Below are 141,760 nucleotides of genomic sequence, written 5' to 3' on the forward strand. Positions count from 1 at the left end.
CCCAAATATGAAGATGAAAAGAAACTTTCATAGAGATGAGACAATTCCACTTGTTGGAATAATTTAAAACTAACAAGCAATGGAATATCATTACCATATAGTTGCTTTCAGGTACCCCAACCAACCACGAAGCTTCATGCCAAGTTCCTCGACCATTCTCAGCCGCACACGAGATTTTATTTCAGCACTCATTTGTGTAAACACCCGTACAAGCCAAGTACAATCCGACGCAACTTCTAATATTCCAAGTCTACCTTATTTATATAAGACCATGCCAACCCCTCTAACCGCTTATAACCTCAACCTGGCTACTATTTCATACAACATTCACTCATTCTTTCATTTATTTGTTCCTTCATTCTACAACTCTTCTTTTGGAATGACAACAGTGGTCTACATGTGTCCTCTAAGCACCAACGACTTGCTTCGAATTTTCGAGATGCTCGACAGGAATGGTGACGGGCAAGTGAGTCTCGAGGAGCTCAGCTTGCTCCTTGAGAGGATTGGCGTGCAGTTCAGCCTGAACGAGCTCGAGTCCTCGGTGGGGAAACCGAGCCTCGACTTCAATGAATTCTTGTTGTTCTACAAGTCCATATCCATGCAGCAAAATTACAAGAGTGACGACGATCGCCATGAAGACGGTAACATTCATGAGGAGGTTGTCCCTGATGAAGATGAGAGTGACCTTGTGAAGGCATTCAATGTGTTTGATTTGAATGGCGATGGCTTCATTTCCTGTGAGGAGCTGGAGAGCGTGCTGAGGAGATTAGGAGTTTTGGGGGAAAATAGCAGCCGTGACTGCAGGACCATGATTCACGTGTACGACACCAACTTGGATGGCCTGCTTGATTTTCAGGAATTCAAAAACATGATGTTTCAAAATACCATCTCTTAATTAATAATTATTTCAAATTTGCTTGTAAGCATTTGCAACATCAATACTTTTATGTAGAATATATATAATATATATATATATATATATATAGTAAAAAGCAAAATGAGGTTTCTCGAGTGTTGAGTATAGAGGAATAACTCACAGAGTTTGTGAATTATTGTGAGTCAACTAATTAATCAAAGAGATTTACTTCCTTGATTGATTAAGAGATTCACTTTCCTTTTTAAATTTTTTTAAAATTTTTAAATTTGTGGTTTTTTGTTTGATTTGGGTTTAATCAGGCCTAGTCAACCTGGCTCGATATCATGTTAAGATTTCAGAGGACGGACCCTGGCCCACATTAACAACATCGATATTGTCCCAACTTAACCACATGTTTAGCAGGTGTGGGGTTTTTATACAAAAAGTCTCGATGTTATTAGGAGTGGAACTATTTATTATATGAGACTTTCTATTTTGTTAAGTTTCCGATATGAGACTCATGTATTCTTCAACATATATATATACACACACACACATATAAATCATTTTATATTATCCAACCGGAAGTTTGAACCATCAATCAAACTGATTCTTGATTAAGCGTGTGGTCTAGATTTATAGTCTAACAATGTAAATATTTATCTACTGCGAGAATTTCCTCGAGTAAGATGTGTGTAAGGAGGAGACAGATTTTTGCACTTGTTCTGAGAAAGAATACTTACAACATACGCATTTTTGTTCATTTCACAATATCTGAAGTAAGTAATTCAATGTTTGTAGATTGGCCACATTAACTATGGTCCTTGCTAGGCTCCTAGCATCGCAACAATTGCACGGAGATACAATAATATTATCGTTAAAAAATTGTCGTTTGCCACTCTTCATTTGTACGTGCGTGCACCATGATGGAATCGAATTACCTACTTATGTTTTATTTATTTGTTCCACATTTTAGCTGTCCTTTATTTTATTTTTGGGGCATGGGGTGGTTTGGGTTACATTACATCGTTAAATATTTTTCAATCGCATGGAAAATTCGAGCAACTTCCAGAAAAATCCAAATCCAAAGTTTGCATTGTATATTATTCTAAATTGGAATGAACTTCCTTGAGGGTTTCCCTCTCGATCGACATATTTGACAATATACATGTACCTATGTTTCTTGTAATTATCATGCACGCAAATGAATGTTTATTATGACTAATACATTGTCAAATCTACTTGCAAATTAACAACGATCGGCTTACTCACACATGAGTATGCATGAGCAACTGTTTCATATAACGTTTTTCTTCGCCATACGTAATGACTTTGAATAAAAATTTTATATATAGCATGCATGAGATTTGTTTCAATGTGTTGAGCTTACATAAGAAATTTGTAAGTGAATACATTCCATATATAAGAAACAAATTAACAGAATCTTTTAATTTTTATTGACAATGTGACAATTACTAGGATGGAGCATATAAAAAATCTAAGGCTAGAATTCCATAGTCCAAAGGAAAGATTTTCTGGGAATGTTCAGCTTATATGGGGAAGCACGTACTTTGACAATTCTACCTATCAATCTCAGCTTTCAGATGACTTCGAAGCTATTTCAAAGGTCTTTTGGTTGAAGTAAAATTTTCTAATCTTAATTAATCGATTTGACCATAGGGCGGTACCATTGAGACTCACATGGTAAGACTTGTACGGTTTGACCTTTTGTGGTTGCTGCGAAGTTCCCATTTGACTTGAACCAAAGTTGAACTGCTCATCTAAGGTCCAATAACATGTTGAGGACCTAACTACAAAACAACGTTAGAAAAAGTATTATTTAGCACGACATTAACACATATGATGTTTGGGTTCAACAATTACTTATCAGCTATTAGAAAACATTTAGATTAGACAACAGATCGACTTAAAACATGATTAAGGTGAATCCAAACTCACTAATTACATATTGTATAATCTAGTTGTGTTTCAGGTTTGTTCTTTAATTTAACTTTGCTCAAACTCAAAAGTCCCAAAAACTTTTAAAAAGTGCAACATGGTTACATGGCTAGGCTAGTACTTATACCAACTCAGCCATAATCATAGTTTAATTATGAATGATTAATGTTTCATATGAAGCCCACAGAAATCAGAAAAGGATTGGCTCTCATTACTCTTTGAAGGCAATCCCATTCATGCATATACCTTTTCTTGTTTCGTACGGAGACTTGGACATGTCATTAAGGAAGATCATGGGAGGATTGTATACAAGTCAACCAAATGTTTCCAATCACGAAAAGTTAGCGTCAATCAAGCTATAGAAAATGCAATGTACTTTCGTTACTGGCAATTGGGATGGATCTTGAAATAGCTACACAAGATTTGACGGTTAGGGAAATATTTTTGCTAACCATTTCAACTTAAGGTGTATATTCACTACCATTTTTAATACTTGACACTTGTCCATGAACATAACCATAGTTAAACTTTGATTTATGTAATCATAGTTATGCTTATAAACACGTGTCAAATATTGAAAAGGGTGGTAAGCATACACCTTGGGTTAAAGAGATTTTTTACTATGGAGGTTTGATTTATGTAATCATAGTTATGCCTTTCATTTTTTAAAGTCCCTGGCCAAAACGACTCGTCAAATGTCTTGCGGATAGGAACCCAATGTACAATTAATATTATTAATAATTTAATATAAAGAGAGTCCTAAATTGAATTGAAGAAGTCAAAGACCCAAATCTCAACTTTTAATCTTTTTTTCTTCTGGTTTTTTATTTCTATTTTTTTATAATATGGATATAAATGTATTTTTTAATTATAAAGTTATGAACAAAAATAATCCCGGCTGCTAGGAGAGTTCAAAATCAATTCTAAATCAACCAAACAGACCAAATAAATCAATGCAACCCAATTTTAATTAGATTTTGGATTGGATTGAATGATAATTTCAGAAATCCAAGTAAATTTCAGATAAAAATAATTCCTACTAGGTTAGAGTCTTCAGCCTTCACAATTGTAGTAACTTTGATGGCTCCAATGACAGATTGGTGAAAAATTAATTGTAGCCGCAAGTGGTGGTACCATCGAAAATGGATTTGCCACTGGTGGTGGCAATTTTTGACATTGGGTTTATGAGACCGGGCCAAAATATTGGCTTTGATGCAAAGCTTTGTTCTGTTCATAAGGTCAACTCATTGCATTCTTCCCAATCCCAACCCAACTGGTAAGCAAATTTTAATCACTAATTAGCTGAAGCTTTGAGTGCTGACAAACAAACAATCTGATAACGACACTCATTAGCTGAAAAAGCTATATATCATGATTTCTTGAGTGCTGTTCTAATCTAAACATAGATATGCAATTGACTTGGCTCAACTCGAAATCCTTCGTACTTAATTTAAGTTTTAAATATATAAGAAATATTAATGGAGCATGATTAAATTTAAGTATTTCAAATGATAACTTCTCTTTTTGTTGCTAATAAACTACAAACAAGTTTTGAGAAGCATGACATTAGTCTAATCAATGATTAAGATAATTACCCAAAATAGTTTAGATTCTCAAACATGATTTTTTCACGAAAATGGGAATGAATGCAAACCAAGACAAAATGAGTTAATACAAAGTACAAAAGGAAAGGGACCAAAAAGGATAGGTATAGAGTCCAAGGAGAGAGACAGGACAAGTGCATGACTTTAACACTGTATCAACCGTAATGCTGGTGAGCTGTACCCTAACACTTCCCAACCCTGTGCATTGTCGAAGTTTCCATGACTTTATTTATAAATTTGTATTTTTATTACGTCTTAGCGGACTCGGAGCTCTTCGAATCGCAATTACTCACAAACTCACTTTCATTTTCCATTTAATTAATTATTATTATTTTGTAATTTTATAGAAAGTCCATTTACTTCTCCACCGCCCGCCAGCCTCACTCAACTCTGCTTTGCTCTTTAATTTTCTCTCCGTCTTTCCGTCACTTTCCCGAGAAAATCTCAATCATCCATCATGAAGGCCCTCGCGGCCACCGCCACCGACATTCTAAAGACCCCGACTTTCATCAAAATTACGGCCATTACCCTCCTCTCCCTCTCCCTCTTCCTACTCGCCAACCACTACTCTGCTACCTATCCTTCCCTCACCTTCTTCTCCTCTTCCACCACCACAACAACCTCCGCGCCGTCTCCATCTCTCGCCTCGTTTTCGCCGGAGTTGCCTCCGCCGACGCCTCCGGCAGCTCCATCTCCTCCTCCGCCATCGCCTCCTCCACCGCCGGCGGTCGAGAGGATGGGGATAGTGGACGATAACGGCGCGATGTCGGAGGAGTTCGAGATCGGCGAGTTTGACCCGAGCCTGGTCGAGGATTTGAGGAATGTCAGTGGAGGAGAGGAGAGATTGGACGACGGTGGCGGCGTAGGCGGCGGCGGTGCGAGATTCAAGGTTGATAAGTTTGAGGTGTGTGATGAAAGCATGACTGATTATATACCGTGTTTGGATAATGTGGAGGAGATTGAGAAGTTAAATTCGAGAGAGAGAGGGGAAAAGTATGAGAGGCATTGTCCTGGGCAAGGCAAGGGGTTGAATTGCGTGGTGCCGAGGCCGAAAGGGTACCAGATACGAATACAGTGGCCTCAGAGCAGGGACGAGGTAATTTGGATTGAAATGTGTGAACTTTGATTTCTGTTTTTGGTAAAGTTGTTTGCTTTATTTGAATTGGTTTGAGTGTTGCTGTTCCTGATACATTGAATTTTGTTATGTAAGTGAAATTTCAGCAATTGATATCAACTATTAAATTTCAATGATAAAGAGCTAGCTTAGGCATGTCAGGACAGTGGACAAGTGAAGTGGTGTCATTGTTAGTGTAGAAATGTGGATGGAGACAGAACTTTCGTTGGGAATGGTTTTGAAATTTAGATGGAAGACTTTGAAAAGTGATGATGGCAATATGCTGTTCTCCTTCTCTTAACTTTAAGCTGTAGGATTGGCAGAAGTTGGTCCCTTGTTTTTAGAATGTAAAAAGATGAGAAATAAGGAACCAATAGTTCTGATTTCTTTCTTTTTTTGTTGGTTTTTTTTCATTCATGGTAATCTATTTTCTGAAGCTATATATCCCCAGTTGCTTTCAATGTTACGTAAACTGGTAACAATTGGTAACATCCCTTTGTAGAGCAGTTTTCTGGGTCACTACTGAAAACTCCTTAAAAAAGATTTTTCCTTCTGTAGCTCTTAACGTATAGCATATTACCGTTTCACCTGGTTTGAGAAAGAATGAGTGTTCTTATGTGCTAACAATAGATATGATAACAGGTGTGGTTCAGTAATGTACCCCACACTCGACTTGTTGACGATAAAGGTGGTCAGAATTGGATAAGGGTAAAGAAAGATAAATTCATTTTTCCAGGAGGTGGAACACAGTTTATTCATGGGGCAGATCAGTACTTGAATCAGATTTCACAGGTTTGTCCCTTGCCCAATTCTCATAAAGTATTTGCATGTTTTTACATGATATTGATTACCACCTCTTACATGGACTGAGCAGATGGTTCCTGACATTGCATTTGGCTACAAAACCCGAGTGTCCTTAGATATTGGCTGTGGAGTTGCTAGTTTTGGTGCCTTTTTGATGCAACGGAATGTGACCACTATGTCAATAGCACCAAAAGATGTTCATGAGAATCAGATCCAGTTTGCACTAGAGCGTGGTGTGCCTGCAATGGTGGCAGTATTTGCTACTCACCGCTTGTTGTATCCAAGCCAGGCTTTTGACTTGATCCATTGTTCAAGATGTAGAATTAATTGGACCCGTGATGGTAATCCGTTTCTCTCTTGGACATTTTATGGCATATTCCTACATATGTGTAATGCATTTGATACTTGTTGTCAAAAGCTCTTTGACTCTAAGAATCCTTTTTTTCTTTTGATTATGTGATGAAGATGGAATTTTGCTTCTCGAGGCTGACAGGTTGCTAAGAGCAGGAGGATACTTTGTCTGGGCAGCACAGCCCGTTTACAAACATGAAGAAGCCCTACAAGAACAATGGAAAGGTAGCTCATTATGCAATATTTATTGTAGGTTCACAGCCTGTTTATCTTTCTCTACACTTTGAAAAGTCTGGTCAGATATTTTCTGTATCGTTCTTTTACATTAGCATTAGTGTCATCTTCTCTGATATTTGACAACAACAAAAAATTATTGTTATATTCTTGATGTTGGAGCACTCGAATTAATACTTGTTTATCTATTTACAGAAATGGAGAACCTGACTACTCGCCTTTGTTGGGAGCTTGTAAAGAAGGAAGGATATATTGCTATATGGCAGAAGCCTTTGAACAACAGCTGTTATCTTAGTCGCGATGCTGGAGTGCTGCCTCCATTATGTGATTCAAATGATGATCCAGACGATGTTTGGTAAGTCCTACTTCAAAGTTTAAAGTTTTCTTGGTTTAGAAGCATTCTTCAAATATCAATCCGTGTTAATTGTCAAACTCTTAAAACAGTCTTCTATTCCATCTGATAAGTTATGTAACTTTTGACTTTATGGTTTCATTTCAATAGTTTGTCTATGTTGTTCTGTTGGACCCTTGTCCTGTTGACTTGGTGACCATAATCTTGCATATTTCCCGAGGGGCAATGCAACCTTGTGTCATGTGGCATTAAGGGAGAGTTGATTTAAATTTGCTTGAACCAAAAGGCTTTCGGCATGTATAAAAAGCTTTTGGAGGAAAAAAAAATGTCAAAACATGATGATTTATCTAACTTGATTGAACTTTACATCTGAAGCTAACACTTTGAATATGAGGTCTTCTCCACGCACATACACAAGGCTGAAGAATTTAACAAGAATATTGTAATAATGCTTCTTCTAGTCTCATTGTTGGTTATACTCCATCCAAATTTGATATCTCACCACAAGATCACGAGGCCTACCTAGATGCAGAGTATGAAATAAAGTATACATATATCATAACCACTGTAACCCTAAGTAATACTTTTTTTTTGCAGGTATGTTGGTTTAAAGGCTTGCATCACTCGATTACCTGAGAATGGTTATGGAGCTAATGTTAGTACATGGCCCGCATGTCTTCAAGATCCACCAGATAGACTCCAGAGCATAAAGCTAGATGCGTACATATCTAGAAAGGAAATCTTCAGGGCAGAGGCAAAGTACTGGCATGAAATATTAGCTGGTTACATTGGTGCTTACCATTGGAGAGAATTAAACTTTAGAAACATAATGGACATGAGGGCTGGATATGGAGGGTATATCTTCAAATAATTCATTCTACACAAACCATAAATCTTTACCTATTTTCAATGTTATTTCAACTTGCAAAAGAAAGAGATGGAAATCATTTTTATATTGGCAGGTTTGCAGCAGCATTGCAAGATTATGGGTTGGATTGTTGGGTTATGAACGTTGTTCCTGTTTCAGGGTTCAATACTTTGCCAGTTATATATGACCGCGGACTTATTGGAGTTATGCATGACTGGTTGGGCAATACACCTTCTGATTTCTGTTTTTGACCATCTATGTGTTACTAAATCTGTTGGACTTTGTCATGATGCTCAAATTTATGTTCCTTAGGTGTGAACCATTTGACACTTATCCGAGAACATACGACTTACTGCATGCAGCGGGTCTCTTCTCTGTTGAGCAAAAGAGGTATAAATTTGCACTGTTGTTTGAGCCTATTTTATCTATTTGTAGGTGAGACTTCATGTGATGTAGAGTACATTGATTTCCTACTGATCTGTTTGTGTTGTGCACAGGTGTAATATCTCAACCATCGTGCTTGAAATGGATCGAATGCTGAGGCCTGGCGGACGTGTTTACATACGTGACTCTATATCTGTAATTTCTGAGCTTCAAGAACTTGCAAGTGCTGTTGGATGGGTGCCTGCGCTGCATGACACAGGAGAAGGACCTCATGCAAGCTGGAAGATCTTGATTGGTGACAAGCGTTTGTGATCTGATTTGGGTGCAAACTTGTCGATGTATTTTTCTGTAAAAGGGTATGAAATCGCACCATAGAAAAGAAGGCACTACAACAGCAACTAACATATTGCACTTGTTTTATGCTCTGTAATTTGAAGACTAGCTAGTGCAATCTCTTTTTTCATTTTTTATATATTTTTTTCTTAGTATATCCAAATGCACAGCAATAGGATGGTTAAATGTGCATAACTTAACACTAATACCGTGATATTATAAAGTGTTGTTTTTGTAACCTTTGTTCCTAAAATTTGCGCACAACACAGGCTTGATGGCCTTCATTCAATAGACTTAACCAAAACCCATAATCATTTCCCTCTTTGAAAACCTATGGCAATGGCAACAGTGGCGGGGATGGCGGAGGGTATTCGGGCCACCCGATTTGATGAAGGCCGTTGAAGTAGTTATTGAAAATGAGGGTTTGGTTTCATCGTACAACGTTGTGAAGATCACTTGAAATGCATCAAACTGCACTTTATTCCTCACGCAACCGATAATATCTTATGGGCTGTGGATATACACAAGTAACTGAGGAATGAACCTCGACTGCTGCTAACCTTAAACTCCGCAGAAGCAGAACCCTTGTGCTCTGCTGCAGCCTGTATTGAGAGAGAAGCTTCATGGATTTCGAAAACTGAAAAATTGCACACATCGTATGCAGTTTAGGGAGAGATAAGCTGATTCAGTCAATCCGGAACCTCTTCAATGTACATTCCTCCCCAATTATATTTGGGAGGATACGAAGCCGAAGAACCCTTCTGTGCTGCTGCTTTATTAACCTGTTTGGAGAGATAAGCTTCATAGATTTCGAATAAAAGTTGTGGATCTTTCTCCTTCAGCTCATTGTACTCCTCCCGGGCAGTAAGCTTGTCCATGTTGTCTATGATCAACGTCAAGGCTGCGTCGATGACCTTCTTGGCGTTATGCTGGTGCACGAAGGTGTAGGTCGAAAAAGAATTCTCCCAGTTGAGGTTGGCCACCAAGAACTTCTGGCACAAATCTTTGAGATGGAGCACCTGGTATTTTTCAGCCATTACTAGGAGGTCACAGGCCAATTGCTGGTCAAGGCATACCACCTCAGCTGTGTAGAGGTAGTTGACAAAGGCACGAAGGGTGCCGTAGGACACATCGCGGATCTTGATGGTGCCACTCAAGCTTTCTTCCATCTCATTCTCAAGCATGGCATTGAACACCGGAGAACGGCTCACCTGATCCAGTGCCGGTCAAAATACATACATAATATTTAAGAGGAATTCAAAGTGTGCAATAATAATATTTTCCCAGGAACATATTAATTTTGTGAACAGTACTAGTAGGTGACCAGGGGAGAGAAAATGAACCTAGACAAATTAAAAAAAGAAAGAGGACTAGAATTGTTAGAGAACCAAAGCATTATACGGGAGCCAAATAATTATAATAATGTTCTCAAAGCACAGAAAATTCCTCCCCACGTTCATTCATAGTATGTTGGAACTTCTTGGGAGAGGGATTAGTATTCATGGTTGTTTATGGTGGTGAAGAATTTCCAGGGTCATTTAAGTACCTACGTAGAAGGCTGTTATTTGGTGTGAAGACTTAAACTTGGCATTGGTGTGGTCAAAGGTGAGTCTTTCGTTTGGTTTGTTCTTAGAATTTGACTAAGTTGTTGTCTTTATTTGTTTACAAGTTGGGGCGGTTGGATTTTGTTTTTGGAGTATGATGTTAGGTAGGTAATACATGGTGATTTTGATACCTGTTGAGGAGGTGATAAAAGACAATCGCGTGCAAGTATTTATTATTCCTCCAATCTAGGTAAATGGGTTGGATTTTTGGTTTCTACTAGTTAGGTAATGAAATTTTTAGTAAGTAAATTTGGATGTGTTTAGTTTGATCACTGTATAAGAGGCAATGTCACATATATAGATAAGTTGTTTTTTGTATTTATATCCCATTTTCAGGTAAAATTCTGCATATTTATAGGTAATTGTTGTCTGGTATGTATTTACCTCAAATGAAGGTCAATTATTCCCTCGACCAATTTTTTCTTGTTGTAGGTGGATTATGAAGACAATAAAAAAATGAAATATAAATACTCTAGATCAAAAGAAGAAAACACCTAAATCAAACCTTTTGGGCACGGATCTAAAGAATACCCCATCCTTATTGTGAAACAAACAAAATTAAAGTAAAGCTATCAAAATGTTTGAACAAAAATCAGCGATGGAGCAGAAAGTTGGCGAAATGTGTACTGACCAAAACGGCCTTATGGGCCGGAACGGGTACAGCCGCCTGGGCATACCCACCGTCGGGGGCAAACAGAACGACGTCGGAGAAGGAATCTGGCTGGGACGTCGTGAGAAAAGCGACCTTGGCCTTGAGGTCCTCGTGGCACTTCTTGAGGTCCTCGTGGCACTTCTTGCAGGTGCCGGCGTCGTATCTGCCATTGCAAGATATGCACCTCATGTTGGGTTGGGGTTCTCAAAGATAAATAACAGCAAGAGAAGAAGTTTTAAGGCAAATGTAATTTCATCAATTGATCAGTTGTGCTGCCTCCCCTGCCTTATTATGGTACGTAGTTTCCTTCGTCTGGAAGTAGTCCGCCACTTTTCTTTTCTTTTCTTCTTCTATGTTTAAGTTCCTTGCTTGCTCTAATATCATTCGTATAAAAATAAATATGGACAATGTTGCCCTTTAACTGTTAGTAGATTTTGACAGATATTATATTAGAATACTTGTTTATCTATTTACAGAAATGGAGAACCTGACTACTCGCCTTTGTTGGGAGCTTGTAAGGAAGGAAGAATATATTGTTGGAAGTTTGAAAGCAAATTATTATCCCACATCGGAGGAAACAAATGGTTTTACATGCTTCATAGGTTTCGAATATGAGTCGTGGATCTTTCTCCTTCAGCTCAGCGTACTCCTCCCCGGTAGTAAGCTTGTCCATGTTGTCTGTGATCAACGTCAAGGCTAGGTTGATGATCTGCTTGGCGTTATGCTGATGCACGAAGGTGTAGGTTGAAAGTGAATTGTCCCAGTTGAGGTTGGACAACCAAGAACTTCTGGCACAAGTCTTTGAGATGCTGCGCCTGGTATTTGTCAGCCATTACTAGTAGATCACAGGCCAATTGCTGGTCAAGGCATACCACCTCTGCTGTGTAGAGGTAGTTGACAAAAGCACGAAGGGTGCCGTAGGACACATCGACTGTCTTGATGGTGCCACTCAGACTTTCTTCCATCTCATTGTCAAACATGGCGCTAACACCGTAGAACAGCTCATCTGATTGAGTACCCACCAAAACACATGTTCAAAAGAATTCAAAGCGTGCATTTTTACGAACAAATTCAGCTAGAATTACATTTCCCAGGATCATATGATCATCCACAAACATTAAAGGGATTATGATGCTCAACTCATAGCAAGTTTTGCGTAATGCCTTATGATGATGAATGAGAAATGATGAACCCCGAGGACCAAGGCATTAATTAGAACAACAATACTTCAACACGAAAATGTTAATGCAACCAAGGATTGAAATATCGGCCGATACACCGATATATCTGCCGATATATTGATATTTTCAACTGTCGACACTGATATCTGGGGGGTGATGCCATATCTTCCCCGGTTTCAACGATATATCCCCGATAAGTGCGATATCCCCGATATTTTGCCGATATCCCTAATATTTCCAGATATCCATAACAGAACCCAAAAAAAATTCAGAAGTTTTGAAGAATCTATGCACAGTCCACTGCCCACATACCTCCAATCCATCTGAAGATGACATGGCGATCAGTTTTGGATATATGAGCATAGGAACTAGACCTAGTACTAATTCAAATGAATCTTATGATGGCTATGGTTATGTCATGTCTGATTATAGTGGAACTAGTTATGGAGCTCAAGATGATAAAATAGATTATGGACCTACTAGTTGGTTAATCCTAACTATCCCATATATGGGAGGACAATAGGGAGCTCAAGAGAGACCTATGTGCACCATATTCAAACATGGCTTAAAAACTGCTCTGGTTACATGACTTGGTATGACTATTGTATGAATCTAAATGGTTGTTCGTCATTATTTGAACCTCATAGGAGCTCTTCATTTATGTCGATGGACACTTATCTAAATTGTAATCCAATGTTTTAAATAAACTATGGCTTTATGCATGGTTTATTTATTCTAATTAACATTTTATTTTCAAACTTTTCATTAACACGCATTACATACCACTTGTATTTAATCATTTGTTCAATACATTCATTAATAATGTACATAACATCTATGAAAGTTTTACACCAAAATTATGTGTTTCAATGCATATATATGTCATTTTTGTTGATTTTTTCCCGATACCTAAAACGATAATGATATATCCCCCGAAATATCCGTAAATTGGTGGCCTGATATTATCTGCAAGGCCGATATTTTAATCCTTGCCCCCAGCAGCAAAATAGCTAGCTATAACTACTCCTAACCTAAGTCATTTTTAGCTAAAAGTCTTCCCAAAACACTCCTCCAACAGACTATATATTGATGAACAAGTAAAACCACAATATATTTGATCAAAACACAAGAATTTTTCAAGAAAAATCACGCGTATACTACATCTACATTTTAATTACTCATCAAAAGCGCAAAAAAGGAATTATCACAATAACACACAGAGTACATATGTAATTGAGTACTGACCAAAATGGCCTTAGGGACAGTAACGGGTACAGAGGCATGGACAGAGCTGTGTTGGAGAAGGAAGCCGGCTGGACGTGGTGAGAAAAGCGATCTTGGCCTTGAGGTCCTCGTGGCACTGCTTGCAAGTACCGGTCATCTTCGTTGTATTTTCCTTGGCAAGATATATGCACTTGTTCATGTTGGGGTGCTCAAAGATAAATAACCAGAGAAGAAATTGTAAGAAAATGTGATTACATCCATTGATCAGTTGTGCTGCCCCTTAGAGCATGCACAATGGTTGCTCAATAGTTGATTTCAGTTAAGTTCAAAATTTAAATTTATTGAACTTTTTTGGCAGCTATTAAACTGAACTGTAGTTTCACTTGCAGCGGTGTAGTTCAATAATTAACACTTCATACCATGATATTATGAAGTGTTGTTTTTGTAATCTTTGTTCCCAAAATTTACGGAAAACACAGGCTTGATGGCCTTCATTCAATAGACTTAACCAAAAGCCAATAGGGAAAACAAAAAAGGAAATCCTTAAAGAAACCTATAATCATTTCCCTCTTTGAAAACTTATGGCAATGGCAACAGTGGCGGGGATGGCAGAGGGTATTTGGGCCACCGGATTTGATGAAGGCCGTAGGAGTAGTTATTGAAAATGATGGCTTGGTTTCATAGTATAAGGTTGTGAAGATCACTTGAAATGCATCAAACTGCACTTTATTCCTCACACAACTGATAATATCTTATGGGTTGTGGATATACACAAGTAACTGAGGAATGAACCTCAACTGCTGCAGTTTTAACCTTAAACTCCGCAGAACCTTTTTGCGCTGCTGCAACCTGTTTGGAGAGATAAGGTTCATAGATTTTGAAAACTGAAAAATTGCACACATAATATGCAGTCGCGACAACAAACAGTCTTCATTCTTATTCATACTCACTTAGAACCTCATAATCTTTAATGGACATTCCTCTCCAATTATAGGAAGATAAGAAGCCGAAGAAGACTGCTAAAATATGAGAACTGTGTGAGAATATTTATTTGTGGAAATTTTTTGTGTATTCTTCTCCTTGTATGAGGTCATATAACGGAACTTTAATGGACAAGTAAATAATAAATTTTTATTTCTATTTACAGTAGGAAATCAGGAATTAAAGTAAATCAAATATAATTATAATGAGAATCCTTGGTTTGTAAGGAAAGAAAGTCCATGGTCCACAAGTCACGCCAACACTCCCCCTCACATTGGTGCATAGATGTCGCTAATGCCCAACTGGTTAGTGAATTGTGGAATGATTTACTGAAAATTACCTTTGTCAAAATATCCACCAATTGATCCTCGGACTTTACGAAAGGAAATTGAATCCTTTTAGCTTCGAGCTTCTGTTTGATATAGTGTCGATCTACCTCAACATGTTTGGTGTGATCATGTTGAACTGGATTCTGTGCAATACCTATTGTAGCCTTGTTGTCACAAAAGAGATTCATTATAAAGGTAGGTCTATACCCAAGTTCAGTAAGCAACCTCTTTAACCAAATGAGTTCACAAATTCCTTTGATAAGGCGCCTACCTTCTTTTTCTTACTTCTCCATATAACCAAATTACCTCCGAAGAATGTGAAGTAACAAGATGTGGATTTCCTGTATGTTATACTTCTTGCCTAATCTGCATATGTGTAACCATCAATATTCAGATGATCATGTTTTGAGAACATAAGTCCTTTTCCGGGTGCAGACTTCAAATATCTAAGTATCCGAATAACTACATTCATGTGGTCTTCACTCGGAGAATGCATAAATTGACTGACGACGCTCACCATATAAGCAATGTCTAGCCGAGTATGAGACAAGTAGATCAATCTTCCCACAACCTTTGGTATCTTTCTTTGTTAGTTGAAACTTGATCCAGGTATTCTCTAAGATGATGATTATGAACAATATGACTGTCTACAGGTTTGCAATCTAGCATTCTTGTGTTTCTTAACGAGTCCAAAACATATTTCCTTTGAGAGAGAAATATGCTTTGTTGTGGTCGGGTTACCTCAATCTCTAAGAAATAATTGAGTCCACCTATTTTCTTCATCTCAAATTCAGTAGCCAAATAGTCTTGTAGCTGAGATATTTCATGTTTATAATTCCCAGTAATAATCATGTCGTCAACATAGATTATTAAAGCTATTACATTCTATTTATGATGTTTCAAGAACAAAGTATGATTTGAGTTACTCTGTCTGAAACCATTATTCTTCATTGCCATGGTGAATTGTCCAAACCATGCATGTGGTGACTGTTTCAATCTATACAATGCCTTTCATAATTTGCATACTGTTCCAGTATGAGTAGTATTATATCTATGAGGAATGTCCATATACATCTCATCTGTGAGTTCTCCATGTAGGAAGACATTCTTTACATCAAACTGTTATAGTGGCCTGTTCAAATTAGCTGCGATTGACAGTAAGACTCTGGCTGTATTCAATTTTGCAACTAGTGTAAAAGTTCCTTCAAAATATACACCATAAGTCTATGTGTACCATTTCGCCACCAAGGATTAAAATATCGGCCGTGCAGATAATATCGGGCCTCCAATTTACGGATATTTCGGGGGATATATCGTTATCATTTTAGGTATTGGGAAAAAATCAATAAAAATGACAGATATATGCATTGAAACACATAATTTTGGTGTAAAACTTTCATAGATGTTATGTACATTATTAATGAATGTATTGAACAAATGATTAAATACAAGTGGTATGTAATGTGTGTTAATGAAAAGTTTGAAAATAAAATGTTAATTAGAATGAATAAACCATGTATAAAGCCATAGTTTGTTTAAACATTGGATTACAATTTAGATAAGTGTCCATCTACATAAATGAAGAGCTCCTATGAGGTTCAAATAATGACGAACAACCATATAGATTCATACAATAGTCATACCAAGTCATGTAACTAGAGCAGTTTGTAAGCCATGTTTGAACATGGTGCACATAGGTCTCTCTTGAACTCCATATTATCCTCCCATATATGGGATAATTAGGATTAACCAACTAGTAGGTTCATAATCTGTTTTATCATCTTGAGTTCCATAACTAGTTCCACTATAATCAGACATGAAATAACCATAGCCATCATAAGATTCATTTGAATTAGTACTAGGTCTAGTGTCTATGCTCATATATCTAAAACTGATCGCCATGTCCTCTTCAGATAGATTGGATGTATGTGGGCAGTGGACTGTGTATAGATTCTTCATATTAATAAATTATAGGGTTCTAGGCAAGGATTAGCTATTTTTGGGTTTCAATTTGATTCAATTGCCTTTAAAACTTCTGAATTTTTTTTGGGTTCTGTTATGGGTATCGAGAAATATCGGGGATATCGGCAAAATATCGGGGATATCACATTTATCGGGGATATATCGTTGAAACAGGGGAAGATATGGCCTTACCCCTAGTATCGGTGTCGACAGTTGAAAATATCGATATATCGGCAGATATATCGGTGTATCGGCCGATATTTCAATCTTTGTTCGCCACAAGGTTTGCATCGTATCGCTTAATAGATCCATCAACGTTGTGTTTTATGGTAAACACTCATCTACATCTTACAATAATTTTTCCTCATGGTAAAGTTTCTAGTGTCCAAGTCTGATTCTTTTCAAGCTCTTTCATCTCTTCCTTTATAGCTTGAACCCACTTAGGATCTTTAATGCTTTGGCAACCTTGGATGGGATATGAATAGCAGACAACTGATGCACAAAGGCCTTGAGTGGTTCAGACATCTTCTCAGTGGATACATGATTCATAATTGGATACTTTGATGTCTTGCCAATATCAGCTGAATAACGATTTGGTGGCTTTCCATGATTCTGCTTGAAAGATAATTAGTATCCAATAAATTTATCCTATAAATTCACAAGTGTAGTAAAAGTAGTTACCTCAAGGATATTCTCAGGAGATTGGTCTGTTGGTACCATTGAGTTAGAGGGGGTCTTCATCTTGTTGTTATGTATTTTCTGTAGGTATTAGACTCGGATCAGAAACATCTTCGCATGGATCAGGTGGGTCAAGCGATTGATCACTATGAATGGGTGATTGATCATTTTTCGCAGAGAGTAATCTCGTACTCCAGACTTAGGACGATCGATCATTTATGTACAGAGGAGAATTTCTTAGTTTTCCAAGTTGCTCTAATTCTACTCTTCACTTCGTATCTCCCCCTAAAGCATAGAATTGGATGATGGGTCATGGAAGAATAGCTCAGATTCCAGAAAAGTTACATCCAAAGTGACATAGGTACGTCGGGTAGGAGGGTGATAACAACGGTAGCCTTTCTGATGAGTGACATAACCCACAAAACACAATGAAGCGCACATGGATCAAGTTTTCTATGTTGATTTTTGTAGAGATAAAAGAAAGTCATACATCAAAGATTCTGGGTATGAGTATCAAAACAGAGGGAAGAGGTCTGTGTTGCTCAAGCACTTGTAAGGAAGTGTTAAAAGTCAATACACCAGAAGACATGAGGTTGATCAGGTGAACTATGATGACAATATCATCATCCCAGTGATGGCGAGGAACATGAGTGCCAATCAGAAGTTCTTGGGCGGTTTCAAGAAGATGTCAATTCTTTCGTTCAGCAACACCATTTTGTTACGGTGTTTGAGGAAAAGTCATCTCATGGATAATTCCATGTTGTTTGAAGTAAGCTTGAAAGTCATGATTGAAAAATTCTCCACCATTATCTGAGCAAAAAATCTGGATTTCAGCATTGAATTGAGTTTTCATCTGTTTGTAGAAGGACTGAAAACGGGAAAACACTTCCGTGTATAATCATCATCTTGATTTGAACAAATATAGTCATGTCATCGGTGTATAATTATCTATGAATGTGACAAACGACCAAACACCAGAAGAAGCAGTGATAGGTGAAGGTCCCCATACATCAAAGTGAATTACGTAAATGAAATAATACATTTGTTCGTACTCAACGGATAGGGTATACGGTGACTCTTCTCCAAAATATAAGTATCACATGTGAAGTCGGAGTCCTTGAAACTTGAAAATAAATATGGTATAAGATTCTTCATATAACAAAAAGACGGATGTCCTAATCGACGGTGCCATAACCAGATTTGCTTTTGCTTGCTATCAAAGAGATGCGTCACATTGTTGGCTATGTCGGGACTAAAGTCATCTACATAATATAGCCCCATTTCTTAGTACAATGACCAAAAATCTCCTTAGTGTGAATATCTTGAAGCAAACAAAAACTAGGGTAAATGAATACAAAATAATTCAATTGTTCAGTAAGCTGACTAACTGACATCAATTTATTCGATAAAGATGGAACAAGTAAAGTATTAGAGAGTGAGAGAGAGGATGAAAGTGTAACAGTGCCAGCCCCTGTCACAAGAAAAGTAACTCCATTGACATTAGCAATACAAGTTCGTCGGGGTTGCGTAGTATTCAGAAAATCATCTGGATCAAACATCATATAATCAGTTGCACCGAAATCAATTATCCAGCTCGGGGAATCACTCTTATTCAAAGTATGGAATCCATAATCAGTATCATTATGGGTCGTATGGGGTTGTGTTTGATCTTTGAGAGTAGCCCACCATTCTGCGTGCCATGCAATTTAAAACAAGTTTCACGAGTGAGTCTCGAATCACCACAGTATGCGCAATCTCATCCATGTATTAGGGTCGTTAGTTGGGAAGTCATAATTTGTGCAGCGAAAGATGCATAGGATACAAGTTTAGTAGGAATCTGAATTAGGATCTGAGTTTGAGTCGAGGTCGGAGTCAAAGTTGGGATTTGGGTTTGAATCATAGACAGATTCAAGGTCATCATTGGAGTCAGCGTCGTCATCATCATAGTCGTGGTCGGGGTCGGGGTCGTCAAAATAGGATCCTGATTCAGGATCGGGTTCGGGGTCGAAGTTTGCATCTATAGGAGCTGAGCCACCTGCTCACTCAACTCGGCTATGGTGATTGAGAAGGAGAGAATGAGTCAGTAGTGCTACCTCCACGAGGGTTGAAAAAATCATCAACCCCATAGCGGCGACAGGGGTTGGAAACTAAAGTCTGATACCATGCTAAAATAGGAGAACTATGAGAGAATATTTGTTAGTAAGAATTTTTTGTGTATTATTTTCCTTGTAAGAGGTCATATTTATAATATAACGGAACTTTAATAGGCAAGTAAATAATAAATTCATATTTCTATTTATAATAGGAAATCATGAATTAAAGTAAATCAAATATAATTATAATGGGAATCTTGCGATGAGTCCTTCTACTTTATTAACCAGTTTGGAGAGATAAGCTACATAGATTTCAAGTATAAGTATTGGATATTTCTCCTTCAGCTCAGCGTACTCCTCCCTGGCAGTAAGCTTGTCCATGTTGTTTGTGATCAAAGTCAAGGCTGCGTCGATGATAGGCTTAGCGTTATGCTGGTGCGCAAAGGTGTAGGTCGAAAGCGAATTGTCCAAGTTGAGGTTGGACACCAAGAACTTCTCGCAACAGTTCTTGAGATGCTGCACTTGGTATTTTTTAGCCAATACAAAGAGGTCACAGGCTAATTGCTGGTAAATGCAGACCACCTCAGCTGTGTAGAGGTAGTTGACAAAGGCATGAAGGGTGCCGTAAGACACATCGCAGATCTTGATGGTGCCACTCAGGCTTTCATCCATCTCATTCTCAAGCATGACATTGAACACCGGAGAACGGCTCACCTGATCCAGTGCCCGTCAAAATACATACATAATATCTAAGAGGAATTCAAAGTGTGCAATAATAATATTTTCCCAGGAACATATTAATTTTGTGAACAGTACTAGTAGCTGGCCAGGGGAGAGAAAATGACCCTAGCCAAATTATTCCAATAGTACAATTTCTGTATGGCCAAATCTTTTTGAAATTCAAAGGTACCTAAAAAAATTAATTAATTAATTTAAAGGATAATTAAATGTTGAAGATTAACCAAAAAAAAAAGAAAGACTAGAATTGTTGGAGAACCAACGCATTATACTGGAGCCAAGTAATTATAAAAGATATTTAGTCATATACCCATTTTTAGCACTAAAACTATAAATAAACCATACACCATTTAATTTCTATAAACAAAAAAAAAAAAAAACCAAAAAATAACAGCTGGCTCTATTGAATTTAATTTTAATTATTAAATTACTTTGATGCCCCATTGAGTATTTTAGGCTTTTTTATGAGGTTTTTGGGTTGGGTTTGTTTTAAGAAATCAATGGCAGTTTTGTAATTTTTAAAAGTCTTTTTGTTATGTTGTAAATGAGTTTTGGGTGTGTTTCTAAAGTCCATTTTATATAAGGTTTTATTTTTTATTTTTTATTTTTTATTAATAATTTGGGCTCTTATATTGGGTATTATAGTGAATCTCTCTAATTATAATAACCCTTATCCATTTCAAGTCAAATTTAGCTAAGTTTTGGCTAACTTTGCCAGCGAGTCTGGGAATGAAGACGTAAAACCACAATATATTTGACTAAAATACTTGAATTCAAGAAAAAGATAAAAGATAAAATACTCCATATGACAAATCACATTTATTAATAAATCATTCCTCCATTAAAAACACGTTTTTACGTGTTAAATTTTGATTTGCAAATATAGAGGTGTAAAAATAAAGTTGTAGACATGTTACAATGTGCCCTCCCTTGTACTCAAGTTTGATCCCCCTCTTTAAAAGATATAGAAAATTAAAAAATTAGATATAAACCCAAAAGTAATAGTGTTTATTAGGAATAACACACAGGTTATAATATTTCAATATAGACCCATTGGTTATTTATTCACCCCCAGCAAACTTACCATACTGAGATGATAAGTCAACTACTATTTATGGTTTGGATTTGTCAAAAATATTTATGCCTATTTTACCCGATACAACTTTTTATTTTATCAACCCTTATATGATTTAATGTTATCTCTGGGAATAAAAATGGGAAACAAATTTAGGTCAAAAATTATTGTGTTGAACTTTTTGAGAGAGGGATTATTCACAGTGTTCATGGTTGTTTATGGTGGTAAAGAATTTCCAGGGTCATTTAAGTACCTACGTAGAGGGCTGTTATGTGGTGTGAAGGCTTAAATTTGGCATTGGTGTGTTTAAAGGCGGGTCTTACGTTTGGTTTGTTCTTAGAATTTGGCAAGTTGTTGTCTTCATCTGTTTACAAGTTTGGGGCGGTTGAATTTTTATTTTTGGAGTATGATCTTAGGTATATGGGTAATACATGGTGGTTTTGATACCTGTTGTGGAGGTGGGTTATGAAGACAATCCAGAGTTTTAAATTCAAAATTTAAATTAGTAGTAAAAGATTCATAAAATCAGAATTTTCATCTTCTTGCCAAATTTATTTCAAAGGGCAATGGACATAAAAAATGAGATATGAATACTAGCTAGTGAGCCTAGATCAAAAGAAGAAAACACCTAAATAAAACCTTTTGGGCACGGATCTAAAGAAGACCCCATCTTTATTGTGAAACAAACAAAATTAAAGTGAAGCTATCAAAATATTTGAACAAAAATCAGCGATGGAGTAGAAAGTTGGCGAAATGTGTACTGACCAAAACGGCCTTATGGGCCGGAACGGGTATAGCGGCCTGGGCAGGCCCGCCGTCAGAGGCAAACAGAACGACGTCGGAGAAGGAATCTGGCTGGGACGTCGTGAGAAAAGCGACCTTGGCCTTGAGGTCCTCGTGGCACTTCTTGATGTCCTCGTTGCACTTCTTGCAGGTGCCGGCGTCGTATCTGGCATTGCAAGATATGCACTTCTTGAGGTCATCATCATCTTCAATGTACATTCCTCGATATGGGTTGAATGAAAAGTTAGGTACACGTTTAAGGGGCAAATCACCAGTATAACCCTTCTGTGCTGCTGCTTTATTAACCTGTTTGGAGAGATAAGCTTCATAGATTTCAAATACAAGTTGTGGATCCTTCTCCTTCAGCTCAGCGTACTCCTCCCGGGCAGTAAGCTTGTCCATGTTGTCTATGATCAACATCAAGGCTGCGTCGATGATCTTCTTGGCGTTATGCTGGTGCACGAAGGTGTAGATCGAAAAAGAATTCTCCCAGTTGAGGTTGGCCACCAAGAACTTCTGGCACAAATCTTTGAGATGGTGCACCTGGTATTTTTCAGCCATTACAAGGAGGTCACAGGCCAATTGCTGGTCAAGGCATACCACCTCAGTTGTGTAGAGGTAGTTGACAAAGGCACGAAGTGTGCCGTAGGACACATCGCGGATCTTGATGGTGCCACTCAGGCTTTCTTCCATCTCATTCTCAAGTATGGCATTGAACACCGGAGAACGGCTCACCTGATCCAATGCCGTCGAAATACATACATAATATTTAAGAGGAATTCAAAGTGTGCAATAATAATAATATTTTCCCAGGAACATATTAATTTTGTGAACAGTACTAGTAGCTGACCAGGGGAGAGAAAATGGAGAAATTTTTATATGTTCCAGGTACACCACGTGACTGGTGTACCATCCAATAAACATAGGACATGTGGAATTATTGTCTAACTTACTGCATTTCTTTTTATAACATGTGGCGGGCTGCATTGCAAATATTTCATGTCTTCCTGTCTATTGGATGGTACACCAACCACATGGTGTATCCGGAACACCCAAAAATTACTCGAGAAAATGACCCTAGCCAAATTATTCGAATATTACAATTTATGTATGTCCAAATCTTTTTTAAATTCAAAGGTCCCTCAAATTTTTTATATTTTAAAAAGGATAATTAAATATTGAAGATTAACACACCAAAAAAAAAAAGACAAAAGGACTAGAATTGTTGAAGAACCAAAGCATTATACGGGAGCAAAGTAATTATAATAACCCTTTAGCCATTTCAAGTCAAATTTGGCTAACTTTGCCGGCGAGTCTGGGAATGATTGAAGACGTAAAACCACAATATATTTGACTAAAATACTTGAATTCATGAAAAAGATAAAAGATAAAATACTCAGACTACAAATCACGTTTACTGAAAAATCATTTCTCCATTGAAAATATGTTTTTACGTGTCAAATTTTGATTTGCAAATATAGAGGTGTAAAAGTAAAGTTGCAGACCGGTTATAATGTGCCCTCCCTGTACTCAAGTTTGATCCCCCTCTTTAAACAATATAGAAAATTAAAAAAATTGGATATAAACCCAAAAGTAATAGGTTTATTACGTTATAAATTTCAATATAAACCCATTGGTTATTATTCACCCTAGCAAACTTACCGTACTGAGATGATAAGGAATTTCCAGGGTCATTTAAGTACCTACGTAGAGGGCTGTTATTTGGTGTGAAGACTTAAACTTGGTATTCGTGTGTTCAAAGGTGGGTCTTTCGTTTGGTTTGTTCTTATAATTTGGCAAGTTGTTGTCTTCATTTGTTTATAAGTTGGGGCGGTTGGATTTTGCTTTTGGAGTATGATCTTAGGTTTATAGGTAATACATGGTGGTTTTGATACCTGTTGTGGAGATGATCAAATACAATTTGGATGTGTTTAGTTTGCTAACTGTATAAGAGGTGATGTCACATATATAGATAAGTTGTTTTTCTTATTTATCCCATTTTCATGTAAAACTCTGCATATTTAGGTAAATTGTTGTCTGGTACGTACTTACCTCAAATGAAGGTCAATTATTCTCTTGACGAATTTTCAACTTCTTGCCAAATTTATTTCAAAAGGCAATGGACATGAAAAATGAGGTATAAATACTAGCGAGTCTAGATCAAAAGAAGAAAACACCCAAATCAAACCTTTTGGGCACGGATCTAAAGAAGACCCCATCCTTATTGTGAAACAAACAAAATTAAAGTAAAGCTATCAAAATGTTTGAACAAAAATCAGCGATGGAGTAGAAAGTAGGCGAAATGTGTACTGACCAAAACGGCCTTATGGGCAGGAACGGGTACAGCGGCCTGGGCAGACCCGCCGTTGGCGGCAAACAGAATGACGTCGGAGAAGGAATCCGGTTGGGACGTCGTGAGAAAGCGACCTTGGCCTTGAGGTCCTCGTGGCACTTCTTGAGGTCCTCGTGGCACTTCTTGCACGTGCCGGCGTCGTATCTGCCATTGCAAGATATGCACCTCATGTTGGGTTGGGGTTCTCAAAGATAAATAACAGCAAGAGAAGAAGTTTTAAGGCAAATGTAATTTCGTCAATTGATCAGTTGTGCTGCCTCCCCTGCCTTATTATGGTACGTAGTTTCCTTCGTCTGGAAGTAGTCCGCCACTTTTCTTTTCTTTTCTTCTTCTATGTTTAAGTTCCTTGCTTGCTCTAAAATCATTCGTATAAAAATAAATAGAGACAATGTTGCCCTTTATCTGTTAGTAGATTTTGACAGATATATTAGAATACTTGTTTATCTATTTACAGAAATGGAGAACCTGACTACTCGCCTTTGTTGGGAGCTTGTAAGGAAGGAAGGATATATTGTTGGAAGTTTGAAAGCAAATTATCCCACATCGGAGGAAACAAATGGTTTTCCATGCTCCATAGATTTCGAATACGAGTCGCGGATCTTTCTCCTTCAGCTCAGCGTACTCCTCCCTGGTAGTAAGCTTGTCCATGTTGTCTGTGATCAACGTCAAGGCTAGGTTGATGATCTGCTTGGCGTTATGCTGATGCACGAAGGTGTAGGTTGAAAGTGAATTGTCCCAGTTGAGGTTAGACTCCAAGAACTTCTGGCACAAGTCTTTGAGATGCTGCACCTGGTATTTGTCAGCCATTTCTAGGAGATCACAGGCCAATTGCTGGTCAAGGCATACCACCTCTGCTGTGTAGAGGTAGTTGACAAAGGCACGAAGGGTGCCGTAGGACACATCGACTGTCTTGATGGTGCCACTCAGACTTTCTTCCATCATATTCTCAAACATGGCGCTGAACACCGTAGAACAGCTCTTCTGATTGAGTACCCGCCAAAACACATGTTCAAAAGAATTCAAAGCTTGCATTTTTACAACAAATTCAGTTAGAATTACATTTCCCAGGATCATATGATCATCCACAAACATTAAAGGGATTATGATGCTCAACTCATAGCAAGTTTTGCGTAATGCCTTATGATGATGAACCCCGAGGACCAAGGCATTAATTAGAACAACAATACTTCAACACGAAAATGTTAATGCAACCAAGAGCACCCCCAGCAGCAAAATAGCTAAGCGATAACTAGTCCTAACCTAAGTCATTTTTAGCTAAAAGTCTTCCCAAAACACTCCTCCAACAGACTATATATTGATGAACAAGTAAAACCACAATATATTTGATCAAAACACTTGAATAATTCTTGAAAGGATAAGAATTTTTTCAGGAAAAATCACGCGTATACTACATCTACATTTTAATAACTCATCAAAAGTGCAAAAAGGAATTATCACAATAACACACACAGTACATATGTAATTGAGCACTGACCAACATGGCCTTAGGGGCAGTAACGGGTACAGTGGCATGGACAGAGCCATGTCGGAGAAGGAAGCTGGCTGGGGGTGGTGAGAAAAGCGACCTTGGCCTTGAGGTCCTTGTGGCACTGCTTGCAAGTGCCGGTCATCTCCGTTGTATTTGCCCTGGCAAGATATATGCAAATGTTCATGTTGGGGTGCTCAAAGATAAATAACCAGAGAAGAAATTCTAAGAAAATGTGATTACATCCATTGATCAGTTGTGCTGCCCCTTAGAGCATCCGCAATGGTTGCTCAATAGTTGATTTCAGTTCAGTTCAGTTCAAAAGTTAAATTTATTGAACTTTTGTGGCAGCTGTTGAAATTAACTGTAGTTTCACTTGCAGTGGTGCAGTTCAATAATTAACACTTCATACCATAATATTATGAAGGGTTAGTTTTTGTAACCTTTGTTCCCAAAATTTGTGCACAACACAGGCTTGATGGTCTTCATTCAATAGACTTAACCAAAAGCCAATAGGGAAAACAAAAACGGAAATCCTTAAAGAAACCTATAATCATTTCCCTCTTTGAACGGCAACAGCGGCGAGGATGGCAGAGGGTATTTGGGCCACCGGATTTGATGAAGGCCGTAGGAGTAGTTATTGAAAATGATGGCTTGATTTCATAGTATAAGGTTGTGAAGATCACTTGAAATGCATCAAACTGCACTTTATTCCTCACACAACCGATAATATTGTTAAACGTAATACATTTGTATCAGTTGTTAAAGTAGAGAGTTGTGTCTCTTGATGAAAAGATTATGTTTAGGAAGAGTTGTATCTCTTTAGAAGTCAAGAGTTGTGTCTGGAACTCTTGGAACTAATCCAAGAGTTATGTCTGTTTATCAAAAGGTCTGACTGTTATTATAAATAGCCATGTTATAGGCTGCTGTAAGATATATATCGAGAAGTTAACAAAAATCAGTTTGAATAATTTTCTGGTTTACAAACACTCTCTGCCTCAGTTTATATTTCCATCATTTACTTCAGTTTTGTGATCATTCCCCTAACAAATTTGGTACCAGAGCAGTATTTTGATCTTATCGCTACCGCTGTGATTAGCAATGGCATCAAGTTCAAATCCTCTACCATTGGGAATATCCAGAATCTAATGCCTATTTTTGATGGTGAGAATTATGAGTATTGGAGTGTTCAAATGAAGACTCTTTTATCTCCCAGGATCTTTGGGATATTGTTGAAGATGGGTATGAGGAGCAGGAAACATCAAAAGCAGGAAAGGAAACACAAGAAAAGCAGCAGACTTACAAGGAAAATAAGAAAAAAGATGCCAAGGCGTTGTTTCTAATTCAACAAGGAGTAAGCAAAAATCTCTTTCCAAGATTACTTCCAGCAACAACATCAAAGCAGGCTTGGGATATTCTCAAAATTGAGTTCAAAGGTTCAGAAAAAGTGATCTCCATCAAACTGCAATCCTTATGGCGGGAATTTGATAACTTACTTATGAAAGACAGTGAATCCATTCAAGTATTCTTCACAAAGGTTTCTGGGATTGTGAACCAAATCAGATGTTATGGGGACACTATTCCAGACAAGAAAATCGTAGAGAAAACTTTACGAAGTCTACCGCCAAAATATGATCATGTCAACTGTAATAGAAGAATCAAAAGATTTATCTACACTTTCTTTACATGAATTAATTGGTTCATTGGAAGCACATGAAAAAGAATCAACAGATCCACAGAACAATGTGGAGCAAGCTTTCCACCAAGGTGAATTCGAAAGAGAAAGAAGACAAACAAAAAGAAGGACAATTCCAGAAATCTCAAAATGGGAGAAACAAAAATTTTGGGCGTAGAAACTCCAACAAAGGAGACAATAGTTTCAATAATCAACAACAAGGCAAAGATACAATCATCAACAAGGAAGCAATAGCCCAATAATCAACAACGAAGCAGCCATTCAAATAATCAAAATGGAAGATCATCCCTTCAATGCTATGTTTGCAACAAATATGGGCATAAAAGTGCAGATTGTAGATACAAATGTACCCGGTGCAGGATACCCAACCATTCACAAAGAGACTGCAGATACCAGAAAAACAATGAAGCAAATTTTACGGAGAACAATGACTCTCAAGAGCAATTATTTTATACATCTTTCAGTTCTCATCAAGATTCACAAGATGTTTGGTATGTGGATAGCGGATGCAGTAATCATATGACAGGAAATAAGCGTTGCTTTGTCAAGTTAGAAGAAAAAGTGAACTCACAAGTCAAGCTTGGTGATGGAAAACTACACAACGTGGAAGGCAAAGGTATCATTTCTGTGCAAACAAAAGGAGGTACTCCAAAACTTGTCTATGATGTGCTGTATGTTCCTAATTTGGCTCAAAATTTACTAAGTGTGGGACAACTTTTGCAAAGAGGATTCTTGGTGAAATTTGAAGATGATTATTGTGTTATTTCTGATAAAAAGAATAACACTCTAGTGGCAAAGATAAAAATGACAGCAAACAAAGTTTTTCCGCTGCTGATGACATCAAAGGAAAACTTTGCTCTAGAAGCAGAAAAAGTTGATGGATCGTTGTTATGGCATTTAAGATATGGGCATTTGAATCAAAGAAGCCTGCAGCTGTTAGACCAGAAAAATATGGTGGTTGGACTTCCCTCTATTCACTCTGAAAAGGAAATATGTGAAGGCTGTATCTTTGGAAAATTCCATCGATTACCATTCTCACAATCATCCTGGAGAGCAAAAGCCCCTCTTGAATTGGTACATGCAGATATTTGCGGACCAACTCGTACACCATCCTTCAATAACAAAAGGTACTTCATTCTATTCGTAGATGATTTCTCAAGAATGATGTGGGTATATTTCTTAGAACAAAAGTCAGAAGCATTTTCTGTTTTCAAGCAATTCAAAGCTTTTGGAGAAAATCAAAGTGGTCACAATTTGAAGGTGTTAAGAACAGATCGTGGTGGAGAGTTTACATCAAATGAATTTTCTGAATATTGCAAAAGCAATGGTATTAAAAGAGAGTTGACAGCAAGGTACACTCCACAGCAAAACGGAGTTGCCGAACGAAGAAATCGTACCATTGTCGAGATGGCAAGAAGCATGTTGAAGGCAAAGAGTCTACCAAATACATTTTGGGCTGAAGCAATTCATACAGCAGTTTTTATTCTTAATCGGTCTCCAACCAAAGCAGTCAAAGATAAGACTCCTTTTGAAGCATGGCATCGTTTTAAACCAAAGGTGGATTTCTTCAAGATTTTTGGGTGCACTGCATATGCACATATTCCTTCTCAAAAGAGAGAAAAATTTGATGAGAAAGGTGAGAAATATATTTTTGTGGGATATAGTGATCACTCCAAAGCATACAGATTAATTGATCCAAGAACCAAAAGTTTGGTAATTTCTAGAGATGTTATTTTTGATGAACTCAAAGCTTGGAAATGGGAGAATTATGATATTGAAGTGCCAAGATTTTTTGAGGAACCAGATTTATCACATTCAGAAGAAACTCAGTTCCTACAAAGTCCAATTCCAAGTGCAAGAACATCTGATCCTAGTTCACCAGATTCAACTCCTAGACTAAATGCAAGAACACGTTCTTTGGCAGAAATATATGAGTCATGTGATCTTGCTTTGAGTGCTTTGGAGCCTCAAAAATTCGAGGAAGCTGTAAAGGAAAATATTTGGCAAGATGCAATGGATGAGGAAATAAGAGTTATCAAGAAAAATAGAACATGGGAACTTGTTGATCGACCCAAATCAAAAGATATCATTGGACTTAAATGGGTCTACAAGACAAAGTTTAATGAAGATGGCTCAATCCAAAAGCATAAGGCTCGCTTGGTTGCAAAAGGATATTCTCAACAACCTGGAATTGACTTTAATGAGACGTTTGCTCCGGTAGTTCGAATGGAAACTATAAGAACTGTTTTGGCTTTAGCTGCACAACTGAAGACAAAAGTTTATCAATTGGATGTCAAATCTGCATTTTTAAATGGAGAACTTGAAGAAGAGGTTTATGTGGAGCAACCTCAAGGTTATGTTGAGAAAGGGAGGGAAGATAAAGTTTATCGCCTCCGTAAAGCCTTATATGGCTTAAAGCAAGCGCCAAGAGCCTGGAACAACAAAATTGATCACTATTTTCAGCAAAATGGATTTACAAGAAGCTTAAGTGAGCCATCACTTTATCTCAAGAAAGAAGGTACACATGATTTTCTGATTTTGTGCCTCTATGTTGATGATTTGATTTATACAAGCACAAATTCAAGGATGGCAGAAGTTTTCAAGAAGAACATGATGAAGGAATATGAGATGACAGATTTAGGCACTATGAGATATTTTCTTGGTATACAGGTTCAACAATCAGATGAGGGAATATTTATTTCTCAAGAAAAGTATGCTGAAAATCTATTGAAAAAATTCAATATGTTGAAGAGCAAGCCAATGGATGCTCCAATGGCAATTAATTTGAAGCTTACAAGTAACGATGGAGCACCTAAGTTTGATGCATCCATATATAGAAGTGTGGTTGGTTCATTAATTTATCTTACAAATACAAGGCCAGATATTGTTCATGCTGTAAGTGTGGTATCTAGATTCATGAGTGATCCAAGTAATCACCATTTTGCTGCAGTAAAAAGAATACTCAGATACATACAAGGAACCAAGGGATATGGTATTAGATATACACAAGAGAAGGAAGCACGTTAGTTGGCTACAGCATGTGACTGGGCAGGTGCAATTGATGATAGAAAGAGCACCTCTGGACATGTGTTTTTCTTGGGAAGTAGAGTTATATCATGGTCGTCGAAGAAGCAAAGTACAGTGGCATTATCAACAGCCAAGCAGAGTATATTTCAGCCACAAGTGCAGCATGTGAAGCAGTTTGGATTAGAAGAATATTAGCAGATCTTCATCAAGAACAAAACACTCCAACAAAATTGTACTGTGATAACATGTCCACAATTGCCATGACAAAGAACCCAGTCTTTCATAGCAGGTCAAAGCACATAGAACTTCGTCATCATTTTATCAGAAAATTGGTTGAAGACAGAGAGATTGAACTGAAATTCTGTGGTACTGATGAGCAGATTGCAGATGTTTTTACAAAAGCACTTCCAAGAGAGAAGTTCTACTATTTCAGAGAAAGGCTAAATGTCGCAGGACAAATGCATTAAGAGGGAGTGTTAAACGTAATACATTTGTATCAGTTGTTAAAGTAGAGAGTTGTGTCTCTTGATGAAAAGATTATGTTTAGGAAGAGTTGTATCTCTTTAGAAGTCAAGAGTTGTGTCTGGAACTCTTGGAACTAATCCAAGAGTTATGTCTGTTTATCAAAAGGTCTGATTATTATAAATAGCCATGTTATAGGCTGTAAGATATATATCGAGAAGTTAACAAAAATCGTTTGAATAATTTTCTGGTTTACAAACACTCTCTGCCTCAGTTTATATTTCCATCATTTACTTCAGTTTTGTGATCATTCCTCCCTAACAAATATCTTATGGGCTGTGGATATACACAAGTAACTGAGGAATGAACCTCGACTACTGCAGTTTTAACCTTAAACTCCGCAGAACCCTTCTGCGCTGCTGCAGCCTATTTGGAGAAATAAGCTTCATAGATTTCGAAAACTGAAAAATTGCACACATCATATGTAGTCGCGACAACAAACAGTCATCATTCTTATTCATACTCACTTAGAACCTCATAATCTTCAATGGACATTCCCCTCCAATTATAGGAAGATAAGAAGTCGAAGAAGACTGCTAAAATATGAGAACTATGTGAGAATATTTATTTGTGGAAATTTTCTGTGTATTCTTCTCCTTGTAGGAGGTCATATAACGAAACTTAATGGGCAAGTAAATAATAAATTCTTATTTCTATTTACAGTAGGAAATCAGGAATTAAAGTAAATCAAATACAATTATAATGGGAATCCTTGGTTTGTAAGGAAAGAAAGTCCGTGGTCCACAAGTCACGCCAACACTCCCCCTCACGTTGGTGCATAGATGTCGCTAATGTCCAATTGGTCCAGTGAATTGTGGAATGCTTTACTGAAAATTGCCTTTGTCAAAATATCCGCCAATTGATCCTCGAACTTTATGAAAGGAAACTGAATCACTTTAATTCGAGCTTTTGTTTGATATAGTGTTAATCTACCTCAACATGTTTGGTGTGATCATGTTGAACTAGATTCTGTACAATAGCTATTGCAGCCTTGTTGTCACAAAAGATATTCATTATAGATGTAGGTCTATACCTAAGTTCAATAAGCAACCTCTTTAACCAAATGAGTTCACAAATTCCTTTGGTCATACCTACGAACTCGGCTTATGTACTTGATAAGGTGACTACCTTCTTTTTCTTACTTCTCCATATAACCAAATTATCTCCCACGAATGTTAAGTAACCGGATGTGGATTTCCTGTCTGTTATATCTCCTGCCCAATCTGCATCTATGTAACCAGCAATATTCAGATGACTATGTTTTGAGAACATAAGTCCTTTTCCTAAAAGTGCAGACTTGAAATATCTAAGTATCTGAATAACTGCATTTATGTGGTCTTCACAAGGAGAATGCATAAATTGACTAAATACACTCACTGTATAAGCAATGTCTGGCCGAGTATGAGACAAGTAGATCAATCTTCCCACTAACCTTTGGTATCTTTCTTTGTTAGTTGAAACTTGATCTGGGTATTCTCTAAGGTGATGATTCTAAACAATAGGAGTGTCTACAGGTTTGCAATCTAGCATTCTTGTGTTTGTCAACAAGTCCAAAACATATTTCATTTGAGAGAGAAATATGCCTTGTTGTTATCGGGTTACCTCAATCCCTAAGAAATATTTGAGTCCACCTAGTTTGTTCATCTCAAATTCAGTAGCCAAATAGTCTTGTAGATGAGATATTTCATGTTTATCATTCTCAGTAATAATCATGTTGTCAACATAAATTATTAAAGCTGTTACCTTCCATTTCTGATGTTTCAAGAACAAAATATTATTTGAGTTACTTTATCTGAAACCATTGTTCTTCATTGCCATGGTGAACTGTCCAAACCATGCACATGGTAACTGTTTCAGTCCATACAATGCCTTTCATAATTTGTATTCTGTTCCAATCTGAGTAGTATTATATCTAGGAGGAATGTCCATATACACCTCCTCCGTGAGTTCTTCATGTAGGAAAGCATTCTTTACATCAAACTGTTGTAGTGGCCTATTCAAATTAGCTGCGATGGACAGTAAGACTTTGGCTGTGTTCAATTTTGCAACTAGTGTAAAAGTTTCTTCAAAATCTACATCATAAGTTTGTGTGTACCTTTTCGCCACAAGGTTTGTATTGTATCGCTAGATTAATCCATCAACGTTGTGTTTTATGGTAAACACTCATTTACATCTGACAATAATTTTCTAGTGTCCAAGTCTGATTCTTCTCAAGATCCTTTATCTCTTCCTTTATAGCTTAAACTCACTTAGGATCTTTAATGCTTAGGCAACCTTGGTTGGGATATGAATAGCAGACAACTGATACACAAAGGCCTTGAGAGGTTCAAATATCTTCTCAGTGGATACATAATTCGCAATTGGACACTTTGATGTCTTGCTAATATCTGGTGAATAACGATTTGGTGACTTTCCACGATTCTACTTGAAAGATAATTGGTATCCAATAGATTTATCATATAAATTCACAAGTGTAATAGGAGGAGTTACCTCAAGGATATTCTTAGGAGATTAGTCTGTTGGTACCGTTGAGTTAGAGGGGGGTCTTCATCTTGTTGTTATGTATTTTCTATAGGTATAAGACTTGGATCAGAAACATCTTCGCATAGATCAGGTGGGTCAGGCGATTGATCACTATGAATGGGTGATTGATGGCTTTTCGGTAGAGAGTAATCTCATGCTCCAAACTTGAGACGATCGATCATTTCTGTACAAAGGAGAATTTCTTCATTTTCCAAGTTGCTCAAATTCTACTCTTCACTTCGTATCTCCCCCTAAAGTGTAGAATTGGTTGATAGGTCATGGAAGAACAGCTTAGATTCCATAAAGGTTACATCCAAAGTGACATAGGTACGTCGGGTAAGAATGTGATAATAGCGGTAGCCTTTCTGATGAGTAGCATAACCCACAAAAACCCAACGAAGGGCACATGGATCAAGTTTGCTATGTTGATTTTTGTAGAGATGAACGAAAGCCATACATCCAAAGATTCGGGGTGTGAGTACCAAAACAAAGGGTAGGGGTCTGTGTAGAGCAAACACTTATATGGAAGTTTTAAAGGTCAATACACCAGAAGCCATGAGGTTGATCAGGTGAATCTGCGATGCCAATAACATTATCCCAGTGATGGCAATGAACATGAAAGCCAATCAGAAGTGCTTGGGCAGTTTCAAGAAGATGTCAATTTTTTCGTCAGCAACACCATTTTGTTGCGGTGTCTGAGGACAAGTCGCCTCATGGATAATTCCATGTTGTTTGAAGTAAGCTTGAAAGTCATGATTGACAAATTCTCCACCATTGTCTGAGCAAAGAATCTGGATTTGAGCATTGAACTGAGTTTTCATCTGTCTGTAGAATGACTGAAAATGGAAAAACACTTTGTTTTTATTCTTTAGCAAATAGAGTCATGTCATCCTTGTATAATCATCTATGAATGTGACAAACCACCGAACACCAAAAGAAGCAGTGATAGGTGAAGGTCCCTATACATCAAAGTGAATTACGTAAATAGAATAATACACTTGTTCGTACTCAACGGATATGGCACACGGTGACTCTTCGCCAAAATATAAGTATCACATGTGAAGTTCGAATCCTTGAAACCTGAGAATAAATATGATATAAGATGCTTCATATAACTAAAAGATAGGTGTTCCAATCGACGGTGCCACAACCAGATTTGCTTTTGCTTGGTATCAAAGGGATGCGTCACACTGTTAGCCATGCCAGGACTAAAGCCATCTACATAATATAGCCTCATCTCTTAGTACCACGACCAAGAATCTACTTAGTATGAATATCTTGAAGCAAACAAAAACTCGGGTAAATGAATACACAACAATTCAATTGTTCAGTAAGCTGACTAATTGACATCAATTTATTCGATAAAGATAGAACAAGTAGAGTATTAGATAGTGAGAGAGAGGATGAGAGTGTAACAGTGTCAGCCCCTGTCACAGGAAAAGTAACTACATTGGCGTTAGCAATACAAGTTTGTCGAGGTTGCATCGTATTCAAAAAATCATCAGGATCAAATGTCATATGATCAGTTGCACTGGAATCAATTATCCAGCTCGAGGAATCACTCTTATCCAAAGTATGGAATCCATAACCAATATCATTACATGTCGTATCGGGTTGTGTTCGATCTTTGAGAGTAGCCCACCATTCTGGGTAATCATGCAATTTAAAACAAGTCTCAATAGTGTGTCTCAGATCACCACAACATGCGCAATCTCGTCCATGTGTTTGGGTCGTTAGTTGAGAATTCATAATTTGTGCAGCGGAAGATGGATATGATACAAGTTTAGCAGGAATCCAAATTAGGATATGAGTCTGAATTGGAGTCGGGGTCGTCGTCATTGTAGTCAGGGTCGAGGTCGCCGTCATCGTAGTCGGGTCAGGATTGTCAAAATAGGATCCTGATTTAGGATTGGGCTCGGGGTCGAAATCTGCATCTATAGGAGCTGAGCCACTTGCATACTCAACTCGGCTATGGTGATTGAGAATGAGAGAATGAGTCAGCAGTGCTACCTCCATAAGGGTTGAAAAAATCATCAACCCCCATAGCGGTAGCGGGGGTTGGAAACTAGAGTCAGCAATTCCAAGATCACCGCTCCCATGCTAAAATATGAGAACTATGAAAGAATATTTGTTTGTAGGAATTTTCTATGTATTCTTCTCCTTGTAGGAGGTCATATTTATAATACAACGGAACTTTAATGGGCAAGTAAATAATAAATTCCTATTTCTATTTATAATAGGAAATCATGAATTAAAGTAAATCAAATATAATTATAATGGGAATCTTGCGACGAGTCCTACTTTATTAACCAGTTTGGATAGATAAGCTACATAGATTTCGAGTATAAGTACTGGATATTTCTTCTTCAGCTCAGCGTACTCTTCCTGGGCAGTAAGCTTGTCTATGTTGTTTGTGATCAAAGTCAAGGCTGCGTCGATGATCGGCTTAGTGTTATGCTGGTGCGCAAAGGTGTAGGTCGACAGTGAATTGCCCAAGTTGAGGTTGGACACCAAGAACTTCTTGCAGCAGTTCTTGAGATGCTGCACTTGGTATTTTTCAGCCAATACAAGGAGGTCACAGGCCAATTGCTATTCAAGGCATACCTCAGTTGTGTACAAGTAGTTCACAAAGGTATAAAGGGTGTTGTAGGACACTTTGCCAATCTTGATGGTGCCACTCCGGCTTTCTTCCATCTCATTTTCAAGCATGGCGCTCAACACCAGAGAACGGCTCACCTAGCACACATAATATAAATCACATTTACTAATAAATCATTCATCTGCCTACAATAAATCACATCTCACATGAGACATATGCCTACGCATATATAAATAACTTGTAATAAAACACAAAATATTTTCTTCTAGGCACAAGTCTCTATGATGCAAATGATGCTTAAGTCTAGAAATTCATCCACTGCATCTTTTTTCACAAAATGTGCATCTCAAGTATTTTTTTTCCCCTCTATTTCTTTTTCGTACTTTCACGCAGGATCTTTTCGATTCATAGCTATAAAACAACACCATTAATATTTCTAAGATACATGTATGATGCATGTACGTCAAATTTCTACTATATCACATAAATGAATAAGATAAGCAATATATTGAAAAAAAATATGAAAAAAAAAAATTACATGGAACTTCAAATTACAGTTGCGATAGAGAGAAAAATAGAATGACAAGTCTAAAGATGAAGAGAATTCTTGAAATTGATGGAGATTATCTGATAAGGGTATAAATTAGGGTTGTACTATATAATATATATATATATATGTATGTATATATAAGTCCATGTGTTAATATATTAATTTCGAAAAAAAAAAAAAAGGGTAAGTAGAATAAAGGCTACAGCCACCATGAGTTAGAAAAGGGCAAGAAAGATATTATTAATATTGAAATTGAAAGCTACAGCTTGAGTTTTATTACAATAAAGGCTACAACTTGCGTTTTATTAATATTGAAATTGAAAGCTACAACTTGCACTTTATATTTTTCAAAACACTCAAGTGAAACTAAGCAGAAAAGAAGGGGTTTCAAACTCCTGCCACTTTTATCACTCTCTCACACCTTATCCACCATGCTACACACAGCTTTGTGATTATATGCTACACCATTTGATATTTATATATGCTACAGACACATCCCATCAAGTAAAGGCACATCAGATCCTCTCTTTGTTATTATTTTTATTTTATTTATTTATTTTTGTATTTTCCATTGAGCGATACGTGTTTGTTTTTTAATTAATACTCTTACAAACCCCCAGCGGCCCCTGCAAATCCCAAGTGACAGGTCCAAGATAATGATGGAGACAAATCCCCGCAAATCCAGCAATCTCTCAGAAATCCCAGGTGATAGCTCCAAGATAATGATGTCAAACTTTGCCATGTCTATAAAAGGAAACGAGGGGAAAACACAAAATCACAACTTAGAAAAGACCAAGCTCCACCAATTTTCTTCCTTCCTATTTGTCTCGATCTAAACCTATCTCCTATGTTGCAGCATTAACATTAATTCCTTCGCAAAATTTCCTTTTGGGCTGCTACAACATTAAGTTGCTTGGAGAGATAAGCTTTATAGATTTCGAACACGAGTCGCGGATCTTTCTCCTTGATGAGAGTAGACATGAACATAGGCAACACACCCGAAAAATTTAAGAGGTAACTTGGAGACGGAGACAAGGGAAACATGGTCACCAAACACATCATGGGGAGTCTTGAAATAAAGAACCCAGTTAGGAGAGTATGATTAATCAAATAGGCATCTGATAGAACAACATGCCCATAAAGATGATGAGGAACAAACATATCCAATATGAGTGAGTGAGCAACTTCAAGCAATTGTCGGTTCTTCCTTTCAGACACATCATCTTGTTGAGGGGTAAAATGGGTTATCATTTGGTGAATAAAACCTTGAGCACGAAAGAAATACGCCAAAGTATTATTCACACATTCTCCTCTGTTATCAGTTCGGAATATTTTGACCCGAGCCTGAAACTGAGTAGACATCATAGTACAAAACTTTGGAAGGATGGAAGCAACGTCACGTTTATTTTTCAGCAAGAAAACCTAAGTGAGTTGGGTACAATCATCAATAAATGTGACGAATCAACGAAATCCTTTCGAAGTAACGCAAGTCAGACCCCACACATCAGAATGCACTAAATCAAAAAGCTTTGCAGCTTTACTGTCACTCAAAGGAAATACAGTGTGATGGCTCTTTGCCAAAATACATGTCTCACACTTAAAATTCGACTCATTACAAGAGTGGAATAAAGATGAAAATAGACACTTAAGGTAGCCACACGAAGGGTGTTCCAAGCGACGATACCATAACCAAATTTGATGTTTGTCTTTGACACTACAACTTTGAACAATATTAACGACACGATCACGAACTGGTGCAGAAGGCAATGTAAAATAATATAACCCCTCATCTGTTTACCATGCTCAATCGTCTCGTAAGTCTTGAGATCTTGAAAAGAGTAATGTGTATGATAGAAAGTAGCAGAAGCATTAAGTGTATCAAGTAATCAACCAACAGATAACAAGTTGTAATGGATAGTAGGAACTAGTAATGCACAAGACAAGGACATATTAAAATTGAGAGAGATTGTTCCCTCACCAATAATTAGAGAGGGCATGCCATTAGCACTAGTTATGTATGGGTCACAAGTGTTACTAGACAACTCATGAAAAAATTTAGTATCATAATTCATATGATCAAAAGCATCAATGTCAATTATCCAAGTAGTGGAGCTAGTACTTGGAATAGAGTAAAAAAAAACCCACAAATTTGCAGAAGCAACAACAACAGCACCAACAATGGAGTTATCACCCTTGATTGCAGAAGAAACTCAACAGATCACGGCATAGTACACAACGGAACACAAAGGAAGTATGCTGGTAACTCACAAGAATTGTTGCAGGAATTCAAGTGAGGCAACTCCGTATGTGAAGTGTAAGGGAAACTCAGAGTTGGTCATAGTATCTATATACGTTGATGACATTGTTTACATTGGTAACTCACAAGAATTGTTGTAGGAATTCAAGTCAGATATGATGCAGAAGTATGAGATGGCATACTTGGGTTTATTGCATCATTTCTTAGGAATGGGAGTTATATATAGTGATAATTGCATCTTCCTACATCAGAGGAAGTATGCTTCTACTCTCTTACAAAAATTTGGTCTGCAAGAGTGCAAATCAGTGAGTATTCCTCTTGTTCCAAATGACAAACTAAGGAAGGATGATGATAGTGGAGTTGTAGATGAGACTCAGTATCAAAAACTGGTTGGAAGCTTGTTTTACCTTACTGCAACCAGACCAGACATAATGTATGCTGCTTGTTTGTTGTCAAGGTTTATGCACTGTCCAACCAACAAGCATTATGGAATGGGTAAAATGGTTCTTAGATATATTCAAGGCATCTCTTGATTTTGGTTTAGAGTACAAGAAAGGAGAAGGGACAGTTTTGATAGGCTTCTGTGACAGTGATTGGAGTGGTTCAGAAGATGACATGAGAAGTACATCTGGATATGCCTTCACCTTTGGCAGTGGGGTGTTTTCTTGGGCATATGTGAAGCAACAATGTGTTGCTCTATCCACAGCAGAAGCCGAGTATATTAGTGCCTCAGAAGCTACGGCACTGGCTACATGGTTAAGATTTGTGTTGGAGGATTTTGGTGAAATGCAAGCTGTTGCCACACCACTGAATTGTGACAACACCTCAGCCATTGCAATCACCAAGAATCCAATCTTTCATCAGAAAACCAAACATATAAATCAGAGGTATCATTACATCAAGGAAGCTCTACAACAAGGTGTAATCGACTCGCTTCATTGTCCTACAAAGGAGCAAGTAGTTGACATATTCACAAAGGCTTTGGCAAGAGAACAGTTATCATATCTTAGAGAATTGCTTGGGGTGAAATCAGTTCACAATTTGAAGGGGAGTGTTAATGTGTAAATGGTGAACTGATTTAGTATTATAATCGTTTTGTTTAGTGTTAAGTCTTAGCTCATAGGCTAAGTTAGTTTGTTAAGTCTCATAGGACTTGACTTGGACAGGTGTCTTAATTGTATTGATAGTGTAGTTGGATGGTTGAGATTGAAGCTAGGAGCTGTCAGCTCTCTCTCTCCTCTAACGGTAATATGAGTGTCAATTGGTTACTTCACACGAGAGATGAATACAAGTGTTTGTGCAGAGCAATTTTGTTCATCTCTCTCTCTTCTTCATTATTCTCAAAACTCCATTTTCTCATTAGCTCATATTAGCTCATAAACTCTAACAATAATCAAATAGTTGACTTAGACTAATTAGGAATGTACAGCTCGCTGACATACTTTGCATTTGGTTTCACCCACTACTAGAAGAGTTTTGACCGCCAGTTATCATTGTCAAGCTTTAAAATATGAAGGGGCCCATGATATTTTTTTTTGGCTCCGTCCTTGCCATGCGCACAAAGGAAAATGAAGAATGTCTGGAGAGAAAAGCTTCATAGATCTCGAACACGAGTTGTGGATCTTTCTCCTTGAGCTTGGTGTACTCCTTCCGGGAAGTAAGCTTGTCCATGTTGTCTGTGATCACTGTTAAGGCTGCGTCAATGATCTGCTTGGCATTATGCCGGTGCGCTAAGGTGTAGGTCAAAAGTGAATTGTCCCAGTTGAGGTTGGATACCAAGAATTTCTGGCAGTAGTCTTTAAGACGCTGCACCTGGTATTTTTCAGCCATTACAAAGAGGTCATAGGCCAATTGCTGGTCAAGGCATACCTCAGCAGTGTAGAGGAAGTTGACAAAGGCACCAAGGGTGCGGTAGGACACTTCGCCAACCTTGATGGTGCCGCTCAGGCTTTCTTCCATCTCATTCTCAAACATGGCTCTAAACACCGGAGAACGGCTCACCTGAAAAACACATGATGTTCAAAACAACTTTAATATCACAACACCCTTCGTATATATATATAATCAATCAAACAAGTTTTTCCTTTTTTTAAGGCTAAAATTCTCCCAAAAACACTCCTCCAGCAGCTTAGCTAATCATGAGCCCCAAAATTTAATTAGTTTTGTGAAGGGTAGCTACCATGGTAATTATAATAAAGCATTGGCCATTTCAAGTCAATCAAATTTACCATTCATCCACCTACAAATAAATCACATCTCTCATTATATTTACTAATTAAGGTTGTTACATAGTTCTACAAAGAAATCAACCAATTCATACAAAATTAAAATATACAACTAAAGTCACCAAATTGTTGAAAGAAAAAAAAACAGTGATGAAGTAAAGAAGCAAGTTGGCGGAATGGGTACTGACCAAAACGGCCTTATGGGCCGGGACGGGACCAGCGGCCTCGTCGTCGGAGGCAAACAGAACGACGTCGGAGAAGGAAGCCGGCTGGGTGGCCGTGAGAAAAGCGACCTTGGCCTTGTGGTCCTCGTCGCACTGCTTGCAGGTATCGGTGATAAATTCTTGGAAGCTGCACTCGCAAGATTTGCACTTCATGTTGAAGAGGAGAAATTCAAAGCAAATGTAATTTCACGCATTCATCATTGTTGTGCTGCTCTGCCTTTTTATATTGATAGCTACTAGCTAGCTTCATTGGACTCTTTCACTTTTTGTTTTTGTTTTTTTTTTCCAACACTTCTCTTTTTCTTTGGCATAATTATTGGAGGAGTCCGCCACTTTGCTTTGGAAGGGGCCCGCCCACTCTGCTTTCTATAGTGTGATGAAAAGATCTAGTATGGTTCAGAATTTCAAAATGAAATAGGTTAAATTTATCTTATATACAAAATATAATAGAGTTTAGTTTGTTCAGCTAAATTGGACTGAATTGGATAAATTACACTGGACTGGTTAGGATATGACTGGATTTTAAGCAGTTATTTGGTGCAATAAACATCAAGTTGAGATTGTAGGACTAGAACAAAAATAGCAAAATACAAAAATAATTAAGAATAATGAATACATTTCTAAAAAATGCAATTTGACTAATCTACCAGCAAGATTCACAAGTCCTCCTCATTAAGAGGAGTGAAAGCAAACTAAACTAACACACACTACACAAATACTAAGGCTTGAACTCAGAAAACTAGTGGGTCCTTTTGCAACATAAAGATTGTTAAAATAGTAAAACCAAGTGTTTTAATTGAAAATAAGAGGATTAAAAGATGGATGAAAAAAAAAAATTGAAGACTAAAATACAACTTACACTAGTACATTAATTGATGTGTCAGTGCCAATTCAAGTTCAACAACCCACAACTTGTTGAAAATCCTGGAGGCAAAAAAAAAAAAAAAAAAAAGGAAGACAAGTAATATTATAAGATGAGGAATATAATAAATTTCACTATTGGTACTCCATTTTATGGAAGAATTTTTTCACTATTGGTACTTGAGTTTTAACCAGTATCCCAATATAACATAATACATGAACTTCTAGTTTAACCCAATTTGAAAAAAAAAATTCACAATGAGAATTTCTTCTTTTCTTTTTTTTCTAAAGAAAAAAGAGAAGGGAATACAAACAATATAGGTGGTCAATGCACCATCTCTTTACCAATTGGTTGTTAGTTGAATTGACTCAAGATATTTGATGCTTCCAAGTGATTCTGGGTTTAAGTTGCCATGATATGTGTGTGTGTTAGTTTCTCCCTTCCTCTTCCTAATTTTGGAAACCAAAAAAAAGCACCATCTCTTTTTTTGTTTAGTAAATTTAGTTTAACCCTGAGATTTCTTGTGTTTTCACAAAACCACCTCAGTTTCAAAAATTGCACGAACACCCCCTGAAGTTTCAATTTGTTTTCACAAAACCCCTTTTCATTGATTGTTTGTCTAAAAATTGGTGATTTCATTGAAAAAAAAAACTTAAGCAAATGACAAAATTAACTCAATGAAGTATATGCAATCTAATCTCAAATGCCAACTTTTTTATTTGGAGAATTTTTTTTGGTATAAAATCATCATTCTTCGGACGAAAAATCAATGAAAATGAGTTTTGTGAAAACAATTTAAAACCTGGAGGGGTGTTCTTGTAATTTCAAAAACCTCAAGGAGTTTTGTGAAAAAGCTGAAAACCTCAAGGGGTATTAGTGTAAATAATTCAAATTTGAACCTTATAGGAACTTTATGTGGTATTAAGTCACTTATGCAATGTATAAAGTGTAAAATATTGTACTAAATCATTATAAATAAATGATTATGGTGTGCTTAATTTTCTTTCATTAATTACTACATATTTTCTACACTCACAATGTTTGTCAGCTCGCTATATAATCAACTTAAATTAGTTAAACCCATCATGCAATGTATTTTTCTTCCAATTTTTGTGTGATAAAGTAATAGATAATTGACTAAATAAATATCCTCCAAAGTTTCAAGAAAAATTTCCAAGTTTTTCTTATAATTTTCTTAATTTTTATCAATATCGATAATTTCTTGATATTTCCATCTAATTTTTTTTGTTTTTAGACTATTGATATTTCCGAACCACTAATATTTTATATTAGTAGCTTCATTGGACTCTTTGAATTTTTTTTTTTGGGTGGTTAACTCCTTCGTCTAGAAGGAAGTCCAACACTTTGCTTTAGAAGGGGTCCGCCATTCTGCTTTCTGATCTAACCTTTTGTGTGAGGGTGAAAAGATCAATCAAAATGTTGATTTATCTTTCAGGATAAAAATAACGAGCATATCATAATACTTTTGTTGCTCAACTGATTAAGAGTATTTACTCATGCATCTTTAATATTGCTTGTATTGAATAAAGAAAGTATAAAAAATTAGGGAGACTTTGGAAAAACACAAAGGAGAGAGAAATTTTGTAAAAAAAGCCAAAATAGACAAAATTGCCCTTATTTATTTTTGGATTTCCTAAGGAATCCTTTACATTTGCATATCTTTGATTTGAAAGTTGAGAGGTTTTTCTGTCTTTTTTGAAAAAGCTTTGGCTTTTTTCAAAAGTGAAATTTTTTTTTGTTGCTAAAACCTAAATTTACTAAAAAATTACTTGTGATAAAATTTCATCTTTTATCTTTAGTTTGTTTAAATTATAACTTGTTGAAAATCCCGGAGAAATGAGATGAGATTTTAACACTCGTCAATTTTATTTAACTTTTTCTTTTTATAAAATTCTTTTAATTTTCTTTGTTTTGGAATTTGATAAATGTCAACATCTCATTTTCTTTGAGGAGAAAATCCTCCTTAATGTTTAAAGAGCCAAGCCTTATTTTATAAGAAATTTCACTATTAGTCTCCATTTATGGAAGAATTTTTTTCACTATTGATACTTGAGTTTTAACCGATGTCCCAATACATGAACTATTAAATATATATATATATATTTGGTCAATAAGAAATTTCATTTCTTTCTAAAAGAACAGGAATGCAAACAGTGGGACATGCAGAAACAACATAAAATATATCCAAATTTAAAGGCATATATGGATTACATTAGTTGGCCAGGACAATAGCTTCATCCATTCCATATCATATTGTGCTACTCTGCCTTATTGGTAACTTAATTGAACTTTCTGGTTTTGCTTGCTACCCAACCTTTGTGGTTGGAAGACCCTACTAATCTCCGAGGTTAGGGATTGTGCTTTGTGCAACTTCACCCACCAAAACTAAGATGAACAGCCCAACACCATCATGCCTCATCTAACGTTCATTTTTCTTTTTCTTTGGTTGCTATCAATTTTTGGACTCCGTCGTCTGGAAGGAGTCTGGGGCCCGGCACTTATTGCTTTCTATCTCGCCTTTGTGTGAGATGAAAAGATCAAGGACGATGTTGATTTGATCTTGCACGATAAAAATGCTCATAGCAAGATAACCCACTCATCTATTAACATGTGGCAATCCCTCATACCCATTTTAATTACAATTTTAATCTCTTAATATTTTTTTGCTGATTATTTTACGGTCATTGAATCACACTAAAATTTAGCACTTGATATTTGTATCTTCCCTAGTTCACTATATTAAATATTCAGAGAAAAGGAACACTGATCGAAAGCTCATGTCAGGGTGACCGGAAATCCCTCACTGGACTGAGCTTCTAGTTCACTTTCTGGGCAGCAGTACTGTATTGACCTGTTTGAAGAGATAAGCTTCACATAGATTTCGACTCCACTAGTTCGAGCCTATTTTATTTATTTGTATTAGGTGTGGGAACTTCATGTGATGTAGAGTACATAGATAGATTTCTTGTTGTTCTGTTTGTGTTGGGCACGTACAGGTGTAATATCAACCATCGTGCTCGAAATGGATCGAATGTTGAGGCCCAGCGCGGAAGTGTTTCGTTTGTTTGTCAAAGGTAACAATGGGCATGAGAGTTTAGTCACGCACACTCATGCTTAGGGGTTTCGAACATTAAATCTGAGGCCAAATGGACTTTCTAACTATATGTAGTATGACTCCATTGGCGGGGGAAGTGTTTACACTATGGTCTTAAAACACTCAATAGACAAACTCACTTAACCAAAGTACACAACAAAAAGCAAAAGAAATCCTTAAACAAACACATAATTTTATACATTATTTCCTTCTTTAAAAAACCTATGGCAATGGCACAATGAAGCCAGTTGAAGAAGTTGTTGAAACTTGGGGTTGGTTTCCACTTTCTCGTCGCACAATAGGGAAACCACGAGACCTAGAAGAAGCCCTGCGTACACAGGAAAATGAAGATTGATCACGAACTGCTGCTGCACGACTGAAATGAGCTTCATAGATTTCCAATACAAGTCCTGGATGTCTCTCCTTCAGCTCCGCGTACTCCTCCCGGGCAGTGAGCTTGTCCATGTTGGCTGTGATCACCCTCAAGGCTGCGTCGATGATCGGTTTAGAGTTATGCTGGTGCGCAAAGGTGTAGGTTGGAAGTACATTGTCCCAGTTGAGGTTGGACACCAAGAATTTCTGGCAGTAGTCTTTGAGATGCTGCACCTGGTATTTTTCAGCCATTACAAGCAGATAATAGGCCAATTGCTGGTCAAGGCATACCTCAGCTGTGTACAGGTAGTTGACAAAAGCACGAAGGGCGTCGTAGGACACATCGCCGATCTTGATGGTGCCGCTCTGGCTTTCTTCCATCTCATTCTCAAGCATGGCTTTGAACACTGGAGAACGGCTCACCTAATTCGTCGAAATATGTTACAAATAGCATTATTGATATACATAATATATATTTAAGAGGAATTCAAACAGCACATTAATTGAACAAATATCAGCTAGAATAATAATATCATCCCAGGAACATATTAATTTTGTGAATAGTACTAGACTACTACAAGTAGATAGCCAGGAGAGAGAAAATGACTCTACCCAAATTATTCTAATAGTACAATATCTGCATGGCCAAACTATTTTTAAATTAAAGGATAATTAAAATATTGAAGATTTAAAAAAAGACAAGGATTGTTGGAGGAGCAGCCATAACCCTTTAGCCATTTCAAGTCAAATTTGGCCACAATATACATGTATATATTTATAATACAATAATACAAATTTATAAATAAACTCAATCCTAGACATGTATTTATAAAAAAACTCAAGGAAACACACCCAAAATCAACCCCAAAGTCAACCAATATACTCTCATGTTTTAGTGAAATATTTATAACTCATTGAAAATACTAAAAAAAAAAAACAAAGTTTTACATGTCAAATTTTGATTTGCAAATAAGGAGGAATAAAAGGAAAGTTACAGAAAAGGTTATAGTGTAACTGCCTCGCTCTGAATATTTAGAGTAATTTAGAATATAATTATTGTTAACTAAAAATAAATTAAAGTAATTAAAGCCACCAAAATATTTGAAAAAAAATAAATCAGTGATGGAGTAAAGTAGCAGCAAGTTGTGGCGAAATGGGTACTGACCAAAACGGCTTTATGGGCCGGAACAGGTACAAGGGGCTCGGCGGTGTCGGCAGAGCCATCGTCCGAGGCAAACAGATGGACGTCGGGGAAGGAAGCCGGCTGGGACGTCGTGAGAAAAGCGACCTTGGCCTTGAGGACCTCGTGGCGCTGCTTGCACGTGGCGGCATCATATCCCTCGGATATGGCCTCGCAAGACATGCACCTACTCATGTTGGGTACTCAACGATAAATAACAAGAAGATAAGATTTTTTAAAAGCAAATGTAATTTTATAGATTGATCATCGTGCTGCTTGCCCTGCCTTATATTTAGTAGCAAATCTTGCTATGGAAGGAGTCCGCCACTCCTCCGTTCGGAAGGAATCCGCCATTTTGCTTTTGGAGGGGTCCGTCACTTTCTACTTAGGACCACCTTGATTACTTGTGAGAAAAGTAGTTATCCCTGCCCTCTATGTTCTGTGTTTAAAAGGAAAACTTTTAAAAAGTTTAAAAAATTACTTTTGATAAAATTTCATGTTTTATTTTAGTTTATTTAAAATTTATCTAATATATATTTTAAACAATTACTTGAAAATATTTGCAAAAAAAGAAGGGAATATTGAAAGATGGGGATACAGGGGGTTAGGCTCCATTTGTTGGAAATTATAGCTTGTGTTATCATAAAAGTGAGAAATCTTAATTATGTGGTTTACTCATGTTATAACACATGGACGAGTTGTACTATGTAACCGTATTCCAATATCATACAATAATTTCTTTTATTTATGGAAGAATTTTTCTGCTTTTAGTAGTTAGTTTTAACCGACATCCCCAACCAATATAATGCATGAACTTCTAGTTGATCCCAGTTTGAATAATTTTTTTGGTCGACAAGAAATTTCATTTAAAAAATAAAGGAATGCAACATTTATTATTATTATTACTTCCTTTATGTATATCAAATGCACCCAATAGGATGGTCAAATGTGCACAATTTAACACACATGCCATGCTATCAAATGTATGAAAGTGATGTGGAAACTAAACTTCAGCTATGAAAGGCTGAAAATTGAGAATCTTAAGGGTAGTAAAGTGTTACCAGTTTTATTTTAAAACTAAAAAATGTTACCAAACCAATCTTCACATTTTCAGTTTTTTTACAAATGAAAATTGAAAACAAACTGAAATGGTGATCAAACAGAAAGGTAATGAAGTTACAACAACAGACAATCAAAATTCATCCCTCATAGTCATTGGCAGAACCAGTAAAAAAGGGCTGCCATGGGCTCTAGCCCAGTTCTTTTGAAAATTAAAAATAGTACATGTATTTCAATGTGATTTATCCCATAAAAGCTTATAAACATTCATGACTTTAACTCTTTACATTCTCCTATTTTCTCTATATGTTTTCTTAATATGTCGTCAATATTCTTAACGGCCATCATATCACCTTATACAATTATCAAAAAACAACGTGTTATTATGGAATTTTTCTTGATTACACTACAAAAAAAGGAGGCAAAGGTCACCTTTTTAAAGTAATCAAATTAGTATTGGTGACAATTTAATGGCTGGTCAATGCTTTTGTTTACTCCTCTCTATTATTTGTGACTAAGTCTGTCACACTCACACTTTAATACTTTGATGACATTTGATTTAAATATAATTAATATAATGAATTAGAGTGTTGCTAAACGAATCCTAAAATTAACTGAGTACACCTTATGATTTAAATACACCCTAATATTTAGATCAAAATGTAAAATTAACTAAGTACACCCCATCTAACTATCAAAAATACCCCTTGTACACCCTAAGACACCCTATCACACAACACCAAACGCACAAATAAATTATAATGCGGATAAAATTTTCATTTACTTGGTGATGGTTCTTAATTAGCCTCCTGGGCAATGCTCAACTTGGCATAAAGATCCAAAATTGCACTTCCCACAATGACATACGAATGCAAACCTATATTTGTTGCACATGCATGAAGTTGTTGCTTGCTTATGTTTAGGTCTCCAAGTGCAATTATGGGAAGATAAGAAGCTGAAGAACCAGTGGCGGATGGACAGAGGGACTAGAGGGGTCAAGGGACCCCATGGATGGCTGTAAAATAGCTATGAAGGTCCTCACATGGCCCCCATGGATGGCTGGAAAGTCCTGCAATTTGGACAACATGCAGGCTGCAAAGGAGATGGAGAAGAAGAGGACACGCTTGTCTTTCTGGCCAAAACGACATCGTTTTGGCCCAGGCAGATTTATTTTTTTTTTAAATGACTTGGGCCAAAACGAAACTGTTCTCTCTTCTCTCTCTTTCTTTTTTCTTTCTTTTTTATATTTAAGTGGGTCGAGGAGGAAAATCAGAAAAAATGAGCGTGTAGCTTGAGGTTAAAAGCCAGAAAACATTAGTTTTAAATAATTTGATAGGAAATGACTTATTTGTCCTTAAAAATTGCGTCAATGCCAGTTCATCTGCAACTGCGAAAAAACCTTCTCTGCTGCTGCTTTATCAACCTGTTTAGAGAGATAAGCTTCATAGATTTCGAATACAAGTTGTGGATCTTTCTCCTTCAGTTCAGCATACTCCTCCCGGGCAGTAAGCTTGTCCATGTTGTCTATGATCAACGTCAAGGCTGCATGGATGACCGGCTTAGCGTTATGCTGGTGCGCAAAGGTGTAGGTCAAAAGTGAATTGTCCAAGTTGAGGTTGGACACCAAGAACTTCTGGCAGTAGTTTTTGAGATGTTGCACCTGGTATATTTCAGCCATTACTAGGAGGTCACATGCCAATTGCTTGTCAAGGCATACCTCAGCTGTGTATAGGTAGTTCACAAAGGTATAAAGGGCGCCGTAGGACACTTCGCCAATCTTGATGGTGCCGCTCCGGCTTTCTTCCATATCATTTTCAAGCATAGCTCTCAACACTGGAGAACGGCTCACCTAACACACATAATATAAATCACATTTGCTAATAAATCATTCATCTGCCTACAAATAAATCACATCTCACATCACACGTGACATACGTAGTATATAAATAACTCGTAATAAAACACACAATATTTTCTTTTAGTCACATGTCTCTACAAAAAAAAAAAAAAAAATTGAAGTTCGGAACCTTTGATTTGCCTAGAAATAAACAATAATAGTCACAAATTGTGGAACAAAAATCAGAGATGATGTAAAGTAGCAAGTTAGCTGAATGGATACTGACCAAAACGGCCTTATGGGCCGGAACGGGTCGAGCGGCCTCTTTGTCGTCGGAGGCAAACAGAAAGATGTCGGAGAAGGAAGATGGATGGGTCGTCGTGAGAAAAGCAAGCTTGGCCTTGTGGTCCTCGTGGCACTGCTTGCACGTGCCGGCGTCATCTCCGTTGTATATGCCCTCGCAAGATATGCACCTCATGTCGAAGATAAGAAATTTAAAGCAAAATGTAATTTTAATTTTCATGCATTGATCATTGTGCAGCCTGCCCTGCCTGCCTTATATATTAGTAGCTACCTTCACTGGACGGTTCACTTTTCTTTTTCTTTGGTTTACTATTAATTATTGGACTCCTTCCGGAGGAAGTTCGCCACTTTGCTTTGTAAGGGCCCCGCAACTCTGCTTTTATCTGTATCTAGGAGATGAAAAGATTGAGGATGATGTTGATTCATCTTTCATGATATAAATAAAGGCAGTAGTAAAATGAATTGTACGAACAATTACTTATATGATCTCGATATTTTGTCCATCATGGTCTTGAATTTAAATAAATATATTATTGTTACAATCGTTCATAAATTGATCATTGTGCTGCTTGCCCTGCCTTATATTGATAGGAAGGAGTTGGCCACTTTGCTTTGGAATGGGTCCGCCATCAAGGATGATGTTGATTTATCTTTCGGATATATTAATGGCAATTGAATTGCATAAAATAATAACCCAATCTTATTGAAGCGGATAGTAGACAATAGGGGTGGGCACGGTACGATATGGTACGGTATTGAGCCTATACCGCTATTGATATCGGAAATTTAAATCGGTATGGTACGGTATGAGATTATGGTTTGCCAAAATTGGTACCGTACCATACCGTAAATCGGTATCGGTACCATTTCGGTACCAAAATGACACAACTAAAAAATGAACCAATTCAATATTCAACATATTCATTCACCAAAATAAGTGATGCATAAGTTACAAATTCAAAGATTCAACATATTCAATATCCAAATCAACCAAATCAATATTTATCCATCAACACATATTCATCAAATTCAAATGGTTAAAACGCATGCCTGATGGCTTGCAAACCAAAATAGTTAAAATCCAAATGGTGAATGAGAATTTTCGAGTCCTATGCAGCTCCATACCTAATAACAAAGCTTAGTCAATTTTTATGATGCATACATGGAAATTTATGCTAATATACAGTCAATGAAAGAAACCATATACATGAAACATCTTTTAATTATCAAATGAATCAAAAATTATATTTTAGTACTATTTGGTACGGTACGGTATTGACCGGTATCAAAATCTTGATACCGCTACCATACCATACTCTATTGGTACGGTATGGTACAGTACCAAATATCTCTCAATACCAAATGAAACGGTATGAAATCGGTATGGTACAATACGGTTAGGGTACAGTTTCGGTATTTCGGTTTAAGATGCCCACCCCTAGTAGACAATAATGCCAATTGAATTGCATAAAATAATGGATGATAATCCATAAAACTCCTATTATAATTATATTTTTTTTACTTTTTATTATTATTTTTTTTTTTGGCGTGAAAGTGGGAATTCATTGAAAAACATTGACAATTACAGAGAATTGAAACATCAATGCCTTCTTAACAAGGAGGCTTTCACCCAACTCAAATGTTACATTACAAGCACAAAGACTTGAAGCAATGAGCCAACATAAAAAAACTTTAAACTTAGCTCACTAGAAGCCAAATACATAAACAAACAGAGCATAATTCTCATGTAAATTATGCCAAATCAAACCCAGCAATCGGCAAACAACTCTACTTTTGCCAGTATTTGGAAAAGAGGACAGTATCAGTAAGAGAAAGAGCATATCCACTATCTTCCTCCAGACACTCGTACAAGCATCACAACACCATCATTTCTCCACCAGGTCACAACACTCAAACTCTGACAGTAGACATTGGCTTCTCCTCCAGACGATAACCCCAAGCCTCCAGAAAGTAGAAACAAAAAGCCCATAGCTAAAAAGGAGATATGTTCCACTAGATCTTGACATATTTAAAGAAAATAATATGCCTAGCTAAGGGAGAAAACACTTGAACCAAAGAGAGATGGGAGAAAGTATTGCCTAATGCTCCAACTACTCCCAAGTCATTTTTACCTAAAATTCTCCCAAAAACAACTCCTTCAGCATATTTTGTCCCAATCTTTTGTTTTTTTTTTTTTTAAATTTAAAGGATAATTAAATATTTAAGATTAACACACACAAAATTACAAGCATTGTTGGAGGAGCATTTACAAGTGCCTAGTAATTACAGTAACTCCTAAAGCACCATCACTGTCACCTCACTGTAAGACGTAGAAGAAACCGTGCGCACACAGGAAAATGAAGAATGTCTGGAGAGAAAAGCTTCATAGATTTCGATCACGAGTTGCGGATCTTTCTCCTTGAGCTTGGCGTACTCCTTTCGGGAAGTAAGCTTGTCCATGTTGTCTGTGATCACTATTAAGGCCGCGTCGATGATCTGCTTGGCATTATGCCGGTGCGCTAAGATGTAGGTCGAAAGTGAATTGTCACAGTTGAGGTTGGCCACCAAGAACTTCTGGCAGTAGTCTTTGAGATGCTGCACCTGGTATTTTTCAGCCATTACAAAGAGGACACAGGCGAATTGCTGGTCAAGGCGTACCTCAGCAGTGTAGAGGTAGTTAACAAAGGCACCAAGGGTGCGGTAGGACACTTCGCCAATCTTGATGGTGCTGCTCAGGCTTTCTTCCATCTCATTCTCAAACATGGCTCTAAACACCGGAGAACGGCTCACCTGAATAACACATGTTGTTCAAAATAACTTTAATATCACAACACCCTTCATATATATAATCAATCAAACAAGTTTTTCCAAAGAAATTATAATAACGCATTGGCCATTTCAAGTCAATCAAATTTAGCATTCATCGACCTACAAATAAATCACATCTCTCATTACATTTACTAATTAAGGTTCTTACATAGTTCTCCAAAGAAATCAACCAATTCATAAAAAAATAAAAATATACAAATAAAGTCACCAAATTGTTGAAAGTAAAAAACAATGATGAAGTAAAGTGGCAAGTTGGCGGAATGGGTACTGACCAAAACGGCCTTATGGGCCGGGACGGGACCAGCGGCCTCGTCGTCGGAGGCAAACAGAACGACGTCAGAGAAGGAAGCCGGGTGGGTGGCCCCGAGAAAAGCGACCTTGGCCTTGTGGTGCTCGTGGCACTGCTTGCAGGTATCGGCGTAATAATCTTGGAAGCAGCTCTCGCAAGATTTGCACCTCATGTTGAAGAGAAGAAATTCAAAGCAAAATGTAATTTTAATTTTCATGCATTGATCATTGTGCAGCCTGCCCTGCCTGCCTTATATATTAGTAGCTACCTTCACTGGACGGTTCACTTTTCTTTTTCTTTGGTTTACTATTAATTATTGGACTCCTTCCGGAGGAAGTTCGCCACTTTGCTTTGTAAGGGCCCCGCAACTCTGCTTTTATCTGTATCTAGGAGATGAAAAGATTGAGGATGATGTTGATTCATCTTTCATGATACAAATAAAGGCAGTAGTAAAATGAATTGTAGCTCAATTGGTTACGAACAATTACTTATATGATCTCGATATTTTGTCCATCATGGTCTTGAATTTAAGTAAATATATTATTGTCACAATCGTTCATAAATTGATCATTGTGCTGCTTGCCCTGCCTTATATTGATAGGAAGGAGTTGGCCACTTTGCTTTGGAATGGGTCCGCCATCAAGGATGATGTTGATTATTGCATAAAATAATAGCTCAATCTTATTGAAGCGGATAGTAGACAATGATGCCAATTGAATTGCATAAAATAATGGATGATAATCCATAAAACTCCTATTATAATTATATTTTTTTTATTTTTTAATTTATTTTTTTTTTGCGCGTGAAAGTGGGAATTCATTGAAAAACATTGACAATTACAGAGAATTGAAACATCAATGCCTTCTCAACAAGGAGGCTTTCACCCAACTCAAATGTTACATTACAAGCACAAAGACTTGAAGCAATGAGCCAACATAAAAAAAACATTAAACTTAGCTCACTAGAAGCCAAATACATAAACAAACAGAGCATAATTCTCATGTAAATTATGCCAAATCAAACCCAGCAATCGGCAAACAACTCTACTTTTGCCAGTATTTGGAAAAGAGGACAGTATCAGTAAGAGAAAGAGCATATCCACTATCTTCCTCCAGACACTCGTACAAGCATCACAACACCATCATTTCTCCACCAGGTCACAACACTCAAACTCTGACAGTAGACATTGGCTTCTCCTCCAGACGATAACCCCAAGCCTCCAGAAAGTAGAAACAAAAAGCCCATAGCTAAAAAGGAGATATGTTCCACTAGATCTTGACATATTTAAAGAAAATAATATGCCTAGCTAAGGGAGAAAACACTTGAACCAAAGAGAGATGGGAGAAAGTATTGCCTAATGCTCCAACTACTCCCAAGTCATTTTTACCTAAACTTCTCCCAAAAACAACTCCTTCAGCATATTTTGTCCCAATCTTTTTTCTTTTCTTTTTTTAATTAAAGGATAATTAAATATTGAAGATTAACACAAAAAAAAATTACAAGCATTGTTGGAGGAGCATTTACAAGTGCCTAGTAATTACAGTAACTCATTCGGCACCATCACCGTCACCGTCACCGTCGTCACTGTAAGACGTAGAAGAAACCGTGCGCACACAGGAAAATGAAGAATGTCTGGAGAGAAAAGCTACATAGATTTCGATCACAAGTTGCGGATCTTTCTCCTTGAGCTTGGCGTACACCTTCCCGAAAGTAAGCTTGTCCATGTTGTCTGTGATCACTATTAAGGCCGCGTCAATGATCTACTTGGCATTATGCCGGTGCGCTAAGGTGTAGGTCGAAAGTGAATTGTCCCAGTTGAGGTTGGCCACCAAGAACTTCTGGCAGTAGTCTTTAAGATGCTGCACCTGGTATTTTTCAGCCATTACAAAGAGGAAACAGGAGAATTGCTGGTCAAGGCGTACCTCAGCAGTGTAGAGGTAGTTGACAAAGGCACCAAGGGTGCGGTTGGACACTTCGCCAATCTTGATGGTGCCGCTCAGGCTTTCTTGTAAGAAGGTTTATTACATTAAACCTACTAAAGTGATCTTATAATCAACTTAGGATTACAAAGACTTATTGTTTATTAGGAACTCAAAACCTATCTCGATTAGGCAAGCCTCAAACAGTGTTCAATAAGGATAATGAAGGCTTAAGGGTTCCTAGTTCTACAAGGATTGGAATGGATTAATCCTATAGCATGAAGGATATCTCTAAGTGTTTCTTGATGGGCAAGACACTTAGAGAGATGCATATAAATAGAAGGCTCCCTCCTAGATCCGAATAACACAACACAGCTAAACAGAAATTCACCCATCAGAGTTATAGCTATAAGGATCGGATTCTCAGGAGAAGAACTTCTATACCTTGCACTGCCAATCTGTTCCGGCATCATCCAGTTCTTGCGCCAGCACTATGTCAGACTCAGGTTAGTGTTAAACATGTTATGGCTTTAAGGAATAACATGTGGTATCAGAGCATAAGTTATATCATGTTATACCTAACAAAACTCGTGCAGGAAAATTGAGAATAAATAACTGACAGTTTTAAGTTATAAAGTATGAACATGATAACAGTATAAAGTATGAACTTTATCATGTTCTTAAAGTTTTCTACAGATCATTGCTTACAGTTCTTGTGCCGTGATTGAGTAAGCCAAAGCGACTCAACCATTGCATGATCACTATATTCAAGGTTTATGATCAGAATTTGCACCATGATGCAAAACATGTCGAAAGGCTTTCTGTCCAAAGATGTCAGCAGTTTGATATGTCTTGCATCATGGTGGATCGACATGGAACATGGATAGATATGGATTAGTGAAAGGTTTTCTTCTGTCTAAAGATGTAGAAGATCTTTTGCTCAGGAAATCCACATCTACTCATTTTCCAGTGTCAATAAGCATGCTTGAATCATTGTCCAAAGATGTGATTAAGTATGTTTGATTAAAGTTCTGGGGAAATTTATATATAAAGTGCTTATCTTGTTTTAAACATGTACAGTCAATCATAACTCGATTCGAACTCTCACTGGCTCAAATTATAAGAAATGGAGAGAAGATGTGGAAATTGCTCTTGGACTTCTGGATTATGAGATGGTTCTTACTGATGAAGCTCTATCAGTACCTGCGATTGATGCATCTGCTGAGACTAAGACTAAATATGCAAAGTGGATTAAGGCCAACAAAATGGCAATTCTGATCATGAGGAGGTCTATTTCAGAAGAGGTCAGAGGCAGTATTATTGAAACTGAGAGTGCTAAGCTATTCATGGAAGCTATTGCAGAAAACTTCCAAGGATCCAAGAAAGCTGAAATTGGTACACTCATGAGCCAGCTGACAGATATGAAATACAATGGAGAAGGCTGCATAAGAACTCATATTCTGAACATGGTTGAGATAGGAAACAAGCTGAAGGCTCTAAAAGTCCATGTGGATGAAACCATGATGGTGCACTTTGCTATTAATTCTCTACCTAGCATTTTTAGACAACTGAAAACTACTTATATTGCTCAGAAGGAGATATGGTCAGTTGCTGATTTGATAGGTATATGTGTGCAGGAAGAACAAAGTATCAGAAAGGACAAAGGAAAAGAACAAGTGTATTTGGTGCAGGATACTAAGTTTAAACCAAAGGAATGGACCAAAAACAAGAACACAGATAAGCAGCAAAGGAAAGATGAGTCTGCAAAGGGCACGAGTCCAGTAGGTTTGAAGTGTTTCTTCTGCAAGAAATTTGGACATTTAAAGAGAGATTGCAGAAGATACAAGCGCTGGTTGGACAAACAAAAGGGAAAATGTAAGCATGAAAATGTCTCTGTGATTTATGAATCTAATACAGTTGAAGTTTTATCTAATTCATGGTGGTTAGACAGTGGTGCAACAGTTCATGTGACTAACTCTTTGCAGGGATTCAAAACAAAGAGGGTGCCAAACAAGGATGACTTGAAGGTGTTCGTGGGAAATGGAGAAAGAGTTAGAGTAGATTTTGTTGTTTTAACTAGTCTTGAGTTGGAGTCAGGTTTTATTTTGGAATTAGTTGATGTCGTTTATGTTCCTTCTATGACAAGGAATTTGTTATCAGTTAGCAAGCTTGTAAAATCAAACTTACAGTTTGAGTTTGATGAGTCTAGTTTCTCCATTTTCAGAAGTAAAAGTTTTATTGGTAATGGATTATTGATCGATGGAATGTTTCGTTTGAACTGCAAATTACCAAATCAAAGTACAGAGATGATAAATGTGTTAAGTTCAAAACAGCCTTGTAATGCAGAATCTTTCACACTATGGCATAAGAGACTTGGACATGTCTCAAAAGAAAGAATGAATCTCCTAAGCAAAGAATCAATTCTCCCACCACTTAATCACCATGAACAAGATAAAACATGCATTGAATGTGCAAAAGGAAAGCTAACAAATCTCATAAAGAAATGGGCAATAAGAAGTGAGAAACTACTTGAGATAATACACACAGATATCTGCGGACCTTTTCTAGTTAATACACATGATGGTTTCAGTTATTTTATTACTTTTATAGATGACTTTTCAAGATATGGATATGTGTATCTGATAACAGAAAAATCCAAAGCATTGGAAATGTTTAAAATCTACAAGGCAGAAGTGGAAAACCAGCTGGATTCTAAGATAAAAGTTGTAAGATCAGATAGGGGTGGAGAGTTCTATGGCAAGTTCACAGAAAAAGGAAGAAATCCAGGACCTTTTGCAAACTTCCTACAGCAAGAGGGCATTGTTGCACAATATACAAATCCTGGAACACCACAGCAGAATGGTGTTTCAGAAAGAAGAAATAGAACCTTAATAGAGATGGTGAGAAGCATGATGTGTTGTGCAAAGCTTCCTACTTTTCTATGGGGAGAAGCTTTAAAAACTGCAAACTACCTTGCCAACAGAATTCCCACCAAAGCTACAAACAACATACCCTACGAAATCTGGTGTAAAAGAAAGCCTAGCTTGGCTCATCTAAGGACACTGGGGATGCAAGGCAGAGGCAAAGCTGTACAATCCTATGCAGAAGAAACTTGATTCCAAAACAGTGAGCTGTTTCTTCATAGGATATCCAGATAGGACAAAAGGTTATAGGTTTTATTGTCCTAAAAATAACACTAGATTTGTGGAAACACAGAGAGCAATTTTATTGAAGAAGAGGAGGAAGGATTAGATGAAACAGATTTTGTTTTTGATGAAGTTTTGGAAACTAAGGAAACTGCAGTGAAAACCAAACAAGAGAAGTCACTATCTTACCTTTTGATGCCTTGGAAGAAAACCAGCCGAATCGCTCTAGATCAGCCAGAATCGGCTCCAGATCAGCAGGAATCGGAAGAAATGCAACAGATCAGAAGCGGCTCCGGATCAGCCAGGAATCGGAAGAAATGCGAGCAGATCAGCAGCGCTCCGGATCAGCGAACCGGCCCAGATTTACTCGAGATCACAGAGACCTAAAAGGCCAGCCTTGTCAAATGACTACTTTGTTTACTGCAAGAATCAGAGCATGACATCAATACTCGAGAAGACCCTGCAACTTTCAAGCGAGGCCATGGAAAGTGACAAAAGTTCACAGTGGTCTGCAGCCATGGAATCGAACAAGAATCAATGAGCAAAAATGGAGTATGGAAACTAGTTAATTTGCCATTAGGATGCAAACCTATAGGATGCAAGTGGGTTTATAAAACCAAAAGGAATGCACAAGGACAAATAGACAGGTATAAAGCCAGATTAGTGGCAAAAGGTTACACACAAGAAGAGGGAGTTGATTACAATGAAACTTTCTCCCCTGTATCAACTAAAGATTCATTTAGAGTCATAATGGCTTTGGTTGCTCATTTTGATCTGCATCTTCATCAGATGGACGTTAAGACAGCTTTCCTAAATGGAGAACTGATTGAAGAAATATATATGAAACATTAGGATGGTTTTGGCTCAAAAGGGGAAGAGAATTTAGTGTGCAAGCTGCAGAAATCAATATATGGTCTAAAACAGGCATCAAGACAATGGTATCTCAAGTTTGATGAAGTTGTTAAGTCCCAAGGTTTCATTGATAATCCATTGGATGAATGCATCTATATGAAATTCAATGGAAGGAATTTCATCCTTATGCTGCTATATGTGGATGACATTCTGCTAGCAAGTAGCAATCATCCATGTTACATGACACTAAAAGGATGCTGTCCGATCACTTTGATATGAGTGATTTGGGAGAGGCAAACTATATTCTTGGAATAGAAATCAGCAGGGACAGAGAAAGGAAAATGATCGGCTTATGTCAGAAGGCATATATTGAGAAAGTGCTTAGAAGGTTCAACATGGGAAACTGTACAGGATGTGATGTTCCCTTCTCAAAAGGGGATAAATTGAGCAGTGAACAATCTCCTAAGACTGAGCAAGAGAGATTGGAGATGAAGGACAAGCCCTATGCATCACTAGTAGGAAGCTTGATGTATGCACAAGTCTGCACTAGACCAGACTTGGCATTCTGCATAAGTGTTCTTGGCAGATTTCAGTCTAATCCAGGTCAAGCACATTGGATTGCAGGCAAGAAAGTATTAAGATATTTGCAGAGAACTAAAGAGTACAAACTAGTCTATAGAAAGGTTGAAAATTTGCAGCTAGAAGGATATGCAGACGCAGATTTTGCAGGATGCCAAGATACTAAGAAATGCACATCAGGAGTTGTTTTTCTATTTGCAGGTGCTGCAGTGGCATGGAAGAGCATGAAACAGCAGTATGTGTCAACCTCCACTATGCAAGCAGAATTCTTAGCAGTTTATGAAGCTACTTCAATGGCAATGTGGCTTAAAAATTTCATGTCTATGCTAAGAATTGTGGATTCAATACAGAAACCGATTCAGTTATGGAATGACAATACTGCGGCAGTATATTTTGCACAAGGAAATAAGAGATCAAATGGAATGAGGCATTTGCATTTAAAGTTCTTATCTGCGAAGGAAAAGATTCGAGATGGAGAGACTGCTCTAAGTCACATTGGCACAGATTTTATGATTGCAGATCCTTTGAATAAAGGGTTGCCTAATCATGTTTTTCACAGGCATGTGGCAAGCATGGGATTGCAATTCAGTTTTGATGCCTAAAGTCAGTGGGAGTCAGTGGGAGCTAGAGTTCTTACAGTTATGTTTTAATTCTGATTTTGTTAACTAGTTTTATCTAGACAGTTTTATTTTGCAGATTTAATTGAATTACTTTTATACAATGTTCTGCATTTGCTATTTATGGATGACAAATAGAACAAAGGCCAAACTGTAATCATGTCAACATTATGTTTACAGTTTGAATCTATGAATGAGTCATTAAAGATTGTTCAAACCTTGGTAGTTTTGAAGGGTGGGCAAAGAACTGTTCAGTTTTGTCACACATACAGTAAAACCAAAAACAGTTCTTGTTTTTCAATCCAGTTGGAAGCCTTATGTGTTTTGCAGATTCATGTATGTGATTATAAAAGTCTTGGATGTTATATATCCATGTACTTCGATAGTCCTTTATGAATTTTTCAAAATGACAGTGGCTTGATAAAAGGAACAAGAGAATTTTGAGTTCCACATGGCCATTAAGTAATGAACAATAAGTCTAAATTGATTATTTGATCAAGTGGGAGAATGTAAGAAGGTTTATTACATTAAACCTACTAAAGTGATCTTCTAATCAACTTAGGATTACAAAGACTTATTGTTTATTAGGAACTCAAAACCTATCTCGATTAGGCAAGCCTCAAACAGTGTTCAATAAGGATAATGAAGGCTTAAGGGTTCCTAGTTCTACAAGGATTGGAATGGATTAATCCTATAGCATGAAGGATATCTCTAAGTGTTTCTTGATGGGCAAGACACTTAGAGAGATGCATATAAATAGAAGGCTCCCTCCTAGATCCGAATAACACAACACAGCTAAACAGAAATTCACCCATCAGAGTTATAGCTATAAGGATCGGATTCTCAGGAGAAGAACTTCTATACCTTGCACTGCCAATCTGTTCCGGCATCATCCAGTTCTTGCGCCAGCACCATGTCAGACATGTTATGGCTTTAAGGAATAACATTTCTTCCATCTCATTCTCAAACATGGCTCTAAACACCGGAGAACGGCTCACCTGAAAAACATGTTGTTCAAAACAACTTTAATATCGCAACACCCTTCATATATATAATCAATCAAACAAGTTTTTCCAAAGAAATTATAATAACGCATTGGCCATTCAAGTCAATCAAATTTAGCATTCATCGGATCGACCTACAAATAAATCACATCTCTCATTACATTTACTAATTAAGGTTCTTACATAGTTCTCCAAAGAAATCAACCAATTCATAAAAAAATAAAAATATACAAATAAAGTCACCAAATTGTTGAGAGTTAAAAACAATGATGAAGTAAAGTAGTGAGTTGGCGGAATGGATACTCACCAAAACGGCCTTATGGGCCGGGACGGGACCAGAGGCCTCGTCGTCGGAGGCAAACAGAACGACGTCGGAGAAGGAAGCCGGGTGGGTGGCCCCGAGAAAAGCGACCTTGGCCTTGTGGTGCTCGTGGCACTGCTTGCAGGTATCGGCGTAATAATCTTGGAAGCAGCTCTCGCAAGATTTGCACCTCATGTTGAAGAGAAGAAATTCAAAGCAAATGTAATTTCACGCATTCATCATCGTGCTGCCCTGCCTTTAGTAGCTTAATTGGCGTTTCACTTTTCTTTTTGTTTGGTTACTATTAATTATTGGACGGAGTTCGCCACTTTGCTTTGGAAGGGGCCCTCCCACACTGCCTTCTATCTATATCTAGCCTTCTTGTGTGAGATATGAAAAAAATCAAGGACGATGTTGAATCATCTTCCAGGATAAACACAAAGACAGTATTGATTTAAAAATTTGAAGAATGAAATGATAACTTTTAAAAAGTTCAAAAAATTACTTGTGATAAAATTTCATGTTTTATTTTAGTTTACATATATATTTTAACAACTTCTTGAAAATATTTGCAAAAAAAAAAAAAAAAAAATACAAGGAATATTGAAAGATGGGGAATTTAGGGTTAGGCTCCATTTATTGATAATTATTATAGCTCGTGTTACTATAAAAGTGAGAAATTTTAATCATATAGGCTACCCATGTTATAACACATGAATGAATTATACTATGTAGTCGTATTCCAGTATCATACAGTAATTTCTCCTATTTATGAAAGAATTTTTCCGCTTTTAGTAGTTAGTTTTAACTGATATCCCCAACCAATATAATACATGGGCTTCTAGTTGATCCCAGTTTGAAATTTTTTTTTTGTCGATAAGAAATTTCATTTAAAATAAATAAAGGAATGCAAACTATGGATGGTCAAATGCAACATTTATTATTATGATTACTTCCTTTATGTATATCAAATGCACACAATAGGAATAGGATGGTCAAATGTGCACAATTTAACACACATGCCATGCTATTAAAATTCTTGTTTTCATTACCTTTGTTTCGAATTGTGCACACAAACAGGGCATGATGGACTTTCCAGCACTGCATTAGCTGTTGAACAACTTTCCCAATCTATTGTCTATGCAAATAGCTGACAAATAATGCCACATCATATGGAGTCGGGATACAACAAACATACGGAAACACTATGAAAGTGATGCAGAAACTAAACTTCAGCTATGAAAGGCTGAAAAGGGTAGTAAATTGTTACCAGTTTTATTTTAAAACTAAAAAATGTTACCAAACCAATCTTCACATTTTCAGTTTTTTCACAAATGAAAATTGAAAACAAACTGAAATGGTGATCAAACATAAAGGTAATGAAGTTACAACAACAGATAATCAAAATTCATCCTCATAGTCATTGGCGGAACCGGTAAAAAAGGGCTGCCATGGGCTCTGGCCCAGGTAGCTCTTTTGAAAATTAAAATATAGTACATGTATTTCAATGTGATTTATCCCATAAAAGCTTATAAACATTCATGACTTTTGTAAGGGCTTTTTCCTCCCGGCAGCAAATGGGCTGGGCTTGTTGCAAAAGGCAGACTGAGGAGATTGCCCCTTTTCGTTTAGGTTCGAAAATTAAGCCCCAAAATACCTCGAAAGGGCAGCAAAACCTTAGGAGATATTTCGGATAATCTTCATCAACGAGAATAATGGTGACTTGCAGGTAGTTTTGGCATGCTTACAGATGGTCTTTCAGCTCAGCATGAGTGGCATGAGGCATGGGGAGCAAAATCAACATGGGTTTAGCACTAAGAGAGAGATTAGGCTTGGTTTATGAGAAATGAAATTGTTTAAGTAAGGAATGGGGTGCTTTGTGAGGGATTTTGACTAGAGAAAAAGAAAAGGAAAGGCAGGGTTCTTCCAGGAAAAAAAACAAATCGTGAAGGAGATGAACAGTGCACGAATCTGAGTTTTGCAAGGTAGAGAGTAAAGCTTGCTCTCTGCAGGTTGTGGGTTGAGTTTGTTGGGTAGGGGAAGGCTCAATTTATAGCTGCCGGAAATCACCATTTTTCAAGAAACCCTAATGGCTTCTACTTACTTTGGCTGAGCTTTTCTCCTTTCTCCTCCCCTTCTCGACTTCCCTTTCTTGGCAAAGATTGCTTCATCTATCTTCATGAATTGGATTTGGGGGCTCAACATCTCCCTTTCCCTGGCTGTGCAATGAGAGCTTCCAATCTTGGTTTGCTGTTTTTCTTCTTTTCTTTCCTCTTCCTTGGCTGAATCTGATGAAGGAAAAGAGGTGCAAATGTATGCTGGTCCAAGGGATGCTTCTGACAGCATGCGGGATGGTATTCATCGGTTCTTTGGATGTCTTTGGCTTGGGACTGGTTTCCAGCAACTTTGCTTAAGGAGCCTGCCATCTACTCCTTCACGTGTTCTCTGTTTTTCAAAAGGCTGAAGCTCTTGTGGGCTATTTTGGTTTTTTTCTAAGGGCCAAGATGGCTTTCTAAGCAAATGGGCTTGTTGGGCTTCTTGATTTGGGCTTATTATTTTTTGGTTAGGTTATCTCTTGGCTAGGTTATTTTGCTTGGGCTTTTGGGCTTTTTTTTTTCTCTCTTGTCTTACCCACGTGTTTACAGAAATGGGGCAGTCTCGAGGCTCCCAAGCAACCCGAGACTTTCCATTTCTTGGTCCATCAATGGGCCTCATGTTGATTTATCATCATCCATGCCACAACCCACTCAAGCAAGCCTCGGGTCTTTTTGAGTGGCTTGGGCCCACCTAGGCTTGTAGCGTGGTTGGGTGCGAGATAACGGCATGGCATGTTGCTTGACATATTTTGCCTTATCACCCTTGGGAAGGATTGTTTTTTTAGCATGAGTTAATTATATTTTATCGCGAATCATAGCATGATAATTTGTTTGTTTAGCGTGGCATGTGGATTATAACTCGCATGCGATAGATCCTTTTTTTCCTTTTCCCTCGTGGAAATATTGTATTGGGCTGATAGTTGCTTGGGCCCGATCCATGGATTTTTTGGGCCTCAACAACTTTAACTCTTTACATTCTCCTATTTTCTCTATATATTTTATTAATATGTCGTAAATATTCTCAACGGCCATCATATCACCCTAGACAATTATCAAAAACGACGTGTTATTATGGAATTTTGCTTGATTACACTTTTTTTTAAAAAAGGAGGCAAAGGTCATCTTTTTAAAGTAACCAAATTAGTGTCTGTAACACTTTAATACTATTTGGTGACATTTTTTATTTAAATATAATAAATATATAATTAATTATTGTGATTAACATCTAAAACAGTAATTTTCATGGCTAATTTTTTATTATGGCCTTCTTCATTCTCTCTGAGCGGTCTCTCTCCCAACCAAAATAAATCAACCACTCATTGTCTCAGTGACCTTCGACTGGAGAACACGATATCTCGGAGTATGAGATCTTTCGTTCATCAATTTGTTGGCGAGATCAAATCTCGAATCTGAGAGCTAGAGTGCGCTTGCTTCTCTGGATCATATTTTCGAAATATCTCTCTCCAAACTCTATTCCAATGTGACTATAGTGTGTGTCTCTCTCTCTCTCTCATATTTTGATTCAAATAGTGCCCTTTACTTTGCTGTTCGACTCCTGAAACAAGAAACGCAGGGCAGAGCAACCAGAGTTTCTTCCACCACAACCCAGAGGTATTCGCCGATCCCACTTCTGAATTTTTAAAAGAACAACGATTCTTTCAAATTCCATTTTGGGTTTTTTTTTGTTGGTTTTTTCCCTTTTGCAGGTTCTCTATGATATTTTTTTATGCTCCTTTTGCAGGTTTTTTTAATGGAAATATAGTCCAATGGTGAAATTTCTCTTTCATCTAATTTTAGTTGTATTTTTTTGTTTATAATCTTAGCATTTTTTAGTTGTCATTTTGATTTCTTTACAATAATGATGGAGGAGACTTTAATTGTTCATTATTTGTATGTTTGGATAAGAAAAAGGCTTGGATTAGGAGTACTAGATGTAAGTCTTGTTAGACGTCTGTATTGTACTACTTAATTATCATTAGCATCTCCGCACGCGCTTCTACGCTTGCAAGAAGTTTTTTTTTTTTTTTTTTTCAAATAAAAAAATTAAATTTATTTTAGAATTAAAAAAATAATGGGTAGTTGTGTTCCATAAAAATAGGATCCATTATCTTAATTTTCTTTTAATTTTAATTTTTTAAATATGAAAAGTGTGAATTTAATATATTATCCTCATTTAATTAATAATTTCAATTCTTAATATTTGCATTAACCAAGAGCATTTTATGATATTTTGAATGTTTCATCATTCTCTGTTTTTTGCTTTATATATATATATATATAGATTATGTATAATATTTATATTTAATTAAATTTTAATATTAGATTGGTTTTTTAACACATGAATTGCATTACCGAAGAATTATTGTTATTATCTTATCAGGAAAAAATTGAATTATTGTTGTTATGCGATTTAAATATATCAAATGGAAATTGTAATTATTTAAAACGTATATATAATTCAGAAAATAATTAGCCTAATCAAAGATTAAAATAATAATAAAATATAAGTCTAAAGGCAGCTGGAAAGTCAACATAATGTTGTCTACTTTTCTCTATTAGAGCATCTCCACCCACAAGGGCTAAGTCTAAGGCAAGGGCAAGCAAGGGCTGCCACTATTCACGTGAATAGTATCAGCCTTGCCATTTGCAACTCCACCCATGAGGGCAAGGTCTAGGGCAAGTCAAAGGCAAATACTATTCATTGTACTTCATTTCTTATTTTTTTATACTTTAAACCATTAATTTTGATAATCTTTTGTAATTAAATTTTTGGATAAAAAAATATTGGATGTATAAGAATTGAATGAAGATTTGGTGTGGAAAGTGAATAATGTGAGTGGAGACTAAAAAATATTGGATAAAGAAGAATTGTATGAAGATTTGGTGTGGAAAGTAAATAAAATGGTTTGGTATTTTATAGGGAAAAAATACAGAATTTTTTGGTATTTTAAAAAAAAAATGTCAGAATTTTTTCGAATTTTTTGTAATTTTTAAGCCAAAAAAACGAGGACCGTCAGATTTCTAAAAAAAAACGATCGGAGCGTTCCTGTCGCGACACGTGGCACAACAGTAAAAAAAAATTTTGAATTTCTGCGCGCTGACGTCACAAAACTCGGACTGAAGCCCAGGCAGAACTTGCCCTTGGGCTTGCCCGGGCTAGTGGGACCCAAGGCTTGCCCGGGCTGCAGTTGCTACGCTGGAGTGCGAAACTGGGCTTTGGGGGGCCTTTTGCCCGGGTTATTGCATAGCGCTGGACATGCTCTTAATGGTGACAAAAGCCAATTATCACGCCCGCAAATCTCACCAACGTGTCACGGGTACCTGACACACCCGCGCGCGGTTTCCAAGAAGAGTAGCTTGTTTGGAGAAATAAGCTTCATATATTTCGAATATGAGTCGCGGATCTCTCTCCTTGAGCTCCTCATACTCCTTCCGGGCAGAAAGCTTGTCCATGTTGTTTGTGATCAACGCCAAGGCTGCATCGTTGATCTGCTTGGCATCATGCTGGTGTGCAAAGGTATATGTCATAAATGCATTGTCCCAGTTGAGGTTGGCCACCAAGAACTTCTGGCACAAGTCTTTGAGATGCGGCACCTGGTATTTGTCAGCCATTACTAGGAGATCACAGGCCAATTGCTGGTCAAAGCATACCTCAGCTGTGTAGAGGTAGTTGATGAAGGCACGAAGAGCGTCGTAGGAGACATCGCCAATCTTGATGGTGCCGCTCAGGCTTTCTTCCATCTCATTCTCAAGCATGGCTCTCAACACTGGAGAACGATCCCCCTGATCCAGTGCCAGCCAAAATATACATATTGCTTAATAGGAATTCAAAGAGTGCATTGAACAAACCAGCTAGATAAGACCATTCAAGATGAAAAATATTCCCGTTTACTGATAAATCATTCCTCCATTTGCAAGTCACATAATCTGATTTGTGTGCATATATATATATATTAATACCTCCTTAAAAATTAATACAAAAAACAAGGTTTTTACATTTCAAAATTTTCTTTTTAAATAAGGAGGAATAAAAGTAAAATTACAGACTAGATCCCGCCCTTTACACTCGAGTTCAGTCTTTCTTTGAATATTATAGTAATTAGAATATTATTATTGTAAAAAATAAATTAAAATAAAGCCACCGAAATGTTTGAACATACATAAAAAACAACAGTGACGAAGTAAAGTAGCAGCAAGTTAGCGAAATGGGTACTGACCAAAACGGCCTTTTGGGCCGGAATGGGTACAGGGTTCTCGTCGGAGGAGGCAAACAGAATGACGTCGGAAAAGAAAGCCGGCTGGGACATCGTGAGAAAAGCGACCTTGGCCTTGAGGTCCTCGTGGCACTGCTTGCAGCAGGTGCCGGCATCATATCCGCCCTCGCAAGATATGCACCTCCTCATGTTCATGTTGTTGGGGTACTCAAAGATAAATAACAACAACAGAAGAAATATTATGCTGACAAAAATAAAAAATTAAAACAAGAGGAAGAAATTTAAAGCAAATGTAATTTCATCGACTGATCATTGTGCTGCCTGCCTGGCCCTGCCTTATATAAGTAGCCAGCTAGCTTCATTGGACTCTTCCACATTTCTTTTTCTTTGGTAAACCCCTTCCTCTGCAAGGAGTCGGCCACTTTGCTTTGGAAGGGTCCCGCCATTCTGCTTTCTATCTAGGACGATGCTGATTCATCTGCTACATTAAAATTAAAAGATAATAATAAAGACAATATTGATTGATTTAAAAATTTAAAGATGAAAATGACATTTTAAAAAGTTTAAAAGGATTATTTGCACTGTCATTTCCTTCCTTATTTTTAGTTTGTTTAAATTATATTTATATTTGGCAACGGGAATTAGCTGAGTGAAAAAAACTTTTGACTTTCAGATTAGTGATATTATGTTCGAACTCTTATGGCATATTGGCACTATGTGTGAGAAAATCCATTTCCATTCCTAAGCAGTTTGACCCCAAAAAAAAAAAAAAAATCTATATTTTAAACAACTTCTTGAACTTTATAAATAAATAAAAGTAATATTGGAAGATGAGGAATACGGCGAGGCTCCATTTGTGGAAGAATTTTTTCACTATTAATTGGTGCTTGAGTTTTAACCAATGTACATGAATGAACTTCTAGTTTATCCCAATTTGAAGAATTTTTTTTACAAATTTATAAATAAACCCAATCCTAGACATGTATTTATAAAAAAAACTCAAGCACTATTTAAACATAGAAACACACCCAAAATCAACCCCAAAGTCAACTTTTTGAGTGTGTTTATAAATGGATTTTGAGTGTGTGTAATGATGGGTTTTGGGTGTGTTTATAAAGTGTTTTGGGTGTTGGATTTTTTTATAATTTCAACCTCCATTTTGGGTATTTTAGTGAAACTCCCATTTTTTTTTGGGTGACATATATTTTGGGGCGTAGTTTGCCAAGTTTTATCCATTGATCATCTCTGCCTTATTAGTAGCTTCATTGGGTTTTCACTTTTTTTTTTTTTTTGGTGGTCATTATTAATTATTGGACTCCTTTGGAAGGAGTTCGCCACTTTGCTTTAGAAGGGGCCCCCACACTGCTTTCTATCCATATCTAGCCTTTGTTGTGAGATATATGTAAAGAGATTCTCTATTTAAATCTCACACTTTTCTTTATTCACCTCAATATTTAAATCATTAAGTTGTAAGTTTTATTATTGTGTAAAAATATAAAAAAGTTCATTCAACTTAATATTTAACCCTAATACATCTATACACACACCCCACCACTCTTCATATTACGTTTTAGAAAAATACTAACTTCTCTAAATCCTATTACCATATTACTCTTCTCTTTTAAAGACTTAGAATGTTAAGGAGCCTACCTCTTTAAAAGTTGCGTGAGAACTGATGGAAAGGCTTATTGATTGCTTGGCTATAATGATCTAATTCTCTTCCCGTTGTTGATTACTTAGCTGATGGAAAGGTTTGTTGATTGCTTGGTTGTTTTAATATTTTATTTAAGAGTAATGCTACACTTACCACATTTTTATCCCACATTTCTATACCACATGATGTGGCATGTCCATATCATATGTCACATCAATTAAATGAATAAAGTGTATTTTAATAAATAAAATTAGAAAAACATAAACTAGTATTTTACATGAAGTGACATGTACACATCAGCTGCCACATCATGTGGTATGAAAATGTGGTATAAAAAATGTAGTAAGACTAGTATTATAAATTTATATTTACTTGACTTCTTATATGCTCAAAAGTAAACAATAGATGATTACTGTACCTTCCGTTGGGTAAAAAATAAAATAAGATGTTGTGGTCATTGAATTTCATTGTCATTAGAAAACGTAACCAAACAAACTACAATTTCCCATATGATCTAATCACATGATAAAAACAGTCTTGTGAAAACGACAAGGAGTAAACAAAGAAATGTGTGGGGTTTAAATAGAAAAATTCGTTTATTTTTTATGTTTTCAGCTAGGGGTGTATTTAAGGGTAGTTTGAGAAGATAATGGGGTTTTCTTAGAAATTCTGAAAATTTAAATTAGAAGTTGAGGTGAATAAAAAGAAGTGTGAGGTTTAAATAGAAAACCTCTATGTAAAAATCAAGGACGATATTGATTCTCTTCGAGCATAAAATTAAGACAATATTGATTTGAAAATTGAAGAATAAAATGTAAAATTTTAAAAAGTTTAAAAAAAAAAATAATTGCGATAAAATTTTAGTCTATTTAATCAAATATATATTTTAAGCAAGAATTTCTCTTTGACCCTCTAAGGTTTGGCATAATTACAGTCAGACCTCAAATATATATTGTAGGCTTAAATATCAAAATGGTCCTTGTGTTTTACCTTATCGGCCAATTTAGTCCTTGTGTTTGTATCCGTTAATAAATTTGATCATTTACGTCAAAATTATGTTAAAACACATAAATAAAAAAAACACTTAAATTTAATTTAAAATTTTGTAATATATATATATATATAAAGCAAAAGGCAGAGAATGATGAAACATTCAAAATGCCACAAAATACCCTTGGTTAATGCAAACATTAAGAATTGAAATTATTAATTAAATGAGGATAATATTGTAAATTCACACTTTTTCATATTTAAATTAAATTAAAATAAAATAAAAATCAAATAATTGATCCTATTTTTATGGAACATAACTACCTATGTTATATTTTCTTAATTCTAAAAATAAAATAAAAAATAAAAAATAAAACCAATTAGCACATGCTCACGCATGTGCCAAGGGACTAGTTAATTATAAAGATTTAAACTCAAATAATAATAATAATGTTAAAATGATTAAAACCCACACAACCTCAACCTCCAATGGCCTCGATTCCTGTAGGAAAAAAAAAGGGTTTCTTAGTCGAATTGATGTCTACTCTTTTCTTGCTACAATTTTTGTTCTCTTTTATGTTTAAGATTTTACTCTATCCTTCATCTCTCTCTCCTCTCCGATCCATTGGCCTGAATGTCATCGACTTTTGCTGCAGTGAGGATGATCAATTGGCGGTAGAGCCATCAAGGTTACGGTGACCGACTATAAAGATCTTTGTGATTTGTCACATATATATATAGAGAGAGAGAGAGAGAGAGAGTTGTAGTGGTTTAGGGGGTTTGGAATGGTGGTGAGGGTGGAAATGGGTTTGGAGTGGTGGTGGTGAGGGTGGTTGGGTTGTGTGCGCGAAATTGGGGAAGGTGAAATTAAAAAAAAAATCCAATTTTAGATTGAATTAAAAAATTTATAATCAATTATAGTTTTTTTAATTAACTTTAAATATTTTATATTTTATATTTTTAAGGGAATGGACCACATTGACTAACATATTCAAATACAAAGGACTAAATTGGCCTATCAAGCATTGTGCCATTGTGTGTTAGCTTGTTTGGAAAAATAAGCTTCATAGATTTCTAATAAGAGTCCCGGATCTCTCTCCTTCAGCACCGTGTACTCGTCCCGGGAAGCAAGCTTGTCCATGCTGGCTGTGATCAGCGTCAAGGCTGCGTCGATGATCGGCTTAAAGTTATGCTGGTGCGCAAAGGTGTAGGTCGAAAGTGAATTGTCCAAGTTGAGGTTGGACACCAAGAACTTCTGGCAGAAGTCTTTGAGATGCTGCACCTGGTATTTTTCAGACATTACAAGGAGCTCACAGGCCAATTGCTGGTCGAGGCATACCTCAGCTGTGTAGAGGAAGTTGACGAAGGCGCGAAGGGCGTCGTAGGAGACATCGCCAATCTTGATGGTGCCACTCAGGCTTTCTTTCATCTCATTATCAAGCATGGCTCTCAACACTGGAGAACGGTTCGCCTGATCCAGTGAACGCCAAAATACATAATATTTAAGAGGAATTCAAAGAGTTCATTGAACAAAAACCAGCTAGAATAATAATCTTTCCCCAAAAACCAGCTAGTAGCTTAGCCATGAGAGAGAGAAAATGACTCTGGCAAAATTATTCCAATACTGCAATTTCTGTATAGCCAAATCTTTTTTAAATTTAAAAAATAATTAAATATTGAAGATTAACATAAAAAAAAACCCCTTTAGCCATTTCAGGTCAAATTTAGCTAAGTTTTGCCCAACTGTGCCGGGAGTTTCTTTGGAGCAAATGATCGAACAGCTGGTGGGCAACAACAGAGGGGCAGGCCGGGTTACAGTTCGAGCAAAAATTAAGTGTTCAAGTAAAGTAGCAGCAAGTTAGCGAAATGGGTACTGACCAAAACGGCCTTATGGGCCGGAACGGGTACGGGGTACTCGTCGTCGTCGTCGGCAAACAGAACGACGTCGGAAAAGGAAGCCGGCTGGGGCATCGTGAGAAAAGCGAGCTTGGCGTTGAGGTCCTTGTTGCACTTCTCGACCTTGGCCTTGAGGTCCTCGTAGCACTGCCTGCACGCGCTGCCCTGATATTTGGAGTACATGATCTGGCAAGATATGCAGGTCCTCATGTTGGGGTAGTCAAAGATAAAATCAACAAGAGAAGAAATTTAAAGCAAATGTAATTTCAATTTTCATGCATTGATCATTGGGCTGCCTGCCCTGCCTTATATATTAATAGCTAGCTAGCTTCATTGGGCTCTTTCACTTTTCTTTTCCTTTGGAAGGGTCCCGCCACTACGCTTCAATATCATTTGTAGAAAAATAAATAAATAATAATAGTAAAGATAATATTGATTGAGTTTAAAATTTAAAGATTAAAATGACATTTTCTAAAAATTGTAAAAAAAATTATTTGCAATAACATTTCATATTTTTATTTTTAGTTTGTTAAAAATTAATATATTTGTCAATAGGGACTAGCCGAGTATAAAAAAAAACACTGACTTGCAGATCAATGATCTTAACCTTTATGACATCTTTGCAGTGTGTATGAGAAAACTCTCATTCTCCTTCCTAACTTTGGAAAAAAAATTTATTATATATATATTTTAAACTACTTATTCAAAATCGTGGAAAAAAAAAAAAAACAAGCAAGTAATATTGGAAGTTAAGGAGTACGGTGAGGCTCCATTTATGAAGAATTTTTTTCACTATTGGTACTTGAATTTTAACCGGTGTACATGAACTTCTAGTTTATCCCAAGTTGAAGTTCTCTTTTTGTCGATAAGATTTTTTTTTTTTTTTTTTCAAAAGGACTGCAAACAATAGGATGGGTCAAATGCAAAACTCTATCAAAAGTGTCACATAGGCATTTAACGGCTAAAAATAACATCTCACATCACTCCAACTGATGTGTCAAAGCTGATGTGGAATGAAGGCTAAGAGCATCTCCAGGAGATGTCAAATACCAAACATCAAATTTAAATTTGATGGTGATGTAACAATTTGACATCTTATACTTTACACTGCAGATATGTCAAATTAAATTATTACTTTATTACATTTTAGTGTTGATTCATTTTTAATTAATAAGAAAAGAAAAGAAAAAATAATAAAATTTTTATTTGACATCTTGCTTTTGGGATGTCAAAAATAACATCTCAACCTTCAGCCTTCATTCCACATCAACTTTGACATATCGGTTGGAGTGATGTGAAATATTATTTTTAGCTGTTAAATGTCTATGTGGCATGTTTGACACATCGGTTGGAGATGCTCTAAAGGTTGAGATGTTATTTTTGACATCCCCAAAGCAAGATGTCAAATGAATATTTTATTATTATTTCTTTTCTTCTCTTTTTAATTAAAAATAAATCAACACTCAAATGTAATAAATTAATAATTTAATTTGACATATCGGGTGGAGTGTAAAGCCGTGTAAGATGTCAAATTACACAACAGCCATCAAATTTAAATTTGATGTTTGGTATTTGACATATCCCTTGGAGATGAGTACATCAAATGCACACAATAGGATCGATGGTCAAATGTGCACACACAGGGCATGACGCCCTTTCCAGCACTGCATTACATTAGCTGTTGAACAACTTTCACATAGAATAGAGACAATCTGCACACAGATAATTAACTTAATGACAAATTATGCCACCAGATACAGTCCAGAGTAACAAAAGCTAGCTCCAATTATGCCGCCGGTAAGAATAAGAAAGGCTCCAAAATGCTCATTTGAAAACAAAGACCACATGCATCCAATTTATGTTCCATGTGCTACAACAAAATTTACCACCTGATATTTGTATATTTTTCAGTTCATCTATACTAAATATACAGAGAAAACAAACACTGATCGAAAGCTCAGGTCAGGATAACAGGAAATTCCTCACTAGACTATGTCTTCAGGGAAGAATCTTTCTGGGCAGCAGTATTGACCTGTTTGGAGAGATAAGCTTCATATATTTCGACTACGAGTCGTGGATCTTTCTCCACTAGCTCCACGTACTCCTCCCGGGTAGTAAGCTTGTCCATGTTGTCTGTGATCAATGTCAAGGCTGCGTCGATGATATGCTTGGCATTGTGCTGGTGCCCAAAGGTGTAGCTCATAACTGAATTGTCCCAGTTCAGCTTGGACACCAAGAACTTTTCACAATAGTCCTTGAGATGCTGCACCTGGTATTTTTCAGCCAGTATTAGCAGGTGGCAGGCCATGTCCTCATCAAGGCATACCTCAGCTGTGTACAGGTAGTTGACAAACGCGCGAAGGGCATCGTAGGACACATCGCCAATCTTAATGGTGCCACTCAGGCTTTCTTCCATCTCATTCTCAAGCATGGCTCTGAACACCGGAGAACGGCTCACCTGGATAAGCGTCAAAATGTTTAAAGAAATTCCGAGATGAACCAAAAAGGGGCATATTTCCAAGGAACACGTGATCTAATCCAAATTGAAAGTCTTTCTACATGAACAATAACAACAACAAACACAAAACGAAGACCAATGCTCATAGATTCATAGCACAGTGTATATAATCAATCAAGTTTTGCCTAATACCTAATGAAAATAGTCAAACCCAAATTTACACATTCATGAAAAACCCAAAATTGATCAAAGATTCAAAATACTTGAACTACTGAGAAGGAAAAATTTTCTCCGGAGAAACAAAATAGTAAAGGGCAGGAACTTGAATGTACATTTCTAACAACCCACACACAGAAGACACACAAGTTGACAATCACATTAAGACAATACCCTGCCAAAAGAGCCATATATCATTCTCTTCTCAAGCTAACAATTTTCCAGTTCTATGTAAACATGCTACATTTCATTCAGACAATAAACCAAACACAAGGTGCGCAAACTAAAAGGAACAAAACCCACAAATCCATCAAGAATTTACAACAAAACGGGGCCAATAAATCAACTTGGCGAAATGGGTACTGACCAAAACGGCCTTATGGGCCGGAACGGGTACAGGGGCCCCCGCGGAGGCATCCTCGGAGGCAACCAAAACGACGTCGGAGAAGGAAGCGGGGTGAGACCTAGCGCTGGGAGTTGGGGACCAGAACTTGAGGAAGGCGACCTTGGCCTTGAGTTCGTCGATCTCGCGCTTCAGCTCCTCTTCGGTCTCGTTGGCCTCCTCGTAGCACTCCTTGCACGTGCCGGCGTCATCTTCGTCGTAGAGATCCTGGCACGATATGCAGCACTTCATCTGATCGCAAAACTGATACACAGCACTTCAGCTCCTCTGCTCGCTTTTCCTACTCAAGTGAAAGTGACGAATCGAACAAAGCTCCGGTGGTGCTGATATGGCTTTGACAGCTATTGACTCTTTCGAGGAATGTGTATATTAGTCTATAATAGTTTACACATAAAAGGTGACAACTTAGCTACCGTGTTTAAACTTGATGGATGAAAATGACTCTCAATTTGACACACTATGATTAACAATGAGAAAATAGGTAGGTCGGTATGCTATTTCCATCCCGCCTTAATACACGCAATACTCAATTCAACCAAAAATATATATACATATATGAACGAAAAAAGCATTATGAGCACAACATATTGAACACTATACTCGAAAATATCTCTAAATCCGTCTATATATTCAATTTTTATCCTTCACACCCAACTCATTAGAAATAAAACTGATGAAAATTCTAGCTCCAGGATTCATTTTTAGATATGAGAAATTGAGTTATGGGGGCGGATTTGGTGGAATGAAATACAATGTTAAGAGAAAGGCTTATTTACTGTAATATCCTTTGAAATTACGGTCAAATCTCACTTTACTCCCTGAAAGTTAAAATTACCCAAAATACCCCCTTGACCAAGATTTGGTGGTTTACTTTGCCCCCACCGTTAACTCTGTTAAAAATGCTGACATGGCATGAATGGGACCCGCCTTTTTGTTGAAATGTATGCCGTGTGTGTAAAAATAAAATAAAATATTTTATTCTTAAAAAAAATTTATAAAAATAATCTTTTTTCTCTCTTCACTTTCTCCCCCGCGCCTCCCCACCTCCCACCCACCACGACATACCAACCCCTACCTACAAATCCACCTCAGTTTGAGAAAAATCATATTTGGGTTAATGTCCTGACAACTTACATAGAAATCTTTTTCATTTAAGTTTCAAAACTTTTGGGGATGAATCATCAATTTATCTGCTCCCCAATCCACATGCAAGTTCAGAAATCAAATTAAACCACTTGCGTCTTGCATTTTCAGTAGGTATTTCCAAGTCTCAAATGAAAAAGAAATCGAATCTCCTTCCAAATCAAACAGAAAATACCCAGAACCCATACCAAGTGACGAGGTCGTTTTGGACCTTGAGCACCTTGGTGACGAGCTCGGGCATAACTCGACGAAGCTTTCGGAGCTCCGAGATGACTGGTGGACCCTAGTGGTTCTGGATCTTGCGCAATGAGGGAGAGAAATGAGAGGAGTGTCGTGTCGGCAGGGTTGGATGATGAAGTGGACGGTGAGGATTGGGGGAGGTGTGGGTCCCATTTGGAGAGATCAAAGGGCTGAGATTAGAGGGCAGTGGTGGGGTATAAGAGGGAGGCATTTGGAGAAGAGGCCGCTGCAAAGTGTGGGCGATTCTGTGAGGGCAGGGGTGGGGGTGTGTCGTGAGGGGTAGTTGTTTGGGCGGTGGGGAGCGGTCGAGTACAGAGAGAGAAAGAGGGAGAGAGATAAGAGAGAAAAAAAGTACTTTTCTAAATATTTTTTCATATTTGTTAATTTTTTTTTCCCATTGGCACTTATGTGGCATTCATTTTAGCAAAAGAATGGTCCCATTCATGCTATGTCAACGTTTTTAACTGAAGTTTTTTCCATGGTTAACAGTGGGGGCAAAGTAATCCACCAAACTTTGGTCAAGGGGGCATTTTGGGTCATTTTAACTTTTAGGAGGTAAAGTAAGATTTGACCGTAGTTTTAGGAGGCACTACAGTAAATAAGTCTTAAGAGAAATTATACAGTACTATTGTAGTACCAGTTGACATGGCTGATTGATACTACGGTTGAATAAAATGTATTGCCGTTAACACCCCGTAACCATTGGAAAAAAAAAAACACCCATTAACCACCATTGGTGCAAACCAGAAATACTCGACACTACTACTTTCTGGGGCTGCGCCACCGAGAGTGACGACGTCCCTATGGTGGCTTTAACCGATGTCCAAACTCGTCGTTGCCAATCGCAGACTCACCGCCAAAAAGAAAAAGAAAATAAAATAACAGACTTGGGAGTTTATCAATTCACTTGCCCTATTCCTTATCGATTTTGGGCCTCAATTCAAAAGGTTAGGATAGGTTCCATCGGCCTTCACCATCATCTTAAGCTCTCACTAATTTTTTTTTTCCATATTTTGCCATGAGCGGTGGCTGACAAAATAAAAAACAACAGTGGTGTTGGCTACAATTGAATCTTATGATTGCATATTTCTCATGAAAATTGATGGCTTGTTGGTGGTGAGGTACCCAACCAACCCCTTGTGCCTCCCACTGGCCATGAATCAGTGCTTGGAGCTTATTTATTTGGGGTTATGACCCAAAGTCAGATGATAAAATTGCACACAAAATTTTCGATTTAAGACTGAAGCACTGAAGCAATTACATTATAAAGCCACCGTCGGATGACTTCAAGCTTTTGGCAAGGCCATCACAGAGTCTTAATATTGGTAATTAATCTCTCTGGTTTTTTTTTTCTAGTCAGATAACCAGTCTGTTTGGTTAACGTTGATGCTAACGACGGTTTTGTTGATGTGTATAAGTTGTACGCATGTCCGAATTTCATTGGACCGTAGAACCAATCAGCAATGCCCGTTGGCACTACAGTAGTATTGTATAATTTCTCCAGTGAGTGTGACTGACTATTGACATACTCAGATATAGGAAACGACAAGTCGCTGTGATGACCAACCAACGTCGTAAACTGATTATTTATTATTATTATAACAAATAATTAATTTAATTAGAAAACCGGCCGAGTCGCAGTTAGTTGCTTCTGCGTCTGTCAAAGTTTAGAAATTCTGAGATAAGAGTGTAGTCTCTTATTCTACTGAACCAGGTCTCTCACAAGTCACAACAAACAGCCCTCGCTCCTCAGATTCTAGGGTTTCGATTCGCTTTTGGCGCCCAAATTGTCCTTTCAGGTCAGCTCTGTTCTCTCTCTCTCTCATGCTTTCTTTTAATCTTTAAGTTATGTTTAAATTTTGTTTATTTTGTCATCTGTTTGGTTGCCGAGAACATGCATGAACAGAAAATAAAACCAAGTCGTAATTTTAAGGTTCTCAGTGTGTTCGACCTAGGCATCAGATTACGTCTCAAAAAGGTGTCAAAAGATTTGGTCTTGGGTTTAGCTTAGCCGAATTTTACATTTCCCGAAGATACCCAAAGCAACTGAAAAGCCTAAGACTTTGGAGTTTCATATTTTCTCGGCTACCCAACAGTAGGGGATTTTACTATGACGGCTTTGGCTGTGAATGTTTCCTGGTTTATTTTGTTGGTTTTCTGAAATTTGCTAAGTGCTAAAGATAATGGAATCTAGGTTGTTGCTGTGAAACCCTAGTTTTTCAAACTGTGACGTTTGAGAAATTTAGGGTTCTGTTTTGTAATGGAACTTGAAGAAGGAAAAAGCAATGGTGGTAGTACGGAGTGCACTGAGAAAGTTCAGTCCTTGACGAGTGAAGCCAATGGTGGTAGTACGGAGTGCACTGAGAAAGTTCAGTCCTTGACGAGTGAAGCCAATGGTGGTAGTACGGAGTGCACTGAGAAAGTTCAAACCTGGAAGAGTGAAGCCAATGATGGTAGTACGGAATGCACTGACAAAGCTCAATGCTTGAAGAGTGAAGCCAATGGATTTGAATTTAGGGTGTGTAAAAATTTTGCCAAAGGCCGCTCAGATGCAAGTGAGGTTGTTCGGACTTACAAGAGGCGGAAGCGTGCAGGGTCAAGTTGGGATAGCAGGTCACAAGAATATGGGGGAGCTGATGTGGAATCTTCGAGTCAATTGGCAGACCAGGTGCTAACTCTAGCTCTCTTCCTCTCTGCCAAAATTTGTGTTGACAGAAACCATATTTTTATTTAATTAGCCAATTTGGAAACACGGACTGCAATATTCTAGTATGTTGGCTGATGTCCCACTGTTTCGAGTTGAATTTTAATGGAATTACACCTGAGCAATGGTAAGCTGTTTTTAATATAAACAGAAGAATCAGCTTATAAATGTTACCAGTAATAACAAGGCTCATGAATTTTGGATCCATAGTGAATTTAAAATTTCGTTTATAACTCAGAACAATGAAAATTTGGTTGGCAATATAAACAAATAAACGTAACCATCAGTACTCTTCTCATTAGCGCATTTGAGAGCTCATTAGGCTATTTAGGGGAATTTGTTAGTACCACAGGTGGAAAATGAAAGAGGTTTATTTTACAGGGATAATTTTGAAAGGGAATTGATTGGTTGCAAATTGAAATTTTGTGCTTTGTTAAGGGGTTTATTTGACCTGAAGCTTTCAAAGTTGTGATTAGAACCTAGAACAATTATGAGCATTTTGCCCTGATAAAAAAAACCTTGTTTGTATGATTATTCCTTCCTGATCCTTATTGGCTTAACAAGTACCAGAACCATCTATTACATATGAATTAATATATTAGAAAATGAAAGGTTGAATGCTTTAAGCTCCATTGATGGAATTTCTGTTGAACCAATAACTACAATAGTTGATACTGCTTATCAAGATGGTGATGAGCTCCGGTTTAGTTGTTCAGATATTGATACTTTAAATATGGCTAATTTGGCTATGATGAGCTACAAATGTATTGTAATCTACATTGTTATTGAGAAAAGAGATATAGATAATTTGCGGGTTCCATCCCTTCAATCCTCAAATTTTTCTATCCAGTGGTACTTTTTGGTCCTTGTTTTTATCAATCTATGTTTGATTTTTTGCAGCGTCTAAAGGAACCTGTGGGCACAGCAATACAGAATAACTCTTGTGAGCAAGTCCATCTTCAAACGAATAGTTCAGATGCTTGCTCAGATAGGCACTGGAGAAATGCTGTACTGGACAGCATGTATCAGTCTTTAGGTGATGATGAAGGTGGTGTACAAGTGTGCATCCGAGAAGCAATTGTACATTTTCGAGACATTGATCATACCACAAGAGTTAAGGTTTGTATTTATTGGCTTATAGCCGAAGTGTTCTGCCGATGATAGTTGATTTACAGGCTTATAGCCATTCCTTCGTATTTATTGGTTCAATTTGATTTTTAAATTTTCTGTTATCATTTTCATTTTGTGGTTGTTTTGCAGGAATCTGGTGATCATGATGCGGATAGGCATCAGTGTTTTTTTCCTACGCGGTCTATCTTGAATGGACCTCATAGTGCAGCCAATGGGCATGCTGGTGTTATATTGAATGGATCTTCAAATAAAACAAACTATCCTACAGTTACTGCAATGTGTCAGCATGCTTTTTTTAATGTTTTAGTTTCAGAAAATTTTGCTTCATTGTGCAAACTGCTGTTGGAAAATTTTCAAGGAATCAAGGCTGACAGCATTTTCGACCTTAATCTCATAAACTCAAGGATGAAAAAGGGGGATTATGAACATTCGCCTATGCTATTCTCACATGATATGCAACAGGCAAGTTGGGTAGTCTTATGTTAAGTGTAGTGGTCCTGATATCTATTATTAATAGTAATTAATTGGATGTCTAGATTTTGCTTAGTATCATGGTGTAGATGTGATAACTATGTAATGTCAAGTTTAAATGTTTCAAGTATTGCGTTAATGATTCCAAAGCATGTTTGTGAACTTTGGAAAACTTGAAAAGTAAATCTACTTTATATGGTTATCATATTGGAATTGATTATGATATTTATTGTCAGAATGCTCTCATTAACTGGCTTCAGTTGAAGGAATTGTTTCAATCATGAAAGTCTTAAAGTCTGAAATGTCTTATTATATTCTACCTTCTTTGTTTTAGATACTGCTAGACGTGTGGTTCAAGTTCTCTGGCTAATCTGATTGCATTGTTTGACATTGGCTAATCTACATATGTATTACAAGGAATTCTAGGCTCGGGCCATAATTATAGTCATGTAAAATACCTTGAAGGTGATCTGTTTTTTTGTCTCATTTTATAATATTCCAAACCTGTATATTTTTCCAGATATGGAGAAAGCTTCAAGGGATTGGTACTAACTTGATTTCTCTTGCAAAAAGCCTCTCAGACATGTCAAGGAGTTCTTACAAAGAACAGGTTAGATGATTCAGTTGAAGCGATGTCTGGTCCAAGTACCTGAGGATTTAGTTTAATGAAATCTATTGGTTCTAGAATATGTTCACTCTGTGGATAGGGTTATAAGCCTGATCTCACAACGAATTATCTTATCTGTCATCCCAGGTGGGAGGTTCAGTCCGAAATACATTTGAAGGTGGAAAAGATGAGGTACAAGAGTTTTCTAGTTTTAACATAGAACTGTGTTTGATTGGATTGCTGATGTCTGGTGAAATGCCTGATTGTATGTGCATTTGGTACCTTGGAAATATATAAATTCAGGAATTTTTTTCTTCAGAAAACTCCTAATGTTTGTATTAAAGTTCTACTAATTGCATGCATAAAACTCTTTGTGAATATCTAGCATTCTATATTCTGGAAGAAAAATACTCTAAAAGTAGTTGTTTCTTTTTTTTTCTTTTTTTTTCAACTAATGCATATGTGCCTTTTGCATTATTGTAACTTTTAGGCATTTAGCCTGTCTGCATATTGGAATTTTGATGTCATTTTGAAGATGTAAAAATGGTGAATTGTCTAATTATTATAATGAGATTGGGTCACCTGACAGTGAGAATTCTGAAATCAATTTTGGTAGTTTGGGTCATTATCAATCTAACTAATGTCCGGCCAAAAAAAAATAAAAATAACTAAGTGTATTTCATTGATCACGCTTACGATTCTATTTTAAGGAATTGATCAGCTGGTTTAAAGGGGTACTAACTTGTGTCACTTTAAAACAGTTGTACGCCTGCGAATCTGACTTCCACACTAAACTGGAGCAAACAGAGGATTGTGCTGTGCACAGTGTATACACTTGCATGCATTGTGGAGGCAAGGCAGATGGGAAGGATTGTCTAGTATGTGATTCATGTGAGGACATGTACCATATCTCCTGCATTCAGCCTGCTGTCAAAGAGATTCCTCTAAAAAGTTGGTATTGTTTGAGTTGCACTGCTAGTGGTGTTCGATCATCCCATGAGAACTGTGTTGTGTGTGAGAAGTTGAATGTGCCCAAGACTCTAGTTGATGGAGTTGGAGGTGAAAGTGTTTCTACAGATGAAGAAACAGTCAATGAGATGGGAGAGAATTCAAATTTTAATACAGATGATGGAATCCAACCTTCGGAAGAGAGCAAAGACTTGAACATCTGCAAAACTTGTGGAATGGAGGTAGAAAAAAGTGACAAGTTGAAGATATGTGGTCATCCATACTGCCCAAAGAAATACTACCATGAGAGGTGTCTGACAACTAAGGAGTTAAAATCATATGGTCCCTGTTGGTACTGCTATTCTTGTCTGTGCAGAGCTTGTCTCACTGATCGAGACGATGATATAATTGTTCTTTGTGATGGCTGTGATCATGGGTACCACATCTATTGTATGGACCCACCACGCATTGGCATTCCAAGCGGGAAATGGTTTTGCAGAAAATGTCGTGCAGCAATTCAGGTCATACGCAGGACAAGAAAGGCTTATGATAAGAATGAAAAGAAACAAAAAAAGAACGGTGAAGGATCAAGGAAGTTGAATGAAAAACGAGCTGACAGGGAATCAGGACAAGGTAGAGGGGGAATGGAGTTGCTTGTATATGCAGTCAAGACTCTAGATCATGAAGAAGATATGATGAGTAAAAAAGAATGAGACAGTTTTCAGGACTGACATGTGTTCTGTGAGTAACAATTTTGATTTACTAGGCATGTCGCCCAAGGCTAAGAATTCTGTTTGTCTGCGTTGTTTAGGGGCGACATTTTTGTAGGTTGTTAACTCTGATAGATTATGCTGACTTTTGGATGCTTAACTTAGCAAAAGACGTGATTCTAAAGGCTGTATATGTAGTTTGGTCCTTGCTAAAGTGCACAATTTGAGAAAGCAATACAGAAGTTTGGTAAAATGGCCATTTTAACAGGTCACCATTGAACATACTGGTGGTTTGTGTTTTGTAAGTATTTACTTTTGAAGGGTATCAGAAAGTAACTCCACACTTCTGTTGTAAAACGATGAAAGTTTATCAAGTTTAAACAGTTTATATAACATGTTAAGTTTCTTACATCTTCCATGTCTTGTGTTTTTACATGCTTTGATAAGGTTGTTTGTTATTTTAGGCTTATTTATACCAACACCCTTTGAAACTACGGTCAAACCCCTTGAAACTACGGTCAAATCTTGCTTTGCCTCCTCCAAAACTTAACTATGATGATGTGGTATGGATATTTTTGTAATTTCATACACATGGATGGCCAGTGGAGTTCACATCCACATAGATAAAAATATAATTAGATGAGAAAAAAAAAGAAAAGATAATTAAAATAATATAATAAAAAAACCACTCAAAATATATTTGGAAATCAAGGATCGGTCCAAGGATGTGATTAATAGCGGAGGTGAAAAGGAGGTGGAGTCGGTGTTGTACTGGAACCCGGCGGTGAATGAGGCAGCTGTGGTGGCTAAGCCGGACAAGTTCTATGGGGTGACGCCTTGTGCTTTCGTGTGCTTGAAGAGTGCAGGGTTGGATTGCAGTGTTCCTAGCGAGGATATAATGGAGTTCTATAAGGAAAGGTTGCCTCATTTCTTGGCGCCAAAGACGGTGGTGTTCACGGAGGCGCTGCCCAAGACGTCCACCGTACAGAAGTTCGTGTTACGAGAAATTGCCATGTCTATGGGTTGAGTGGACTTTAGACTTGATGAGCTGTGTTGTTTTTTATTTTTTATTTTTTTATAGCAGCTCTGTTGTTAACAACTACATATTTTTATGTTTCGCAATTGTTAAAAGTAAGCAATAAATTATATTTAATTTAACAAGATACAACATTATATAGAAATTAGACTGTCCTGCCAAGGACTTTCACGCATGAACCAAAACTAAGCTGAAGTCCACTTTTCCTCTACTATATACACAATTCAACAAGAGTTTTCATGTCTTCTCACCAACTGCGTAACGGTTTCTTGTCGGGCTTAAGCCTGATGAATGGAGTTGTTTTCGCCTTTTAACCAGTTGCATCGCTGTATGTCTGTCATCTCGAGCCTCCTCAGAATCAGGCTGTACATACAGTTTAAATTCAACTTATATTCTTAACACGAAACAAAATATATAGAGATTTGTACCATATATTTACATTCTGTGTGTAAATATTAGCTTAGCACGTCATGTTGCAAATGCCAGACTCCAATGGAGGTCAGAGCTCCAACACAATGCAATGACAAAACAGTGGAAGAAAAATTCATCTCTCTAATATACATAAATACAATCATCGACTTCAATCCTACTTGAGGGAATAATAATTATATGCAGTTCTTAGTAGCTTAGCACATTATATTGCAGTGCCAGACTCTATTGAAGGCCTGTTGCCCAAACACAATGCGATCACAAAACAGTGGAAGAATCTTTGAGAACTACAGAATATAATATCTTGAAACCATACCTTGATGGCTAATGCACTGTCGAAGCTTTCAATAGCACTATCAGGCTCCCCAAAGTTTAACTGTGCTCTGCCAAGGGTAACCCACGCCTGAACATATCCAGGTTGTGAGAAACAATTCACACTAATAAAAATGCTAATTGTACCAAGGATTATCACCAGAAAAAAATTCTAACAAGCATATAAATGAAACGTCCATCTTCTTCAAATTTTCCTAAAGGAAAGAGCACCATCATAACTTGGAACTCGCACATGAAAACCTATTGAGGTGAGAACCAGGTCAGAGAATACAATACTGACGTACCTCATCCCATGAAGGCTTCAACTCAGTGGCTCCTGTCAATTTTTATCCACATATTAAGTACAACAAAGCACTCACAATTGAACCAGAGAAATCAAAATAAGCACAAACTAAACGTAAAAGAGAGCTCGAAAAGTAAATGTGTGTGAAGGTGTGGACATAATATAGTGAATGAGGACCAAAGAGTGCAGAAAAGTAAAGGGTTTCACAAAGTTTTGGAACCAAATAATGAACTTGGAAACAAAATATATCATGGTGGCCTGAGAAGACCAAAAAAGCCAATATCATGCATATGCACCTAGTAAGAAAAAAGGCATACATATATGCAAATACACACACACAAGCAAAACCCAAAGTGAGATAGAATTGAAACGCACGAGTTGCTGCCTTTACTGCATTCCATGCATCTCCAATTTCAAGCAAAACTTGTGCCTTCTGTTCATGTAAAACAGCATTTTCGGGCATCAACATAAGAGCGGCCTCCCATTTTCCCAATGCTTCACGGTACTTTCCACCCTTCAAAGATCGGTTGATGTGAGAAAGATGCCATAAGTCATCCAGATCAGGAATCAGCAGACATTACTTTTCATCATGATCATAATTATAATTACTCGTACATAACGAGAAGATTCCCCCCTTTTTTTGGCTGTATTACTATTTCTTGGAGGCAATTGGCATGAGTTCCTCCAGCAAGAAATTATTGACAAAAGTATAATATGGCACGCCACTTCCACAATATTATTATTATTATCTGCTAGTAAGAAGCTATTAACTAAAAAAAAATCATGGTTTACCAATTAGGGCAGCTATAACTTTCCATTTCTCAGCTTTTGTTTCATAAATTTTTACTTCAACAACTGGGCAGCTACAAAACCTCACCACAATTCTAATAACCATAGTTCTTGGGGCAGCCTAAATTGGGAAACTGGGTTCCACCCATTATCACATCAAAAACAAATTAACACATTCAAAAACCCCATAATCTACCTTCAAATCAAAAGATAACAAAACTTGGGTAATTCCGTTTTCCTTCTGCAATAACATAATAGCAAAATCAAAAATCAAAAGAACAAATTTAGGGTATTTATTACCTCGGCCAGCTTAGTTCCCTCGGCTTGAAAGGAGTGGAAGAGTTTTGCAGCGTCTGAAGAATCTGATGGCTTGCTCTGAGCGTCGAGTGGCTGATGATGTTCTTCCTGGTTGAGCTCTGTATGGTTTTGATTCTTATTGGGATCGTTTGATGGGTCTTCTTGATTGTTGTGTTGGTCGTTTTGCTGCTCAAAAGGGAGATTTGGGTACTTTGATATGATGCCCAAAGGCCGCTTCTTGTTGTTCTTCCAAGCTATTTTCATCTCTCTCACTGGGACAGAAATCAGTTGCAGGCTACAACTTGTACATTGATTTCGGGTTCGCCCGAATCTAATTGACATGTTTTGAACCCGGACCCAAGCTTAAACTCCAGTATAGGATATAGGCCCTCTTCTCTTTTTGGGTCTGCTAGGCCCCTCTAATATTTTAGCCCAGCCAGTCATAATCACAAACCCTTTTTCTTTCTTGAAATAAAAGATAAAGCCTAAGAAATGGAAACAAACCCCACACCCCCAGCCCCATTCTAGTATGGTGAGATTTTCCCCCCAATGTTAAAGAAGTCACGAGTTGGAATATCGCCAGTTGGTTAAGGCAGTGAGTCTGCACTCAGTTTGAATCTCTCTTCTCATAAATTAGATTAATTTAGAGTAGTTTAAACTATTGCATATGTAAAATATATATATATATATATTCAAGCTTTCACCCATTGTTTGTATCAAAATTGTTACATGTTTACAAGTTTTCTTTAAAAGGTTAGGTTGTTGTCATCATATACATGCCAGCTAAGAAGTCAAGTTTGAAACATCAACTTCAAGCTTCTAGAGATTTTATCTTCATTTGTTGTTGGGTCAATTAGCGTCAAAAGCAGCCAGAATTACCCACCAAAGGTGAGAGGGTGGATGACCGTTTTGATGTCATCAAAAGACAAAAGCAAAATACAAGGACTGTTAAAAACTGAAAACCAGAGAGACAGAGAGTGACACCTTTCCCTCACTTACCACTTAAATACGTGTAAATATGGCACGTACCAAAAATATATGTGGAAATAAAATATTGTTGTATTGTAATTAACGATTATACTCAAGGGCGGAACTATTCTATGACTAGGGCGGACTCTAGCTAGTGCAAAATTTGGGAAAAATGAAATTTATTACTAATTTTTAGGCATTACACCTCATTTTACAAAAATTAGTCTAACTCGTTCAAGCAAAAACTAGCGTATCATATCCAAGCAGATCTCAAATCCGCTATATTTCATAGATTTCAATGGAATTTTTATTTGGATCTTTACTCGTATAAGAAATATATAAATTTATAAATAAACCCAATCCTAGACATGTATTTATAAAAAAACTAAAGCACTATTTAAACATAGAAACACACCCAAAATCAACCCCAAAGTCAACTTTTTGGGTGTGTTTATAAATGGGTTTTGAGTGTGTGTAATGATGGGTTTTGGGTGTGTTTATATGTTTAAATAGTGCTTGAGTTTTTTTATAATTTCAACCTCCATTTTGGGTGTTTTAGTGAAACTCCCTAAGAAATAATAACCCACACTCACAAAAATTTACGGTTCCGGCCTTGACTATGCTTCTACAGTCTACGGAGCCATGTATATAATACGTGTCACAAGGCTGATTGGTTCCATTAGATTGCTTAATGCCCAAGGCTCCATTTGATTGGCTGAAGCTTAACACATTTACAAAAATGCCATCGTTCACAACACAGCCAAAATCCCAACTTATATAAAAAGAGACTTGGGCCTTTCTTTTGGCCCTCCCTTTTACCCAACACTTAAAAAAGAAGAGGGTGGTGGTGAGAATTGAGAAATCAAACAAGAGGCAGCAGAAAAATGGTGGCCAAGAAGATGACAAAGAAGACAGAGCAGCAGCTGGTGGGTGAGGAAGTGATCAGAGGCAAGCCCAAGGGAGAGGCTAATTGGTTCAAACCAAAGAAGGGTAGTGTTTTTCCTGCAAGGAGAAAGTTGGTGAAGACTATGGCTTTTGATACCATAGTGAAATGGGTGGGCTCTGTTTTCTACCATGGAGCCTCAGCCGCCACCACCATGACCAAAATCCCCTGCCTTTCACAACCCAGAATGCCAAATTCCAAGAAATGCAAGCAGATAGTTCCATTGTGAATTGGAAAGTCGAATCAAATCCATGCCTTGAAAGAAGTCACCTTTTCAGTTCTGTTAATTTATCACCCCACACCCACATACTCACTTTCTTCTATTTTGTTTTTGCCCTTTTATTGTTTTCTCTTTTGGATTCATCAGGATGCAGGATCCACCAATTTGTGTATCTTTTTTAGCTTTTTTAAGTATATGTCAAGGTTTGAAAGGGAGAGGGGAGGTGCTATTGATGTTTTAACGTGAAACCACTTATATGAAGACAAATACTCTTACCACTGAGCTATGTACACACGTTCGCGTGTATCTTTTTGCTCTTAGTTTTGATGAATTATGAAGCACTTTGAGTTTTTTGCTTTAAAATTTCTCTATTGTTCACATAGTTTGATATGACAAAATGATCATGAGTTTGTATGGAAGAGGAATGAAACCCATGATATGCATGCCCCATAGCTGATCATAGCCAAAACAGTTGTAGACCCCACAAACCTCATATTTCAAAGAGAGGAGAATGATGAATCAATATCTGATTCTTAATTCTCATGTCAAAAAAGTCTCTTAAAAAAATTATTATGCCAAAAGGAACTAACGGCATAAAACAAAAAGAAGGAAACTTAAAAGCTTTGGTTGAATTTAATTTATCATCTTAAAACAAGTAATTATCAGCTCTTTTCATGCACGAAAGGTACTTTACCATAACCCACCCTTCCAAATGTCTTAATTATAGTATCAGAAATGGAAAAAATAAATGTTCAAGTGGGTCCTTCATTACGGACAAGGAATTAGAATATTCTCATTCTCATTAGGCACATGCAGGACTGCAACAAAGCACTATAGTTAGAAGAGTGACCTGAAGACGCCAAAGCCTTACAACAATTTCTCTTCTCTTTCTGTTGTCCCAGTTCTTTCATTTTGATTGTTGTTGGAGCTTGGTACTGTGTTTTTGTTTTTATTGGAAAATAAAACAGTGCAAACAACTGAATTTATGGCATGTTTATTTCCAATTCATTGATTTAGGTGTTTATGTAATTCTTTTGGTTCAATAGAGTTTACTTTTGCGCCGCGGCAATGGAATGAAATGGCACACTTGATTGTGTTGACGCAGAAAAATGGTTCGGCACTTTCCCGCGCAACTTAAAGATGTTGGGTTTTCGGTATGCTCTGGGCCTCGGTAGGGCGTTCGATCTGCAAGATAACAAACGATCGGTAAGACCTAGGGCACTTTGGTGTGGTACCGGCCGAAGGCTCTCCGATGCTTACGTAAGTGGAGTTAGTAAGATTGAACTACATATCGATATGCAGTATGCCGTAAGTTCTGATTGATTACCTCCAAGCTGGGATAGCTGTCCTCTTTTATAGCCTTGGGAGGTGTGCAATTTGTTTAGAGTTTCGATGTGGGACTGTGGACATCAATTGTGGGACTGCCACGTGTTTCAGGAGATGAGGTTGCCCTAATCGAGCGATCGGTAGCTATGATACCGAAGCTAGGTGCCGAAGGCTCCCATAGCTTCATTTTCGTTCGCGTGTCCGATGTTCATTGGCTGTTCATTTTGGTATAAACAGAGTCCCCAAGTCCTCTTGCAAGAGTTCTCGGAAGGGGATTTGAAGTTGTCTTCGGAAGGAAATGTTGTCCTACCGTTTGGTAATCCAGCTGGCAGAGGGGCTCAATTTTGGCTCTTTCGTTCTCGCTTATTCGGAGGTGATGTCGGGAAGTCGAAGGTCGTGGCGCTTAAAGGGTGAAGGGACATCCTGAACGCCTCGTCTTTGCCTCGCGTGCCGTCTCTCCCCATAGGATGAGGACACGTGGCGAGAGCGATGCGGCGCGCATTAATGTGCCGTTTGGTTTTTGAGGTGTACCGTTGCGACTCCTCTCCTATAAATAAGGATGACCGAGGCGAAATCACTTTGCATTTTGTGAAGCGAGAGCTCTGTTGAGGCGATTCGGCGAGCTTCCGACATTCAAGGCAATTTTCGACAAGGGCTAACGGTAATCGGAGATTTCCGCGTTGCGAACGGCTAGAAAAGCGATTTCGACGAGACAATCGGAGCGATTCGTGCTTCTTGTCCGAATTTGATTTAAGGTACCGCTCGGAACTTCAACTTACTCCCTCATTTATCTTGACGTCCTTCCTTGGTTTGAACTAGGTGACAATAGGGTTCTATTCGGTAGTCTAGTCGCCATAGGTAGGAGTGTAGGAACGATAGGATAGCATCCGGCAGAGCCTTAGTTTCCTTTTCCCTGTTTTGTAGATGTCGATAGCGAGTCATTCTCCGAGCGTGAGCCCAATGCGTTCGATGAAGAGTCATCAAGCGGTCTCTTTGACTCGATGGTGAAGCGGCGGGGCGATGCGGGCGGAAGTGATACCGATGTTGAGATACTCGGTGAAGAGCCCAACTCGTTCCTACACGGTATCGAAAGGGTTGATGACCGCTCGTGCGTTGGCTATTGTTTATAGCGGACGGTCACCACGTTAGTCAAGCCTGCCGGAGAGGCGGCGCTAGTCGCCAATCGAGGCCTCCACTTCCGCCGAGGAGTCAATGCCGAACCATCTCTTCGCCGAGAGTTTCGATAGTCTTCCCGGAATCCTGTGAGTGCCGATGGGAATTCGAAGGAGATTATCTTGGCGTGAGACTACTTAGAGCCCAATAGGATTCTTGAGAGGAGATTGCAAAGTTTCGTCTGAATATTTCATACATTCGGTAGGGATGAGGATCCCAAACCCGACCGAATCTCTAAGCGATCAAGAAATGAAGTTGTCTTTTCACGCGACGCATTTCCGCAAAGAGTGAGGCTCCTCGCAGCCCGCCGTTCAGAGGATCTGGCGCAGATAGGCTATGCTCGGCGGTTTAACCTCAACTTAGGTAGCGCTAATGGGCATGGTTACAGCCTTCGGCATGGTGGCGAGGAGAGCCGTCAGACGCAGTTCTCCCATCATGCAGCCACGGTCGGTCTGCCGATCACGGGGTTGGGTTTAGGCCAATGTAGGAAGGCTACCGGCGTGGCTATTTTGTTAGCGCCGTGCCGACCTCTCGTAAGACGTGGAGGAAACGGCGGGTGCTTCGTCCGGTGATTGGGAGTCGCCCTCGGGACATCCTGTCCATTTCCACATTCCCACTACCTTCCAAATTGCCGGTAGGCCATCCTACCGTTCAGTAGGCCTCCTAGAGTGTGTCTTTCTTGGGAATGTTAATTTCGTTTCCCTTTTGTGCAGTAAATTGAAGCACCAACGCTACACAAGCGGAGATCCGTGGATCGAGAGTGAGGTGAAAGTCCTGCCGTGGAGAGAATTTATCCGAAGTTTCTCTTCACCACCAACCTTATCAAAGCTCAACTTGTCAACCCTGCCGAGAGTAAGTGTACTTGCTCATTTTGACGCAGTTTATGGCTTTAATGGGAAATCGACCGATCTTTGCTGCGTGGTCAAGAGAGAAGGATCTGCCGAGGCGAAGAGGATGAGCGAGTCCTCAAGCGGCGTCTCATGCTCGGCATGCGGGAAGAAAAAGGGGCGACACCGAATGGCACCCGCATCATCGGGAGGGGTTAACCCGATGACCTAACCTCAACGCAGCGTCGTGCGTCGGATGAAGCGCTGAATCGGCTCATGCCGGCGGCTGCCGGTCCGTCTCCGGTGAGGTATACTCGCCGAGGGTACCTTCTCCAAAGCTACCGACAAGAGGCCAATCACGATCGATCCGAGGCCGATCCCACTCCAAAGCTCGGCGGCAGCCGAGCCTACTCGAGCCATCTTTGCTGCCGATGACGACGAGGCGCCTCCGGTCACTCGCATGTCCTTCAAAGACGGTCCAGTTGTGAACCACATGATCCTCAGTTCACAAATGGAGCTGTCCGAGATTGAGGACTGCCAAGAAGCTCCTTCGTGAGGAGGTGGCCGCGCCGTCTTCAAGCTTGTAAGTACCTCACAATTCTCGGCTTTTCCTGCCGTCTGTTTCCATCATTGTCTAACATTCTCATTTGCTCTTGAGCTTCCATGGACATATGGCTGTGTGTCAAGCGAGCTAATAACACCGCCGAAAAGGCGAAGAAGGCTTACGAAGACGGCAGAGCGAAGGTTGCCGAGGTTGGCAATGCCATCAAGCTCGAGGCAAACTTGGCGAAGGACATGCAGGCTGCCAAACGATAGGTTAAAGTTTACCGAGCCAAGCTCGGTGAGATGTCGGCAGCCTTGGAGTCGGGCGGCTAACGACAAGGGAGGCTGGAGTCGAAGGAGGCGATCCTGTGGCCTTTGAGGAGTCGGAGCGGGTCGGGCTTCCGAGATTGGAGCTGCCGTCCAGAGGCGATACGGGTACCGTCGGTCCTCGAGTTTTCTACCTTGCTTAACAAGGAAGTGGGCATGGAAATGACGGATCTGCTCTACCGCTTCAAACAGTACAACCAGTGAAAAGCTCAACCTCAACTTCATTGCGATCCTCTCCCTCTTCCTGAAGGCATACCACCGAAGAAATGATCGAGGAGTACGAGGAGAGGATGCCATAGAAGAGGCTCTGCCAAGGCGATGGCATTCTTGCCGGCCGATGAGGCCGCCGATGTAAAGCTTCGACGCTCTGCAATGATAATCTTCTCCAAAAGCTTCTTCTCATTTTCAACTAAAGCTGGTTGAGCTCTTGGAGATGATAGAAGATTACGAAGTGGAGGACGCCCCTGGGAGAGTTGCCCCGATGCCGAGGAGGAGACTGCCGCTTGAGTTTTGTTTAAGTTTTTATTAAATGTAATCTGTCATGAGGCAATATGTTCTGAACGCTTTGATGCCGAGGGCATCCTCTAATTCAAGCACTTTTATTTTCATTATTAATCAAGTAGCTTTACTTTCGGTATGTTTGACTTAACTGCCGTAGGCTAGTGCAAGCTAACTTCCGAGGTTCAAAACTAATCATCGTAAATGCCGAGGGCAGATGATTTGCTTAACTGCCGTAGGCTAGCATAAGTTCAAATTTCAAGTGAACCCTAAGTCGGTAAGCAATTTAGGGCTTAACACTTTACTTCCGAGGGTTGGTAATAACAATTCTGAAATTAACCTTTCAAGTGTCGATGGCTAAATAAGGTGATCTTTGAAGTTTTTTTAACAAACTCAACCCTCTGTCGGTAGGAAAGGATACCGTGGTACCTCAATTGCCGAAGGCAATAAAGGGTTTTAGAATGTAGTGCTGCGACCGATGGTCTCTACTTCGTCTTTTTTTGTTGAAAAAATGAATATGCCGAAAGTTGCGAGTATAAGCACCGAAAGCCTTTTCATTAATAGATGCCGAATGCAAAGATACATTTGGAGTTCGTTTTACAATTGAAAACCTGCCATAGGCTAGGGAACTGTACACGCCGTAGGCTGTGAGAAAGAAATAAGTCGAAGGCTTTAACAATGTTTTCTACATGCCGTAAGCTAAGTGACTTCATTTGAAGTAGTATTTTAGATGCTCTTCATTCCAAGGATGACCGAGGGTCTTTCCGTTGGAGTCCCTGAGTCGGTAAGTCTCCGATCGCTGGATGCCAATGATCTCGTAAGGTCCTTCCCGGGAAGGTCGAGGGTTCCTTCTGGGGTCCTTAATTGCGGACGGACTTTTCGCATGACCCACCTCCAGGCTCAAACGAGCGGGATCGACCTTGGAGTCATAGTACCAAAAGACGACTGTTTGTAAGCGTTCGAAGGTTGGCTTGCTCTCGGCGTTCTTCGATCAGGTCGAGGCTCAAGGCGAGCGCATCTTCATTCTCCTTTGGTGCGAAAGCCTCCGTTCGGTAGGTGGGCTCTCCGATTTTTACGGGACTACCGCTTCCGAGCCAAAAGTCATGGAGAACGGTGTTTTCCCGGTTGCCGTTCGGTAGGATATCCGGATGGCCCATAACGCCTCTGGAATCTTCTCCGCCATGCTCCTTGGCTTTGTCAAGCTGCCATTTCAATAGCTTCTTGACAATTTTGTTGATCGCCGACCGACCGTTTGATTGGGGTGAGCTGGTGAAGCGAAGAACAGATTGATCTTGAGGCGAGTGCAAAATTGCCTAAAGGCTTCCGAATCGAATTGCCTGCCGTTATTCGTGATAATTAAGTAGGGGATTCGAATCGCCAGATAAATGTTCGTCGGATGAAATCTTCCATTTTGGCTGCCGTTATGGTAGCCAAGGGTTCGCCTCTACCCATTTAGTGAAGTAATCTACGGCGACAACAGCATATTTGACTGGCCCTTTCCTTGCGGCATCGGTCCGATCAAGTCCGATCCCCATGGCGAAAGGCCACGGCTTACGATCGTGAGAGAGGCTCCGGGATGTGAGGGACACTACCGAATCGCTGACATTTGACACACTTCTTGACCGGGCGCTTGCGTCTTGGTGTAGGGTCCGCCGAAATACCCATGCCGGAAGATTTTGTGCGCTAGCGATTGGGACCACGAGTGGTCGCCGCAGACCCCACCGTGGACTTCCGACGTAGTCCCCCGCTCCTTATTGAGGCATTTCAAATACGACGTGGTGTAAGCCGCTTGCGAACATCGTCGATGACTGTATATCTTGCAGATCGATAACGGAGCTTCCGAGCCGGGACTTATTAGTGGGAAGGGTTCGATCGTCGAATGCGTAAATCGAGACATCCACGTGTCCTCGCACGTGCACGGTACACACCTCTACCATTTTCGTGCTTGGTGGGATAATATTTCCACCGCACCTTTCTTCCGATCTTGTCGTTGATTGCCGGGCCAAACGCGAGTGCATCGGGCGTGGCTGTTTTCGACACGGGATCCGCCGAATCTCGTAAGCCCTGGAACTTTCGTAGGAGTTCTTGGGCTCGATAGGTAGGCGGATATTGAGGCGCCCTTTGCCGCGGTTCGCCGCTATTTGATTCACTATGTCGTGAGTCACCGTGGATGCCTTGATTTGTTTGGCGCCATGCTCTTCGCTAGCCGTAAGCCGCCAAGAGGGTCTCCTACCGCTTCATTGTTGGAGGTTGAAGTTGAATCGGAGGGCATATTCGACTTTGCACCCGCTCGGGGTAGTTAACACCGACCGGCTCGCATCCTTACTAGTTCGCCGAGCCGTCAACGCGTGGTCCATAGAGGTACCGAAGGATCAAAGCGATCGGCACCCGTGTTCTCTGGTTCAGAGTGACGCGTTCGGGAGGGTGCTTCCGACGGCGCGGGTATGAGATCGGAGATGAAGTTGGCGACGGCTTGACCTTTCTCTGCAGCCTTGGTTTGAATCAGATGTCAAATTCTCCGAGCTCGACGCCCATTTGACCAACTCGCCGGAAGTTTCGGCTTTGAAGTACCGCCAAACGGGCTGATTTGTCGTAACCGTGATCTCGTGTGCTCGAAATATGGGCAAAGCCTTCGTGGAGACAACAAGGGCCATGGCCAATCGCTCCAAGGGCGGTACCGAAGCTCGCGCTCAAGAGCCTTCTTGACATAAAAATCGGTAGTTACGCCTTCTCGCCTCCGCATGCAACCGAGCCGACGGCAGTGCTAGATACCAAGAGTGAGGAGGAGAACTTCCCCGGAAGTGGTTTTGACAACAATGGTGCCCTGCTCATGTAGTCCTTCAAGTCTTGAAATGTCTAGTCGCATTCAGTAGTCCATGCGATATAATGTTTGCCCCCTTTCAAGGCTTTGAAGAACGGTACGCACTTATCGGTGGCCTCGGAGATGAAGCGCGTCAGGGCAGCAACACGTCCTGTAAGGCTTTGAATGTCATTCTGCTTCCTCGGTGTTTCCATGTCGATTATGGCTTTGATTTTCTCGGGATTGGCCTCGATTCCTCTTTGGTTGATCATGAATCCGAGAAATTTACCGGAAGATACACCGAATGCGCACTTTGTTGGGTTCACCTCATCCGTAGTCCTTTAGTATACCGAACATGAGGGCCAGGTTTTCCAGATGCCCCCTTGCCGTTCGGCTTTTCACCAACATGTCATCGACATATACCTCCATAATGCCGCCGATGTGTTTAGCAAAAATTCAGTTGACGAGCCGTTGATACGTTGCCCCCGCGTTCTTCAGCCGAAAGGCATGACATTGTATGATATAACCCGCGGTCGGTGATGAATGCCGTATGCTCGCTATCGGCGGGTCCATGAAGATCTGGTTGTACCGAATAGGCGTCCATGAAGCCGAGAAGCTCGTGTCAGCGGTTGCGCCCACGAGTTGATCGATTCGGCAGGAGAAATCGCCCTTCGGACATGCCTTGTTCAGTCGGTATAGTCCGACACATTCGCCATCCTCCATTGGCCTTCCGAACCATGCGAGTTGGCGAGCCAAACAAGGTACGTAGCTTCCCTGATAAAGCCGATGGTTTTGAGCTTGTCAACCTCGACGCATAGCCTCGCACTGCTCGGCATCGCACGGCGACGCGTTTTTGTCCGACCGGTTTATGGGCGAGGAGATCTGAGCTTGTGGTGATGACGTCGTGATATACCGGGCATATCGTCGTAAGACCCGGCGAAGACCTCCGCTGTTGCCGTAAGAAATCGACGAACCGCCTCCGTAGGTCGGGATCGAGGTTGGTGCCGATTTTTACCCACCGATCGGGAAATACTCGTTCGGGATCACCGTTTGAGCTCTTGCAAGCCGCGCTACCGGCGTTGGTGTTTCCTCCCTTGGGTCGTCGATAGGCCCGCTACCGTTCGGTGGTCCCTGCACGGTCATGGCTTCCATTGGCGGCTTGCAAGCTACCGATTTAATAGCGGTGGCATAGCACGCCCGCGCGCCGAGCTGGTCACCCCTGGATGACTCTGCATCGCTGCGAGTAAGGGAGCTTTGTCGCAACATGTGGGGATAAGTGGGCTTTGACTCTTGTGAGTGTCGTTCGTCCTATGATGACGCGTTGTATGCCGTCAGCGATCGACGATGAGGAATTGGTCGTAGGTCATTCTTTTCCGGGGCGATGCCGAAGGCGATGGGCAGACCGACATCTGCCGACCGGTGGACCGGATCCCCGTAAAATCGAGAAGAGGCGTTATTTGCCGATTAACCATATTGTCGGCAATTCGGTCCCTTGAATGCGTCGGCAAAAATCAAGTTCACAGAGCTCCGGTGTCAATCAGCGACCGACCTACATCGTAGTCGGCGATCTCGGCCCGAATGATCATTGGGTCATCGTGGGGGTAAATGACCCCTTCTACTTCTTCTTCACAGAATGTGATGGGTTCCCACCCCACCTTTGGGACCGTGTGGCCCCGATCGCCTTCTATGCCGAAGACTTGGGGTAGTGAGCGGCATGCACATATTGTTTTATTGATCGGTTAGAGGGTCCCGCCAGAGTGGGGCCTCCGCCGTGGCTGATCATGTTGATCGCCACCGGTGGCGCTCGGGCGGCGCTGCTGCGGTATGGCAATGTATTGGTCTAGCTTTCCTCCCGAATCAGCCGTTTAACGATTTTCCTCGGACTAATGCGTCTTGGTGTTGTGGCTGTTTCTTTGGTGGTACCGGCGAACTTGCGATCCCGATTATCCCGCCGATTGGGATTTCGTGGTTTGGCTTCGGGATTTGGTCATGCTCGCTCATCAAGACACCTCATATGTCGTGTTTAGCAGGTGAAGACTTCTGAGCGCGGTCGTGGTTTGGCGGGATGAAGACTTCGAGCTCGGTGGTCGCTGCACCGCATTTCCACGCCCCTTCTTAGAGTTACCCTACCGATGAATCGTCGGTCCTCCCGGTAGATTCCCGCCGAGCCGAAGGTCCGGACTTGGAGTTGAAGTATTCACCTTAGCGTGGATCGCCTCTGCTTCATCACCGTCATAAGTGCGCCAATTGCTGCAGTGTACTAGGTACCGAAGTGAGAGGACGAATGAAGGCGCCGTAGGCCGCCTATCATCCGTCTCGGGGCACCTCGAGTACTCATGATGAAGCATACGGCATATTCCGTAAGGATTCGTCTTCTATTTGCCGAACCGCATGTGTCGTCGGCAAAATACAGACGCCCGCCCGATCATGAAATGATTCAGAAAAATCCATTTTAGCTCGTCGAACGAGTCTACCGTTCTGGTTGGAGACGGTAGAACCAGTTTAGAGCACTCCGTAAGGGAGGATGGGAATAGCAGTGTATTGTCCTCATCGCCGAGGCCTTTGCATCCCACCGATTGGAAGGAGTGAAGGTATGTTAAGGGTCTTCGATGCGGTGTAAAACGGTATTCGCAACGGCTGTACCTCCTGTCAGTCGACTTCTTGATGCGCTCAGTAAAGGACGCCCAAGTTTCCCAGTCAGCTCTTGGGATCGGGTTGGTCGCCCCCATCTTCCGAATTCTCTGGAAGAGCGACGGATTGCGGGTCTCGGCTTGGGATCTCCTCGAAATATAGTCTTCGGAGGTTCTCCTGACTCGGTTCTCTTGCCTTCGAAAACTCCGTGGGAGTTTCCGAACGGTAGTGTGACTTCGGTGCCCTTGGAGGGCATACTCGTCCGATTCGCTGTGAACCCAAACCCGGACTTTCCGGAAGGCGATTTGTCTCCAGGACCCTCATTCGTGAGTCCCGTAGCGCGCTTATCCCGACCGGGACCTCGCCATTCGGCATCCATGTCATTGAGCCGATGACGACATGGCGTAGACTTTCTTTGGTATATGTGGCTGGTCCCGAGGGTCGGGACTACCTGTTTGGAAGGCTCAGCGTTGCCTTTGCCCCCTTCTTCCTTCTCTTCACGACCGAGTCCGCAGACTTTGGGAAGGTTCGAGATTGAATATTCTGCGTTCTCCTGCGATTAAGCTGAGTTTCGTCTACTTTGGATGTGAGGAGGTTGTTATGTTCTTGGAGCTTGGCCATTTCCTTCCGAAGGGAAGTCATTTGAGCCAAGAGCTCCGCTTCCACCGTAGTTTGAATTACCGGAGGGTTACCGAAGGGAGTGCTAGGGTGCAGCGCAGGGCTTGCCCCGCTTGGCATTCCATACGGTAATCCGTCCTCGGGTAAGAACGATGGTCCCGAAGTGGTTCCCATATGTTATTTTTAGGAATTGTAGGTTAATTATTATCGTTTCCCACAGACGGCGCCAAACTGTTGACGCAGAAAAATGGTTCGGCACTTTCCCGCAACTTAGAGATGTTGGGCCTTCGGTATGCTCTGGGCCTCGGTAGGCGCGTTCGATCTGCAAGATAACAAACGCTCGGTAAGACCTAGGGCACCGGTGTGGTACCGGCCGAAGGCTCTCCGATGCTTAAGTAAGTACGGAGTTGGTAAGATTGAACTACGATCTATAGGCGTATGCCGTAAGTTCGATTGATTACCTCCAAGCTGGGATAGTTGTCCTCTTTTATAGGCATTGGAAGGTGTGCAATTTGTTTAAAGTTTCGATGTGGGACTGTGGACATTAATTGTGGGACTGCCACGTGTCCCAGGAGGTGAGGTTGCCCTAATCGAGCGATCGGTAGCTATGATACCGAAGCTAGATGCCGAAGGCTCCCATAGCTTCATTTTGGTCCGCGTGTCCGATGTTCATTGGCTGTTCATTTTGGTATAAACAGATTGCATCCTTTGTATCTCAAGAAGGGGGTACTCACTAGTTGGATGAGGTGGACACCGATTGGCTTTTTGATACTTTAGCTAAAGATGTAAACCTTACTATTCGTTTTCAATAAAATCTCTCCAATCTAAGTTCCACGATCCATAACTTCTATCATTCCTTATAAGTAAACATGATTAATTATTTAATTTACCATAACAGCGAGCCAAGCCCAAAGAATATGGAAAAAGTCAAACTAATCGCAATCAAGCCCAAAGCATTTGCTCTCAAGTCAAAACAAAGCCACCCATGCATTTGGCCATTATCAGAAGGGTAACTAATTGAAATTTACCAAAATGAGAGCCCCAACTTACCCAATTTAGTATCCCTATAACATCTTCATTGTGATTTTCGAAATTTGAACACAATCCTTCAAATAGTAATCAAAGCCATTGTTCAGACCATAAAATTTTATGAAAATGACTCCATCTTGACAAGCATATCTTTCCCTTTTTCCCTTTGATCTTTGTGTAATGATCCAATGAGAGAGGGCAAAGGCACCCACCACTAGGAAGCTCCAATAAAATCATCTCAACTTTTCTGTGCTCCCATAAAATCATCTGAACTTTTAAAAAACTCTGATACATATTCTTTTTCCCTTTGGGTCTCTTTGGTGTGTGGACTGAAAAGGTTTAATCAACTTTGTGAACCAGACACAACCATAAACTTCCCTTATCACTTTGTGAGCTCCTTTTGCTTTTTGCCGTGTCCATATTTTCAAAGACTTAGGGATTTGGTCGTTACACTGTTGCAATCAGCGTCATTCCATGGAAGAAACTCTCTGTGTTATGGCAACAGCAGAGAATGATCCATCCAAATTAATCATGATAGTGTATAAACAATACTTAAATTCTGATTTAAAAACTCTAAATTGAACACGTTTTATAATTTGACTGTATTTGTAACAATGTGGTGTTACCGATGATGGAAATTCGTGGTAATGGGTCATATTCTTGTCGTATCATTTTTCGGTTGTGTTAAATCTAACCAATAGCCTAACCGATCCATTTCTAATTATGATGTGTTCAGATTGATCTGTGAAATGTGAATGAAATTCTTTTAACCCTAGGTTTGCTTTACTACTAAAAGTTCACTTAATTATAAAACTCACAAAATCAAAAAGTGCCTCTTATTCTTTTAACCCTGGTTTGCTTTACTACTAAAAGTTCACTTAATTATTCTTTAAACCCTAGGTTTGCTTTTCTGCTGCCTCTTATTGTATTCGTAATTAGACGATTGTTTACCCTCCGGCCACTTGCCACTTTTAAAAGTGCCCAAAGACCGACCCCAAAAGCTGAACCTCTCCCATTAAGAGGTGAGATGCATTTGACGACCTCTAATCGTTCCCAAATGCATTCTCCTTTCTTTTTCTTTTTTTAATTATTGTTTCTCTTTCTTCTTGCCTCCATCTCTCTCTTGCTATACACGTGTCCACAATTTGCCCTTGCAAGTTGCAAGTTGTAGCCCTTTTTTGTGCCCTAAACATGCTCAATTCAATTGCTCATAAATAGAAGCTCAAGGCCTCAAGTTCTTGCAACTCATCAAACACATAAACACTACTGCACACTTACAAACCAGAGCCCAAATATTAGTGGTAAAACAGAGGAATCCAAGTGAGGAAATGGCAGCAATCAACACACAGCCAGAGCAAGAGCCTAAGAAGAAGGCAATGAAAAAGAAGAACCCAACTGCAATTGAGGAGGTGGTCTTGGGGAAGGGCAACACAACATTATGTTGTAACAAACCAGAGATTGCATCTGTAAGTCCAGCAAAGAGGAGGACAGTGAAAAGGATGATGTTTGATTCCTTTGTCCATTATGTGTCCTCTTCTCTTTCTTGTATCTGTGATGATCCTGTTGGCTCTGTTGAACCTAAAAAAGAAAAAGTCCAAATACCCAAATGACCCCATAGCCATAGCCATAGATGGTCATGTATCAGAGTTTGATGCAATGGACTTAAAAAATAAAATAAAGCCATCTACTAATAATAGATATGTTTTCTTTTCCCAACTTGTTGGAATTAAAGTTTTAATTATTTGTTTCTTCCTGTTTTTCTTTTCTTCTTTTATGTGGGTGATCAAAATCAATTGCTTAATTGTGGCTAACCATGTTCTTAATTTACTTGTTTAAATCAAATTTTGTAGGGGTTTATCACACACACACTCTATCATAATGTTATAGGATTCGAACTTGAGACCACTAATCTACAAATCAATGTCATTTTTTATTGAGTTAGAATCCGTTTGACTACACACTCATGGTTTTGAGAGAGTGCAAAAAGAGAAAACTGAAGTTAATTGAAAATTGAAAGAATTAATATTGTAAAAGAAGCAGGACTTTTGCAAGAAAAAAGGACCAAGAGGAGGGAGTTGAGTCTAGTGGCTTTTCTTACCCCACTTTTGGCGCGTAAACGTGGGTACTATCGCAACAAATACAACTCAGTACACGTGTCACTTGTTACCTTGAATGCTTAGCTTACTGAACAAGCTCGTTCTGGTGAAATTACATAATTGGCCTTCATATTGGTGCCCTTGGCTTGGGGCTTGGGATGTTTTAAGAGGCGTCCCTCGCCGTGTACCAAAATCTGAGAGAAAGAAACAAGGTGTTGAGAAAGAACTGAAGAGAGAACGCAGCAGAAATGGAGGTGGATCAGGTGAAGACAAAGAAGAGAGAGCCTAATTACGGGTTCAAACCCAAGACGGGAAGTGTTTTTCCATCGAAGAGAAAGTTGGTGAAGAAAATGGTTTTTGATTCCATGGTGGAATGGGCTTCCTCTGTTTTCTGCCCTGCCCTTTCTCCACCTTCTTCCTCTGCAGCCAACTTCACCAAAAAACCAAGTTCCAAGAAATGCAAGCAGATAGTCCCACACCAGCACCATTTTAGTGGCGGAGAATTATGAGGCTTTAAATTTCTCAGTTTAATTTGGTACCTTATGGATGGTTGAAGAGGAATGAGACCATATGCATAGCCTACAAGCCCAGTATTCAAGAGAGGAAAATCTGTTGCTTTTAGTTGTAGCTTGTAATGAACTATATTATCAGACATTTTGAGTTTCTCTGTTTCTGGTAGTAACTTTTTTTTTTTCCTTCCTTTTTCATCTGGGTGGAAACCAATTGCCAGATTGATAAAATGTGTAGTGACATTTTACAGGCCGTTTGCTTTCTCTCCTGTTTTTTTTTTGGGCCCCGCGCCACACCACCCCCCCCCCGGCGGGAAAAAAACAATTTGGAGTTGGCTTGAACAGGACTGAGAATCCATCAATTTGTGTACACCAGCTTTTAGGTTTAATGAATTCCTCTGGTTTTTTTGAGTTTCCCAGTTTCTGGTGGTAACTAATTTTCCAAGTAAAATGATCATGTCATGAGGCCCCCACTTAGATTCTTGATATGCATGCCCCAGCCCATAGCTGATCATAGGCTCATAGCCAAAAAGGCTAAGACCCCACGAACCCAATATTCAAAGATAGAAACACTGGAGAATGACGTGCTGGAATTCCCGCGTGTATCCCGGTCTTGTGACCAAATTGGTATCTCCTAACCTTACTTGTGATCAAATGGATGAATTACTTGAATCGTCTTTCATTACCTACATGAATTTTACAGGCCAATTTCACGATAGTAACTGCTTTTTGCTTGGCTTTATACTAATAGAGATGTGCACGAATGTTGGTTTTCATACCCCGTAAACCACGAGTGACTAGTCAAACTTTTCAAATTGCAGTAAATTGCAAAAAAATGTTCCCCAAATTCGTTTGGAATTTCTCTACTGTTGGAGGCCCGATGCTGGACTGTGTGGGACTTTGTTATCAGCCATTAAATCGACTAAAGGACACATTTAACACTTGTTCCTTGAATTCAACGTCTAAGAGCAATTCCAGCAGCAAGGCTGGGGCGAGGGCTGGGGGGGGTTGGGCCAAAAAAGCGATTCCAGCAACAAAGGCTTGTCCAGGCAACAGGTAGACTCCAGCAAACTAGGCTGGCCCGACTTGAAGCCCAAGTTTTGGATTATGTCAACGTTGCGTCTTCTTCAGAGCGGATTTTTTCCTCTAATCCAACGGCAGCGAATTTTTGTGCAATAAAATAATGAAAAAATATATAAAAAATTTTTATAAAAAAAACCTCAAAATTAATGAATTTTTTTTCTATAAATACCAACCAATACTCTTCACTTTTAACACCAAATCCTCATACATTTTCGTCTCTTTCAACTATTATTCACTTTCTATTTAATATTTTTTTCACTTTCAAGTTCTATTTTTCCGAAATCTTATCTGAAATTTTATTCCGATTATGATATATGAATTTTATAATAAAGATTGACACGTATGAACCCAAAAATCTAATCCGAAAATATTATCCAAATTAATTGTTTAGGTAAAAAAATATGTGAAAAAAAAAAAAAGAATAGTATTTGTCATGGCAAAGCAACTGCTGAAAACACACATTGTTTTTTGCAAGGGCAGCCACTATTCACCTGAATAGTAGCTGTCCTAACCCCCTAACCATGGCAAAAGACAAACTGCTGGAAGTGCTCTAATACGCCTCCCGCGTCAGTCCCGCATATTGAACCCTTGCAAATTGCAACGGAGAAAAACTGGTAGGAAGGAGTAATTTCATATCTAGTCCACAATTCTTGTACTTTTGAGAAACATCCAAGCAGTTTCCATAGTGATCGATAGTTATAATATGTACCGCAAACGACTAGTCAAATGTGTACAACCCTTTTGAATCAGAAAGTGGATAAATATGGGGTTATTTGGAGTTACCCAGCTCATCTCATGTGCCAAGGAAGGAAAGTAATAGGACAATTGTGGCAAAATCACACCACTACAACTTAAAGAGAGACTTTGGGCCTTTTGTCAGAGAGCAGAGAGAGGGAACACAGAGAGAGACAGAGAGAGCAAAAAGAGCAGAAAAATGGTGGCCAGGCAGCAGAATTCAGGTGAGGGAGTGATCACAACCAATTATTGGTTCAAACCCAAGAAGGGTAGTGTTTTCCCAGCAAAGAGGAAGTTGGTGAAGACAATGGTTTTTGAATCCATGGTGAAATGGGTTGCCTCTGTTTTCTACTGTGCGCTTCCTCCTCCTCCACCTCCCTCTGGAGCCTCAGCCAACCAACCCAACATGACCCCCATGGGCAAAGTAGCAAATTCCAAGAAATGCAAGCAGATAGCACCACAGTGAATTGGAAAGGGTGACAAAAGTCCAATCAAATCCATGCCACCTCTGAAGATTTTAGTTAATTTCCTATTCCATATATGTGGGTGTGGGTTGATAAATTGATAGAAGTTCCCCTATCCTATTCTGTCAATTTATCACCCCACACCAACATTCACAGTTTCTGTTTTCTTTTCTTTCCTCGTTTTTGGTTGATTTGGAATTTGCTTCATCAGGATTGATGATCCATCAATTTGTCTGCTGTAGCTTTTAGTTTCAAATTCAATGAATCATCAAGCACTTTGAATTTCCCAGTTTCTGGTGCCAACCAACTATATTTTTACAAGTTTGGAGCTTTTAACAGTTACTTAGATTTCCCAAAATGATCATACATGTTTGTTTGGAATTGGAAGAGGAATGATGAATCCCAAAAAAGACCCCACAATTTACAAACCCAGTATTCAAAGACAAAAGAATGATTGATGTTCTTTTTTTTTTTGGCTTGAACAGGACTGAGAATCCATCAATTTGTGTACACCAGCTTTTAGTTTTAATGAATTCCTCTTGCTTTTTTGAGTTCCCAGTTTCTGGTGGTAACTAATTTTCCAAGTTTGGAGCTTTTGACGGTAACTTCAGATTTCCCAAAATGATCATGACATGAGGCCCCATCTTAATGTTTGTTTTGGAAGAGGAATGAGACCAATGATATGCATGCCCCAGCCCATAGCTGATCATAGGCTCATAGCCAAAAAGGATAAGGGGACCCCACAAACCCAATATTCAAAGACAGAAACACTGGAGAATGATGAATCAATGTCAGATTCTTCATTCTTTTTCCCCTTTTCTAGCTGACAATTAATGAGCATGAATCAAAAAGAAGAAAAATTAAAGCTTATGCTGGACCTAGATGTTCAAAGCAAACGACACAACATGACAACTTCGGTTCGATTTAATCCCGGCGAATTCATCTCATCTCATCTGCTCTTCGTTGGTTCAGCCATCTTTCTAGTTGCGCTTCATCCTTCTTCTCATCGCACGGGTTTAGCTCAAAGGAATTTCTAGGTTTAGTGAAAAAAGGTTGGTTTTAACGTTCTTTTGGTTTTCTAAGTTGGTTTATTCATGTTTCATGTCAAAAATTGAGAAGTAAATCAGAATTTGAGTTTGGTTTGCGTGTTATTTCAGTCCAAGTTTGTACCTTTGTATATATGTGTGTGCTGTTCTGTTTTGATAAATGGGAAGGCAGCTGTGATTGGGTTCCTATTGTTGTAAGATTTTGAAATTTTGACTGGTAAAGGTATTCTCAAGGGAACTGACTTCTTGGACTTTATTTACTCTGTTTGAAATTGGTTTTCTGAAAGGGAAGATTTGAATGACTGATGAAACAGAGAATATGAGTATATGTCCAGCGAGATCTATTTCTTTTTCTTTCGAGGTTTATATATTTTTTATAACTCAAGTGGGTTTTCTGGTAATGCATCTTCAACCCCTGAATCAAATTGTAGATTATCCAGTAATGTGTTGATTCATGCAGTTGACAAACTTGGGAGCTTCTTAAGGCAATTTCCTCTTTTTCCAAATGCTCAATGTTGCTTTTCATGTTTGGTTTTCATGTCTATTGGTGTGTCAAAATAGCTAGGTTTAATGTATGCTAGGAATGTCACATTGGTTAAGTGTCAATAAAATCTTTGTTTTTGTTCTCAATTACTGTTTACACCATGTCTGAACTCGAAGTTTAAGATGTGATGATAATTGAAATGCCTAGAGACCAATCCTGCTTCTGATATTTTATTTTTAATTGATTTGCTTAGGAAAAAAAGGCATAATTTCATTGCTCACTGTTGATTAAAGGTATATACTTTTTCTTTTGGCGGAGTGATACCTTCTCTTAAATTTTTTATGAAAGCTAGCTGGGACTATATGTAATTCATAGTCTCAGGCTGCTCATTCTTACCAATAAAGAAATCTATGATCTAACAAACTAAATCACCAACCTTAGGAGCTTAATATTTGTTTGCATCTAAACAAAATAAGATTTAGAGCTGCCCTGCATGTGCATGGAATTACAATGAAAATTTCCTTTCATTCTTCTTTTAGCTGTTGAAAGGTTTGATCATGAGGACAAAGGTGATTTTGCAACTTCACCAAAGCATTTTAGGTAAGAACCATATCCTCGAATTGCTCTTTTGGACTGAAATTAAGCCTTTTGTGTGATGGTTTACCATATGATTGAGTTCTATGTTTGAGCTTATGGATTGGTTCATGGCGGATTTGAATTGGCACTCAAAGTTGCTTGAGTGAGGTTGATAACTGTGTGCATTGTAAGATTCACAATTCTTATTAGATGTTTTAAATGTAATGAACAAAAACTATAACATGTAGCCTGTTATTTCTGCCTTTATTATACTTTTATAACCTATAGCTGTTTATAGATTATTACTTCTTCTATAGCTTATTTCTCCATTAGATTATCTTGATTTTGTAACAAACTTGCTCATTAAGTTATTAGGTTATCTTATTTCTATTTATAGGTCGTTAGGTGTTCATTTTATTTTATTTTTTGTCAGGGAATACTATTCATTAATAGTGGAAAGCATTACAAATTGAGGAAACTCATTTCCAATGCAGCCCAATACCAACAAATAAAACAGGCCCAAGGATAGAAAAGCAAATAAACAACAGAAACCCATAAAATATTAAACAAAGAAACCCTAGATCTAGAACACAGGAGCAGCCACACATAGCATGCCGACAACACCACCAGGAACAGATCTGCCACCACCAAGGAGGAGTAACCGACACCAGGGGGTATCAAAGAGGCCAACGGAAGATGGGGGTGAGCAGGCCACCCGCGCGGAAGCGCTCCCATAATCCAAGTGTTAAGTGCATGATGCACTTTAATCGCAGCCACGGACCACCACCCGGTCGTTAGGTGTTCATAGGTTATTTAAATTTTGGTTTGTGCAATTTATGTTGGTCTTAATTCTATAACAATAGCCATTGTCTTCGCCAAAATTTTCTTATTTGTCTACTCTACCGCATACCATTTACCAAATTTATAGCAACAAAATCAACACTCCTTGATTTGATTCTGTTCAGGCTCAGGTGTTTTGGCTTAATTCTCTTATACCTATTTAATAATTGTCACAATTGTTCTAAATTTGTTTTCAATTGGTTCGATAGATTGAGTTTATACTTTTGTCCATCAAATTAATAGAATGTTTGATGTATCTAGACTGTTGTTTGTCATGTTCTATTTTTCAACTTAATTATGTCATAATAGTTATTGCCCTCACTCAAATTTTTCCATTTATATACACTAACACCTGCTATTTTCCAAATTTATGCCAACAGAGTCAAAACCTCCACAGAGGAGGAGAAAGAACGTAAGCCCCCTGTACAGCAGGAGCCAGCAAGACCTAGATCCCATTCCTCCACCACCCAGTACCATATATATAAACACCTGTCCAAACTCTTTTGAACAATGAGCAACTTTTAGATGCTCATATTTTGATGTTTTTATAACTACTTGATCTATTAAAATATGCCCAATATTTTCACATAACAAGCAGCACATAAAACATGTTATTAGTTTATTTTTTGGTAACTTAAGCTTGCTAAATTAAGCATAATACCACTGTTTAGATCTCTATGTTTATATAAATAATACCATTTTCCCTGCATATTTTCACGATTTTATACACATTTCACCGTGCAGGCACCATTGCTAGTGAAAACTATTTTAGTAGCACTAATTGTATGATATTATTAATGGGTTAGGTTTGCTGCTTGTGTATCTCCAAGAAATGAGAAAAATGGTTTAGGTTTTTATCAATTTTTGTATAAGGGTAAATATATAATAATAAGAGCTATAAACCTTTGGGAAAAGGAAAGGAAAGTGGCTTAAGCTTGGTGGAAAGGATTTGGCTGCTGGCCCACATGATAAAATAAACACATTAATTAATATAGATTATTCAATAACAGCAATACATATTACAATATAAAAGAAATGGTTTTTCGCAGCAATGGTCCTTCAACTATACCCGTATTTGCATTTGGGTCACTGAACTCAATTATTAGTTGTAGAGGTCACTCAACTGTGTGTTTCGTTGCACCAGTAGTCCTTCCATCAAACTCCGTTAAATTTTCTGTCAAAACTGAGGGTAAATTTAGAAATTCATCCACAACCCTCCCCTTCATCTATAACCCTCCATTGTCGCAACTCAATCCTTGCTTCTCCTCCCTTGTACCAAAATCTGGGCAGAAAAAGGAAAAGAGAAAGACAACTCGATTGCTTCTCCTCCATTGTACCAAACTCACCACCCAATCCTTCCTCCCACCCCAACCCATCACTCACTATAAACCATCAACCATAAACATCCATAAATCTGAAACAGGTTGGGATTTTTATTTTACGATTTAGGATTGAAAAATCTAAGCTCGAAAGCTCAAATTTCAAGCTTGAAATTGTTATTAAAACTGAAGAAAGCTCGGGTTTTCCATTATTAGAAGCTCAAATCAAAATCCTAATCTCATTGTCTCTGGGCCATGAAGCACTTGTGACTGTTTCAGAGGAACAACATAAAAAGCTTCCAACTTTTGCTAAACTGTTTGTGGAGAGGTTCTTCGAAGCTTGGGAGGAGGTTCAGTGCCATGGCCAGGACTTAGTAGACCACCTCGCATAGGGCTTCACGGGTTTGATTGATCCCACATCGACGCCGTCATTCGCTTGGCCTAACCCTAACACGTTGAAGCTCTTCGATCTCGAGTTTCCAACCGAGTTTCGGCAATAGAGACTTTGTTGGGTTGGTGGTCGAGAACTCCGAGATTAATGGGGTTTCCGTGATTCCCAATATCGGTAATAGGATCGGGTAAGTCGGGGTGGACTTTGTTGGGATGGTTCAACAGTTCTTTAGGACCTTACCGGTACCATTTAGGCATGATGAAAAATGCTATTATAGTGGTTGTTCGAGTTCGCTCAGAGAGAGAGAGAGAGAGAGAGAGAGAGAGAGGGTTGTGGAGGAGAGGGAGGGTTGTGGAGAATTTCCAAACTTATCCTCACTTTGGACAGAAAATTTAACAGAGTTTGACGGAAGGACTACTGGTGCAACGAAACACACAGTTGAGTGACCTCTGCTAGGGCTCACAATGGGCGGGCGGACCGGACTTTAAAGAAGATAGAGAAAATATCGGGCGGGCCGGGCCGAGTTTTTAGAAAATTCAAAGCCCAGCCCGACCCATAGGTCGGGCTTGAGAAAGCCCATTGGGCCGGGCCGGGCCGAAACGGGCCTACTTTATTCGAAAAAAATCATAAACTTAATCAAGTCACACAACTTAATAAGATTTTCCACAAAAATAATAAAACAAAGTATTATTTTTGAGGTTATTACATAATTAGACCGTAATACGTTTTAAGAAATAATTTTAAAAAATAATAAGTATCAAAAAGATATTTTTTTTAAAGGATGGTATAAATAAATATGTAAATGTTTGGTGATGTGTTCAAGAAAAACATGATTATATTCGGTGGTACGATTATACTTCGTGATATGATTATATTTAGTAATATGATATATTGTTCATCTTATATATATATATATATATATATTTGTTGTATTAATAATTGACACAAATTAATGTGCTAATCCTCCAATTATAAACTAGGAATGAGTAAAGAAAAGTAAATAAAATGAAACAAATTATATATGTGATTTAAATGATATAATCTTAATCCTAAACTCTTATTTATACATAATTATATATGTATGCGGGCCTAACGGGCAGGGCTTTTGTGGGCGGGCTTTCTTGGCTTAATCGGGGAGCTTCAAACATCCAAGCCTAGCCTAAGGCGGTCGGGCCATCTCAAAGCCCATAACGGGCGGCGGGCTTTTTCCAATGAGCCGAGTGGGCCCCATCGCCCATGAGCCAAATGATGAGGCCTAACCTCTGCAACTAATAATTGAGTTGATGTCCAGAATCCAAATGAATATGGTATAGTTGAGGGATTCTATGCGAAAAACCCTAAAAGAAAAAAAAAAGTTGAGTGGGGCCCAGGGACTGCATTGGTCCCTACATGCCAACATCACCAAAGTACCAAATTCCAAGAAATGCAAGCAGATAGTAAGTTGGAAATGCAGCATTAATGGTGACAAATTGATAGAAGCACCCTATTCTGCTGTGTAAATTTATCACCCCACAACCACATACACACTGTTCGTTTTCTCTTTTGTTAAAAAAAAAAAAAAAGGGAATGCTAGCATATGTTTTCTTTAAAAAAAATAATTGACATTATAAGATGATAAAAAAATTGTGAATTTTTTTTTGGATAAATTGAATATATTTAATAAGGGTAAACTTGGAAAGCAAAAGTTAACTTGTATAATATATTAGTGACATTGTTTTAAGTGTAAGGAAAATGACACATGTCAAGCAAAAAAGGGAGAATGTCCAAAAGAGAATGTTAAAGAGAAGGTTGCTAACATTTCTATTAAAAAAAAATTGTTTTTCATTTGGAATTGGCTTGAACAGGACAGAGAATCCATCAATTTGTGTACACCAGCTTTTAGTTTTAATGAATTATCAAGCACTTTGAATTTCTGTTTCTTTTTTGAGTTTCCCAGTTTCCGGTGATAACAAGTTTTACAATTTAACAGTTACTTAAGATGTAGAAAGCAAACAACACAACATGACAACTTGATGATACATGCTTGATGTTAATGGTCTCTTGGGCAATAAGCATCCTTAGCAATTTTCCTAGAGAAGATTCTCTTTGGAGAGAGAATATTATGAGCTGCTCTCTCCATAAAACAATTTAATTTTCTCCACCACATTCAAAGACCAAATATTTCGGAATTTCCCTTTGGTTTTTGTGCAATGATCCAATGAGAGAGGGCAAAGGCACCCACTAGGTAGTAGGCAGGAAGCTCCAATAAATAAAAGCATCTCAACTTTTGAAAAACAGATATGATATTCTTTTTTGCTCTCTTGGGTGTGTGGACTGAAACCTCGCTTATCAACTTTGTGAACCACATTTTCTCAGACTTTGGGATTTGGTAGTTACACAGTTGCAATCAGCCTCAGGGTCTTCCATGAAAGACGGTAGCTCAAGAAATAGACGATTGTTTTGTTTAGTCTCAGGAATCTGCTCTCCTCCCACTTCCCACTTCCCACTTTAAAAAGTACCAAAAAAGGCCGACCCAAACTTTAAACCCTCTCCATTGAGTGAGAGGTGAATTTCACCTCTAATCTTTGTGCTTTTCCACTCCATGCACAAAACCCAAGCTTGGATTGGTCTTGGGTTTGCCCACAACACAAGTAATCTCTCTATCCCCACCCAATGTAATGGCTGAGAGGCCTTTTATAAAAGCTCAGTGTAAAGGTACCTAAAGCCAAACTGCCAAAAGAGCCCACCCACCCTAGAATCTCATTTCTCCACCGTTTAAAATGAATTGGCCATTTTTTCAACTTTAACCCAAAGCCAAAATTATGTACAGGTTCCAGGCTATCCCAATGATTGTGGTTGCAGAGAATGTTGCAACCAAAACCACTTTGACCCCTTTTCGTTTTTTCTTTTTTCCTTTTTAGAAACGAACCCTTTAAAGATTTTTTATTTCACAACTAAGGGACCCACAAATGTGGTTGCTTTAAGAGTTAGCTGCCCCACAATTTTCCCTTGCAAGTTGCAACCCTTTTTTGTGTCCCAACATGCTCATTCGCTTATAATTTATAAATAGCCCAAGGCCTCAAGTTCTTGCTACTCATCAAACACATAAACACTGTCATACACTTTCAAACCAGAGCCCAAACATTGGTGGTAAAACAGAGCAACCCAAGTGAGGAAATGGCAGCAATCAACACACAGCCAGAGCAAGAGCCAAAGAAGAAGGCAATGAAAAAGAAGAACTCAACTGCAATTGAGGGGGTGGTCTTGGGGAAGGGCAACACAACAACATGTGGTGAAAAACCAGAGATTGCATCTGTAATTCCAGCAAAGAGAAGGTCAGTGAAAAAGATGATGTTTGATTCCATTGTCCAATCTGCGTCCTCTTCTCTTTCTTGTATCTGTGATGATCCTGTTGGTTCTGTTGAACCAAAAAAGGAAAAAGTCCAAATAACCAAATGACCCCATAGCCATAGATGGTCATGTATCAGAGTTTGCTGCTATATACTTCAAAAAAAAGGCCATGTACTACTAATAGATATGTTTTCTTTTCCCTACTTGTTGCAATTAAAGTTTTAATTATTTCCTCAATTTGTTTCCTCCTCCTTTTCTTTTTTTTTTGGGTTTAATCTGGGTGATCAAAATCACCTGGTTACTGGTGCACATTCTGAACAAGGACGGTGACGGTCTTCCTAGTCCTCACCTTCAATCTCATGTCAGCATCCTGCAAGCCTCGACGTATTTCTGCCTCTTTGCGTGGTCGGTGTCCTGTTTCTTGCAGCTTTGCTTTCTTTCATGTTAGTCTGTCCTGTTTGTGGGACGAATCTTTTGTATTTGCTCTCTTTGTGGCGTTTTGGCCTTTTAATGAAAGCTATCTGCAGACCCCAAAAAAAAAAAAAAAAAAACTGATATAATTTGTAGCATTTACGGCTAACCATGTTCCTAATTCATGTGTTCAAATCAAATTTCCAGAGATTAATTCATTCATGCATGTGTTCACAAATAAGGTACGGGGGGTTGCCAATTTCAACTACTTGAATCGTCTTTCATTCGGAACCTCATAAATTTTTTATTGGCCATTTATGCAAAAGGGTAGCGAAAAAGAAAAAGAGCCACTGAACTATGCACCTATTGACGTGTATCTTTTTGCTCTTAGTTTTGATGAATTATGAAGCACTCGAGTTTTTTGCTTAAAATTTCTCTATTGTTCACATAGTTTGATATGACAAGATGATCATGAGTTTGTATGGAAGAGGAATGAAACCCATGACATGCATGCCCCATAGCTGATCATAGCCAAAACAGTTGAAGACCCCACAAACCTCATATTTCAGAGAGAGGAGAATGATTAATCAATATCAGATTCTTAATTCTGATGTCAAAAGGTCTCTCAAAAAAATTATTATGCCAAAAGGAACTAACGGCATAAAACAAAAAGAAGGAAACTTAAAGCTTTGGTTCAATTTAATTTATCATCTTAATTTTAATGAAAATTATTTAAGCAACACTAATTATTAGTAATTAAACACGGCAAAACAAGTAATTATCAGCTCTTTTCATGCATGAAATGTAATTTACCATAACCCACCCTTCCAAATGTCTTAATTATAGTATCAGAAATGGAAAAAAAAAAATGTTCAAGTGGGTCCTTCATTACAGACAAGGAATTAGAATATTCTCATTCTTATTAGGCACATGCAAGACTGCAACAAAGCACTTTAGTTAGAAGATTGGCCTGAAGACGCCAAAGCTTTACAACAATTTCTCTTCTCTTTCTGTTGTCCCAGTTCTTTCATTTTGATTGCTGTTGGAGCTTGGTACTGTGTTTTTGTTTTTATTGGAAAATAAAACAGTGCAAACAACTGAATTTATGGCATGTTTATTTAACAAGAAATAAAAATAAGGAATGAGATCAACTAAGGGAGTTGTTTATTCAATTCCAATCCATTGTGATACTAAATAAACAAGAAGGGTATTGTTTATACATTATCAGCGTCATTCCATGGAAGAAATTCTATCTGTTATGGCAACAGCAGAGAATGATCCATCCAAATTAATCATGATAGTGTATAAACAATACTTAAATTCTGATTTAAAAACTCTAAATTGAACACGTTTTATAATTTAACTGTATTTGTAACAATGTGGTGTTACCGACGATGGGAATTCGTGGTAATGGGTCATATTCTTGTTGTATCATTTTTCAGTTGTGTTCCCATTTTTAATTATGATGTGTTCAGATTGATCTCTGAAATGTGAACGAAATTCTTTTAACCTTAGGTTTGCTTTACTACTAAAAGTTTACTTAATTATAAAATACACACAAAATCAGAAAGTGCCTTTTATATATTCTTTTAACCCAAGGTTTGCCGTTCTGCTGCCTCTTATTCTACTCATAATTAGACGATTGTTTACCCTTTGGCCACTTGCCACTTTTAAAAGTGCCCAAAGACCGACCCCAAAAGCTGAACCCTCTCCCATTAAGAGGTGAGATGCATTTGACGACCTCTAATCGTTCTGCTTCTCTCCCCACCCGGTATCGTGTAAAGGTGTCAAGGCAAAACTGCCAAATGCCAATGGTAGCCCAATATATCCCTCCCACCCTAGAATCTCATTTCTCCACCGTTTAAAATGAAATGGCCTTTTTCAACTTTAACCCAAGCCAAAATTTGTACAAGTTATTTGTGTCAAAGGCTACCCCAATGAGGTCAACCGAGTCTAACTAAATGGAAAAAAATTTTGACCTGCATATCAGTAGTTTCAAATTTAAATTTTCATAGTACTTTTGTAGAGTGTATAAAAAATCTGCTCCCTTTATAATTTAGACTCCTTTTATAGTTTAGACTATCTCTTACATTAAAAAAATGCAAAAGAAAAAAAGACTACCCTAAATCCCATGTAGGATTGTAGAGCAATGCTATTTGAGCGATTATCAAAGTACTTGCTATACACGTATACACGTTCCCAAATGTGTTCTCCTTTCTTTTTCTTTTTTTAATTATTGTTTCTCTTTCTTCTTGTCTCCACCTCTCTCTTGCTATACACGTGTCCACAATTTGCCCTTGCAAGTTGCAAGTTGTAGCCCTTTTTTGTGCCCTAAACATGCTCAATTCAATTGCTCATAAATAGAAGCTCAAGGCCTCAAGTTCTTGCAACTCATCAAACACATAAACACTACTGCACACTTACAAACCAGAGCCCAAATATTAGTGGTAAAACAGAGGATTCCAAGTGAGGAAATGGCAGCAATCAACACAGAGCCAGAGCAAGAGCCTAAGAAGAAGGCAATGAAAAAGAAGAACCCAACTGCAATTGAGGAGGTGGTCTTGGGGAAGGGCAACACAACAACATGTTGTAACAAACCAGAGATTGCATCTGTAAGTCCAGCAAAGAGGAGGACAGTGAAAAGGATGATGTTTGATTCCTTTGTCCATTATGTGTCCTCTTCTCTTTCTTGTATCTGTGATGATCCTGTTGGCTCTGTTGAACCAAAAAACAGAAAAAGTCCAAATACCCAAATGACCCCATAGCCATAGCCATAGATGGTCATGTATCAGAGTTTGATGCAATATACTTTATAAAAAAAAATAAAGCCATCTACTAATAATAGATATGTTTTCGTTTCCCTACTTGTTGGAATTAAAGTTTTAATTATTTGTTTCTTCCTGTTTTTCTTTTCTTCTTTTATGTGGGTGATCAAAATCAATTGCTTAATTGTGGCTAACCATGTTCCTAATTTACTTGTTCAAATCAAATTTTGTAGAGGTTTATCACATACACACACTCTATCATGATGTTATAGGATTCGAACCTGAGACCACTAATCTACAAGTCAATGTCATTTTTTACTGAGTTAGAATTCATTTGACTACACACCCATGATTTTGAGAGAGTGCAAAAAGAGAAAACTGAAGTTAATTGAAAATTGAAAGAATTAATATTGTAAAAGCAGCAGGACTTTTGCAAGAAAAAAGGATCAAGAGGAGGGAGTTGAGTCTAGTGGCTTTTCTTACCCCACTTTTGGCGCGTAAACGTGGGTACTATCGCAACAAATACAACTCAGTACACGTGTCACTTGTTACCTTGAATGCTTAGCTTACTGAACAAGCTCGTTTTGGTGAAATTACATAATTGGCCTTCATATTGGTGCCCTAGGCTTGGGGCTAGGGATGTTTTAAGAGTCGTTTTTGGGCCTTTTGCCCTCTCTCTTGTTACCAAAATCTGAGAGAAAGAAACTAGGTGTTGAGAAAGAACCGAAGAGAGAAAGCAGCAGAAATGGAGGTGGATCAGGTGAAGACAAAGAAGACAGAGCCTAATTATGGGTTCAAACCCAAGACGGGAAGTGTTTTTCCATGTAAGAAAAAGTTGGTGAAGAAAATGGTTTTTGATTCCATGGTGGAATGGGCTTCCTCTGTTTTTTGCCCTGCCCTTTTTCCTCCACCTTCTTCCTCTGCAGCCAACTTCTCCAAAAAACCAAGTTCCAAGAAATGCAAGCAGATAGTCCCACACCAGCACCATTAGAGCATTTCCAACAGCCCACTCGGGCTCGGCTGGGGGGAAGCCCAAAAGCAGCTTCAAGCAACAAGTGCTGGCCTGGGCAGTGTGGGGTCCACTTGCCTGGGCTGGCCCGAAGGCAGGCTGACGTCAGCAGGTGCAATTTATTTATTTTTCTTTCCGCTGCCACGTGGCGTGATCTGGTCCTTCCGATTTTCGAATTTTCATCCAATCCAACAGCCTGGAATTTTTCAAGGCAAAAAATTACAAAAAAAAATCGTAAAAAATTTAAAAAAACCCCAAAAAATACTGAATTTTTTTCTATAAATACCAATCCATACTCTTCACTTTTAACAACAAATTCACTTTCTACTCAATAATTTTTTCACTTTCAACTCTAAATTTTTTTCACTTTCAAGATTAATTATTCACTTTCTACTCAATAATTTTTCAATTTCAACTCTAAATTTTTTTCACTTTCAAGTTTAATTATTCACTTTCTACTCAATAATTTTTCACTTTCAACTCTAAATTTTTTTCACTTTCAAGTTTAATTATTCACTTTCTACTCAATAATTTTTTCACTTTCAACTCTAAATTTTTTTCACTTTCAAGTTTAATTTTTCTCTATCAAAGAAACTATTAAATAAAATTCCTTTTTATTCAAAACATTCCACACATAAAAAAACTAACCACAACCAAAGCATTAAATATATAAAAACAAACAAACCACAACCAAAGCATAAAAAAACCAAACATAACTAAACATAAAACATAAACATTAAAATCTTAAAAATGTTCTTCACTTCACTTCATTCACCGTCATTGCCTTTCACCGCCCATAAATGCTCCATTAAGTCAACTTGATGGCGTTCATGAATATATGAAGATTGCATCTCCGTATATCGATCAATCATACGGTTCATGAAAAGACCATCTCTAACCAACGGTTCATGCTCCACTGGTGCTCCATTTAACCCTATTGGTTTTTCATAAATTCGGGTCAAGGCCGTGTTCATGGGATCGGGTTCGTACACCTCTTTAGCTTCGTAATCATACTCATCCTCCACAATCATGTTATGAAGGATGATGCATGTCATCATGATGCTCCTCAACACCTCCTCATCAAACATATGCGCTGCACCCCTAATGATCGCCCACCGAGCTTGGAGGATACCAAAGCACCTCTTCACATCCTTTCTGTAACCCTCTTGATATATAGCAAATAATTTTTGCTTCTAGGTTCGGGGATGCGGAAGTTATTTCACGAATGTTGTCCACCTCGGGTAGATCCCGTCAGCTAGATAATACCCAGTTTGGTAGACGGTATTATTGACTTCATATGTGATTTTTGGGGCTTCTCCTCTCAAAACATCATTGAACACCGGGGATTGACCCAGGACGTTCAAGTCATTTTGAGATCCAAAGAACTCGAAAAGGCGTGCGGACCTATATATCGAAACCGCAACGGCTTCAATGATGATGCTTTTGGCCTTTCGATTTCGGTACTCACCCGCCAAGCGGTTGGACAATTCTTCCATTGCCATTGCATGCAATCGATGCTACCAATCATTCCCGAGATCTTCTCCGTTCAACTTTCTGCAAAAGTCGTTGCAGTCCTGGCGTGGGTCGCGCAGTAATCCTCAGTGTACTGAGTTTCAATCGCATCACAAAATCTAACCAAACTCTCCAAGGCAGTGGACTTCCCCATCCGCAATCTCATCCACCTGATCAGCAGATGCACCATACGCCAACATTTGTATAATAGCTGTGAACTTTTGTTCGGGAAGCAGTCCCAAAACACCAGCACAATTTCTCTTTTGAACAAAGTATTCATCATAATTGCAAATATCATGCATGATTTTATTGAACAAATGTTGGTGCATTCTATACCTCCTCGAAAATGAACATCAGAGTACAGAGATGTTGGGATAAAATAATCTTCCATAAGATTCTTACCCCGAGAATGCCTATGTCTGTCAACATTTGGGGCACGGCCTTCATGTGAATCACGATCTGCTCTGGTTTTTTCATCAAGCATGGCCACAGCCATGACAAGTTGCTGATCTAGATCTCTCTGTGCTCTTTTGCTTGCTGCTCGTCTACGCCTTCTTTCTCTTATTTCTCGCTCTTGCCTCTCCAAGACCTCCTCCATGTCTGACATTGTGAATGAAAGATGAAATATGAAATCTAAAATATGAGAACTGAAATTTTTGAGAAGATGTAGTGTGAGAGGTTTGTGAGCTGAGCCTTTGTTTTATAGAAAAATTTAAGTCGATAGACATGACACGTGGCGCAAGTTGATAGGGTGAAAATCTTATCCGAAATTTGAAATTCAAATTAAATGTATCTGAAATGTGAAATTCAAATGAAATTATCTGAAATTTGAAATTCGGATGACACGTAAATTTTATAGGGTGAAAATCTTATCCGAAATTTGAAACTCGGATGAAATTTATCTGAAATTGAAATTCAGATGAAATTTATCTGAAATTGAAATTCAAACGAAAAGTTGAAATTCAAATGAAATTTATATGAAATTTGAAATTCAGATGAAATTTATATGAAATTTGAAAAAAAAAATTTATCTGAAATATGAAACCGAAAATCTTATCTGAAAATCTTATCCGAATATTTTATCAAAAAATCTCATCCGAAAATATTGTCCAAATTAATTGTTTAGGTAAACAAATTGTGAAAAAAACAAAAAAATTGAATAGTACCCCCCTCTTGTCATGGCAACTGCTGGAAGTAATTTACTTTTTGCACACTATTCCATGAATAGTGTCAGCCCTAAACCTCCCCTTGCCATGGCAACATTCTCACTGCTGGAAGTGCTCTTAGTGGCAGAGAATTATGAGGCTTTTATCGATGGTTGAAGAGGAATGAGACCATATGGATGGTTTAAATTTCTCAGCTTGTAATGAATTATATTATACAAAGTTAATTTGCAGGGCCTTTTATCGATGTGCATGCATATGATCTTTTCGGATGAATTCACATCAGCCATTCGTTATGACATTTGGTGCAATGTAATTCACTAATTGAACACTCAAGTTTTGTGAAATACTGAGAGAGAAAATTAAAAAAGAGGGTGATTGGAATGTAAAACCCCACCAATGACTAGTCAAACCTTTAAAATTGCAGTTAATTAAAAAAATGTCCTACAAAATCCAAACAAAAGCTTGGCAAGTTGGCATGTACAAGAGTTTTGGGTCTTCATTGCAAGATTGTGCCTAAAGTTGTTATCAGCCATTAGATTCAAATAAGGAAGCATTTAGAAAGCTATTTCTATCTCTCCTTTATTGATCCAACGATTAATAACAGCCTCTCGCAATTGAGAATAATTTCTAGAAGGAATTCAATATCTATTTCACAATTCTCAATAGAGATACATCCAAGAAATTTCTAGGTGATCAAAAGTTTTAATGTCCCCACAAACGACTAGTCACGCCTACAATTTATGCACCCTTTTGAACCAAAAGAATAAATAAAAAGAAGTAAAATGGGGAGGTTGCTTTGGTCCCATTTATCTATCTCTCTCATGTCTCATGATCATGAGCTAAACAAAACTAATAAAACAAGTAATGATAAAAGAGGGATTAAACCCATTTTATAAAAGTAAGGAACTTGTAACTCACATGATTAAGAGTATCTATTTTGCATTATAAATTTTATGTTTAACTTCCTTTACGGCTTTTATAAAATTAAAAAAAAAAATAGAAAATAACGATTTTATAGAAGCTTTAGAAGGGTGATACCACAACTTTAATTGCATTTATATGTCGGCCAATTAAGAAGTTAAATTTGAAATCTGAAATGTCAAGCTTCTAGAGACTAGTTAGCAACCTCAGTGTTACAAGCACATGCCTAATACGTGTCACTAGGCTGATTGGTGGCCTTGGAGGCTTCTTGCCCAAGGCTCAATCCACTTGGATGTATGCCCCCAGTGCTTTCTCATTTACAGAAATTCCCCTCATCTTCAAATTGAAATCCCATTTTCTTCTATAAAGAGACTTTTTAGGCCTCCGGTCCTCCACTTATACACCAAACTCAGAAGAATCAGGGTGGCAAAAAGGCAGCAGAAAAATGGTGGCCAAGCTGCAGAACACAGGTGAGGGAGTGAAGGTGATCGCGGACAAGCCCAAGGCAGAGATTAATTATTGGTTCAAACCCAAGAAGGGGAGTGTTTTCCCAGCAAAGAGAAAGTTGGTGAAGACAATGGTTTTTGATTCCATAGTGAAATGGGTTGCCTCTGTTTTCTACTCTGCCCTTCCTCCACCTCCTCCCTCTGGAGCCCCAGCCAACCAACCCAACATCAACAAAGTACCAAATTCCAAGAAATGCAAGCAGATAGTACCCTGGTAACTTGGAAATGTTGAAGAATATAGTTCCGCATCGGAATTTTACATCATTAATGGTGACAAATTGATGGAAGAACATGTACAGGCTGTTTGTTTTCTCTTCTGGTTTTTTTTTTTTTCCTTTTCATTTGGAATTGGCTTGAACAGGACTGAGAATCCATCAATTTATGTACACCAGCTTTTAGTTTTAATGAATTTCTCTTGCTTTTTTGAGTTTCCCAGTTTCTGGTGGTAACTAATTTTCCGAGTTTGGAGCTTTTAACAGTTACTTTAGATTTCCCAAATGATCATGTCATGAGGCCCCCACTTAGATTTTTAATGTTTGTTTTGGAAGAGGAATGAGACCCATGATATGCATGCCCAGCCCATAGCTGATCATAGGCTCATAGCCGAAAAGGCTAAGACCCCACAAACCCAATATTCAAAGATTAGAAACACTGGAGAATGATGAATCAGTGTCAGATTCTTCATTCCTTTTTTCCCCCCTTCTAGCTGACAATTAATGAGCATGAATCAAAAAGAAAAATTAAAGCTTGTGCTGGACCTAGATGTTCAAAGCAAACGACACAACATGACAACTTCGATTCGATTTAATTTAGGGAGTTTCACTAAAACATCCAAAATAGGGGTTGAAATTATAAAAAAACTCAAGCATTATTTAAACATATAAACACACCCAAAACCCATCATTACACACACTCAAAACCCATTTATAAACACACCCAAAAAGTTGACTTTGGAGTTGATTTTGGGTGTGTTTCTATGTTTAAATAGTACTTGAGTTTTTTTATAAATACATGTTTAGGATTGGGTTTATTTATAAATTTGTATTTAATTTATCATCTTAATAATTACAAATGAAAACTATTTTAGCAGCACTAATTGTATGATATTATTAATAAAACACTACGTACAGTCAAACAAGTAGCTATCTATCAGCTTGTCATGCATGTAAGGTAATTTACTGTTAACCCTTCCAATTGAAAAGATGTTTAGGTGGGTGGCATTATATAACACTACAAAACCAACACCCCCCACCCCCCAAAAAAAATTCGGAGGATAACACGCTATCGGAAAAGCCATTTTGCAGTCGAAAAGCCTTTTCCAAGGGCAATTACTTTAATTGATGACTTAAGCTATAAGTTCAAAAATTAATTGGGAATTAGGCAACTATCTTGCTTGCTTGTGCTTAGGGCCTTACTAGGGCTCATTGATGAGTTTCTCAAAGACTATGATGCATAATTTGTTTTAGTTGGATACAGTGGCGAAGCTAGAATTTCATGTGTGTTGGGGTCTCTTACAAAATATAAACAATAAAAAATTTGAACTCACAAGACATATCAAAACATCAAAAATCATATTGTGTATTTATAACAATTATCATTGTTCTCGATGAGTTTTCATATTTTGAAATCGTTGCATAACAAGATCGTCATCTATACTATTAAAAATGTCTCTATCAATATATGCAACGAAGCAATCATTCATCTATAAATTGAAAAACCTATTAAAATCAATAAAAAGAAGAAGAAAAAAAAATCAAAATTTCACGAACTAAAAAATAAAAAAATAAAAAAAATAAAAAATAAAAAAGAGAACTACTAAAAAAACTTCAATTGAATAAATTAACCTAATTAAAACTTGATAATTTAATAAGGAGTTTGAGAGAACAACTCACAGGCAGTGCATTGAGAAAGTCTGCTTTGCTGCTTGTGTATCTCCAAGAAAGGAGAAAAATGGGTTAGGTTTTTATCAATTTTTGTAAAAGGGTAAATATATAATAATAAGAGCTATAAACCTTTGGGAAAAGGAAAGGGGAGTGGCTTAAGCTTGGTGGAAAGGATTTGGCTGCTGGCCCACGTGATAAAATACACATATTAATTAATATAGATTATTCAATAACAGCAAAACATATTACAATTTAAAAGAAAGAAAAAAAAAAGTTGAGTAGGGCCAGGGACTGCACTGGTCCCTACGTGCCTCCGCCCCTGCTTGGATAGTGTATTCCACTCGTCCTGCCACGTGATAAGGAAGTTCTCACCTAAGTCTTTCTCACTTTGTTAAGTCTTCAGGGCTTTTTTTTTTTTTTAATACAAGTTATTATGTAAATTATATTATAATTTACGTAAAAGAAGATTCGAACTTGAGTGTACCGGGGCACATTACCCAAAATGTATCACAAAGTCAAGGTTATATTGCATTAGAAAAAAAAAAAAAATTTATTATCGCAATTAATAGAACTATTTATAGACAGAATAGATGTTGCTACTCAATCATGCGATGAAGTTGGTGGCACGTGAGGAATTGCTCTTGTCTCTTGTATTTTCAAACCAAGTTGGTCGCTGCGGTCGGAAACGTGAGACACGATGTGCATATATATCCAAAGCCAAACGAGGAAAAGAGCAAATAATGGTCCTGGAGAGAAGATTCTTTTCCTGAGGGAAAAGAATATTATGAGATGCTCTCCATAAAGACGCTTGTTTTGTTTAGTCTCAGGAATCTGGCTCTAATCTTTTTGCTTTTACACTCCATGCATAAAACCCGAGCTTGGATTGATCATTTAAATAGAATCTTAGTCTCGGGTTGTTTTCTCACAACACAAGTAATCTTTCTCTCCCCGCCTAGTCTAATACGGCTGCCAAGCCAATAGTGGCTGCCTCCTACAACAGTGGTCACAACCCATGTAATTTTTCAACTTTAACCCTAAACCCTAAAATTTGTACAACTTCTTTGTGTCAAACTCAAAGGCTGTCCCAATGATTGTGGTTGCAGATCCCATGAAGGAGGCAGAGAATGTTGTAACCAAAACCACTTTAAGACCCCTTTTCTTTTTCTTTTTCTTTTTCTAAATTTCTTTCCCAAATCAACTGATGCATATCTCCAACAACCCTTCCTTGCATTTGCTTTGTAAGTTGAGAAAGATTATTGTTGACCCTTGGCACATACCGATTCGTATAACAGCTGCAAGCTTTTGCTCCGGAACCAAAACCCCAGTAGCATCACAATTTTGAACAAAGTATGCATCATAATTGCAAATATCATGCATAACTTTATTGAACAAATGGGGTTGCATTCTAAATCGCCTTTGAAAATCAACATCATAGTACAAAGCAGTTGGGATAAAATAATCTTCCAAAAGATTCTTACCCCGAGAATGCCTATGTCTGTCCACATTCCGGCGACGGTCGACTTGTGAACCACGGCGGCGACCTTGGTTTTCTTCCTCTTCCATTGCCACTGCTATGAGAACTTGTTCATCGACTTGTCTCTGCAACTCATTGATTTCATCGGTTCTACGGTTTCTCTCCTTTCTTTCTCGCTCTCCTATATTCTTCCATTGAGAATGAATGGAGTATGAATTCTAAACTCTAAGAAATGAAAATATAGAAAGATGTGGTGTGAGAGGTATGGGTGGAGGAGCCTCTAGTTTTATAGAAAATTTTGGCAAGATAGAGATGTCACGTGGCTTGATTTCATTGGATGAAAATCTTATCTGAAATTTGAACCCAAATTTATCTGAAATTTGAATTTTAAAATTCATCCGAAATTTGAACCCAAATTTATCTGAAATTTGAACCCAAATTTATCTGAAATTTGAATTTTAAAATTCATCCGAAATTTGAACCCAAATTTATCTGAATTTTGAATTTTGAAATTCATCCGAAATTTGAATCCAAAAATCTTCTCCCGAAATTTTATCCGATTATGAATAGTCTTGACACGTAGGAACCGGAAATCTTATACGAAAATATTATCAAATTAATTATTGAGGTAAAAAAATTTGTGAATAAAACAAAAAAATAAATAGTAATGCCCTTAGCCATTGCAACGGTGGAAACACAAAATACTATTTGCAAGGGCAGCCACTATTCACGTGAATAGTAATCGCCTAGCTCCCCATTGCCATGGCTAAGAGCAACTCCACCCATTTGCCCTTAGCCATGGCAAGGGAGTTAAGCCACTATTCACGTGAATGGCAAAGGCAATTACTATTCATTTTTTTATTTTTTCACAACTTTTTTTACCACAATAATTAATTTGGATAATATTTTCGGATAAAATTTTCGGGTTCCTACGTGTCAATACTATTCATATCTCATAATCGGATAAAATTTTCAATTTTAAATTTCAGATAAATTTTTTTAAAAAAAAGGCTGGTATTTATAGAAAAAAAATTCATTAATTTTGGGTAATTTTTTAAAAAAATTTCCAAATTTTTTCCAGTATTTTATTGCAAAAAAATTGGCTGCCGTTGGATTGGAGGAAAAATAAGATCGGAGAGCCCAGACGACGCCACGTGGCAAAAAAAAATCAAATCGGTGAGGGTCTGAGCGGCATCTTTATCGAACGATGACGTCAGACCCTCGTTTTGGACCTTGGGTCGCCGCCACCGAGTTCGTGGGACCCACCTCCCGGCTGGGCTCACCGCTGAAACAGCTTTTGTTTCCCAATCCTTGGGCTCAGCTCATTCTGGAATCACTCTAAGAGCAAATGGGTGGAGTTGCTCTTAAAGGGGATATTATGGGATTTGATTGAGTTGGAGGAAGTTTTTCTGTAGTTTCCCACGACGGGACTCCCTTTAATGTAAACCACGAGTGACTAGTCAAACTTTTCAAATTGCAGTAAATTGAAAAAAAAATGTTCCCCAAATTCGTTTGGAATGTACAAGGAAGAGTTTTTCTCTAGTGTTGGAGGCCCGACGCGGGACTGGGTGGGACATTGTTATCAGCCATTAAATCGAGTAAAGGACACATTTAACACTTGTTCCTTGAATCCAACGGCTGATACTAGCCTCCCGCATCAGTCCCACATATTGAACCCTTGCAAATTGCACTGGAGAAAACTGGTAGGAAAGAGGAATTCAACATCCATTCCACAATTCTTCTACTTTTGGAAAGGATCGAAACGTCCAAGCAGTTTCCAAAAGAACTAGATAAATATGGGTTATTTGGAGTTACCCAGCTCATCTCATGTGCCACTGCCAAAGGGAGGAAAGTGATAGGACAATTGTAGCAAAATCACACCCCTACAACTTAGAACCCCAACTTCTAAAAGAGAGACTTTGGGCCTTTTGTCAGAGAGCAGAGAGAGCAGAAAAATGGTGGCCGGGCAGCAGAATTCAGGTGAGGGAGTGATCACAACCAATTATTGGTTCAAACCCAAGAAGGGTAGTGTTTTCCCAGCAAAGAGGAAGTTGGTGAAGACAATGGTTTTTGAATCCATAGTGAAATGGGTTGCCTCTGTTTTCTGCTCTGCGCTTCCTCCTCCTCCTCCACCTTCGTCTGGAGCCTCAGCCAACCAACCCAACATGACCCCCGTGGGCAAAGTAGCAAATTCCAAGAAATGCAAGCAGATAGCACCACAGTGAATTGGAAAGGGTGACAAAAGTCCTATCAAATCCATGCCACCTCTGAAGATTTTAGTTAATTTCCTATTCCATATATGTGGGTGTGGGTTGATAAATTGATCGAAGTCCCCCTATCCTATTCTGTCAATTTATCACCCCACACCAACATTCACAGTTTCTGTTTTCTTTTCTTTCCTTGTTTTTGGTTGATTTGGACTTTGCTTCATCAGGATTGATGATCCATCAATTTGTCTGCTGTAGCTTTTAGTTTCAAATTCAATAAATAATCATCGAATTTCCCAGTTTCTGGTGCCAACCAACTATATTTTCACAAGTTTGGAGCTTTTAACAGTTACTTAGATTTCCCGAAATGATCATACATGTTTGTTTGGAATTGGAAGAGGAATGATGAATCCCAAAAACTTAAAGACCCCACAATTTACAAACCCAGTATTCAAAGACAACTTAGACAAGAGAGAATGATAGATGTTCATTGTTTTTTTTCTTTTCTAGCGGAAGAACCATAAGGTTGTACGAAGCAAACAACGCAAACATGACTAATTGCATATGTTAGTAAGACAGTCAAAGCAAGTAGCTATCAGCTTTTCATGCATGCAAGGTAATTTACCGTTACACCTTCCAATTGTCTTACTTATTACATAAGAATTGCAAGGACATTTCCAAATATAACATGTCGTCGGAAAAGACTATTTCAAGTTCAACATATATCTTAAAGCATGCATCGGAGGGGGTCCACTGTTTTTAGGTTTAACACAATGAATTTGTTCTGACACTAGCACACGTTAAAAGGAGAAACTATCTATACAGATGAAAAATTATTATGTGTTACAATAATTAGGGCTCACATTTGTTGATATGAGATGCCAACTCAACTCGATCTGGCATGAATATGACACGATTTGCTAACATGAATAGTGAACATATTATATTACTATTTCATGAATTGTTTAACTTTTTTATTTATTTATGCATTGTATGAACAATTGCACAATTACGAGGCCTATTTATGTATGACTTTGTGGGTATTTATGATTAATCAAGTTTTTAAAGTGTAAATAATGTCTGAAAATGGCCCACAAATCCTTGGCTTGGATTGTAAACGAAAGGCCAAGTCGATAAAACTTTTCACAGTCAACAGAGCAGAAGAGCCAGAGCCAAAGAGACAAAATTAAAAATACCACATGACATGTTAAAGTTGAGATAATGTTATTGGAGCTTCCTATGGTGAATGATTTGGCATTTTGATTGGAGAATTTCTGAAGACAGAAGGGAAAAAGTAAAAGATGCTGCCAATCTTTGAAGACGATTTGGTCATTTCCATAAAATTTACTGGTCTGAACAGAGGGTTTGATTTCAATTTCAAGGGTCCATCTGTGTTCAAATTTGGACAAGGGTGATGTCAAAAGGATTGTAGTACTAAATTAGGTCTGTTGGGCTCCCCTGCTTTATTTATTTTTAGTTATAATTTTTACGTGAACTTGAGAGTGAGATTTAAATTTGAGAACTCTATTTCAACATTAGAAATAAAAATATCACTAAACTATGAGCTAATTAGTCTCTCGTACTTTGCATTAATTATTACCCAAACTCATTGACGCAATTTAATATGGCAACACGCATACTAAGATTTATTTTTATTAGGTTTTTTAGGTTTTAGACATAAAAAAAAATTTCACTTTTGGAAAAAGCCAAAGCTTTTTCAAAAAAAGACAAAAAAACCACTCAACTTTCAAATCAAAGACATGCAAATGTATTGGATTCCTTAGGAAATCTAAAAATAAATAAGGGCATTTTCGTTCATTTTTGCTTCTTTTAAAATTTTTCTCTCTCCTTTTGCTTTTTTCAAAATGTCCCTTATTTATTTTGGTCTAGAAGCATGTTTCATTAAACAATTGATAAATGAATAGTCAGTTACATAAAGTAAGCTCAATAAGATTCTATTAGAGAGATTTAGGCATATCTTACGGTAAATTCCAAAAAAAGAAAAATGTCTATATCCCACCTGCTAAGATAATACACACTGCAAACTAGGGATGCATGGCCAAATTCATATATAACACATATTCTATTTTAATCGGGAAGTGACTTCCACTCGTCCTTTTACATGGCACGGAAAGTTCTCACTCAAGTTTTTCTCTTGTTTTTAAGACAGAAGAGCAAAAAAGATTTAAGATTAAAAAAATACAAGTAATATTCTAAATTATCTTAATATACCGAAATTGTGATTCGGAATATTGGAGTGTAAATAGGCGAGCACCCTACCCAGATGTTGTCATGAAGTCGAGCAAAATTAAAAGAAACTATCAACATGATGCTTTCCATATACTAATAAGGAATTTGTTCCGACCTTAGGCCATACTTGTAAAGTTGCATGTACCAGTAGGTGTTTTTTTGAGATGGTGGACAGTAATTGTTTTACTTTATTCAATTTTGGAACGTTAAATAAAAAAAGGCATTGAAAAAGGTAAATGGGGATGATCAAATGTGAATAAATGCTGAGTTAAATGATAAGACTTGTGTCAGCATGACATAGAAGGGACATCAAGGGAACACACAAAATGAGGACAGGAGATCCGGACTCCTGTTACTGTAGGCCAGAGAGTAAGCTCCAAAAATTATAACTCATCTTGCACGCAAGAGAGTTCTTTACTTGGGACCCAAAAAAAAAAAAAAAAAAAAGGGAGTTGTTTTGATCAGATGAAGGAAGTTGGGTGGGTTTTGATCAGATGAAGAACTTGAGTTTGCTCACAGAGTCCTTTCTTGGTGGTGCAACCATGATGTGCCAAGTGTTGGCACATGGTTAAGTTTTGCATTACTTCACATATCCCAGAGCTTTTCTAAGCTGTAGGATTTGAATATTTCTCAAAAGAGAACCTGCTTTAATCTAAAAGGGAATAAAATGAGCTTTTGGTAAAGCAAATTTGATTAATTTCACAACTGATTGACCCCAAATAGTGTTTTAAGAGAGCTGTCCCACAACTTTTCCTTGCAATGCAAGTTGCTTATATAAACAGCTAAAAGCCTCAAGTAATTGGAACTTATCAAACACATAACACACTAGCTAGTGCACACTTACAAAAACCAGAGCCCAAATGGAGGAAATGGTATCAATCAACACAAAGCCAGAGCCAGAGATGGCAATGTTGAAGAAGAACCCAACTGCAATTGATGGGGTGGTCTTGGGCAAGGGCAATACAACAACATGTTGCAATAAAACAAGGCAGGCATCTGTGATTCCAGCAAAGAGGAGATTAGTGAAAAAGATGATGTTTGAGTCCACTGACCAATCTGTGGCCTCTGCTAAGAATGACTAATACCTTATGTCTTTGTTGATAGATATGTTTTCTTGTATCTACTTGTATAAATAAAGTTTTAATTATCCCTTAGCTTGGATTGTAACGAAAGGCCAAGTCGATAAAACTTTTGGAAGATTCACTATTATACCAAATATAAGGGCCAAAATTATAAAAAAAAATCCATATATAAAATGGATTTTAGAAACACACCCAAAACTCATTTACAACATAACAAAAGACTTTTAACTTTTTATAAATTACAAAATTGTTATCAATATCTTAAAACAAACTCAATCCTAAAACCTCATAAAAATACTCAAAACACTCAATAGGGCATCAAGATAATTTAATAATTAAAATTATATTTAATAAGGTCAGCTGTCATTTTCTGAGTTTTTTTTTTTTGTTTGTTTATAGAAATTAAATGGTGTAAGGTTTATCTATATTATTAATGCTAAGAATAGGTATATAACTAAATATCTCAAAACTTTTCATAGTCAATAATAGCAGAGCAGAAGAGCCAGAGCCAAAGACCCCAAAATGAAAAATACCACGACATGTTAAAATTGAGAAAACGTTATTAGAGCTTCCTAGTGGATGATTTAGCCTTCTGGTTAGAGAATTCCTGAAGACAGAAGGGGAAAAGGTAAAAGATGCTACCAATCTTTGAAGACGATTTGCTAGTGAAATAGATATATCTTTGTCCATCAAGATTTTATGTACGAGTGTATGTGGGTCTCACATTCTACCCGAAAATTAATGGCGTATTTCTATTGTCTGCGGGCTTGCTTGGGTTCGTGGGATCCACCTCTTGCCCGGGTGGGATCCACCTCTTGCCCAGGCTAGACCTGGCGTGTTGGAGTTGGATTTTGGTCCTTAAGCCCCCTGCTGCCCGAGTAGAACGTGAGTGGTGGAAGTGCTCTTGGGGTCCTTAAGCCCCCTGATCCACCTCTTTGAAGACGATTTGCTAGTGAAATAGATATATCTTTGTCCATCAAGATTTTATGTACGAGTGTATGTGGGTCTCACATTCTACCCGAAAATTAATGGCGTATTTCTATTGTCTGCGGGCTTGCTTGGGTTCGTGGGATCCACCTCTTGCCCGGGTGGGATCCACCTCTTGCCCGGGCTAGACCTGGCGTGTTGGAGTTGGATTTTGGTCCTTAAGCCCCCTGCTGCCCGAGTAGAACGTGAGTGGTGGAAGTGCTCTTGGGGCACACTTGCCTATGGCCTTAGAAAACCATGGACTGGAGAAGCATCCAAGCAGTTTCCAACTTTCCATAGGTGATCGAAAGTTCTAACGTGTCACACAAACAGCCAAATGTAAAACCTTTTTGTACCAAAAGAATTAGATAAATATGGGTTATTTGGAGTTACCTAGCTCATCTCACGTGCCAAGGAAGGGCAATTGTAGCAAAATCACACCCCTATAAAGAGACTTTGGGCCTTTTGTCAGAGAGCAGAGAGAGAGAGAGCAGAGAGAGCAGAAAAATGGTGGCCATGCAGCAGAATTCAAGTGAGGGAGTGATCACAACCAATTATTGGTTCAAACCCAAGAAGGGTAGTGTTTTCCCAGCAAAGAGGAAGTTGGTGAAGGCAATGGTATTTGAATCCATGGTGAAATGGGTTGCCTCTGTTTTCTGCTCTGCGCTTCCTCCTCCTCCACCTCCCTCTGGAGCCTCAGCCAACCAACCCAACATGAACCCCATGGGCAAAGTAGCAAATTCCAAGAAATGCAAGCAAATAGCACCAGAGTGAATTGGAAAGGGTGACAAATGTCCAATCAAATCCATGCCTCTAAAATATATATATATATATATATATATATATATATATTAGTTAATTTCCTATTTCATCCATCACAGTTTCTGTTTCTGTTTCTGTTTTCTTTCCTTGTTTTTGGTTGATTTGGAATTAGCTTCATCAGGATTGATGATCCATCGATTTGTCGGCTGGAGCTTTTAGTTTCAAATTCAATGAATAAGCAAGCATTTTGAATTTCCCAGTTTCTGGTGCCAACCAACTATATTTTTAAAGCATATGCAGAAGAACCGTAAGGTTGTACAAAACAAATAACACAAACATGACAACAATTCTGGTTCAATAATTTATCATCTTAATTATTAAAGGAAAATGATTTTAGCGGCACTAATTGTATATATTAGTAAAACAGAGTCAAAACAAGTAGCTATCAGCGTTTCATGCATGCAAGGTAATTTACCGTTAAGCCTTACAACCAATTGTCTTAATTATAACATGTGGTCGAAAAAGACTTTTTCAAGTTCAACATGTTTTTAGGTTTAACACAATAAATTTGTTTTTAAACTAGCACACATTAAAAGGAGAAACTATCTATACAGATGAAAAATTATTATGACATGCCATTGCCAACCCAACTTGATCTGGCACGAATATGACACGATTTGCTAATATGAATAGTAGATATATTAGATTAGTATTACAGGAATTATTTAACTTTTTATTATATACAAAAAAATAAATAAATAAATAAATAAATAAGCCCCACAAACATTTGGCTTCCATTGTAACAAAAGGTCAAGTCAATGAAACTTGGAAGTCGATAAGGGGAAAAGGTAAAGATGCTGCCAATCTTTGAAGACAATTTGGTCATTTCCATAAAATTTCCTGGTCCGAACAAGGTTTGATTTCATTTGGTCAAGGAAGTACCACTAGACGATGAGTATGAGGTAATTGGTCTCTCATGCTTTGTATTGTTATTACCCAAACTCATTAACTCAATTTGATAAGGCAACACACATGCTAAGATAACACACAGTGCAAACTAGGGATGCATGGCCAAATTCATATATAACACATATGACAGAAAATATAACAAAATTGATGACAAGATCAATTGTCCTAACGAAACTGAAGTTGAAGGATCACGGGAACGATTTTGGAAATTAAGAGACCAAAATATAAATCGGGTCAAAATTCAGAGACCATTAGACCTAAAAACCCTCTATTTTAATGGGAAGTGACTTCCACTCGTCCTCTTACATGACAAGGAAAGTTCTCACCCAAAATTTTCTATTTTTTTAGACATGACAGCAAATGTTTTTTTTAATAATAATAAAAATACAAGTAATATTCTAAATTATCCTAATATACCGAAATTGTGATTCAGAATATTGGACTGTAAATAGGGCAGCACCCTACCCGGATGTTGTCTTGAAGTCAAGCAAAATTAAAAGAAACTATCAACATGATGCTTTGCATATACTAATAAGGAATTTGTTCCGACCTTAGGCCATACTTATAAAGTTGCACGTACCAGTAGGTGTTTTTTCTGAGATGGTGGACTAGTAATTGTTTTACTTTATTCAATTTTGGAACGTTAAATAAATAATTAAAAAAATAAATAATTAAAAAAAGCAATGAAAAGGGTAAAATGGGGATGATCAAATGGGAATAAATGGCGAGTTAAATAATAGGACAGGTGTCAACACGAAATAAAAAGGACACCAAAGAACACACAAAATGAGGACAGCAGATCCGGACTCCTGTTACTGTAAGCCAGAAAGTAAGCTCCAAAAATTATAACTTACGTCGCACACAAGAGAGTTCTTTACTTGGGACCCGAAAAAAACAAGGGAGTTGTTTTGATCAGATGAAGGAAGGTGGGTGGGTTTTGATCAGATGAAGAACTTGAGTTTGCTCACAGAGTCCTTTCTTGGTGGTGCACCGTGCAACCATGATGTGCCAAGTGTTGGCACATGATTAAGTTTTGTGTTATTTCACATATCCCAGAGCTTTTCTAAGCTGTAGGATTTGAATATTTCTCAGAAGAGAACCTGCTTTAATCTAAAAGGGAATAAAATGAGCTTTTGGTAAAGCAAATTTGATTAATTTCACAACTGATTGACCCCAAATAGTGTTTTAAGAGAGCTGTCCCACAACTTTTTCTTGCATTGCAAGTTGCAAGTTGCTTATATAAACAGCTCAAAGCCTCAAGTAATTGCAACTTATCAAAACACATAAACACTAGCTAGGGCACGCGTACAAAAACCAGAGCCCAAATGGAGGAAATGGCATCAATCAACACAAAGCCAGAGCCAGAGATGGCAATGGATAAGAAGAACCCAACTGCAATTGATGGAGTGGTCTTGGGCAAGGGCAACACAACAACATGTTGCAATAAAACAAAGCATGCATCTGTGATTCCAGCAAAGAGGAGGTCAGTGAAAAAGATGATGTTTGAGTCCATTGTAAATAGATGATGTTTGAGTCCACTGTCCAATCTGTGGCCTCTGCCAAGAATGACTAATACTACATCTCCTTGTTGTATTGATAGATATGTTTTCTTGTATCTACTTGTATAAATAAAGTTAAGTTTTAATTGTTCGTTTCTAATTTGTTTCTTCCACTTCTCTTGTTGGTGGGTGATCGAAATCAATTGCACAATTGATATAATGCGTAGGATTCAGGCTAACCATGTTCCTAATTCATGTATTGAAATTTTAAAAAAATTCCGCCAACAGGGTCTAGCATCATGTAAAATGACATATACTCTCAAATTCGAAACTCCACGACACTTTGGTGATGTGCGTGCGTGAGAAGCCCCTCCTAATTTTGGCCCAAAAAAAATGAAAATTTTCCATAGACTAATTCGGGAGCATGGTTTGGTTCCTTAAAATTGAGGAGGAACTTTTCCTTAAAACCAATAGAGTTTTGACACTTGTCAAATTCAAGCAACATTGATAAAGTTTCTTTCAACAAAGAATATTAAAAGAAAAATTGACAAGTATCAAAACCACATAAATTATAAAAAGGAGCTCCTCTTTAGTTTTAAGGAGCCAAATTTGTTCCTCATTTAAGCATATGTTTACGAAATAATGTAGACCGTTCAGCATGGGGTTGCAAATTTCAACTACTTGGGTATTAAGGGCCCGTCCGGTAATGTTTTCGGAGAATGTTTTCTTAGAATATTTTCAGAGAATGAAAACAAGAAAACGAATTTGCATTTTTAAGAAATGAAAATGCGTCTGGTAGATTAATTAGAAAACATATTCAGAAAACAAAAACAATGAAAACGTGTCTGGTAGTACAATTTGAAATAATAATATGTGAGTTCTTTTTATGAAAATGTTTCCCATGAGAATGAAAACAACTTTTTTAGGTCCCGTTCGGTAACGTTTTAAGGGGTTGTTTTCATTTTCAGAGAACAAACATGAGGCAAAAACACGTTCGGTGGCCCAAAAATAGAAAACACGTGGAATGTTTTCATAAAATGAAAACAAGTTCATGTGTACTTGTAGAAAACAGAAAAAAGTTGTTTTCATTCTCATGGGAAACGTTTTCATAAAAATAACTCACATATTATTATTTCAAATTGTACTACCAGACAAGTTTTCATTGTTTTTTGTCTTCTGAAAATGTTTTCTAATCTACCAGATGCATTTTCATTTCATGATAATGCAAATTCGTTTTCTTGTTTTCATTCTCTGAAAATATTCTAAGAAAACATTCTCCAAAAACGTTACCAGACGAGCCCTTATGTTTTCTACAAGTACACATGAACTTGTTTTCATTTTATGAAAACATTTTCAGTGTTTTCATTTTGGGCTACCGAACGTGTTTTGCCTCATTTTTGTTTTTGAAAATGAAAACAACCCCTTAAAACGTTACCGAACGGGGGTTATTTAGCTAAATGAATATCAGCAAAAGAGAGAAGAAGAAAAAGGTCGTGAGACTGTCACCATCAAATGGTGTCTTTCTATAGAAAGATTATTCTTCTTTTCTTTTTTTTTTTTTTTTTTTCTAAAGCAAGCACACTTCTAACTTTGACGCGTGTCCCCAAAGCGATGCATTTCCATTTTCCAACAAGCTTTCCTAGCATTTGATTCACAAAACTTTGTTAACAAAACTATCAAGTAAATTCAAGTAGAGTTAAGACCGGGATACATAGGATTAGCCAAGTTAATTAGAGTGAATGTGTTCTCCACTCTGTATTCAATTTTGAATTCTTCTCCCTATATTTTATATTAGATTAAAGTATAATATGGTTTGTATAAAAATAAAAATAAAAGTAAAAGTAAAATTATGACATGCAATTGATATTAGAAATGAGATAATGTAACACATATATTATTTGGGTGAGAGTAAACACGCTCTAATAACTTCAATTACAAATTGCTTACTTAAAGTTGTGTAATTTGACTTGAAATTAACTGAAACTCGTAAATGCAATGGTAGAGAACATTTGTTCGAAAGCTAAGACGAAATGATTCCGCCCTTTTTGTTTTGGTCAAAAGTGATGCTTCATTAAAGCCCACCAAAAAATAGGGAAAAAATGATTCCGCGCTCTTAGGGCTCGTTTGCAGCTTCCTTTTGAGGATGCTGTTAATATAGCCTGAAAAGTAAGCTCCAAAAATTTTAACTTATTCTGCACACAAGAGTATCAACTGTCTTCCTTTCCATTCCATAAACCCAGCCTTGGGTGGGTTTTGATCAGATCAAGAACTTGGGTTTGCTTACAACACAAGTAATGTTTCTCTCCCCTCCCAGATTAAAGGTGCCAAAGCCAAACTGCCAAAATGGCCCAACACAACAGAGCCACCGACCCTAGACTCGTTTGTTCCTACACAATCTCTACAAGTTGTCTGTCTATGTGGCTAGCCCAGTGATTGTACTGTTGCAGATCCCATGGATTAGGCAGACAGTTTTGTTAGCGAATCACCATCATCTGGACCACCACCAACCCTTTAAGAAACCACACCACCCCCACCACAACAAAAAAAAAGAACCCTTTTTCTTCTCTTTTTCTAGAAACATACCCCCCAATATCTGTCTTCAAGTTCATACATAAATGTGTGGGTTGGTCAAGAAGATTTGATTTCACAACTGAGTCCAAATCCAAATGGTGCTTTAAGAGTCAGCTACCCCCACAACACAATAGTCTTCCCCTGCAAGTTGCAACCTTTACTCTCTTTTTCTTGTGTCCTACCATTGTTTATATAAAGAGCTCCAAGCCTCAAAGTCTTGCAACTTATCAAGCACATGTTTGACCGGACTCTCTCAACTGAACACATGGAAAGAATGGCCCACAAAGCAGAAGCCCACATAACCTAGCCCAGTCAGTTAGCCATTATAGAATTAATTAATTAATTAATTAATGGCTATTGTTGGCCCTCTTGGAAGAACAAATAACCAAATGAGTCCACCGATGGTCAACGTTCCTAGTTCAATTCCAAATTTGTTTACAAAAAAAAGGTTAGATTATTATGGGTTGCCAATTTCAACAACCTGAATTATCTTTTAGCCAGTGAGAAGGCTATGACCGTCAAATGGTGTTCTTGTAAAGAAATATTATTCTTTCTTTTCTTTTTTGTTTTCCTGTCTTTCATGTACTTTGACGCGTGCCCCAAAAGTGACGCATTTCCACAAACAAGCAGTTTTTGTCATTACTTGTATGGTAGGGTACAAGATTATAAAATAAATTTCAAAATCAAATACATGCAAATTATTAACAAACTATACAGGTGTTCAGTAGTAAATTCAAGTAAAATTCAGCAATGCGATGCAAATGAAATTAGAAATAAGAGAACTGGAACTACATTGAGGAAAGTGATTGCTGTTAACAACTTGAGTTGCAAAGTTCTTATTTAAATTACGTATGAATAAGTTACAAAGTTCTTATTTAAATTACGTATGAAACCCATAAGTATATGAGAACATTTCTAGGAAAGGCAGACCGTGTGAAATATGGGGAAAATTAACAAAAACAAGATCGGGGTATCTTCCCCTGGGGCCTACAGAATATCTAACAAGACTGGAACAGCTGGGATCTGCTGTACAGGAACAAGGACTAAAGGTCTACTGGTGCAGTCATGATCTCTCCTGGTATGAATGTTTCAACACCTTCAATGGCTAATCTCCTTGGGGCCCTCTTAGAATTAACACCACTATAACTCTGGCATGAAAGGTACTGCCATCTACAATGACAAAGCTTTCAATTGCCAAAAGAGCATCCAACTAATTTATTTAAGAGAAATGCTATCAACCTTCTCTCTAACCTTCTCTTTTAGACATTCTCTTTCTTTGCTTGACATGTGTCATTCTTCTTACACTTAAAACAATGTCATTAATATATTATTCAAGCTAACTTTTGTTTTCCAAGTTTACCCTTATTAAATGTATTCAATTTATCCAAAAACATTTCACAACTTTCTTACCATCTTATTAATTTTTTTCTAACGTCAATTATTTTTTTTAAAGAACATATATGCTTTTTTTTTTCAAAAAAGAGGAAATGTCCGTTTTTTTTAAAACACAAAGGACTTTTTTTTCTATCTAAACCCTTTGTTTGTTTTTTTTAAATTTATTTTTTAAAAAGGACATTTCCTCTTAAAAGCAAATATGTTGTTTAAAAAAAAATTAATAAGATGGTAAGAAAGTTGTGAAATGTTTTTGGATAAATTGAATACATTTAATAAGGGTAAACTTGGAAAACAAAAGTTAACTTGAATAATATATTAATAACATTTTTAAGTGTAAGGAGAATGACACATGTCAAGAAAGAAAGGAGAAGGTCCAAAAGAGAAGATTGCTAGCATTCCCCTTTATTTAATACAACCCTACAAAGACATTTTGGTCCTTTTTGGATAGCTCAAGTCCATGTTGACCCCAAAGACGAACGTGGAAAATCGTTGCTTCCATTATCTCTTGGAAGCTCTTTTAAGCTTTTCGGCATGTCCCTTCTCCACAGACTTTATTCTAAAACATGAATAGAGGACCCAAATAGCTGATGGTGTCACTTAATGGTCAGCTGGCCCACAGTGTTTCCTTTGCCTCCCTTTGCTGTCTAGATTCCCAAAATGCTGTATATATAGAACAGCTGCTCAAAGCCTGCATCACAATCTTGCAAACCCACCAACCACATAACTCTTGCACAACTAGAAGGAAGATAACCAAAGTGGTGGAAAAATCTGAAGCCAACACTGAGGAAATGAAGAAGAACCCGAGTAAAGAAGTGGTGGCAGGCAACAAAGAAACAAGCTTTAAACCCAAGATTTCAAATTTTGCAAGTGTAATTCCAGCAAAAAGAAGGTCAGTGAAGCGAATGATGTTTGATTCCATGGTCCAATCTACTGCCTCTTTTTTCCATCCTCTGTCCAACTCCAAGTCCAATGAGGCCGCAACCAAGAAGACCAATATCATATTTCCCGACCCATCATCATCCTAGAATTAATGCCTTTGTTCTCAATCTCAGCTAATGTTGTTTCTGTTGTCACCAAGACTCAATTGTTGCAGAAGGTCATGTCTTAGTGGATATGTTTACTGGTTTCTAATTGTCTGTATTTGTCTTAATTAAAGTTTTCAATTATTTGATAAAACAAAATTGCCAGATCCTTCATGCATGTATTGACAATTAAGGGTAGATTAATCCTGTATATGTTAAAAGTTACGAATGTCTGAAACAGACAGTGAAAGTATAATTTTTTATGGTTTATTCTACTGCCTGGTTCATTTTTGTATGCATGTGTGAAACAGATAGCGAAAGTATAACTACCGATGTTATGAAGAAGATAAAGCAGAGCTTAAGGTTTTATATATTTGGACATTCTCTATATATTAATTGCTTTTATTAGTACCTTTATTCATAATAGTTAGAAATTTTAATAGTTGGTCTCATATACTGACCTTATAAAGTGGACATCCATAAATTTTTAAAATTTAGAAAACCAACTGAATTTTGGTTAGAATCAAATGGATAAACCGATCAGAACCCATTTAATTGGCTGGAACAAGCTTTGGTTATGATAGCAATATTTCTTGATTTCAAAACCAAAGCTCTTTTGAGCAAACTGAATGAGCTTCGATTTCACAACTGAAATCTCTTTGAGACAAACCAAAAGAACTTCAATCTGGTCAAAAAAGTTACAAAATTTATACCATGTCCCCATTAGAAGCTTCCTCAATTCTTATATATTCGAGCAAATCCAAACTTTGACCTAAATTAATCCTAATTGAATTTTGACTTAAATTAATCCTAACTCATTAGTAAAACGTGTGAAATGGTAAAATTAACATAAAAAATAAAAATGATAAGAAGATTGAATTCAAAATGAGTATCCAATGAATTTGTTAGAGGATGATGTGTGCCCCTACCAAGATCTTTTGGATAGCTCGAAGTCAAGGTCAACCCCAAAGAAGAAGAAGAACATGGAAAATCTTTGCTTTCATTGTTTTTAGATCACATAAATCCTCTGCAAATCTTTGCTTTCATCGTTTTACGGTACAAAAATCCTCTGCAAATCTTGCATGGTCTACCTTTTAAGATTCAGATTGTTTTGTTTTTGTTTTTGTTTTTGTTTTCTTTCAGATTAAATTCATCATGATTCAGATGCAAATTAAACATGTTGTTACTAGAAGGTGTAGACCTTTAGTATAAAAAGCACCTGAGGTCAAGCTTTTTGGGATTTATCCAATGAAGGTTAGTCCATGTTAAAGGGTGGGACAATTAACTTGGTTACCCCAAAAATGTGCTGGCTAATCTAATTCATGTACCAGTAATTTCAGGGAAATGGCAATGACATAGATATGTTGATAGATAACAAAGGAAGGCAAGCACATGAAAATTGTCATTTTTCATTCAAGTAGCTAGGGTTGCTAAGATTGTTTTGCCCTTATTATCACACAAGGCCTAGAAAGTGTCAAGTCTCATGCCCAACAAAGTATATAACTTGCTTCTTACCAGAGCCCAAAATTAGCATGAATGACCCAAACTTCAACCATTTGTTTACCCAACTAGTCTTTAAAAAATAAAATATAAGTGATTTAAGAAATAAAATATAAGTGATAGTCTAAACTACAAAGAGAAAGAGAATTTCTCACACACATTACCAATGTATCATGGAAG

At 38.0% G+C, this 141,760-nt stretch overlaps 12 protein-coding genes, 2 long non-coding RNA genes and 3 pseudogenes across 19 annotated transcripts; 5 read left to right on the plus strand and 12 right to left on the minus strand.

Annotated features, from left to right (window-relative positions):
• Positions 1–279: 279 nt before the first annotated feature.
• Positions 280–921, plus strand: LOC103319758 (Calcium-binding EF-hand family protein). Its single transcript, XM_008221346.3, has one exon. It carries the CDS (start codon positions 380–382, stop codon positions 893–895), a length of 516 nt encoding a protein of 171 aa, XP_008219568.2. The 5' UTR covers positions 280–379; the 3' UTR covers positions 896–921.
• Positions 922–4,690: 3,769 nt separating this feature from the next.
• LOC103319757 (S-adenosyl-L-methionine-dependent methyltransferases superfamily protein) lies at positions 4,691–9,097 on the plus strand. Its single transcript, XM_008221345.3, has 9 exons — positions 4,691–5,515; positions 6,176–6,325; positions 6,408–6,678; positions 6,803–6,913; positions 7,118–7,277; positions 7,872–8,129; positions 8,237–8,359; positions 8,455–8,532; positions 8,640–9,097. The coding sequence occupies exons 1-9, from the start codon at positions 4,877–4,879 to the stop codon at positions 8,836–8,838; spliced, it is 1,989 nt and encodes a 662-aa protein (XP_008219567.2). The 5' UTR covers positions 4,691–4,876; the 3' UTR covers positions 8,839–9,097.
• Positions 9,098–9,321: 224 nt separating this feature from the next.
• Positions 9,322–11,397, minus strand: LOC103319895 (BTB/POZ domain-containing protein At4g08455-like). The gene is made up of 2 exons (XM_089045725.1): positions 11,095–11,397; positions 9,322–10,070 (listed from the first exon to the last, which is right to left on the minus strand). Exons 1-2 carry the CDS (start codon positions 11,302–11,304, stop codon positions 9,549–9,551), a joined length of 732 nt encoding a protein of 243 aa, XP_088901851.1. The 5' UTR covers positions 11,305–11,397; the 3' UTR covers positions 9,322–9,548.
• Positions 11,398–19,782: 8,385 nt separating this feature from the next.
• Positions 19,783–24,738, minus strand: LOC103319894 (uncharacterized; annotated as a pseudogene). The gene is made up of 3 exons (XR_016123616.1): positions 24,474–24,738; positions 22,142–22,894; positions 19,783–20,277 (listed from the first exon to the last, which is right to left on the minus strand). The product of XR_016123616.1 is annotated as an uncharacterized LOC103319894 (transcript).
• Positions 24,739–24,956: 218 nt separating this feature from the next.
• LOC103319893 (BTB/POZ domain-containing protein At4g08455 pseudogene) lies at positions 24,957–25,544 on the minus strand (annotated as a pseudogene).
• A 14,889-nt stretch (positions 25,545–40,433) lies between these two features.
• On the minus strand, positions 40,434–41,849 carry LOC103319756 (BTB/POZ domain-containing protein At4g08455-like). The gene is made up of 2 exons (XM_008221343.2): positions 41,586–41,849; positions 40,434–41,173 (listed from the first exon to the last, which is right to left on the minus strand). The coding sequence occupies exons 1-2, from the start codon at positions 41,772–41,774 to the stop codon at positions 40,676–40,678; spliced, it is 687 nt and encodes a 228-aa protein (XP_008219565.2). The 5' UTR covers positions 41,775–41,849; the 3' UTR covers positions 40,434–40,675.
• Positions 41,850–45,664: 3,815 nt separating this feature from the next.
• LOC103319755 (BTB/POZ domain-containing protein At4g08455-like) lies at positions 45,665–47,514 on the minus strand. Its single transcript, XM_008221342.2, has 2 exons — positions 47,136–47,514; positions 45,665–46,393 (listed from the first exon to the last, which is right to left on the minus strand). The coding sequence occupies exons 1-2, from the start codon at positions 47,343–47,345 to the stop codon at positions 45,821–45,823; spliced, it is 783 nt and encodes a 260-aa protein (XP_008219564.2). The 5' UTR covers positions 47,346–47,514; the 3' UTR covers positions 45,665–45,820.
• A 1,449-nt stretch (positions 47,515–48,963) lies between these two features.
• Positions 48,964–50,586, minus strand: LOC103319754 (BTB/POZ domain-containing protein At4g08455-like). Its single transcript, XM_008221341.2, has 2 exons — positions 50,333–50,586; positions 48,964–50,058 (listed from the first exon to the last, which is right to left on the minus strand). Exons 1-2 carry the CDS (start codon positions 50,567–50,569, stop codon positions 49,576–49,578), a joined length of 720 nt encoding a protein of 239 aa, XP_008219563.2. The 5' UTR covers positions 50,570–50,586; the 3' UTR covers positions 48,964–49,575.
• Positions 50,587–52,528: 1,942 nt separating this feature from the next.
• LOC148919529 (BTB/POZ domain-containing protein At4g08455-like) lies at positions 52,529–53,704 on the minus strand. Its single transcript, XM_089047334.1, has 2 exons — positions 53,451–53,704; positions 52,529–53,139 (listed from the first exon to the last, which is right to left on the minus strand). Exons 1-2 carry the CDS (start codon positions 53,682–53,684, stop codon positions 52,645–52,647), a joined length of 729 nt encoding a protein of 242 aa, XP_088903460.1. The 5' UTR covers positions 53,685–53,704; the 3' UTR covers positions 52,529–52,644.
• Positions 53,705–54,313: 609 nt separating this feature from the next.
• On the minus strand, positions 54,314–62,390 carry LOC103319752 (BTB/POZ domain-containing protein At4g08455-like; annotated as a pseudogene). Its single transcript, XR_016124747.1, has 3 exons — positions 61,892–62,390; positions 61,526–61,578; positions 54,314–55,468 (listed from the first exon to the last, which is right to left on the minus strand). The product of XR_016124747.1 is annotated as a BTB/POZ domain-containing protein At4g08455-like (transcript).
• A 2,811-nt stretch (positions 62,391–65,201) lies between these two features.
• On the plus strand, positions 65,202–66,011 carry LOC148919530 (uncharacterized). Its single transcript, XR_016124691.1, has 2 exons — positions 65,202–65,592; positions 65,723–66,011. It is a non-coding gene; the product is annotated as an uncharacterized LOC148919530 (long non-coding RNA).
• Positions 66,012–66,398: 387 nt separating this feature from the next.
• On the minus strand, positions 66,399–68,520 carry LOC103319753 (BTB/POZ domain-containing protein At4g08455-like). The gene is made up of 2 exons (XM_089047335.1): positions 68,199–68,520; positions 66,399–67,764 (listed from the first exon to the last, which is right to left on the minus strand). Exons 1-2 carry the CDS (start codon positions 68,388–68,390, stop codon positions 67,282–67,284), a joined length of 675 nt encoding a protein of 224 aa, XP_088903461.1. The 5' UTR covers positions 68,391–68,520; the 3' UTR covers positions 66,399–67,281.
• A 3,262-nt stretch (positions 68,521–71,782) lies between these two features.
• LOC103319751 (BTB/POZ domain-containing protein At4g08455-like) lies at positions 71,783–73,028 on the minus strand. Its single transcript, XM_089044556.1, has 2 exons — positions 72,718–73,028; positions 71,783–72,310 (listed from the first exon to the last, which is right to left on the minus strand). Exons 1-2 carry the CDS (start codon positions 72,943–72,945, stop codon positions 71,858–71,860), a joined length of 681 nt encoding a protein of 226 aa, XP_088900682.1. The 5' UTR covers positions 72,946–73,028; the 3' UTR covers positions 71,783–71,857.
• A 1,505-nt stretch (positions 73,029–74,533) lies between these two features.
• LOC103319749 (BTB/POZ domain-containing protein At4g08455-like) lies at positions 74,534–76,182 on the minus strand. The gene is made up of 2 exons (XM_008221339.2): positions 75,777–76,182; positions 74,534–75,193 (listed from the first exon to the last, which is right to left on the minus strand). Exons 1-2 carry the CDS (start codon positions 76,041–76,043, stop codon positions 74,726–74,728), a joined length of 735 nt encoding a protein of 244 aa, XP_008219561.2. The 5' UTR covers positions 76,044–76,182; the 3' UTR covers positions 74,534–74,725.
• A 2,655-nt stretch (positions 76,183–78,837) lies between these two features.
• LOC103319748 (RING/FYVE/PHD-type zinc finger family protein) lies at positions 78,838–84,177 on the plus strand. 2 transcript variants are annotated; one of them, XM_008221337.3, is made up of 7 exons: positions 78,838–78,994; positions 79,390–79,863; positions 80,800–81,018; positions 81,160–81,492; positions 82,022–82,111; positions 82,256–82,300; positions 82,870–84,177. In XM_008221337.3, exons 2-7 carry the CDS (start codon positions 79,456–79,458, stop codon positions 83,767–83,769), a joined length of 1,995 nt encoding a protein of 664 aa, XP_008219559.2. In that variant the 5' UTR covers positions 78,838–78,994; positions 79,390–79,455; the 3' UTR covers positions 83,770–84,177. The 2 variants fall into 2 exon arrangements, with proteins under 2 accessions (XP_008219559.2, XP_008219560.2); XM_008221338.3 differs by having other exon boundaries at positions 78,851–78,994; positions 79,376–79,863.
• Positions 84,178–84,888: 711 nt separating this feature from the next.
• Positions 84,889–87,284, minus strand: LOC103319747 (Tetratricopeptide repeat (TPR)-like superfamily protein). Of its 3 annotated transcripts, XM_008221336.2 has the most exons (5): positions 86,937–87,274; positions 86,223–86,361; positions 85,849–85,880; positions 85,548–85,634; positions 84,889–85,165 (listed from the first exon to the last, which is right to left on the minus strand). In XM_008221336.2, the coding sequence occupies exons 1-5, from the start codon at positions 87,195–87,197 to the stop codon at positions 85,040–85,042; spliced, it is 645 nt and encodes a 214-aa protein (XP_008219558.2). In that variant the 5' UTR covers positions 87,198–87,274; the 3' UTR covers positions 84,889–85,039. The 3 variants fall into 3 exon arrangements, with proteins under 3 accessions (XP_008219558.2, XP_088901810.1, XP_088901809.1); XM_089045684.1 differs by lacking the exon at positions 85,849–85,880 and having other exon boundaries at positions 86,937–87,278; XM_089045683.1 differs by lacking the exons at positions 85,849–85,880; positions 86,223–86,361 and having other exon boundaries at positions 86,937–87,284.
• A 19,173-nt stretch (positions 87,285–106,457) lies between these two features.
• Positions 106,458–108,788, plus strand: LOC148919531 (uncharacterized). The gene is made up of 2 exons (XR_016123659.1): positions 106,458–106,776; positions 108,264–108,788. It is a non-coding gene; the product is annotated as an uncharacterized LOC148919531 (long non-coding RNA).
• Positions 108,789–141,760: the final 32,972 nt, after the last annotated feature.

This window comes from Prunus mume, linkage group LG2, assembly GCF_029339155.1.
Source record: "Prunus mume cultivar Tortuosa linkage group LG2, ASM2933915v1, whole genome shotgun sequence".
NCBI classification, from domain to species: Eukaryota; Viridiplantae; Streptophyta; class Magnoliopsida; order Rosales; family Rosaceae; genus Prunus; species Prunus mume.

Bases quoted from the DNA above. Each gene is read 5' to 3' on its own strand.
- LOC103319758 (XM_008221346.3), top strand. From the start codon at position 380: ATGACAACAGTGGTCTACATGTGTCCTCTAAGCACCAACGACTTGCTT.
- LOC103319757 (XM_008221345.3), top strand. From the start codon at position 4,877: ATGAAGGCCCTCGCGGCCACCGCCACCGACATTCTAAAGACCCCGACT. The intron at 7,278-7,871 runs GTAAGTCCTACT...TTTTTTTTGCAG, and splicing joins GATGATCCAGACGATGTTTG to GTATGTTGGTTTAAAGGCTT. The intron at 8,130-8,236 runs GTATATCTTCAA...TTATATTGGCAG, and splicing joins ATGAGGGCTGGATATGGAGG to GTTTGCAGCAGCATTGCAAG.
- LOC103319895 (XM_089045725.1), bottom strand. From the start codon at position 11,304: ATGAGGTGCATATCTTGCAATGGCAGATACGACGCCGGCACCTGCAAG. The intron at 10,071-11,094 runs GTCAGTACACAT...GCACTGGATCAG, and splicing joins CGGCCCATAAGGCCGTTTTG to GTGAGCCGTTCTCCGGTGTT.
- LOC103319756 (XM_008221343.2), bottom strand. From the start codon at position 41,774: ATGAAGTGCAAATCTTGCGAGTGCAGCTTCCAAGAATTTATCACCGAT. The intron at 41,174-41,585 runs GTCAGTACCCAT...TGTGTTTTTCAG, and splicing joins CGGCCCATAAGGCCGTTTTG to GTGAGCCGTTCTCCGGTGTT.
- LOC103319755 (XM_008221342.2), bottom strand. From the start codon at position 47,345: ATGAGTAGGTGCATGTCTTGCGAGGCCATATCCGAGGGATATGATGCC. The intron at 46,394-47,135 runs GTCAGTACCCAT...TCGACGAATTAG, and splicing joins CGGCCCATAAAGCCGTTTTG to GTGAGCCGTTCTCCAGTGTT.
- LOC103319754 (XM_008221341.2), bottom strand. From the start codon at position 50,569: ATGAAAATTAAAATTACATTTTGCTTTAAATTTCTTATCTTCGACATG. The intron at 50,059-50,332 runs GTCAGTATCCAT...TATGTGTGTTAG, and splicing joins CGGCCCATAAGGCCGTTTTG to GTGAGCCGTTCTCCAGTGTT.
- LOC148919529 (XM_089047334.1), bottom strand. From the start codon at position 53,684: ATGAAAATTAAAATTACATTTTGCTTTGAATTTCTTCTCTTCAACATG. The intron at 53,140-53,450 runs GTCAGTACCCAT...TGTGTTATTCAG, and splicing joins CGGCCCATAAGGCCGTTTTG to GTGAGCCGTTCTCCGGTGTT.
- LOC103319753 (XM_089047335.1), bottom strand. From the start codon at position 68,390: ATGAACATGAGGAGGTGCATATCTTGCGAGGGCGGATATGATGCCGGC. The intron at 67,765-68,198 runs GTCAGTACCCAT...GCACTGGATCAG, and splicing joins CGGCCCAAAAGGCCGTTTTG to GGGGATCGTTCTCCAGTGTT.
- LOC103319751 (XM_089044556.1), bottom strand. From the start codon at position 72,945: ATGAGGACCTGCATATCTTGCCAGATCATGTACTCCAAATATCAGGGC. The intron at 72,311-72,717 runs GTCAGTACCCAT...TCACTGGATCAG, and splicing joins CGGCCCATAAGGCCGTTTTG to GCGAACCGTTCTCCAGTGTT.
- LOC103319749 (XM_008221339.2), bottom strand. From the start codon at position 76,043: ATGAAGTGCTGCATATCGTGCCAGGATCTCTACGACGAAGATGACGCC. The intron at 75,194-75,776 runs GTCAGTACCCAT...ACGCTTATCCAG, and splicing joins CGGCCCATAAGGCCGTTTTG to GTGAGCCGTTCTCCGGTGTT.
- LOC103319748 (XM_008221337.3), top strand. From the start codon at position 79,456: ATGGAACTTGAAGAAGGAAAAAGCAATGGTGGTAGTACGGAGTGCACT. The intron at 81,019-81,159 runs GTTTGTATTTAT...GTTGTTTTGCAG, and splicing joins ATCATACCACAAGAGTTAAG to GAATCTGGTGATCATGATGC. The intron at 82,112-82,255 runs GTTAGATGATTC...CTGTCATCCCAG, and splicing joins GGAGTTCTTACAAAGAACAG to GTGGGAGGTTCAGTCCGAAA.
- LOC103319747 (XM_008221336.2), bottom strand. From the start codon at position 87,197: ATGAAAATAGCTTGGAAGAACAACAAGAAGCGGCCTTTGGGCATCATA. The intron at 86,362-86,936 runs GTAATAAATACC...CGATCTTTGAAG, and splicing joins AGGGAACTAAGCTGGCCGAG to GGTGGAAAGTACCGTGAAGC. The intron at 85,166-85,547 runs GTATGGTTTCAA...CTGTATGTACAG, and splicing joins ACAGTGCATTAGCCATCAAG to CCTGATTCTGAGGAGGCTCG.